The sequence below is a fragment of the Culex quinquefasciatus genome, chromosome 1 (genome assembly GCF_015732765.1).
Source record: "Culex quinquefasciatus strain JHB chromosome 1, VPISU_Cqui_1.0_pri_paternal, whole genome shotgun sequence".
NCBI classification, from domain to species: domain Eukaryota; kingdom Metazoa; phylum Arthropoda; class Insecta; order Diptera; family Culicidae; genus Culex; species Culex quinquefasciatus.
The window spans coordinates 99,489,928-99,634,106 of record NC_051861.1 but is presented as its reverse complement, the minus strand read 5'-3'; the positions used below and the strand labels follow the sequence as shown (position 1 = coordinate 99,634,106).

The 144,179-nt window shown below is 37.5% G+C and overlaps 4 protein-coding genes across 9 annotated transcripts in view; 2 read left to right on the top strand and 2 right to left on the bottom strand.

Moving 5' to 3' along the window:
• LOC6049036 (tetraspanin-13) overlaps positions 1–23,222 on the bottom strand; it is a 23,452-nt gene extending 230 nt beyond the window's left edge. Inside the window, exons 1-6 of one of the 3 annotated variants that reach the window (XR_005277824.1) lie at positions 22,983–23,222; positions 22,364–22,531; positions 22,078–22,287; positions 6,611–6,739; positions 5,988–6,255; positions 1–1,486 (exon numbers count right to left, since the gene is read on the bottom strand). The exon at positions 1–1,486 is cut by the window's left edge and continues 230 nt beyond it. Coding sequence is in view for 1 of the 3 variants with exons in the window: in XM_001865830.2 (XP_001865865.1) it covers positions 1,388–1,486; positions 6,611–6,739; positions 22,078–22,287; positions 22,364–22,531; positions 22,983–23,042 (666 nt within the window). In the remaining 2 variants the exon portion in view is untranslated. The remainder of the gene's footprint in view (positions 1,487–5,987; positions 6,256–6,610; positions 6,740–22,077; positions 22,288–22,363; positions 22,532–22,982) is intronic. The other 2 variants (XR_005277825.1, XM_001865830.2) reach the window with 2 other exon arrangements.
• A 3,071-nt stretch (positions 23,223–26,293) lies between these two features.
• LOC6049038 (transmembrane protein 41 homolog) lies at positions 26,294–51,944 on the top strand. 2 transcript variants are annotated; one of them, XM_038255253.1, is made up of 4 exons: positions 26,294–27,076; positions 37,525–37,813; positions 37,877–38,005; positions 48,679–51,944. In XM_038255253.1, the coding sequence occupies exons 1-4, from the start codon at positions 27,031–27,033 to the stop codon at positions 49,184–49,186; spliced, it is 972 nt and encodes a 323-aa protein (XP_038111181.1). In that variant the 5' UTR covers positions 26,294–27,030; the 3' UTR covers positions 49,187–51,944. The 2 variants fall into 2 exon arrangements, with proteins under 2 accessions (XP_038111181.1, XP_001865866.1); XM_001865831.2 differs by lacking the exon at positions 26,294–27,076 and adding an exon at positions 37,095–37,217.
• Positions 51,945–59,720: 7,776 nt separating this feature from the next.
• LOC6049041 lies at positions 59,721–63,635 on the bottom strand. The gene is made up of 3 exons (XM_001865833.2): positions 62,761–63,635; positions 61,214–61,652; positions 59,721–61,148 (listed from the first exon to the last, which is right to left on the bottom strand). Exons 1-3 carry the CDS (start codon positions 63,346–63,348, stop codon positions 61,057–61,059), a joined length of 1,119 nt encoding a protein of 372 aa, XP_001865868.2. The 5' UTR covers positions 63,349–63,635; the 3' UTR covers positions 59,721–61,056.
• Positions 63,636–64,365: 730 nt separating this feature from the next.
• On the top strand, positions 64,366–142,749 carry LOC6053089 (nuclear factor of activated T-cells 5). 3 transcript variants are annotated; one of them, XM_038248822.1, is made up of 9 exons: positions 64,366–64,546; positions 74,360–75,252; positions 97,889–98,306; positions 116,403–116,891; positions 123,236–123,897; positions 131,452–131,672; positions 131,742–132,039; positions 136,675–138,528; positions 140,557–142,749. In XM_038248822.1, the coding sequence occupies exons 2-9, from the start codon at positions 74,973–74,975 to the stop codon at positions 140,559–140,561; spliced, it is 4,227 nt and encodes a 1,408-aa protein (XP_038104750.1). In that variant the 5' UTR covers positions 64,366–64,546; positions 74,360–74,972; the 3' UTR covers positions 140,562–142,749. The 3 variants fall into 3 exon arrangements, with proteins under 3 accessions (XP_038104750.1, XP_038104749.1, XP_038104751.1); XM_038248821.1 differs by lacking the exons at positions 64,366–64,546; positions 74,360–75,252 and adding an exon at positions 81,317–82,318; XM_038248823.1 differs by lacking the exons at positions 64,366–64,546; positions 74,360–75,252; positions 116,403–116,891 and adding an exon at positions 81,318–82,318.
• The last annotated feature ends 1,430 nt before the right edge of the window (positions 142,750–144,179 follow it).

Sequence of the window (144,179 nt, the reverse complement as noted above, 5' to 3'; positions counted from 1 at the left end):
AGTGGCGATCGCATCTTTTATTTATTTCAATAGATTTTAGTTTAGTTACACATAGTCTTTAGCCTTACATCACGTTATTACAGGTTAAAATTTGTTTCAGTGTGATATTTTCCAAGTGTTAAATAAACCTCTTTTTCTATTGCAAAATTTTGAAATCAAACGTTCACTTTCGAATAGTTTTTCGAGTGGTATATAATTCAGCAAATTTACATGCGATTGTCGAGAATTATTACGGCTTAACTTTGTCAACTTTTTCCAGTGCATCAATAAATAGTGTGGTGAAGTTGTCATTTTTTCAACTCTTTTTACATATTGCATGTGTGGTGATTTTAAACAAAATTGAGCAAAATAAATTCGGGTTTTCAAGCTGCACACATAAATTGCATTGTTTTGCTTTAACTATTTTATGATGAGAATTTAGCTGATTTGTAGACACACTTGACGGTTATGTGGTGTGAATTTAGCTGCGTGTTTAGGCGAAATAAAAGTTTTATTTAGCTGTCTTTACGTATACACATCTCATGCAAAGGTTATACCGATATTTTAGATTCACGTTTCCGTTACGTTCTGCTACGAGTTGTTGGTCAGTTTGGTCACAGACAAACAAACGTAAGTCTCTTTCAAAATCCATCAACCAACAATTTAACTGCCAATTTGAAAGAACTCACCACGGCAATTTCGAATTCACCATACGCACAGAATGTCACCTTCCGTGGCGAGTTCACAACTAGGTGGCTCTAGTGAGAAGTGGTCAATGGATTATCAGACGAAATCGTTTAATGACTTACGTCTGTTTGTTTGTGACTTTGTTTTAAACGAGATGGAATAAGATCAAGGAAAAATCCAACGCTTTTTTGGGACGCTGGAAACTTCATTATTCACAAGATTTTAATGTAAAATTATTATAGCTATCACAATTTTCTAAAATATACTCTTCCACAAGTAATGATTTGAAAACATGCTACTTAAAATCTAGGCTTAGGTTGAAGCATGACATGTTGTTTTTTGTTCTTTTCACAAATCAGAAATTAAAACGCTCTATTTTGTTTACCTAAACCTGAATCCAACGAGTAAAAGCTGAACTTAAAAAAATAGCAAGGTAAATCAAACCAAAAATTAAGATTTAGCACAACCACATTTCTCTTTGAAGGTATAAATCTATTGGAGCGCGCACCAAAACAAAAAAAAAACTGAGTATTCACGATTTTGGTTTTGTTGTGTTTTCCCCCTACAGAAAAATTCGAGAACCCCTCCTTCTTCCCTCCCCACTTTCAGCAGTCCTAAACTTAGCATTAACCAATAGGCAGTCTGACTCTCCCTGGAAACTGTTGTTTTTTTTTTCGCTTGTTCTTTCTTAATTTCAGCAAAATTCGACCTCTCGACACACTCAGTACACGTAGTTGCTCTGGGGGAAGATGGCCCGCGCCGGAAGGTGGTCCGGGTCCTGCTGGTTGCGGTAGCGGCGCGTCAGCACGACCGCGATGATCTTTTATTTTGAGATTAGATTTTTTTTTCGGAGAGAGGAAAAAATAGATTGATTAGGTGTTTGAGGTTAGGTGCTTAAACTATAGCTAACAAACATGCGCAAACAAACGAACATTGCATACAAGTTAAAGTAAACTAAAATGCAATAGTATTTCCCAGACAAAAAAGATTCAATCAAAGTTGTTTAGTTGTCATTTAGTCAGATATTTAGATATAAACTTAAAAAAACGAAGCTGCAATCCTATTTTATTTCGGAACTTAGGTCGAATTCTGCATAAAACTGTTAAAAAATTTTGCTTGCGGATTTCGGAGAAAACAGAAGAATCTTCGGCGAGTGTGCGTGAACGAGGAAAAGAGAATGCTCATGTTTGCAATCACGCGTTAAAAGAAGAAAAATCACGAGCTGTCAAATCTGTAACATGGAGTTGATCATTCTGTGACTCCATTTTCGCTATACCTTCTGATATTTTGGTGCAGGAATCATCAGGTGATAGTTTTTTCTATCACTCATTTACACACTGCCAATAGCTAAGTGTCGCAATGTTCAGTTCACAGCTAAAAAAAATGTTCGATCAAATTTGTCATAAAAGCATACTACTTGTCCCACTTTTATAAATTAGATACAATGGGACACTTTTGCGACCATATTTTCCAAGGAGTTGATTAGGCTAAGTCAACCTTAAATTTTATAAAGTTTTGTTTCAATTGACAAAATTTTACGTCAGACAAATTTGCAGTTATCGACAGTCTACAAATATAAAAAATAAAAGAAAGCTTCGAAAATGTTGATTGGAAATGAAAAATACATCAAAATCTAAATCACTTCAAGATTACTTTTTCAAAAGGTTCCTATCTACATAGGAAGCCCATGACGCATTGATTGTTTTGAAAAGAAATCTACGCATTTTTGTCCGATATGCAATTCTAAGGTAATTTTTTACTAGGACGGTTTTAAGCAAGGTTACGTCCTTATGAAAAAATACCTCAGAATTCTGTTCAATGTAAAAATTCTGTTTTATGTATTTGTCCTATTTCTTTTGTCATAAAAGCCCACTTGTCTCGCTTGAATTAGTAGGGACATTTAATATTTTCCGTGGAGTCATAGTGCTAGGTCATCTTAAAATGTTATTCTGAGACAAATTTGGATTTATAGACGTTTAATTCCCACAATCGTATATTTGTCCCATGTGCCTTTACAAGAAAATTAGAAAAATACGTCTGAAATTTTTGTTCCAGCTTACATGCCATAAACTTGTTAAACAAAAAGACGATCTTGCTGTTTTTACGAAACTTTTTGTTAAAAAAAATCAAAACTACCAAAATACCAAGGATGTTAATCGATAAAATTATCGTCGGGACGATAACGATAATCTATCTTTATCGTTATTTCGATAATTCTATTGACGATAATCTTATTTTCAAAGCTTTCACAAAGAATATATTTTTTGAAAATCTAGTTAGTTTCAAAGTATTAATATGTACTCAAAACTGTTCACAAAAAAAGTTCTTTTCGGAAATAATAAATTTTGCATGTTTTTTGAACTTTACTACAGATTTTTTCTAAAATACTAAAGTTTCACAAAATACCGTATTTTTCGAAAGTAATCATTTTTTTTTTATTTGCAGTCTAACGAATTGAAACCTTCTATGCTTTTTCAATTTTATTTGGAAAATACTATTTTTTTACAAATTACCGTTTTTTTTTTTTTGGAAAATACTAAAATTTTCACAAATTACCGTATTTTTTCGAAAATAGTACAATTTTCACAAATTACCGTACATTTTTCGAAAATAATAAAATTTTCTAAATACAGTCCAGACTCGATTATCCGAAGGCCTCGGAAAAAATTCACTTCGGATAATCGAAACTTCGGATAATCGAGTCTGGACTGTATGCAATATGGGTACAAAACGTGTTGTAATTTGGATACTTTTACACTTATTAAATTTTTTTTGGTTAAAACCCAAAATTTTATCAAAATACCGTATTTTTTTCGAAATTACTCAATTTTTCAAAATATACAATATGGGTATCAATCGCATTGAAATTTCATTTGCTTTTTCAATTTATTAGAGTTTTTTGTGTCGTTTGATACCCATATTGCAAAATTAAAATATTGAGTATTTTCGAAAAAAAATACGGTTATTTGAGATTTTTTTATTTATTTTTTTTTTACCAAATTTTGCTTCGTTTGATACCCATATTTCATATTTTGAAAATTAGAGTATTTTCGAAAAAAATACGGTATTTTGAGAAAATTTTAGTTTTTAGCAAAAAAAACTCTAAATAAGTGAAAAAGCATACAAAATTACAATTTGTTTGATATCCACTTGTGAAAATATGAAAATTTGAGTACTTTTGAAAAAAATACGGTATTTTGTGAACAATTTTGAATACATATTAAACTTATTAGATTTTCAAAAAATATATTTTTAGAGAAAGCATTTAAAAATTAACATGAAATGGTTGAATTATTCGATTTTAGAAAGATTTGGTTTAGAATCATTTTTAGCATGTTTGGGTTGACTTAAAAATCTTTTGAATTTTTGAAAATTTTCGATGTCTACTATCGCTAAAGTTTTTTTTTTCGCTAAAATTTTTGTTTTCGTCAAATTTTACATTTTTTGAAAACTTTTATTGCAAAACAACTGAACTAGTGTAAAATACATTTTAAAACACTTTTTCCATACAAATGTTGTAACTATGGCATGTTATTTTAATATTTATATTTTTTTATTTTTTTGCCCTCCCCCCCCCCCCCCTCGACTCCGGCCAGAGCCGAGGGACAAAAACTTTTAAAAATATTTGCATCGGCCTTATCGAAATAACGATAGAATTATCGTTATTGCTATCGAGTCTGGATAATTTTATCTTTAACACCCTTGCAAAATACATATCACATGAAACAAGTGTACCTACATTTGTTAGAAATATATTCTGCCCATGAAAAGCATAACTGTCCTACCTGATTTTTCATGCATGTTTTTTTTTCGTTTGGTGTTGTAAATGAGTGATAGAAAAACATATGTTTGGGTAGAACCACACCACAGTGTAAGATTTGAGTAAAACCTCTTGAGCGTGCAAAACAACCACAACAAACTGTCAGTTTGCCACGATAAACAACGTTTAGAGTTCGCCACGCGTTTAATCCCGTTTCCGACCAAAATCCGAACAACATATCATTTGATGATTCCTGCACCAAAACATAGAGATCGTCACTATAGCTTGTGAGGAAGGTATTAGACTATGACAAACAAACAAAAAAATCCCTCACTTTTTCATGTCTGACAGTTTGCCAAACTGGCAAATTTGTTAGCGACAATCTCGCAAACAAAGCTAAATTCATGCAGACTGACGTTTTTGAAAAAAAAAAATCAGGAAAACTGCCAAACTGTCAAAAAAATTGTTTGTTTGTCTAATAACTCCTTGAGAATCTCGCGACGGAAAGAAGGGCAATGATATTTCGGCCGTGATAATTGTAGCCACACACAAACAATATTTTCGAATGTCCATTTATTATGTAACAATTTTGTACGTCATTAAACATTTAAATTTAAATGCAATTAGATGTAAATAATTTGCAAAAAAAATATACGTAAAAACATGATAAACATGTAAATTTACATTTTTTTTTTGTGCACTGAGAATAAAAAGTTTAATATTTTACAATATTAACGGAAAAAAAATTATGTTTCTTTAAGGATGATGCAAACTATTTTTCCAGGGTTAAAAAATATGGAACACCCTAATAAAAAAAAATCAGACTCATGTTTAGAAGCAAACCTAAATTTGCAATTGAAAATGACTTTACATTTTCGTATTTTTGTATTTGTTGACATTTTCAGGTTGAAATATTCGAAACAAAATATTTTTTTTTAACAATTTAAAAATATTTTATGAAGATGAAGGGAAATTACTCATGGAGAAACTATTTAAGAGTATTTAAGAAAATTTGGTTCAAAGAGATTATTTTTCCGTATTTTTTTTTTTTTTGGTATGTCCAATACAGGTACTAGGCCCAATAAAGGGACATATAACCTGTTGTTTCCTAGGAATTGGTTCCAATATGGGTACCGGGTCCAATATAGGGAACTGTTAATCTTTTATTGCGGGAAATACTATACCAACAATATAAAATAAAGAAAATAGAGAAGGATGATAGCGAAAATAAAAGGGTGAAAACTTATAAAACATAATAAAATTATAATTTAATCACATTTTCACTAAAAGCATCACTTTTAAAAAGAGTAGTAGTTTTGAAGTTTAAAAACGCCCACCGATAGAGAGTGCAACTAGGAGAAATCAAGCAAATTTATAAATGTTTGAATATTTTTAAGCCATTCCATACAGACAAACCCGTGGATAAACCTATTCAAGAGAAGCAGAAATTGCCACACATAAATTATGAACGAATAAAAAAAATTGGCAAAAATAAACACACACAAACACACAGACAGAGACAGCATGTCAGAACACATCAAACAAATATGGAGCATTTTACCAACGAAACGGAAATCTGCCCCTTTTTCTCGCTCTTTTTCTGTTTTGCGGAGTCCCTCTAAATTCGCTGTGCTAAACTTAATTCCCAAGATAGGTTGGGTAAACCAAAAAAAAGAAGGCTCAAAAATTCAAATAAAAAACAACTGAAATAAAACGATCACTTCTTAAAGCTCCGTTACGGGATCGTCCCAATCTTATAGGAAAGCACTCGGGTTGCCACGGGGGTCTTTCTGGTTGCGGTAGCGCACGGTCAGCCAAACACCGACAAACTGCGACATGTGTTAGGTTTTTGTTTTTGGGTTAGAATTGTTAGAAAACGGAACAGAAAAATAAACATGTAAGCCAATGTGAGAAATGAGTTTCGTGGTTTTCCCAAAAAAAATAATAAAATAAAAACAAAATAATAATAAAATATTCAACAACCAATCCATGCCAGCATGAAACGAGTTAATGTTAAGAGAAAGAAGGTAAGAAAAAAAAAACGTGGATTTAAAAACTCGAACCAAAACGATTCAACTGGTTAGTAACTGAACAAATTGAATGGAATAAAGTCTCAACTCGGTTTGCAAAACTTTCTGCCACCTTTTAAGGAATTAAACCAACAAACAACAGAAAACGACTCACCTCGGTGAAGCTGAAGAACAGCCCAATTCCGCCGGACAGGTGGAACGCGTAATCGATGGTGCTTTCCAGCTTCGGCATGCACGGCGAACACTGGCACGTTTCGGGCGCTCCGTCCGGGCAGCATTTTAGCTGAAATATAAAAAAAAAATATGTTCAAAATTTGTTTTTTTTTTTGGAAATTTGGTTATTGTTTAAGAAAAATTAATAAAAAGGAAAAAAAAAACATCCTGCTGTTATTGAGAGTAGTACCAATTCCACCTGAACCAGATTCTAAAAAACCAACCCGCACCTTGAATTGTTGGTGCTCCACTTTTTTAAGAAGGTAAAATTCCCACGGTAATCTAATTGAAAAAATGTTGTTAAATCAAATTTCGTCGTAAGCGTTGCAAAGAATAAACATTGTTTTCTAACTAGCCCTACTTGTAAAACTGACGAAAAATAGAAACCTCTATCACAGCCGGCCTAACTTTTCAAAAGGTTTTATACATTTTGGCACATTTTTAAATGTTTTCGTTCGAAAAATTGGAAAATTTCATTGTTATGGTCATCAGGGGTGACATTGGGTCTGGGAGGTGAAATTGGGCCATACAAATTTCTGCATTTTTGTATGACACTGATGATGTAAGTCATTTTTAAATGTTGAAAAATACTTTTCGATTGAAAATTTTGCTTTCAAACATATTTTTTGAAAAAATATTAGATTACATTTATTCCGTATATTGTAAACTAATGAATTTTTCTATGATTCACAAATCCAGGGTGGACACTTAAATCCAATTTAAGAATTTCCGACCTTAAATAATACTAACTTTCTTATAATATTGATTCATCCCCGATCCCATATGGCGGCAATGTATGTTTTAGAAAAACATTCAAAACTTGATTCAGAAAATTTCAATCAAAAATGGTTTTCTTTGTGTTGTTTGTAGAAGCATTTACATATCTGGAGTTTTTTTTTAAAAAAAAAAAAAGGTCCAATAAACCCAATTTCCAGTTTTTGCTTTTTAAGTGTTTTTGAAACCGCCTTGAGTCAGGGGTTTTAAAAAACACCCAAAAAGCAAAATCTGAAAATTTGGTTTATTGGACCTTTTTTTTAAAACAAAATCTAGATATAGTGATTATTTTTTCATTTCAATTTACTATTTCAGGACCCTGAATTCAGAACTAGATTCAGAACCATCATTAACAGTCATTGCCCCAAAAGTGAAAGACACCATCTTGGTTTTGCCAGGAAAAAAAAATGGCATAAGAAATTAAAATATTTAAAAGCTTTTAAAATTATTTCGGTTATTCTGGTGTTGGTTGGGTATAATCTCAAGACTCGTGATGATTACAAGCAAACCCCTCACAAAATTTGTAACAGTCTGCTCAACAACATTGTAGATAATTGTTACACTCCCTGCAATAACACTGCAAAATTACAAAAAAAAGCAATACCCTTCTGGGCTTTTACAGATTCGAGAATTACATAAATTTAGCCTAATGTCATGTCCTACGAATTTTTAAAGGTTTAAAAACATATATTTTTTAGGCAATTTTTAATGAAAAATACGTTCTCCAGGAATGATGAGAACGCTAATCAAAATCTACAACTTTGCCGAAGACACCGAATCGATCAGAAAATCTCCTCTAATTTTTTTTTTCTCAAACTTTGTGGGGGCCTTCCCCATCACCAAAGAAGCCATTTTGTGTCATTGGTTCACCCCTGGGTGATGAATAGATGAATAGATGAAATAATGCGTAACGTGATTTTCGAATGATCCCACTTTGTCTTTGTTTACATCAACAAAGTAGGATGCTGTTCAAGCACAAGCATGACTTATTTCTTACTGGTAAATGACCTGTTTTATTCTCAGTGGTATGTTTTTTATTTCGTCTAGTTTTTGCTTTTTTTTGCTGGACAATTGTGTGTGTTTTCAAGTTTTGACCTGTAAAAAGTTTTTCCTTTTCACAGGTGACGAAGAACTGCTGCGAGGCTGTCAGTCTGCGATGTCATAGATAAATTCGCTGGTTGGTTTTAGAGTCTTCCTGGTCCAGCGAAAAAAAATGCTAATTCTAGCGAAGCTTATTCAACAAACAGATAAGATTATCAATAAACAACCGCATCAAAGCAACAACCGATACAACCGCATCGACTCCCTAAACAACTTCCATTCACAATTCGCCTTCAACTTTCTTAAGATTTCTTGACTTCAACTCCAGGTCCTCAAAAGCCACACATTTTTCATTTTTGCAAAAAAAGAGATTTTTTTTTTTGAATAATTTTAATTCTTGAGTTTTTTTTTTTTTTTTTTTTTGAGGTTTATTATACCTGTGGGTCTCGTGGCGCAGGGGTAGTGGCTTCGGCTGCCGATCCCGATGATGCTATGAGACGCGGGTTCGATTCCCGCCTTATCCACTGAGCTTCTATCGGATGGTGAAGTAAAACGTCGGTCCCGGTTTCTCCTGTCTCGTCAGAGGCGCTGGAGCAGAAATCCCACGTTAGAGGAAGGCCATGCCCCGGGGGGCGTAGTGCCAATAGTTTCGTTTTTCATTTAATACCCCTGACTAAAGGCAGTTTCAAAACACCCAAAAAGCAAAAACTGGAAATTTGGTTTATTGGACCTTTTAAAAAAACTCCATATATGTTTTAGGAGATAAAATTTAAATATTGTACTTGCTGTACAATGTTTCTTAGACGAATGTGTAGGAAACTGTCTGAACTTTTGAGAAAAAAAATTCAGGCCACTATTTTAAATGTTCAAAAAAACCAGAATTTATCGGACAACATTAACCCGGGCATGGTCTTCGGGTCTATATGACCCAAGAGCATGATAAAAGTTATCGTAACTTTTGACCTTTGGCACTTACAGAGCTGAAATTTTATGACTTTGTGCATCTTACCAAGACACACATTTGAGCCAAAAATGGACTTCCGGTGGCCACCGGAAGTGCCCCCCAGAAAAAAAGTCACACTTATGGTACTCGGGTCTATATGACCCAGAAATGTTTGGCTGCCAAAATTCGGAACCTTGACCGATTTTGGATGTCTTGGCCGCAAATGAAAGGTTAGAATGTCTACTTTGCGATTCCGACTGGCAGAACCGGTTTTGGGCACTATGGCCACCGGGAACCTGCTACAACCGAAAAAAGTCCTTTTTGAGGCCCCGACTTTGAGGACCTGTATCTCCGGAACGATAACACATAGCGGGTTGCTTCCAGTTGCATTTGACGGGTAATAACCTCAACTTTAAGCTCCCGTAGAGATGATTTGTCAAAAGTGGACACCGGTTCCGTTAACCCGGAACATCCGAAAAACATGATTTTTGAGCTTTTGTTATAAAATCAACACATTAGTCAATTTTTCAACCGTATTTTTGTAAATCATTACATACGCACACTACATACTACCTCTGAATGTTTGGGATCGTTCCGGCCAACTGTGGCCAATCCGGAACCGGTTCCAGGGTACCACCAAAACGGTTCCAATAATGGTATCGCTAGAAACTCGTCATGTTGCATATCAAACTTCATGAAATTGAAAATTATGACCATCTGAGGTCATTCCGATATCCTCTGACTCACCCTGGTCACTCCGGAACCGGTTACCGGTGGCCACTGGGGGACACTTCCGGAGTATGCAGGGAAGCATATCATGCGACATATCAAACTTCATGAAATTGAAAATTGTGACCATCTGAGGTCATGCCGATATCCTCTGACCCAACCTGGTCACTCCGGAACCGGTTACCGGTGGCCACTGGGGAACACTGCCGGAGTATGCAAAGAACCCTACCATGCGACGTATCAAACTTCATGAAATATAAAATTATGACCATCTGAGGTCATGCCAATATCCTATGACCCAACCTGGTCACGCCGGAACCGGTTACCGGTGGCCACTGGGGGACACTTCCGGAGTATGCAGGGAAGCATATCATGCGACATATTAAACTTCATGAAATTGAAAATTATGACCATCTGAGGTCATGCCAATATCCTCTGACTCACCCTGGTCACTCCGGAACCGGTTACCGGTGGCCACTGGGGGACAATTCCGGAGTATGCAAGGAAGCATATCATGAGACATATCAAACCTCATGAAATTGCAAATTATGACCATCTGAGGTCATGCCAATATCCTATGACCCAACCTGGTCACTTCGGAACCGGTTACCGGTGGCCACTGGGGGACACTTCCGGAGTATGCAGAGAAGCATATCATGCGACGTATCAAACTTCATGAATTTGAAAATTATAACCATCTAAGGCGGAGGTCACCAAAATGCGGCCTGCGGGCCGTATGTGGCTAACCGAGGTCTTCTGTACGGCCTTCGGGATGGTTTTGAAATTATTTTGGAATCCGGCCCACTTTGCGTTCTCATATGAAGTTCGCTAGAGAAATCATGAACTAAGTTTCTTTAAAAAGAAAAAATATGTTTTTTTTTACGAAATAACCATAATTGATTTCTGATTTCTACAATATTTATAAGGTCATGGGAAGTATTAAACTAGTGGTGCCTTATTTTCCTGTAGAATTTATAAATTATAATGAATGTGAAACATTCATTCCTTTAAAAATATAAAATTATGAATGTGATAGTGTGACAAAAACTTTGTATTATCTGGGAATCACGTTGCTAAAAATACTAAGAATAAATAAATATCCAACAGTTCTAAACATCAGATCACTTTCTGACTAAAACTTGTTAGAAATATTGAATAAGGAAATTATAAAATATGAATTCCGAGCTAATATTTTTTGGTTCAATTTTGTTATCCTAAAAAATCGACAGAACATAAAAATTCTGTTTGATTTTTGATCTTTTTTTTTTGTGCCCGAATCTTTGATTCAAAATGAAACGAGAAGATTGTACTTCGTACGAAAAGATCTTAAAAAATTTCAAAATTATTGAAAAAACACTTTTTTATCTTGTTCAATACTACAAATTTTTCGATCCAAAATAAACATCTAAATTTCAATAAATATGATTTTTTCCTATAACATACGGATAATTCAAAACTTATTTCTGTTTCTTCAAAACTCACTCAAAAAATCATTGAAAAAATGTTCAAAACATTCAAAGCTTAAATGAAACAATCAAACCAAATGTGTTCGCAAAACCAAGAAAATAATTATAAACAAAAAAAAGTTAATATAAATATAACAAAAAAAATTTTTTTTTTCAAAGTGAAATATTGTCGAATTGTACAACATTAATATTTTAAAATATGATGAGAAAAATTTATGAAGAATGTTGATTTTTTTTCAATTGATTATGTATAATTGGTGACAATTTCTAAGTTGTCAAAAATTTAGTTGTTTGTCAAAATTTCAATTTCAAACTATTCTACTCTACAACTTATTTTTTATTTATATTTTACATGTTGCCCACGACTCTGGGGCAAATTTCCAAATAAGCCCTTGATGATCAGCTGGTTGAGGACCACTGATCTAAGGTCATGCCGATATCCTCTGACCCAACCTGGTCACTTCGTAACCGGTTACCGGTGCCAGTGGGGGACACTTCCGGAGAATTCAAGGAAACATATCACGCGACGTATCAAACATCATGAAATTAAAAATTATCATCATCTAAGGTCATGCCGATATCCTATGACCCAACTTGGTCACTCCGGAACCGGATACGGGTTGCCACTGGGGGGCACTTCCGGAGGGTCTGTAAGTTAGGTAATTTTGGATGGTTCAACTAAATTTATCTACTACAGAAAATTAAAACCACCATCAATTAAATGGTTCCGGAATGGTAATCGGGCTCGGTTGTGTAGCTGCTAGTGTGATTGCGTCCACATTTCTTGTGACGAGTAATGTGTCATCACGCCTTCTATCGGATGGGGAAGTAGAAGGTCGGTTCCAGCCTCAGTTGTTGTACGGTCATTTGATCATTCCAGTTTTCTCCCTGCTATAATTACAATCAACACTCCAAACCAAGCCTGCTCCGGTGGAGTCGCAGGCGGCGGTTGGACTCCCAATCCAAAGGTCGTCAGCAGGCCTGCAAAATGTTTCCAACCCAGCGTACACATGAAGCAAACCAAAATGTCAGTTCACTGCTAGCATCTGACTGTAAGCCTACTGTGTCCGTTCAACCACTGCCGCCTGACTCGTGCCAATCGGCTGCTGGAGAATGAGAGACGTGAAAAAATGAGCTACACTCACTCAATTCGTGTCGTATGACTGACTCGTAAAATCCTCTCTAAACACTATTTTGACTATTTTTAAACAATTGAATGGTTCTAGACTGTGCAAAACACTCAAAACAACCATAACTTATATTCAAAATTACATTTCCACGCATAAATACAAACTTTTTGTGTAAAAACTTGTTTCTTTACGTGTGTGCGTGCAACGTCGAATGAGCGTTGGTCGACTACTGCCTCGCATTGCAGCTGCTCAGTGAGCTAGGGCAATCACGACTGAGTCGGGTTTGTTTATGTCACGGTTTTGCGGTTCAGTGAATGGATCTGAAAAAATCGTGTATGCGTCGCCGATTTTCGCGTCAGGACCCCTGACATTTTCAGCTCTGGTCGTCAGTCCGAACTCAGGGATGGAAGGTTCCTTGGAAAATGAAAAGGATTTGGTGCTCTCCCCATTAAAACCTTTTAAATCTTAGGTTCGAGAAGAAACTTCAAACTTGGTTCTTTGCATGTTTCACAAATTTCCTCCATTCCCAACCCATTTTCGGTTCCAAATTAATCAGGATGGGCCGGAGGACATCGCCACCAGAAATTGTCTCTCAGTGGCCAGGTTGGATTAAAAACGTGGGCAAGACCTTTGGTGGTCATAATTTGCAATTTCATGAGGTTTGATATGTCTCATGATATGCTTCCTTGCATACTCCGGAATTGTCCCCCAGTGGCCACCGGTAACCGGTTCCGGCGTGACCAGGGTGAGTCAGAGGATATCGGCATGACCTCAGATGGTCATAATTTTCAATTTCATGAAGTTTGATATGTCGCATGATATGCTTCCCTGCATACTCCGGAAGTGTCCCCCAGTGGCCACCGGTAACCGGTTCCGGCGTGACCAGATTGGGTCATAGGATATTGGCATGACCTTAGATGGTCATAATTTTCAATTTCATGAAGTTTGATATGTCGCATGATATGCTTCCTTGCATACTCCGTACGTGTCCCCCCGTGTCCACCGGTAACCGATTCCGGCGTGACCAGGTTGGGTCATAGGATATTGGCATGACCTCAGATGGTCATAATTTTATATTTCATGAAGTTTGATACGTCGCATGGTAGGGTTCTTTGCATACTCCGGCAGTGTTCCCCAGTGGCCACCGGTACCCGGTTCCAGAGTGACCAGGTTGGGTCAGAGGATATCGGAATGACCTCAGATGATCATAATTTTCAATTTCAAGAAGTTTGATATGTCGCATGATATGCTTCCCTGCATACTCCGGAAGTGTCCCCCAGTGGCCACCGGTAACCGGTTCCGGCGTGACCAGGGTGAGTCAGAGGATATCGGAATGACCTCAGATGGTCATAATTTTCTATTTCATGAAGTTTGATACGTCGCATGGTATGCTTCCCTGCATACTCCGGCAGTGTCCCCCAGTGGCCTCCGGTAACCGGTTCCAGCGTGACCAGGTTGGGTCATAGGATATTGGCATGACCTTAGATGGTCATAATTTTCAATTTCATGAAGTTTGATATGTCGCATGGTAGGGTTCTTTGCATACTCCGGAAGTGTCCCCCAGTGGCCACCGGTAACTGGTTCCGGAGTGACCAGGTTGGGTCAGAGGATATCGGCATGACCTCAGATGGTCATAATTTTCAATTTCATGAAGTTTGATATGCAACATGACGGGTTTCTAGCGATACCATTATTGGAACCGTTTTGGTGGTACCCTGGAACCGGTTCCGGATTGGCCACAGTTGGCCGGAACGATCCCAAACATTCAGAGGTAGTATGTAGTGTGCGTATGTAATGATTTACAAAAAATCCGGTTGAAAAAATTGACTAATGTGTTGATTTTATAACAAAAGCTGAAAAAATCATGTTTTTCGGATGTTCCGGGTTAACGGAACCGGTGTCCACTTTTGACAAATCATCTCTACGGGAGCTTAAAGATGAGGTTATTACCCGTCAAATGCAACTGGAAGCAACCCGCTATGTGTTATCGTTCCGGAGGTACAGGTCCTCAAAGTCGGGGCCTCAAAAAGGACTTTTTTCGGTTGTAGCAGGTTCCCGGTGGCCACAGTGCCCAAAACCGGTTCTGCCAGTCGGAATCGCAAAGTAGACATTCTAACCTTTCATTTGCGGCCAAGACATCCAAAATCGGTCAAGATTCCGAATTTTGGCAGCCAAATACATTTCTGGGTCATACACTCAAACCCCGATGGTTTGACACCAACTGTTGTCAAACGAACGGGGTCACTTTTTAGTTTGACACCCCTTTTACACGGAGTTCACACACATTACCAAACGTTTGTTTTGATAGTGTGCGTGAGCGCCGTGTAAAAAGTGACAGTTCGTCACTTTTTAGTTTGACTTTGACCAACCAACGGGGTACAAACTAAAAAAGTGTCAAACGAAAAAGTGACCAACCACCGGTGGTTGAGTGTATAGACCCGAGTACCATAAGTGTATGTACGAAACGAAGACCATGGCCAGGTTAAACTTTGAAAGGCTATATTTTGAAACTGTGCACTTAATCAAATAATTTGTAGGGGAGTTTGGGGTAATATGGACAGTGGGGGTAATTTGGACACCCCTTTAAAAATCACGTTTTCTTCGGATATAAAGTGAAAACGGCAATTTAAGTGATAAGGCTAGTACTAGTAATGGCCTAGGAGTATGGACAAACCAAAAAAGTTGGAATAGGTTAAGTAGTTTTGGTATAATGTGTAAAAGTTTCCAAAGGCCGGTTGGTAGTGCCTTAAATTCTAATATTTGAAGGTTAGGAAATAAGGTTTTGCAGAGGTTATATGGCAAAAAAGTGGACATTTTTTGTTTAAGGGGGTTGCTTGGACGATGCCTGAGATATGTACGCATAAAAATTGTGCATTTTATCCATTTTTATCATCAAAAATCGCAATTAATGATAGAATATGCTATGGGGGTAATTTGGACATGGCTTGTGGGGTATTTTGGACATACCTGAAAGTCTACCTGTCAGGCAACAAAAAAGTAACTTTCATGATTGAAAAACAATCAAAAATGAATGTGAGCAATGAGAACTTTCACAAAACCCCTATTTTTTAATTTAGATAAATTTCGCAATTCGCAATTCGCAATTCGCAATTTTCAGTGTAAGAACGGGCCTTGACCGATCTTATGCACTAGGTTCCCGACGAACACGCACTGCCCTTACACCTACATCTCACCCTTGCTCTGAGTCAGTACGAGCAGCACGCTAGAACACGCTTTGAGTGTTCGTGCCAGGCATGCATACCTTCTTTTCCGGTTACGCATTTTAACTCGGCCGGGGGTGGTACATTACGTAGGGTTTGATGTAAGTATAAGCGCCTAACCATTTATAGTGTGCCTATCAACTTTCATTAAAGCAAAAACTGTTATACTTTTAGTTTGAATTCAAAAACTAATTGTTATTTACTGTGTATTGTTTTCTCCTAAAATCTTCCCTATTGTTGAGTCGTGTTTATCTGTTGCTATTTCTTTTGTCGCGGTGTTTTGTTACAATATTTTGGTCCTAAGCATTTTAGAAAAGTTTTTCAAAAGTACAATAGTAATATTTGTGTTAATCCTTTAATCATTCCATAAATTGAGTAAGGGCTCGAACCTCACTTGCTTAAGAAAAAGGTGAAGTTTCAAAACAATGGACAGTGAAGGAAATATACTATGTAAAGAATCAATAGTAAAAGAAATACAGTAATTTATGAAGTAGATAAAGAAATTAACAAACAAGCTTAGATTGTATTGAGGGCAATTTACAGGAAAGACGAGAAATTATTCAGAGGCACATGATAAACAAAACAAAATTGACATCGCTGCCAAATTAAGGGAAAGCAGACAGTTTGTTACAGCAGCATCAATTGGTAAAATAGAGTGGAAAAGCGTTAAGAAATAAGAGAATCAAATAAGTAAAATCGAAATCAAATGAAGGATAGTAAACAGAAGCCGTTTTAGAAAATCAGTGAAACAAAATAAACAGAGGATAGCTGTTAGCAGAAATGGAAAGTAGAGAAACCCCGTTCTGCGATGCTCAGGTACATCCACAGCAGTTGACTCAACATACTGCGAATCAAAACAATACCGTCTACAATCACAAATTACTTCCCTTTCCCACATTGACGCGCCCTTTCTTCTAGCCGTCTCTACTCTGACCCTCGCTGGTCAAAGGTTTACGAGTCGTTTCCACAGGCCACCAGCTAGGTTACACCTTGTCATCATGATGACTAAACCAAGCCAACGTGGAGGTAAGAAAATAGGACACTTGCAAGGAACCAGAGCCATGCTGTTTTGTCCAAACAGCACTACGGATGTAGTTGGGCTCCTTCCGGAATGTTCCTTGCCTAGGTGTATCAACCGACGAGTATCATCAGTATGATGCACCCTTGGCCTGCTATTTTTTAATTTAGATAAATTTATTCCAATATTCGAATTGATGAAAATCTGATTACTGTACATTTGGCGTTCAGCAAGACTCTAATGTTGATTGCTTTTAATTAATTTCTTTGACATTTCTAATTTCTATGCTGGTTTACAATAATATTTAAATTTGAAGGGCTACAGAATGTAAAATTAAAAAAAATATATATTTTCAGGCTGATAAATTCTATATAAAGATTGATTTATATAAACATAAACGATACCTTAATCACTAAAAACAAGTATAGTGTACCTGATCCAGAATCAATGTTTAAATCAAATCAGTTTCAATTTAATGATTGAATTATGTATACTACACTGAACTATTTGTTATCTTCCTATTGCATTATAGTTCTATCACAAAATCATTATTTAAACCTTTGATGAAATATTGTGAGCAATTACAAAACCAGGTTGAAGGATAAAAAACATGCTCAAAAAATCAAATGTTAAACTTATTCTTCAACATGTGTCCAAATTACCCCACAAAAGGTGTTCATATTACCCCACAAGGTATGTCCAAATTACCCCACAAGGCATGTCCAAATTACCCCATAAGGGTGTTCATATTACCCCCACACAAAAATGTGGGGGTAATTTGGAAACCTTTTAATTTTTGCGGTAAAAATGGGTTTTTCATCAAAATTTATCGAAATGAATGACATTTTTCCATCAAATATGGTCTCTATTATCCTCTGGTGTCATCCACATTCCTTTAAAATATCCATACAGCCCGTAACAGAGCAATTTCCTAAGGGTGTCCAAATTACCCCACACTCCCCTATAGTACTTTTCGATTGCAAATTCGATTTTACATAAAAAAAATTGGGTGCGGGTCAGATTTGATTTTTCTGAAGCAGTGTTGGGCCGGAAGTGATGTTTGTTAATAGTTGAAAAAGTTCTTTTCAGTAAACAAGTTAAGAAACGGTGTTGCAAATATGATTACCGTAAACCGGGGTGACTTTGATAGGATTTCAATTTGTTTTTAGAATATTTTCCAACAGGTAAGGTTTTTCTCAAGATTATTATTTTTAAAACATGTACTGGGGTAAGCCACACAAAGTCCATGCACTATTTTGGAAAAAAAGTTTTTTCAATAGTGTTTAGAAAAATAGTTACGTTAAAAATTCTTGGTTTTAATTCCGGGGTGACTTTGATAGTCATAGTTTTTCTTGTTAAAATAATATTTAAGATGTTCAAACTTTATTTGTACGTTAAATGTACCATCACTAAAGTAGCTGATATAGTTTGTAAGAAAAAAAATCAATGTTTATATTAAGTTAACTAAGTTTATAAGCTTTTTAACAAAATACATATGAATTTTAGGTAAAATTGTTAAAAAGTCGGAACTTTGCCTGAAATTTGTTAAAAATAGTTTTGTTTATAAAATTATCGATTTATATTGCATTTTATACTGAATTCGAAGCACGAATCACAAGTTTTCACACTTTACATGAAATTTGTTCAACTGAATTTGCCTATAAATTTGGAGATTTTTTTTAATTGTGTTTCAAAAACACATATTATTTATTATTTACAAACTTATTTAACCTTCTCATAGTGGAAAATTGTCCAAAGCATCCGAAAATTCATTCCGTTTTCCGATTAAAAATCATGTTCATTGAGAAAATAATGACTCTTTGAGAAGTTTAAAAAAATGACTTTCATCCACATTTTCTTAACTATAGTTAACTAACTTTATAAACTTTTCAAAAATTTATGAAAAGTTCTTCATGAGGTACTTTGAATACTTCTCTACCACGGTCAGTATGTTTCTGAACCATTCCTTACGTATTTTAATTGTGCTCTTCATTTTGCGGAAAAATCGCAAACCTATCAAAGTCACCCCGGCTATCAAAGTCACCCCGTTTTACGGTAACATATTTTGATTTTAAGAATTTTTGCGAAGCGAGGTGGGACAGCTAGGATCAAGTCAGTCCAAGTCCGGTTGTTTAAAGGAAAGGATTTTGAGAAATAAATACAAAATAACTCTCAAAAATTGATTTGCTTTGCTGATTTCCTCAAAACAAAAGCACCAAAAAATCAATGAGGCGTGATGAAATTGATTTAAACAAAATCTGGATTAATTTTTAAAAAAAAAAAAGCTTTTTTGCGTTTTTGTGTACCTTTACTCTAATATTTTACAAAATATTTTTAAAGTTATTTCAAACACAAACATTTAAACAGTGTAGAAAAATACGTATTTAATGGCTTTTAATCCGTTATTCTTTGAATTTCGAATTTTATGAAGAAATATGGTTTTGCTCCCTTATCTTATTTAGGGATTTTTTTTTTGTTTGTTATTTTTTTTAATATTTCCCTCCGTGTACGCACGAGAGCAAACAGCAGTCAAGTGCTCAGTGCTCCATCGTTTTTTTTCGATTTTTTTCGCCGTAATTGATTGTGATTAAGCGCGAGTTTGCTTCTCCAGCATGCCAAAGGCCGGCCGTGTTCGTGGCAGTTCGAGTGCGGCCTCGAAAAACCCGCGAAGTTCGTCTACCGGCCGTGTGCAAAAAGGTAAACAAATCAACGCCGTGTCGGCCGCCATCGCGCAGATGGCATCGACAAAAAGTATCTACATCCCGGATATGTTCCAAGATCACCAGTGCGAACCCGTTCGGGTACCTCCGGTGCCACAACCAGTGGAACATCAACATCCGCCAACATCCCCATCAGGAACGAGTTCCAGACGCTGAGCGACGACGAAGAAAACAACAACAACAACAACAACAACACCGACGGTAGCACTACCGACGACGACGACGATGGTCGTGCACGGAAGAAAGTGCCGACGTCAAAAAAGAACAATCCTCCAAAGGAACGTAGACCACCTCCAATTTTTGTTTTGGACACGTTGGCGGACGATGTTGACGAGTTGCTGGAAGGCCTCGGATATTGTCTGAAAATCGGTAAGTCGGCAGTGCAAGTGATCACACTGAATTTCGACCTGGTGTTTGAAGAATTGAAGCGTAGCAACTTCAACTTCTACACATTCAACCCCGAGAAGCCCCCTGTTAAGGTCGTCTTACAGGGTTACCAAGACCGTCCGATCTCTGGCCTAAAGAAGCACCTTTCGGATGCCGGAATAAAACCGCGGGAGATAAAAGTGCTCTCGCGCAAGACAACGGTAACAGGTTCTCACACACTGTACCTGTTGTACTTCGACCACGGCACCGTCAAGACCCATGACCTGCGGCGGACTAAGACGTTGGACGGTTTTTGGGTAAACTGGCGGTTTTACACCAAAAACCCGACGGACGTAGCGCAATGCTACCGTTGCCAGAAATTTGCGTGAAGTGCGGTGAGTCACACCTCTCGGAGGCGTGCGCACTGACACGGAAGACGAATTTGGGGGACAAGGCAGAACAAACCAAGCCGCGCGTAAAGTGCGCGAATTGTGACGGCAACCATACCGGCTATTACCGCGGAAGAAGAAAGCAGCAGCGTCCCACTCTCCTCAGCGAAGTACGAGCGCAGCCGTTCCAGCAGCTGGGCAGCTTACGGTTCCAGCGAAAAACTCAGCGTTCCCTCCTGGTTGGGGCGTTCGTTCGCCAGCGTGGTCGCTGCCGGTAGCGGCAGTACGGCCCAGCAAGAAGTCACCGGGGAAGATCTCTTCACCCTGCCGGGGTTCTTTGCTCTCGCGGGGGAGATGATTACACGGTTTCGGAGCTGCCGGAACAAGGCGGAATAATTCCTGGCCCTTGGGGAACTGTTGATCAAACACATCTACAAAGGATAAATAACCTGTGATCTAGATATAAGCTTTCTCTTCCTCTATCCCCTTTCCTTTGCAATTTCTGCAAGTTTTTTTTATTTTTTTCTTACTTTTGCTAGTGCATTATAATTGTTCCAAAATGGATTGTGATGCAACACACAGCTGAAAGGAACTCCAAAACTCTGTAATGCACTTCGAAATAACTCATTGTATCTTGATTATTCACCAATAAAACCGAATAGAATTGTTTTTTTTTTTTTTAATATTTGCAGCAAGCTTCATTTTAAGTACGATTATTTGCTTTTTTAAGTTTTTTTTTTATCAAACGAAACTATGTCACTGAAAAGTTGTTTTGAAAAATACATAATAGATTACCAACATTTATTTAAAAAAACAATTTTAATCAAGATCCTTTAAATGTTTCCCAATGTGAAGTAAAAACAGTTTTTATATAGATATTTAACATTTTTACATATGTTGTCTTGCGTAATTTTCCAGCAAACGTCGAGGATTTAATTCAAACATAAAGAATGTTTTTGAGAAATTGAAAATTAAAAAAAATACAAAAAAAAATTAATTGTTGAAATCGGCCGATTTTTGTGAAATCTTGGAGAAATTCGGCAAATTTCCGAGATTTACTCGTTTGCTTTTTATTTTATTTGTCATGTTTAGTCATTTAGTTGTTTCTTTTTTTATTCTCAGCGTACTTATGATTAGTTTGTTTTTATTTTGCTTTTCATGATGTTTTGATTGATAAAATTTTAATTAATTTATAAACCAAAAATAACTGTTTTGTGTTTTTCTATTTTTTTTCTTGAACATATTTTTAATTAAAGTAATTTGTTTTATGTTTAAAATAAAAACATAAAAGAAAACAGAGTTGCTGCAAAAGACGCGTTTTGATATGGAAATTAAAAAAAAAACACGCTGAATTCGAACTGGTTTGCATACTCATTTTAAAATCAAACTAATTGAAATTAATTTAAAAAAAAAGACATATTCTTATTTCTTAAAGGAAAATGTCGTAACTTAAACAGGGAGATTGTAGAATGGAAGACAGTTTCGTGTTAACCCAGAGTTAGCAAACTACGTCACAATACACAACAATTGCGCCGTGATAAGACAATTCAAACACCGCAGTTTTGATTCCCCCCGTCCTCTTTCCTTACTCTCTCCCAACAAACCACTTACATTAACCTGCGCGCACGACGGATGATCCTCGGTGGTGGTGGCGTTAAATCCACAGCACAGGAACTCCTCCTGCACCTGCTGCTTGAGGTCGGCCGGTGCCAGCGACCACCCTTGCTCGGCAAACTGGCGCTGCTGTTCCGGGTTAACGGCCAGGCAGGAGCAAGCGATCGAGAATTGGATCAGGAACAGCATAAACAGAATGATCATGTACTGTGGGGGTGGAAGTAGTACAGAGATTAGAGTTAGTTGGTTAGCGGAGGATTTTCTGTTAGATAAGATAACTCACGAAGAACAGCATCACTTGGTGGTGCTTGACGGCGCCGATCAGGCCAAGTACCGAGATCAGAATCAGGATCACTCCGCAGGCCAGAATGCCACCGATGATGGGCAGGTTGGTCACGATTGAGGCGGCGCGTCCGTAAACTCCGACCCCAATCAGCAGGAAGCCGACCATCTGGAAAAGGTAGAACAGCAATTTAGGGTGACCTTTTTCATTGAAAAGTTTTCAAAAAATAAGTTTTTTTTTATTTTAGACAATATTACTCAAGCAGCCCGCACTCCAAAAAACAAACCAGGGGTGGTCACCCTGCGCCCTGCGGTTCTCTGCGACGGGCACCCGAAAGGTGAAGGTGAAACAAAAATAGAAATTTCCTTCCGCCTTTCGTGGATCGATCGGCAGGAAGAAGCAGAAAAATAAGCATCTGCAAAGCCCGCGAGTGGGTCATTATTTAATTTAGTGCCAATTCCAGCAGTAACGATTGCCAGGAGTAATTAAACTCGTCCGTTTGTTTGGGCAATTCTATTTACCCCGGTCGAGCAACGAAATCGCACGAAATAAAAAATTCCAAAAAATTTCAACACAAATTTTATCGAAGGCACTAGAAAAAAATGCAGCCAAAACTTACGACATAAAGGATGTTGAGCGAAATGAGCGCATTTTTGGAGCAGCTAAAACCACCGCACATCTTGGGGACCTGATATTCCGGAAAACGATCTGCGGGATTTCACTTTTTTTTTCCTTCCTCGGCCAGCTGCAAAACACTTTTCCAAACGCTGGTGAAATTCTGGGATTTTTCGTCTCGCGACCAACTTTTTGCCTTCCTCTTTCGCTGCTGCGAGCTGTTCGACGACTGCCTGAAAAAGGGAATTTGACACAAAGGAAAGAAGTGTCGGCGATGTTTTTTTGACAGTTTTGAATGGGGCGGAAATTTGCAAAGGGTCTAATTTGTTTTGGTTGAAAAAGCACAGAATTTTGTAAAAAGGTGGGAATGCTAAAATTCCTAGCTCACAAAACATTCTAACAGATCTGGTTCTGCCAGAATCCTGCTAGAGCAGCGGAAATTTTCTGCTAGAATGCTGTGATAATATCCAACTCTGTTATAACTTGGCTAGATTCCAGCTAGAACGTCGTGTCTCTGCTTTGTGTGCTATAGCCAAGTCATGGCGTTCTAGCAGGGTTCTAGCATAGACTATTAAAAGACTTCTCAGTAGGCTTTGAGCCAAGGTTTTCACTATCTCGTAAAAGTTGTTCGTCTTTCAGAAGATCAAAGCAAGGATCAAAGTATAATGTGTACTTTCTTGAGGTTTTCCCTTCTTTGAAAATGAACACTCTTTCATCAATGTGATGGAATTTCCTTCTTGTGTTAATCAGTTGACTTTTGTGACTAAATTCTACCAAATTTTATTATAAAGCAGAATGTTTATTTTTAATGTAGGGAAAACATCAAGGAAGAACACGTTATACCTTGATTTTCTGAGAAGCTTTTTATTTTCTTGAGGTTTTCCCGTTTTTGAAAATGATCATTCTGCTTGATAGTAAAATTTGGTAGAATTAAGTCACAATAGTCAACTGAAAGGAGTCACAAGAAGGGAAATCTCTAACACGAAATTCTATCACATTGATGAAAGATCGTGTATTTTTAAAGAAAGGAAAACCTCAAGAAACTACACATTATAGTTTGATCTTATACACTTTAACCCCGATGGTTTGACACCAACTGTTGTCAAACGAACGGGGTCACTTTTTAGTGCTTTTTATTTTCTAGAGGTTTTCCCTTCTTAGAAAATAATCATTCTGCTTTATGGTAAAGTTTTGTAGAATTTAGTCACAAAAGTCAACTGATTAACAAAAGCAGGGAAAATTGTTATATTAACATCACATGTAAAGAATGTTAAAAACATCTAGGGTTTGTCTAATATCTGTCGATCTGTGGTCGATCTACATTGTTACATCCGAGTGTACAACGGTAAAAAACACGATTAAAAACCATTTCTGATCACTTTTTTTTTTCATTTTAATGCAAAAAAAAGTTTGACAAGACAACATTTTTTCGATGGATCAACTATGGTCCCCTTGGAACGAGCTGTCAAGTAGGAGCTTTTCTGTCAAGAAGGACCGCGAGGTTAATTTTTCAAAATTGATTTAAAAATCCATTTTAAACTCTTTGTGCTCGTACAAAGGGTCATTGTACTCAGAAAAATAAGCTTTATCGCTGTAAACAATAATATCAGCAATCTAAGCTTCATTTTAGGACCCAATTGAAAACTTTAAACCATAGTCTACACTCAAAGTAAAAAGTATCCTTTTTTCAAGTTCACCCGTCGTCACCCTTTAAAAGGGTATCGAAAATGTACTGAATTTGACATACCCTTTTAAAAGGGTGACGCCGGGTGAACTTTAAAAAAGGATAGAAAGTATCCTTTTTGAGGATTGAAAGTACCCTTTTGAGGGATACTTCTGACTTTGAGTGTATGGTCATAAAGTCTGAAAAATGCAGCCCGGGAGCATGTTGAGCTCCCATACAAACTGAGCGTACCCCGTTTTGTGGGCCCAGTGGGCCTAAGATGGCGGCCTTCGAAATTATCTAGCCAAACTTTTGAAAATGGCGAGTAGTTTGAATAAATATATTTTTTGCCTTGTTTCGGTTTGTTTAATAAGCATTATGGAATCATTTTCTTTAAAAACTTGTTTAGAGATACGCCACGTTCAAATGTTAGTCTAGAACAGTTGAAATGAGCGTGCCGCAAAAGCCGTCACGAAAAAAAGTTTCCTTTGCAAATTTTGAGTGGCGTATTTAGATGCCAACATTTCAAAAAGCATCATGTACAAACCATGCGTTTTGAGAAAAACGCAATTGAATGTTGAGCATCCATTTTCAATTACAATTCAATAAAACATTAATTCCGTAATTTTATTTGAGAAAAACAAACATAACTTCTTTTGAAATCACCAACGTCGATATCACCCTGCTGTCACTGAGGGGGGCGCTTTGTTATGATTCGTTTTTCTTCGCCGAATGTACATGGCGCTTTTTTCATGTTGCTTTTTACGTCACGAGGTTTATGTAACCTTTTGTTTGACCGTCGATTTGATGGGCGGACTCCAACGAGGCCCACTTGCCATCTGTCAGTGAATACGCGCAACACACGAAAACTGACATCTTAGGGTCCGGTTGGAAAAATGCGAGAAATCGACGGTAACATTTCAAAAGGCATCATGTACATTTTGACACTTTCTGGGTTATTGCATATTCTGAAAGTACTCCTAATAAGCTACCTCTCCACCAAAAATGAGCAAAAGTTACTTCAGTAAAGTCTGTTTAATCATGATTTTAAATAAAGCAATATAAACAAAATCTCTGCCATCAGCAGTCCCTGTTTATATAGCCCTGTCAACCTGTCAAACAAAAGGCTACATGAACCTGACGAAAAAAAAGCATCATGCAAAAAGCACCATGTACATTCGGCGAAGAAAAACGAATCATAACAAAGCGTCCCCCTCAATGACAGCAGGGTGATATAGACGTTGGTGAGTTATGTTTGTTTTTCTCAAATAAAATTACAGAAATAATGTTTTATTGAATTTGGATGATCAAGTATCAATAAACGCAACGTTCTTCATCGTTTGTTATCATTAGAAAATCTTAATTTGCTTTTATATTAAAATGGGAATTGAAAATGGATGCTCAACATTCAAATGCGTTTTTCTCAAAAAGGATGGTGTGTACATGATGCTTTTTGAAATGTTTGCATCGAAATATCATAAACCAATCTGACCCATTCCCACCATTTCATCGCCACCTTGTCCGATTTAAATCCACCCCTGCTTCGCCGCCCAACAAATTCTGACAGCGCGCTCGTCAGCTGTCAACCGCAGAAAACAACAACGAAAACATCGCAAAGTTTTTCCCCGTCGTCGTCGTCGTCGTCGCCTTTTCGCAGTCAGTCGATTTTTCTGCACGGTTCGGTCCGGTCGCGCACCGTTTCGACAGTCTTTTTTTTTGTTTCAGTTTTGACAAAACCCACAAAAGTGCACGCAGTGTTTCGAAACCATATTGGTTGGTCGCTGCTTCTTGAAAAACGATTCACTTATCGCGTAATCGCGTCTCCTGGCTCGTTTGAGGGTGGAGGAAAAAAGAAGGCGTGCGTGTGTGCCATCATTACAGCAGATTACAACATCCTGCTTCTACAGTGTTGTTTCGTTCTGTTTCGCGCAGCCTGCTTGGTTTAGTGGCCACCACATCACTAAGTTTGTGGTGATTCCCAGTAAGGGAAAAGGAATTTGGCGAACCGCGTAGATTCCGTGACCTTTAAGACCCAGAACCAGCGAAGAGTTGCAGCAGTTCGAACTCCCGAACAAAGAGCTGAAGGCGAAAAAAAAACCTCACGCGACATACCTCTTGCTGAATCAATAACACAGAGGAGGGACTTCCCCCCTCACGGTGAGGACGCGGGGCAAGAGGCCGCGGTCCGCGGGAAGCAAAACAACAAAATATCGTACGATATCGCGCGGCGCCGCCGTTGCTGCTGAGAGCGCGGGTTCTGCTCTTTTTTGCGTCGCACCCGCTGCTGCTGGGGGACAAAGAGGCAAGAGACTCTGGTTCCACCCTCGCGCGCAACGGAACTCGGGAGATCACGCCACAGGATTTTTGCGTGGAATCGAAACTCGGGGACATGGACACCGTCGAGACGGCCAACCACTTTGTGGCCTTTGGGGAAGGTAAGTCGGAGTTGAAGAGCTTTTTTTACGATGGGAAACGTTGCATTAACCTGGTTTCAGATTAGTTGGTAATTGTGTGTGTGTGTGTGTGTGTTGTATGCGATGGTAATTAGAAGTGGCAGACTAATTGGCCCTGTCCTCGTTGGAAGGCCTCGTGGGGTGAAACGTGGTCAGGTGTGTCTAGCGGAAGTTTCTTGCTTGCTACCTTAATCTAAGATAAGATTAGATTTCCATGAATCTGTTCTGCTTCCTTTCCCAAGAGGGAAATCAGCTGTTGTGAACCTCCAAGATGTCTGGTCAGTTGCTTAAAAAAAGACAAGACAATCATACGATTAGATTACATAAGAGATGAAAACACGCGATCCGATATCAACGAGTGGCCGGCGTTTCTAAATTTAAAACAACGCTGCCGGACCGTGTCATGCGTGCGTGTGTCGCAAAAATCGTTAAACACCAATGAATACTGCAAAATCTTTAAATTTTACTGTTTTTTCAGTAATTAATACGCGGAGGTTTCAAGGCCTTGATTCATTATGATTAATCGATTAAATCTCGCTTACTTTTTCAAAAGGTCTTATGTACATAACGCATTGATGGTTTTGAAAAAGTTAATAATCTAGAAATACATATAACAAAATGTGTTCTCTTGGAAAGTATTTTCTTATTGTCGTTAAGAATTTTGACGCTGCAACTTTGCTTAACTTTTATGCTAATTTGAAAGGCAATTATCCAACTATCGATGGGCCGCTTGCTGGAACTGGACCTCAACAAGTTGAATAAATTACAATCAAGTGATTTAGTGCTCACATTTTTTAATCGGATTATCAGAACTTCAATCAAAAGGTCGAAAAGACAAATGGTCGAAAGTTAGAAAATTAAATAAGAAATAAATTTCGAATTCAAACACATTTTTGACAGTTTTTTTAATGTCTTCTCTTAGATTTCAGGCTGTCTTATTTTTTTCAGAATTTTATGTTCTGAATAATTCTCTACATTTGCAAATTGACTTTGTATTTGTATTTTTTTATTTGAATGTAACATTGTCCCTTTGTCAAAAGAAGCCATTTTTTCCTAAAAGAGCAATTCTTGCAAAATTCCGGAAATGGATTCTATTTGTATTTTTTTTTATTTGGCCCACAGTTGTGGGGACCTTCTTTTAAAAAAACGGTACATAAATATTCGAAAATCTGTATCTTTTGAATGAATTTTTCGATCGATTTCCAGGAGAGTGCTGTTTCCTATCCCTCGAATAGACCAGACCAAAATCCATGATATAGCTGTCAGACCAAATCTGTCAGACCAGAGTAAAAATTAAACAATCTTGGTCTTCGACGTAGGTGCACACACATCAAGAAAAGAAAATTTGAAAAATAAAATAAAAGGCTGCAAAATTAAATATACGCCAGAAAATGATTAAATAGCACAACGTCCTGTACACTGACAAGAAGTTAAGAGCATTATTCGTCCACTTTAGTTTTTATCGCGTTTTCGGTTTACACCTGAACAATCTTGAAATTATGTATGCGGATTTGTGTTTCCTCTCGTTCCATCATTCCCTTGTTAACGGCCTAACAACCAAGGCCGGGACCGACATTTTACTTCCTCATCCGATGGAAGGTTGCAGCAGATGGGAATCGAACCCAGAATCATCCGCTTACAAAACGGACAGCGTAACCATTCGGCCACGCACTGCCAATTTTTTTGCTATACTAGTCGAATATTAAAAAACGCAGTTCAATAAATCAGAATACGCATGCCCTACATTTCCCTTTAAAATCTATGAGCCCATCCATAAACCACGTGGATTTTTTTTTTGTTTTTAGTGCCTTCGGTATGCCCAAAGAAGTCATTTTGCATCATTAGTTCGTTCAACTAATTTCCCTTACAAATTTGGCAGCTGTCCACACAAAAATGATATGTGAAAATTCAAAAATCTGTATCTTTTGAAGGAATTTTTTGATCGATTTGGTGTCTTGGGCAAAGTTGAAGGCTACACTGAAAAAAATGATACAAGGTAATTTTTTTTTTTGGTAATTTTTAATTTCACTTTTTGTCACTAAAACTTGATTTGAAAAAAAAAAACACTATTATTATTTTTTTTGTTTTTTTGATATGTCATCAAATCCCAACTTTTCAGAAATTTCCAGAATGGGCAAAAAATCTTTGACCGAGTTATAATTTTTAGAATCATCACAATTTTTTTCAAAAAATCGAAATATGGTCGCATTTTTTTCAATTTCATTTTTCGATGTAAAATTGAATTTGCAATCAAAAAGTACTTCAGTGAAATTTTGATAAATTGCACCGTTTTCAAGTTACAGCCATTTTTATGTAACTTTTTTCAAAATAGTCGCAGTTATTGATTTTTTAAAAATAGTGCACATATTTGCCCACTTCTGAAAAAAAAATTTTTTGAAAAGCTGAGAAAATTCACAATTCAATATTACGCCCTTTTGATGTGTTAGTCTTGATTTAAAATTTTTGAAGATATTTTTTTTGAAAAGATTGGAAAATTTCACGAATGTTTCATATTTTAACATTGTAAATCGAACCATTAGTTGCTGAGATATCGACATTAGAAAATGGTGGGTTGTTTGGGTGAGACTTAGAAAACATCAATTTTCTTGTTTTTAACCTTTAGCAAGGCAACTAAGGATCGTATCAACAAAGTTCAGAAAAGCAAAATATGGAAAAAAATCCACTTTTCAAAAATATTTTTTTTTCAAAAGTAGGCAAACATGTGCATTAAATTAAAAAATGAAAATCTGCGACTATTTTCAAAAAAGTTACCTAAAAATGGCCTTAACTTGAAAACGGTGCCTCTTATCAAAATTTCACTTAAGTACTTTTTGATTGCAAATTAAAATTTTACATCGAAAAATGAAGTTGAAACATTTTTGCGTCCAACATTTCGATTTTTTTTTTAAATCAGTATTGATTTAAAAATTCATAATTCGGTCAATTTTTTTTTTTGCACAACCTGGAAATTTCTGAAAAATTGGCATTTGATGTCCTCTAAAACATATCAAAAAATAAAAAAACGAAACTATTGGCACTACGCCCCCCGGGGCATGGCCTTCCTCTAACGTGGGATTTCTGCTCCAGCGCCTCTGACGAGACAGGAGAAACCGGGACCGACGTTTTACTTCACCATCCGATAGAAGCTCAGTGGATAAGGCGGGAATCGAACCCGCGTCTCATAGCATCATCGGGATCGGCAGCCGAAGCCGCTACCCCTGCGCCACGAGACCCATCAAAAAATAAAAAAAATATTAAAAATAGTGTTTTTTGCAATTCAAGTTTTAGTGACAAAAAGTTTAAAAAAAATCACCAAAAATGTTTTTACCGTGTATAATTTTTTTTATCGTGTATATTTTTTTTCAGTGTAGTCCATATCCATTAGGGTGGGTACGGATTTTGACAAGTTCTCAGATCAAGTTCTGGTGTGGTTCCCCTTGTAGGGTCAATTCAGTTTATTTCTTTAGTTTATCGACTAACAGTAGTTTTGTAAGTGCAGTACAGAGTTTTGGGGGATCCTTTCAGCTGTGTAGGGGAGTGTGGGGTAATTTGGACACCCTAAGGAAATTGCTCTGCCACGGGCTGTATGGATATTTTAAAGGAATGTGAATGAAACCAGAGGATAACAGATATCATATTCGATGGAAAAATTTCATTCATTTCGATAAATTTTGATGAAAAACTCATTTTTATCGCAAAAATTAAAAGGTGTCCAAATTACCCCCACATTTTTGTGTGGGGGTAATATGAACACCCCTATGGGGTAATTTGGACATGTCTTGTGGGGTAATTTGGACATGCCTTGTGGGGTAATTTGGACATGCCTTGTGGGGTAATATGGACACCTTTTGTGGGGTAATTTGGACACATGTGGATGAATAAGTTTAACATTTGATGTTTTGAGCATGATTTTTAACCTTCAACCTGGTTTTGTGATTGCTCTATGTTTTTAAGTTTTTTTTGCTCACAATATTTTATCAGAGTTTTGAATCATGATTTTGTGATAGAACTATAATTCAAAAGGAAGAAAACAAATAGTTCAGTGTAGTTACATAATTAAATCATTTATCAATTTTGATTAGAACATTGATTCTGGATTAGGCACAAGTTTAGCTTTTAGTGATTAAGGTATCGTTTAGATTTATCTAAATCAATCTTTATATAGAACTTATTAACCTGAAACCATTATTTTTTTTAGTTTTACATTCCGTAGCCCTTCAAATTTAGATATTATTGAAAACCAGCATAGAAATTAGAAATTTCAAAGAAATTAATTAAAAACATAAGAGTCTAGTTGAACGCCCAATGTGCATTAATCAGATTTTCATCCATTCAAATATTGAAATTTTTTTATCTAAATTAAAAAATAGGGGTTTTTTGAAAGATCTTATTGCTCACATTCCGATCTGACATTTTAAATCCCTCTAAATTTATCTAAATCCATTTAAAAACTCAACCAACCATGAAAGATACTTTTTGTTTGCCTGACAGGTAGACTTTCAGGTATGTCCAAATTACCCCACAAGCTATGTCCAAATTACCCCCATAGCATGTTTTATCAAAAATGGCAATTTTTGATGATAAAAATGGATAAAATGCACAATATTTATACGTACATACCTCAGGCATCGTTCAAACAACCCTCTTAAACAAAAATTGTCCACTTTTTTGCAATATAATTCCTGAAAAACCTTATTTCCCAACCCTCAAAAATTAGAACTTAAGGCAGTGCCAACCGGCCTTTGGAAACTTTTATATATTATACCAAAACTACATAACCTATTCCAACTTTTTTAGTTTGTCCATACTCCTAGGCCATTACTAGTACTAGCCTTATCACTTGAATTGCCGTTTTCGCTTTATATCCGAAGAAAAGGTGATTTTTAAAGGGGTGTCCAAATTACCCCCACTGTCCATATTACCCCAAACTCCCCTATAAGGCATTTATCACAATGGATACAAATAAAGTTGGTTGTAAAGGAAACAGAAATCAGGAAAACAACTCGCAAAAAACCTGTCACTATAAAAAACTAATCAAATGTCATTATTTTGCAAACATTGGAGTTCCTTGATAGTGGTTCTACGTATTAATGTTCTCACGAGGAATTGTTCTGAAATCGATAAAATCAAACTATTTCTGCCACTTGTGTTGAATACTATGTCCAATATAGGGACATTTATCGTACTTCGGGGTTTGTTTTGTTGAGCAATCGATAGCAATTTGCACCAAAACATTGCAGAACTCTACAATGCCACAAATTCCATAGAATGAATTACCAATAGCGCCCGCCCCAAAGGCCATCACGGATAGATTTGCAGCTGAGCTAAGCCAGTTTGGTCTGGTCGGCAAATGCCTTCAGTTTCACTTTCAGCTAATAATTATAATTGAACCGTTTTTCGCCCGTCCACATCTCGTCGTGTTTCGTCTCGTGTTTGTTTTTATTGCGATCTTCGCCGGCGGCTAACTAGAAGAAAAAACCTGGTGTTGAAACTTCCCCCCGGGGCACGGTTCGTTTCATTAGCGCGGTCATCGTTAGCGTTCGAGGTGAATGGGAACCACCAGTTTGACAAACTATACATGTTTTGTAAAAATAGAATTAATGGAAGAAAGCTTACTTTCGATTGCTGGCAAAAATAAACGACACTCTCAGAGTATGGCTATTAAAGCGCCGATTGCGTCGACACCTCGGCGGTTTAACGACACCTGGCAAGACTGGCTGACGAGACCAATATTCCAACGGTCAATGACCGCAACGTCGCAACAGTCACACAGTCTCTCAACGCACTTCTGCTTCTGCATGGCATTGAGCGCGCTTAAAACTTGCCTTGCAAAACAAGCTGCTGGCGACGGACCTACCCCAAAGTGAAAGTGAAAAGGCTTCCCCCGGGTTCTTCGAGGTTTGCCGATTCTTGTCTGGAAGCACAAACCGGAAACTGATACGGCTTTCAAGGTCATGTTTGGGCCCGCGTTTTGCGCTTCCTTCTCTCTGGTTCCGTGGAGCTTTGCTTTGCTAAATAAACCGGTTTTTGAATGATGCTATCGAATTGACTAAGAAACCTCCGATAGTAAGAGATATTCAGGAGTAGGGTTTCAATCGTCGGAGGTACGAATTTTACCCATAAAGCAATCTTACTCATGTCCAATCAATAAATGGGGACAGTAATGCACGTGTCACGACGATAACCTTAATTATGGATGCCACAGGTTGATAAAAATAAAGTTGCGGCAAAGATTACAAAGTGATGACCAAGGTCAGTAGTACATTTGAATATTGAATGGAAATCAATATGCGTCATATAGCCATAGCTCAAGTGTCTCTTTAAAAAGTTAAGCTTCATACTACGCAGTCCAAAGTTCTAAATCAGTGAACGGCACTATCAACAACAAACACACCACCAAAGCCAAATCATTCAGCACGGGGTGTAAAACACAACACGTCATGTGGTGCTGCTAAACAAAGCTCTTCTGCCTCTCTCTCGCACACGTTCATACCTGACTGGTTCGTGTGAGCGTGTATCATGCTGGAAGTGTTGTGGTTTTATGTCACAATCGACATGGTTTGAGTGGACTTTTGCCGTTTTAAGCCCCTATCACAGAGGAATAGGACATTTTAACCATTAGTGGACCCCCTAGTAGAGCCGACGAGCATTTTTCACAATTTTTCAATATTTTAAGCACTATTTCATAACCCTTTGTACAAAACAATGAAATCTGAAGTCTTCTTATCAATTCTGACTATTTGTTTCATCAATAATTTGCTTTTATGCAGAAAAATAGCCATTTGAAACAAACGTGTTTTGTACCAGTTATGGACCCCCTTTTCCGGGTCCACAATAGGAAAACTGTTATTTTTATGCCAAATTTAACCGATATTTGACGTTTTGATGCATGGTGTGGGTCTAATGATAGACATAAAGAATAAAAGAGAGCATTTGCTAACTTTTCATTGTAAACAAAAAAAGTTGTTAACAGATTTGGCTTAAAACAGCATAAACACCTAACAGACTTTTAAACACATGTATATCTGAAAAAGACCAAAGAAAACGTGTCAAAAACCACTGTAAACATAAAAATTATAAAAAAAGTAATTTTGATGCATATTTTTCCTTAAATAGTTGACTAAAACTAAACTCCTTGGGCCTTGCCAGGGGAGTATTATATAGATCGTTATAGTACTCATTTTGTCAAGGGGCATGGATAGTTCCGTCATGGTAATGAAATTGAGGGTTTAATTGTATTGTTCCAAATACTGTTAAAACTTCCATTTTATTAACACAATGGATATCGTTCCATGCTGAAGAGAAGCCGCTTTGCCGTAGCACCAAGGCTTATCGATGTCTTTTGGCTTAACCATCTAGAAGTCGCGTATTTTGGGCACTCTTAAAATGTCCTTACAACGTGTGTACAATGAATACTAACGCGACTGCTGGTGAGTTAAGCTGGCGTCGAGACCAAGAGGTTCTCCGATAGTGGAAATATCACAAATGTACAACAAACCGCTACATATGTGACTTTTCCCCTATCGAATGTGGGAGTTAGGTTAGGACTTAGTTTTCAAAAAAAAAAGTTTCTCATTCGAATTCCAAATTAAAATTAAAATAGGGTCTTTGAAGATTTTACATTTAGTAATTTTAGGAATTAGATTAAAGATAACAATTATCAGAATTACATTAGGCAGTCAGCGGGGCAAGTAATACAGCCAGAATCGTTAATTTTCATTAATGTTGAGTACTGTTCTGATTTGTCAAAGTTGCCATAGCGTCTCGATCAATCAATAATGAAATGATATCGGACAAAATTCGTTAATCTGTTGAACTAACGGTTCTCGGATTATGGTTGTATCGACCATTGTTGCAAATCGAGGATCTACTGGAGTTTTGACGATCAAATGGAGCCTAACATTTCAAAAGGGCGCATGGGTTTTGTGAGCAGGATAGTGTGTCCCTTTCACTTAAATGATAGTTTTCATATAGTGTGAGAGGGTTACACTCTTGTTTACAAGAGTTATATGCCCTAATGAAATGGAAGGCACGAAATGGTCGTCTATTTTCTCATTCACGACGCCACACTGTTAAACACTGTTCACGTCGACGCCTGGAACTGTTCATTTATGTTTATTGGTTTTGGAAGCGGCAAGACAGGTTTAAAGGTAACATAAAGGAATGTTTGGCTTTGTAACTAAAAATTTTGGGGATTTAAGATTAAAGTTATTTCAGATAGTTTAGTTAAGGTTTTGGCAGAAATGCTTCTAGGTGTAATGTACGACAAGACTACTGACGGACGTGACAGGACGAGGACCCCGTTTAGAGGTTTTAACATCGAGATTTGTATTCCATAAACAAGTTATTTTATCTTTCGTTTTCCAGTGCGATTTTTTGATTCCATTTAGAGTTGGAATGCATAATAGTGTTTTGCTTTTCTTTTTTTTTTGAATAACTGCTTTAGAGTTCCTTTATTAGGTTTTAAATTTAGATAAACGTAGCCGTTCAATCAATCCAAGTTCTTACCACTCACACCTACACTAATTTTCTTTCACCTTCCCCCTCCCGATCCCCTATATCTTTCGGTGGTGTTCATTTTGTATGCAATACTAGTTCGGCCACTACCCTTTTTTCCACAAGAAACCGGACTTGGATTGACTTGAGGCCGCGTCCCCCACCTTGCTCCGTAAAACGAAAACAAAAACGAAATTCTTAAATTCTTAAATTCTTAAATTCTTAAATTCTTAAATTCTTAAATTCTTAAATTCTTAAATTCTTAAATTCTTAAATTCTTAAATTCTTAAATTCTTAAATTCTTAAATTCTTGAATTCTTAAATTCTTAAATTCTTAAATTCTTAAATTCTTAAATTCTTGAATTCTTAAATTCTTAAATTCTTAAATTCTTAAATTCTTAAATTCTTAAATTCTTAAATTCTTAAATTCTTAAATTCTTAAATTCTTAAATTCTTCAATTCTTAAATTCTTCAATTCTTAAATTCTTCAATTCTTCAATTCTTCAAATCTTCCATTCTTCAATTCTTAAATTCTTAAATTCTTGAATTCTTAAATTCTTAAATTCTTAAATTCTTAAATTCTTAAATTCTTAAATTCTTAAATTCTTAAATTCTTAAATTCTTCAATTCTTCAATTCTTCAATTCTTCAATTCTTCAATTCTTCAATCCTTCAATTCTTCAATTCTTCAATTCTTCAATTCTTCAATTCTTCAAATCTTCCATTCTTCAATTCTTAAATTCTTAAATTCTTAAATTCTTCAATTCTTCAATTCTTCAATTCTTAAATTCTTAAATTCTTCATTCTTCGGAATGGAATTTTAGTGAGGAATTCGGAATTCAATCTGTATTAAAATTCATAGATTTTGAATTTTTAGAATTTCGAAATTTTAAATTTAATCATATTAAAATTATAGATTTGGGTTTTTTTGAGCTTATATTTTTGAAGTTAAATTTCATTTATTAGATTTTTCAATTTTGTTTATATTGGTTTATAATTTTCTATTTTGTTTATATTGGTCAAAGTAATTGAAGTGTCCCTCTGATTTGAAAAAGATTTTTTTTTTGTGACACTTGTCTTGATATCTTTTGAGGTATTTTTTGCTTTCATTCTTTCAAACATAAAACAAGTTTCATTTTTTATTCTATCAAATACTTTCTGTATTAGTTTTTTTCTTTGCAAATAACATTTCTTGAATGTAGGTCGCGATTTTTTTTATATGACGCGGATTTTGTGCGGATTTGGCGCGGATTTTTTTTTCGACTTTCCCGTAACAACCCTGGGGTTCGAATCCCGGCCAATTGTTTTAATCCCAGAAAATCAACTTGAAAAAAAATCAACAGAAAACCAACTTGCGACAACAGCCCACTCCGCCAGCAATATCGCATTATTATTGATCGTCATACGTGAACCCCGCCGTGGAGGCGCTCGAACGACCACGTAAGTTCTACCTCTACAGCGCGCGTGAGTTTTGCAAATGTGTTCGGTTGGTACGTGGTATTTCGTTCCAATGCCACCTGAACCAACAACCACAGCACAATAAAGTGTGTTAGCAAAGTTGTTAGTTAAATTAAAAGTTTATCGTGGTTTCGATATAAAGTCGCAGAATAGACTGAATCTGAATTGAGGTAAACAATTTTTAGGAACTTCACTAGGACAGGTTTCTTTATGTGATTTGATTTAACGATCTTTAAAATGTAGACTGATTCAGATTGACGATCACACCATCAGCTGATTCTGCGCTGACTTCCTCGTGCTAATTGTATTCCGTTGCTGGGATTCCTACGTCAAGCCTTATCTGCGTTTCTCCGTTGTGCACTGCTCGCTCACACTTTATACCCTCTTTGTTGACGGAAACCCCTCTTGTTTGCGTGCCAGGAAGATTAATAGACTGCTGATTGATTGCCTCCTCTCTCTCCCTCCTACTCCTCACAGCGTCCAGCGAGCGTGACCTCAAGGCGCATTTGCTCGGCAACGGCAAGCAGGCTCCTTCAACAATGTCCACTCCGACGTCCAACGGTCAGCTGCGGTACACGGCCAACAATAATCTCAACAATGGTACCAACAACCACAGCAAACCCGCCAACGGAAAGGTTGCCCAAGCCGCCGACAAGGAAGAAGAGGAACGGTCCGCCCGGCAGTCGCTCATCATCCTGGCCGCGATCTTCTTCACCAGCCTGTTTGCGATGATCTACGTGTACGCCATGTTCCCGAGGCTGGAGGAGTGAGTTGTCGCGCAACCGGTCACGTGCAGCTGCTGAATGATGTGTGTATTTTTTCATTGTAGGTCGGAAAAGCAGTACATCAAGGTTCCGTTCGATATCGAGGATGCGAAGCAGCTGGGCAGGGTGCTGGACCGGTACAAAGATCTGTACTATCTGGAGGTGATGTTTGGAGTCATCCTGGTGTACATTTTGTAAGTACTTGTTTTATGCTTGATTTTACATTAGGGCGACATTCATTGGCTCGATTCTTTAGTCAATAATAAGAAACTGTGCCAGCTTAGAGCCAAATCGGTTAAGGTTTAGGGGTCGCTTTTTATCGTTGATGTTTATATGGGAATAATGCTCGCCCAAATTTGCCCAAGTGCAAGATTGATGTAGGGGTAATATAATATGGGAAGTAATCTGCCGTTCTACGCATAATTGTCCTATGTTCAAAAAAGTGCAACTGCGAAAAACGCGATTGAAAATTCCGTGTAAGAAAATACTTGGTGGGACAGTTATGCGTAGAAATTTAACGATACGACAAACAGACCTGATGTTGTTTTTAATGAGTTTCCGAACAAAGTACCAGATTTTATGTGTTTTTCTTAAAGTACACATCAAACTAAACTTAAAAATGTCATAAAGTCAAAATCGTCCAAAACTGACATGGGACAATTATGCGTAGAACGGCAGTAATATGAGATTTTTTTTTTAGATCACCAAAAATCAGAACAACTCGGATTTGCTTGCACCCTTCGACAAAGTTGTTGGAAATTGAATTTTCTAGAAGAATCTTACACGTGGGCAATTTTGGGGTGAGACCAGGGTTACCAGGTCTGAAGAGTAAAAAATCTGGCAAGCCACTTTTCTCAAAGTAATAAGTAATTTTTTGTTCAAAAACTGTGTATTTTAACTTTTTATACATTATAGCTTCACAAAATTAAAAAAATACGTCAATAAAACAATGTGAGGAAGAAATAGAAAATTATTTTTTTTCTAATTGGCGCTCAAAAAATCTGGCAATGCCAGATTTATCTGGCAACCTGGCACCCCTGGGTGAGACCCGCGCCACCTGGCACAAAAATACTGAAGCGATGTTTTCCCCATACATTTTCGCAATTTTCTCCATATAAACATCTGTAGCAGGCCTTGACCTGCACAGCTGATGCAAGTCAGTTCAATCCCGACTAGCAAACCAGTCGGATTCAAATAAACAGTTTTTCCGCTACAACTAAACTGTCTTTTAGTAGCCTAGCAACGGCTCTAACAATTGGCGACGAGGAGAAAAAATTTTCTCGGAAAATTCTTGAAGCTCTCAAACCCTCAAGAAGTCATCAAGATGACCGATCCGGACTTGAAGAACGCGATTTTGCGGCTGACGGACATATTGGCCAAGCAGCAGGAGACCCTCGAACGGTTGCAGAACCCAGGTCATCCGACTGGCGGCGCAGAACGGATCGTCGAGTCGCTGGCAAGCGGAATTCAAGAGTTCCAGTACGATCCGGATGCCGGAGTCTTCTTCGATGGCTGGTACGGGAGGTACGAGGACGTTTTCACCAAGGACGGCAAGGACCTCGACGACCCCGCTCGAGTGAGGTTGCTTCTACGGAAGCTCAGCACGCCCGTCCACGAAAAGTACTCCAACACGGTTCTTCCCAACCATCCCCGGGATTTCACGCTGGCGCAGACCGTCGCGAAGCTCAAGAAGCTCTTCGGCCGGCAGAAATCCGTTTTCCACGCCCGTTACCAGTGCTTGCAGTACGCCAAGAACGACGCGGATGACTTCACGACCTATGCTGCCACGGTGAATAAACACTGTGAAGCGTTCCAGCTCTCCAAGCTTTCCTCGGACCAGTTCAAAGCGCTCCGGTTCGTCTGTGGACTCCAATCGCCACGGGACGCGGACATACGAGCCCGACTGATCTCCAAGCTTGAAGCCGACGAAACCGCAGCTGTCGAAGCAGCCGCAGCAGGCGCTGCCGCCGGCGACGCTGGCGACGCTGGCGCAGCAGGCGTTGCTGTCCGAAGCAGGGTGACTCTGGAGAACCTCGTGGAAGAGTGCCACCGTGTGGCCAACTTGAAGCAGGACACGCTGATGGTGGAGAACAAGGATGCACGCAACGTCAACATTGTGTCTCGCAACCAGAAGAAGCCTGCCTCGCAGGGGAAACCAAAAACCCCGAAAACGCCCTGTTGGAAGTGCGGGGACAACCACTACGTTCGAGAGTGTCCGTTCGCTTCGCACACCTGTTCCAGATGCAAGCAACAAGGACACAAAGAGGGCTATTGCTCCAGCAACAAGCCCACCACCTCGAAGCAGACGAAGCCCAAGGAGAACGTGAGGTCAAAGGGTATCTTCACGGTCTGCAACATCGGAAGCAAGCGTAAGTTCGTTCCGGTCGAGCTCAACGGCACAGCAGTCAAGCTCCAGCACGACTCGGCGTCCGACATCACCATCATTTCGCAAGAAACATGGACCAGCATCGGACAGCCAGCCGCTCGACCCACCGACGAATCTGCTGTCACGGCTTCCGGAAGCAGCCTCAACCTTCTCGCCGAGTTCCACACCGAGATCACCATCGGAGGCGTCACCAAGCGTGGACGCATCTTCATCTCGGACAGCGCCGAACTCAACGTCCTTGGCATCGAGACGATGGATCTTTTCGATCTGTGGTCTATTCCGATCAACAACTTGGTCAACGCCGTGCACCAACGCCCCGACCAAGTCATCGAGCAACTCAAGCAGCAGTTTCCGGAGGTGTTCCGAAGCACGCTGGGTAGATGCACCAAAGCGCAGGTGAAGCTGTACCTCAAGCCCGACGCACGTCCAACCTACTGCCCGAAGCGACCAGTGGCGTACGCCGCTCTTCCGAAGGTGGACGCAGAACTGCAGCGGCTCCAGGACAACGGTATCATCTCGCCAGTTCAATTTTCGGACTGGGCAGCTCCGATAGTCGTCGTGCGCAAGGCGGACAACGTCTCCGTCAGGATTTGCGGTGACTATTCGACGGGGCTGAACAACGCGCTGGAATCTGACCGTCACCCGCTGCCTCACCCCGACGACCTCTTCGCGGAACTGGCTGGCGCACACTTCTTCACACATCTCGATTTGTCTGACGCCTACCTGCAGGTCGAGGTCGAAGAGGAATCGCGCAAGCTGCTCACCGTGAACACGCATCGTGGTCTGTTCCAGTACAACCGACTGCCGCCTGGAGTCAAGCCGGCGCCTGGAGCCTTCCAGCGCATCACCAACAGCATGGTTGCCGGCATTCCTGGAGTCAAGACGTACCTGGACGACATCCTCATCGCTGGCCGCACCAGAGAGGATCACGATCGCAGTCTTCGCGCTGTTCTCGAGCGCGTGCGTGAGTATGGCTTTCACTTACGCATCGAAAAGTGCCGTTTCGCCCTGCCACAGATCAAGTTCCTCGGACACATCGTGGACAAAGACGGCATTCGGCCCGACCCATCCAAGACGGAGGCCATCGCCCAGATGCAGCCGCCGAAGGATGTCCAGCAGCTGAGGTCCTACCTCGGCGCAATCAACTACTACGGACGGTTCGTGAAGCAGATGAAGCAGCTCCGGGCTCCCCTGGACAATCTGCTCAAGAAGGACGCACCCTGGCGCTGGTCCGCAGAATGCCAGAAATCGTTCGAGCAGTTCAAGGCCATCCTGCTTTCCGATCTGCTGCTCACCCACTATGACCCGTCCAAGGAGATCGTTGTCGCAGCAGATGCATCGAAGTACGGCCTCGGCGCCGTCATCATGCACCGATTCCCGTCCGGTGAGGTGAAGGCCATCGCGCACGCCTCTCGCTCACTGACGCCAGCGGAGATGAATTACGGACAAGTGGAGAAGGAAGCCCTGGCCCTGGTTTTCGCTGTCACGCGATTCCACAAGATGCTGTACGGACGCCACTTCCTCCTGCAAACCGACCATCAACCGCTGCTCAAGGTATTCGGCTCGAAGAAAGGCATTCCTGTCTACACGGCGAATCGTCTTCAACGCTGGGCCTTGACGTTCCTGCTGTACGACTTCGACATCCAGCACGTTTCGACGACGGCTTTCGGCTACGCTGATTTTCTCTCCCGGCTGATGTCATCCCAAAGCCGGCCAGACGAGGATTACGTGATTGCCGCCGTCTACGTCGAATCCGAAGCCAGAGCCATCCTCGACGATTCAATCAGCAACCTTCCAGTCAATCACAAGATGATCGTGGCTGAAACGCGAAAGGATCCAGTTCTCCAGCAAGTGGTGAGTTTCCTCAACGAAGGTTGGCCAGCGAGCGCCAAGCTGATTGCTGACCCTGACGTCAGAAAGTTCTTTGCTCGACGCGATGGACTCCAAGTCGTCGACGACTGTGTGATGTTCGGCGATCGGATCGTCGTGCCCCTCAAGTTCCGCAAACGGATCATTCGCCAACTGCATCGCGGACACCCAGGGATGGACCGCATGAAGTCTCTGGCCCACAGCTACGTTTACTGGCCGAACGTAGACGACGATGTGGTGCAGTTTGTTCGCCAGTGCAAACCGTGCGCTGCTGCAGCGAAATCCCCGACGAAGGCGACCCTCGAGTCGTGGCCTCTCCCGGACAGGCCGTGGCAACGTGTCCACATCGACTACGCTGGACCAGTCGATGGTTACTACTACTTCGTCATCGTGGATGCCTACTCCAAGTGGCCCGAGATCTTCCGCACTCGTGCCATAACCGCAACTGCAACCCTGGACATGCTTCGTGAGACCTGTTCCCGTTACGGCAACCCGGACGTCCTGGTCTCAGACAACGGAACGCAGTTCACCAGCGGGCAGTTCGAGGAGTTTTGCCGTGCAAATGGTGTCACCCACCTTCGCACTGCGCCCTACCACCCGCAGTCAAACGGCCAAGCGGAGCGATTCGTTGACTCACTCAAACGTGGCCTCAAGAAGTTGAGTGAGGGGGAAGGCTCGCCCACACTGGAGCACTTGCAAACTTTCTTGTCGGTGTACCGTTCCACGCCCAACCGGAACACACCGAACATGACGTCTCCAGCTGAAGCATTCCTTGGACGACCCGTGCGCACCACACTGGACCTGCTGAAGAAGCCTGTTCCTGCCACGCCGGTCGCCATCAACCACAAGCAGAACGAGCAGTTCAACCGTCGGCATGGAGCCGTCAAGCGCGAGTTCAAGGACGATGACCTGGTCTACGCCGAGTACCACCAGCGCAACACCAAGTCCTGGATTCCCGGCCGTGTCGTCGAACGGAAAGGTTCCGTCAACTACATCGTGCAGCTGGACCTGGAAGGAAGACAGAGGATCGTGAGTTCGCACGTCAACCAGTTACGCCCTCGCTACGATGCTGATGTTCCTGACCAAGTCCAACAACGTCTACCGTGGGAGATCCTGATCGAAGAAGCTCGACCGTTGCTGCTAGCCGACCAGGAAGAACCTGAAGCTTCCATCGAGATCGACATCCCTGTTCCAGACAGTCCCGCACCTCCAGCCCTGCCTGGAACCGAAGATCCATTGGAAGGTGGATCCGGCACAAACCCCTTTGTGCTGCCTGAAGAAGATGCCGTACCCGCCGACAAGCCCGTAACGCCGCCGAAGCCGCCGACACCGATACTTCCTGTTGGTCCACGACGTCCCGTTCGACCGTCCAGGATTCCACGGTGGCTGAATTTGTACGACATCTCTTAAGGGGAAGATGTAGCAGGCCTTGACCTGCACAGCTGATGCAAGTCAGTTCAATCCCGACTAGCAAACCAGTCGGATTCAAATAAACAGTTTTTCCGCTACAACTAAACTGTCTTTTAGTAGCCTAGCAACGGCTCTAACAACATCAATGATAAAAAAGCGACCCTTAAACTTTAACCGATTTGGCTCAAAACTGGCACAGATACTTATTATTGCCTAAAGAATCAAACCAGGGGGTTTAAACTTTTCTTATCACCCTAGTGGCCACTTAATTCTGGGAAATTGGAAAAGTCGGGATTTCTAAAAAAATCTGCTGGATTATTTTGGGATTTTTTTAGGCCAAAAGTTGGGAAAAAGTGGGAATCCCATGAAAACTCATTTAAGAGCGAGCGATTTGGATGACAAACATTTCCAAAGGGCTAAACATTCAATATTACACCCTTTTGAAAGTTAGAATTGATTTAAAAATATTGAAAATATTGTTTTCGAACAGATCGGAAAATTTCACGAACGTTTCATATGGTAACATTCAGTGTTGCAAATGAGTGATAGAATAGCTGTCAATTAATTATCTCTGCACCAAAAATATCCGAGAGTATACTGCCCATGTTCGCATAAATGTCCCATATGCAAAAACAGCAAGCTGAGAAAAACGCATTTGAAGTTTGTCCCATACATAAGGCTTCGTGTAAAATTTTTGCGAAAAACTGGATTTCCTCCTGATTTCTTGAACAAAGTACTGGATGTTATAGGCTCTTTTGAAAGAGCACACGATTTTGAGCCAAACTAAAACAATAACTCGAAATCGATGAAAATGCATATGGGACATTTATGCGATCAGGGGCAGTATAGCGGCTGTCATTATAGCTTGTGAGATCTCTTCTTGTGTCTCGTGATTCCCAGCGATATCATTCTCTCTCTATCACTCCTCCCCTTTTCCTCGACTATGTGCTCTCACCGTTGAGTCTCTCAATCTCTCCGAAAACTGCAATGAGAGAACGCGAGATGGCTATTAGAAGCCGACCACGCATGACGTCCCATAAAACTGCGCTTGCAGAAATTGGTTTTTTGCCGGCTTTTATGGTTAAACGCTGTGAGGGTTGGATAATCGTGCAAGCGGGAATGAGAGAGAAAAGGAAAATGTCAATCGCGAGTGTGTAAACCCGAAAATGTGTTCGGTTATGTTCGGCACTGAGAGTTTCAATAGGCAGAGAAAAGCAGTTGTATTTGAGGCATGGATATTCAGGCGGGATAATTGTAGTTGCTGAGAGCTGTTATTTTGATATTTTAACAACCCTGGTTACATTGTAAATCGGACCATAGGGACGTGGCGTTACATCGTGCTGCCACCTGGTTTTTTCAAGCGCAAGAGTGGAAAAGTGCTGAGTCATCGTCTAAAAATAAACGGCGTCCTATCTCGCCCAGCAAAATAAAGTCGATAAAGTAGTCGGTTTCGATGAGAAAAAGTGGAAAACGTGGTCTAAAAATAGCGACGCCATCCCCCTATTAGTTGCTGAGATGTCGACAATAGAAAACATAAATTTTCTTGTGTTTAAACCTTTGCATGGCAATATCTCAGCAACTAAAGGTTGTTGCAACAAAGTTCAAAAAATCAAAATATAGAGAATTTTCTCAGCCATTCAAAAAAAAATAATAATTTAAAAGTGGGCAAACATGGGCACTAATTAAAAAAAAAATAGCTGCGACTATTTAAAAAAAAAGTCATCTAAAAATGGCTTTAAATTGAAAACGGTGCACTCTATCAAAATTTCACAAGAGTACTTTATGATTGCAAATTCGATTTTACATCGAAAAATGAAGTTGAAAAATTTTTGCAACCGGTATTTCGTTTTTTTTTTATCAGTATTGATTTAAAAAATCACAATTAACTCGGTCGGTCAAAGATTTTTTGCCCTTTCTGGAAATTTATGTAAATTTGGCATTTGATGTACCCTAAAATATATTAGAAAAAAAATAATATAGTGTTTTTTTTTTGCAAATCAAGTTTTAGTGACAAAAAGTGAAATAAAAAATCACTAAAAAAATTTATACCTTGTATCATTTTTTTCAGTGTAGTCCTTAACCATACCTGCAACTTTGCGCAAGACACCAATTCGATCAAAAACAATTCTTTAAAAGATAGAGATTTTTGAATTGCCATATATCATTTTTGTATGGACAGCTGCCAAATTTGTATAGAACATTATATGGACAAACTAATGATGCAAAATGGCTTCTTTGGGCATACCGAAGGCACCAAAAAAGTTTCAGCCAGATTTGAAAAATACAAAAAAAACGAATGACCGAAATCTCAGAGAATTGCTCAATATCTTTTTGCAACAACCTTCAACACCCCTAATCCCAAGCAAGTTTCTATCAAAAGTTTTGCAAAATTAGTTGTTTAAATAGTGAAAATCAGCCAATTGGATGGAGTTAGGAGCGAGTGCTTAACCTGCCAAACATACGAGAATTTCCCCTAATTTCAATTCAACTGCAAATGAAACGTCACACTTCGAGAATGACCTGTCAGGTTTTGTAGATAAAATCTAGAGTTTTTTTTATTAGGTCCTATAAACATATGGAAGACGCAGGCCAAGGATTGATACCTAAGAGCATGCAATGGCACTGACCTTGTTGCGCGCTCTTCGGTTGACGTCCACGTAAGGAACATCCTGGAAGGAGCGTAACTAACTACATCCGTAGTTCTGTTAGATCATCCGAATTATCTTGATCAGAACAGTATAGCTCTGGTTCCTTGCGAGTGTCCTATTTTCTTACCTCCACGTTGGCTTGGTTTTCATGATGACCTAGCTGGTGGCCTGTGGAAACGGATCGTAAATCTTTGACCACCGCGGGTCAGAGTCGAGACGGCTAAAAGAAAGGGGCGCAACAATGTGGAAAAGGGAAGTAATTTGTGATTGTAGACGGTATTGTTTTGATTCGCAGTATGTTGAGTCAACTGCTGTGGATGTACCTGAAACATCGCACAACGGGGTTTCTATTCTTTCCGTTTTTATCTACCATTAGAGAGCCTGGAGCTTATTGGAGAACGGACATCTCAAGCCTGAAGTGCCGATCGAGGCACGGGAGCTGTCAGACGGAGGTGCCTATCGAGCAAAATCCTTTGTCTTTTGCTCGATTGGTACCTCCGTTTGACAGTTCTTGTGCTTCGATTGGTGCTTTTGGTTTGGGATGTCCGTTCTCTAATAGGATCCAGCCTCTCTATCTACCATCTATATTCTGTTATTTTCTTGATTCTCTTATTTCTCAACGTTTTTCCACTCTATTTACTTATTGATGCTGCTGTAACAAACTGTCTGTTTTCCCTTAATTTGGCAGCGATTTATTTTGTTGTTAATTTCTTTATCTACTTCATCAATTACTATCTTTCTTTTACTATTGATTCTTCAAATAGTTTATTTCTTTCACGGTCCATTGGTTTCAATCTTCACCCTTTTCTTCAAACAAATGAGGTTCGAGCCCTTACTCAATTTTTGGAATGGTCAAAGAATAAACACAAATATTACTATTGTACTTTTGAAAAACTTTTATAAAATGCTTAGGACCAAAATATTGTAACAAAACACCGCGACAGAAGAAATAGCAACAGATAAACACGACTCAACAATAGGGAAGATTTCAGGAGAAAACAATACACAGTAAATCACAATAAGTTTTTGAATTCAAACTAAAAATAAAACAGTTTTTGCTTTAATGAAAGTTGATAGGCACACTATAAATGGTTAGGCGCTTATACTTACATCAAACCCTACGTAATGTACCACCCCCCGGCCGAGTTAAAATGCGTAACCGGAAAAGAAGGTGTGCATGCCTGGCACGAACACTCAAAGCGTGTTCTAGCGTGCTGCTCGTACTGACTCAGAGCAAGGGTGAGATGTAGGTGTAAGGGCAGTGCGTGTTCGTCGGGAACCTAGTGCATAAGATCGGTCAAGGCCCGTTCTTACACTGAAAATTGCGAATTGCGAATCCTATAAACATATGGAAGACAATAGTTTATTGGTCTTTTTTCAAAAAAAAAAACTCTGGAAATATGTTTGGGAGGGTCAATTTCATCTTCATTCGCATTGACTTTCTCGCATTTATAATTTTCTTTCTATCCGCATTGACTATTTCTTGTTCCTGGTACTATGTTCTTTTATTGATTTCTGTGCCATTTATCTCTTCTATCTCTTTTTGTGGTGTTAATAGATCCATCCGCATTGACATGCTATTTTTCATTTTTTTCCTTATCTTTTTGCATACACAGCTAAAAAAGTAGTAATCCAGCTGCGTGTAAAAGGCCTGGGTGTAAAATAAATATTGCATTATTTTATACAATTTTATGTGATTTTACACCCTGAGCTTTTTATCTGATGGCCGAGTGGGCTAAGGCGCCAGTCCTTACTATGTGTGCTGAGGTTGAATCCCGTCGGTTGCAACTTTTTTTTTGTGTATGCAAAAATTGTACATGCAGTGTGTAATATTAAGTGTTTATTTTGACGAAGGTGATGTGCATGCTTTTGCATGCGATTTTACCATCGGATTTTTTGCTGTGTATTTTTCAAGGCTTTTTTTCACACTTACTTTTAGTCTTTGTGAGGGGATACTGAGCTCGATTTGCTCTCCATCCGCATTGACCTTTTCTCATCTATGATTTTCCTTTTAATCAGTAGTTAGAATCAAAGCTAGAGATCGGGGAGGGAGCACCAGTGGCAGTGGGGAGAGAACAGTGAACAGTATGCTGTCATGGCGGAGACTGAATGTGGATAGTAGAAGACCAGAACTACGTCACAAGGGAGAAATAGTTTATTAATTGTACAATTCTTAAGGATTGTCTATTTACTAAATCTACTGACTTCTGGCCCCCAACAGGGTGCGAGCCCTATTTTTCAGCTTTGTCAGACTTTTTTTTCGGAGTAATTGGAGATTTTTGTCAGTAGGAGATTCTCTTCCCCTGAGGTCACCGTGAGTGATTTTGCTTGTTCGCGTTCACCAATCCCCTTTTGGCCCTTTATACTGCAGTAATTTGAAGATGCACCCTTTAAGTCTGAGTCACTGTAATTCTAGGCAACCGCTACATAGGTCATCCTGGTGGCCTGTTGGTTAAAACATCAAATCAAATCATAAACAAATTATCCAAGGGTTATTATTTTTATTTATTTCATTCACCCTAACGGACCATTCTTCTTTCTTCTCCCTTTCCAGCCTGCAAACCTTCGCCATTCCCGGCTCGCTGTTCCTGTCGATCCTCAGCGGCTTCCTGTACAACTTCCCGGTCGCCCTCGCGCTGGTCTGCTTCTGCTCGGCGCTGGGCGCCACCCTCTGCTACCTGCTGTCCCAGCTGGTCGGCCGACGCCTCGTCAAGCACTACTTCCCGGCGAAGGCCCGCGACTGGGCCGCCCAGGTCGACAAGCACCGGGAAGATCTGCTCAGCTACATGCTGTTCCTGCGGATGACGCCGTTCCTGCCGAACTGGTTCATCAACCTGGTCGCGCCCGTCATCGGCGTGCCGCTGTACCCGTTCGCACTGGGGACGTTCCTGGGCGTGGCCCCGCCCTCCTTCATTGCCATCCAGGCCGGCAAGACGCTGTACAAAATGACCAGCTCGAGCGACGCGTTCAGCTGGGGCTCGGTCACGCTGCTCGCGGCCTTTTCCGTGCTGTCGCTGGTGCCGGTCATATTCAAGCGGTACTTCAAGTCCAAGATCGACTAAGGTCGACGGCGCGGCTAGTCAGAATCGTTTGGTGGGACACGCGGAAAAAGTGTGAAAACATATGAATAGTATAATTCTAGCCAAAGATATGTATATGTGAAGCTAAAAGTGTTTAGACTTACGGACTAGGTGAAGTGTAGGCTAGGGACGGAGTCGAAGTTTCAGGACAAGATTCGACTTTTAAAACATTAATAGAAAGTGTTGTTTGCGTTGCTGAAAGCCATAGCGAAAAAGACACACACCAGAAATGACATTTTTTCTGAACTAATTTAAAGTTAAATTTGTTGAAACCTGTCGAAGTGTTGTGAGAAAATGCTGAGAAATTGCTGGTCAACAGAAGGAGCAGCATATGGAAGACAAGAATCCCACTTGAGGTAAGCTGCTGCTGGCGCTGGCGAGTTGCCGTCAGGTTAGTGCAGTTCAACGGTTGTTTTTATTATTTTTTATGTTTTTAAATGCTACATATTAATAGGATATGATCTTGCGTTTGTTTGTTTGCCTCGTAAAATCTTGAAAGAAGTGAAAAAAAAACCAAAAAAAAACCTTTTTCAAACATATTTTAGTGGTATTCAAAACAATCTTCAAGTATTCATATTCGTTTCAAAACCTGATTAGTGGCTGATGCACTAAGAGATGTGTTTTAATTTTTCGACTCTCCCCGCAAACGTCAAACCACACAAAATTGCTGCCGGATCTTTTTCGGAACGGATCTTTTCCGGAAAAAGATCCGGCAGCAATTTGTACTGATTTGACGTTTGATGAAGTTTGGCTTTGTTTTTTTTTCTTAACTTATTTTTATTAGGTCCTTTTAGGTGATGTGACCTGGTTGGGACCAAGGATCTGTAAAAACAATATATAATAAAAAAACAAAAACAACTCCTTAAATTCCATACTTGGAGATCATTTAACTGACGAGGGTTACTTGGTCCAAGCGGGTCTTGCAGGTCTTGAACCTGCCGATGTACTCGGAGAAAGTCCCCCACCGAACTCAGCCGGACTGTAGAGTACCTCCCCGGCTTCCTTCTCCGTGGCTCCACCGAAGCTTGGTTTGGTTTGGTTTGACAAGATGTTGTTAAAAGCGTGTTTTGACAAGTTGGCAAACAATTTTTCCCGCAGTGAAATAGCAGCTATAGAGGTGAAAATCGTGACGTCAGAAATGCACTTAAATCACTCCAAGTTCATTTCTGGATATTTTTTTTAATTCACCTTACTCAATGCGGTTTCAAAAACACCCAAAAAGAAAAAAAAACTGGAAATTTGGTTTACTGGACCTCTTCAATAAAAAAAAAAACTCCAGCTTTTATGAGTGACTTTAACAGTTTCGCCCAGTTTGACAGCTACGCTGTCCCCAGTTTTCTGTGGGAGAGAAAAGGAGGCAAACGCTTTATGAAAATCATACCTGTCAAAATTCCTAGCCTCAATTTTTTGTCGCGAATTGATTTCCTCTGATACACGAAGTGATTTGTTTACCTTTTTTTGATATCCTCCGCAAACGTCATACCATACCAAATTGCTGCCGGATCTTTTACCGGGAGAGATCCGGAAAAAGATCCGGCAGCAATTTATACTGATTTGACGTTTGCTGAGGATGCCGAATAGTTTGGTTATGTTCTGCTTGTAAATGACAATTGACTGACGCACGAAGTGATTTGTTTTCATTTTTTCGACTCCCCCAGCTAACGTCAACCCATACAAAATGGCTGCCGGATCTCTTCCGGAAGCGATCGGGGAAAAATTCCGACTGCAAGTTTGTACTGATTTGACGTTTTTTGGGGGTGTGGAAAAGTTGGGTAATGTTACTGCTCGCGAAAAAAAAATAAAACAATAAGGAGAAAAAAATGTCAACGAATCCTAACAATTATTTTTCAATATACGTAATTTTTTCTCCAACAATTACGTTCTAAAAATAATGAAAAGGAATTGTGACATTTTGACAACAGATATGGTTTCGACAAAATGCTTTTAATTTGTGCAGATATATTGTCATTTCATGAGCAATATCATTTAAGCAGCGCAACAGTTAGTTATTTTTTTAACAAACTAAGCTACAAATATAAGCTAAACTAAACCTTAACTATTGAACGAAGAAAAGAAACTATGCAGCTCTGTCTATTTCGTGAAAGGGATAATATATTGTACAACAACGATAACAACATAAGTTTTTCCCCTATTTCACAAAAGCACTTCTTCGTTCACTATAATATCAATATATGAATTTTAAGGGAGAAACATCAGTCAACAAAAATAGTATTACGCACCTATGCTTCGTCTCAAGTAAGATCTGGAAGAATCCACAAACAAAAAAAAGCTTAGACGAATAGATTTTATTATTTGAAGAAAAAAAATCGTGTATCCTAACTGTTCGTGTAATACCCGAAGTGAAAAGAAATAGCTAATTGATTGAAATGTGAAAAAACATGTGATCGGGTAGAAAAAGGTGGAAAAGGGACACATTTTACAACAACAGCAACAAACAACAAAACATAGTCAAGTAAGCACATGTAAACACTACTGGTAGGGATGGAAAGAAGTCGAAAACAAAAAAAAACATCAGTGAAGTGTGACACTGAGCATAGTCAGAGGGAAAAGCAAACTAGTAACCAATAAAACAAAAGGTTCAATGATAAAACAACCGTTTTATGCAAGCGTTTCACAATTAAGGGCAAATCCACGGTGAAACGATTCTCAAAATAAGGCAAACAGCACTGTGAAAGTGGTTTACGCTAGTGAAAAATAAACGAATATGTGAAAAACAAAACCAAAAATCCTGCTCTTTTACGTGTTGGTTTATCACATAAACCCAAAGAAGAAAATCAAGCGTCAAAATGTGTCCATGTCCAACCCCTAGCGTTCTAAGGCCATCTCCAGCGCTGGGGTGCAAATCAAATTTCCCGTCTTATGAACGCCGAGATCACGATGAATAACTTCTTTTTTTTAAATTAAATATATCTTTATTGAACTTTCTTATAATAATTAAATTTCTTTTAAATGCTTAGTTTTATGGCTTAATGCTCTTCATCTTTGTTGCATTTTTTCGTTTTATTATTAACTTGTCACATTTGTTTATTTGCTTCAAATTGTATACATATTTGCATTGAGTTGAATACATTTGGGTAAAAAGAATAAAACACTCTAACAACTAATCTTAACTTAAAACTGAAATTAAAATTCTTTGAATTCTTCAAAATCATTAAAACGAGTAAACTACGAACTGTATTTCAAGATAAATCCTCCAAGCGTTCTTACTTGTTCCTGGTGAGTTTTTCAAACACGCAGTGTTGTTGTCATCTCGATGAAAATGTTCAGAAGTTCTTGTGGTGAAAACAGGTCACTACTGCCTTCATCCGTTGATGCTGGTTGGTTTTCCCTCGGTTGCTGACTGAAGCCAGGAGGTGTGCCGCTGATTCAACGGCAATGGCTGCAGATTTGGAACCACTCGAACAGATCCCGCTCCAGGTGACGCCAAAGCAGGAAAATCCACGTCCGTGAAAGTTGGTGGTGTTTTGCGACGATTTGGTTGGTGCCCCGCCGTCGCTTGCTACCGAATTTTTACAAACTCAGCACGTTTTGGGCAGCTCCGATTCTTGGTCGAATGGTCACCACCGCAATTGAAGCATTTGGCTTCGATGTTCTCGTTGATTGTGTTGCAAGCTTGAGTTTTGTGCTCACCTCCGCAGGTTGCACAACGACTCTTGATGAAACAGTTCCTTCCACCATGTCCAAACTGCAAACAGTTCGAACACTGTGTCACGTCACGGTGCACTGAACGATAACGTTCCCAAGTCACGATGATGTTGAAAATTGCCCGAACTGCTTTCAGCTCAGACGGCGTTGTCGATCCTCTCTCGAGATGAACCAGGTACAGTTGATCACGATACTTGATGTCCTTGTTGTGTCTCGTCATCTTGAAGACTTCGATCACGTTCAACTTAAGAGTTTTGAGCTCTTCTTTCAACACATTTACACCCATGTCGTACAGGCCTCGGAGGACCTGTTTCATGGGGCGTTTACCTGGATCGTCATGGCTGTAGTAGGGGAAGGTGGGGCAAGACGACCATATGGGGCAAGAGGAACAATCGCTCCTACGGCCGTAATTTGTACAATTTTGATTATTTCCAGTATGAGGAATTGTTGCTAGCAATGCAATTAGCTGATTCTACTACCACATAACCGCCAAAATGACGTAAACGCCACGGGGCATAAGATTTAATGAAGTTTTTTTTCGAAACCTTTGTTTTCTTATAATATTTGGAAAGTACAAAATAAGGCTTAGGGTTCGTTTTAAGGCTCATTTTATCAAAATGCTATTTTTCCTAGATCAGTAGTGTCCCTACAAATGACATGCACCTATTACAAAGTATGATTTAACTTTTGGTTATTTTTGTTGAGAGCTTTTAAAAATCTTGTTCAGGTGGGGCAAGTGTACCATATGGATTTTTAGTATGGAAAAATTACGAATTGCTGCAACAACATATTTTATTGGGAAATAAATACATGAAAGTACTTAAAAACTGATAAACAATCGTTAAAAAAAATTGTACATACAAAGTATAGTGATATTATGAAAATTTACTATTTATCATCGAAGTAGTATTTTTTCGTAAAAACGATAAAATTTTTAGTAAAATATTATTATTTAATCTAAAAATGGAAGAAACCATTCAAATACATTCTAATCTGATGTATCTAAGTGATAACAGTTCAATTGTTAGCAAATTACCATATTTTTCATGCATTGTTCCTCTTGCCCCAACGGGTTGCTCGTCTTGCCCCACTAGTTGAGTAGAACGTACGGAAAATCAAAAATTTTAAAATCAATTTTTCACATTAAAAACAGGATTTTTTAAAATCTTGTTTAAACAAAGTCTTAGTCAAGACCTAGAATAAGATGATTATAATAAAATCCGACAGATTTTTTAACTTTTTAATGCGTTATAACGAGCATTTCCTTAGCTTGTTACACTTGCCCCACTTTCCCCTATTCAATCTTTGTGTTGTTCAGGAAATCCCAGGGCCCCGGCGATGGCCTGATGATTCTATGACAAATTCCGGAATTCCATTTCCCGGAATGGACGTTTTCCGGAATGGACATTATCCGGAATGGACGTTTTCCGGAATGGACGTTATCCGGAATGGACATTATCCGGAATGGACGTTATCCGGAATGGATATTTCCCGGAAAATGATTTTTTTTATATTACCTGATATGAGAATGAATGGAATTTTGCCTCTTCTCTTCTTTCTCTTTCTCTTCTTTAAAAATACGCGATCTTTCATCAAAGTAATGGGATTTTATATAAGAATTTTCCCTTCTCTTGTTAATTCAACTAAATTTTACCTAGTTTTTCATTAAAGGCTTCTGCACTAAAAAGCAGAGTGCGGGAACCGTGGTGTAGGGGCAATTGAAGTTACCTCTCACCCAGTCGGCCTGGGTTCGTTTCTAGACGGTCCCGGTGGTGGCATTTTTCGTCTGATCATGCCTTCTGTCGGACGGAGAAGTAAATGTTTGCCCCGATCTAACCTAGAGGTTAGATCGATAGCTCAGTCCAGGTGTAAGAGTCGTCTCTCTAAGTCCTGTCTCGGTTTAGTCGCTGGTAGGCAGTTGAACTCACAATCCAAAAGTCGTCAGTTCGAATCCCGGGGTGGATGGAAGCTCAGGTGTAAAAAGAGGTATGCAATTGCCTCAACAATCTAGTTTCCAGTAGAAATCTCGCAATCGAGATCGCCAATTTATTTTATTTTTATTTACTATAAAGCAGAATGTTTATTTTCAAAGAAGGGAAAACCTCTAGAAAATGAAAAGCTTTTCAGAAATTCAATGATTTTCCCTTCTTTAAAAATACACGATCTTTTATCAATGTGATGGGATTTCGCGTAAGAGATTTCCGTTCTTGTGTTAATCAGTTAACTATTGTGACTAAATTCTAGCAAATTTTACTATAAAGCAGGATGATTATTTTCAAAGAAGGTAAAACCTCAAGAAAATAAATAGCTTGAGTGTATTTTTTAAGAATGAAAAACCTCAAGGAAGTACACATTATACATCGATTTTCTGAAAAGCTTTTTATTTTCTAGAGGTTTTCCCTTCTTTGAAAATAATCATTCTGCATTATAATAAAATTTCATATAATTTAGTCACAAAAGTCAACTGATTAACACAAGAAGGGAAATCTCTTACACGAAATTCCATCACATCGATTAAAGATCGTGTATTTTTACAGAAGGGAAAACCTCAAGAAAATATACATTATACATTGATTTTCTGAAAGCTTTTTTTTTCTAGAGGATTTCCCTTCTTTATAGTGTAGAGTTCTTTAACGAAAAACTAGTTGAAATTTAGTAGAATTAACAAAAGAAGGAAAAATTCTTACATAAAATCCCATTACTTTGATGAAAGATCGTGTATTTTTAAAGAAGGGAAAGTCTCAAGAAAACAAAATGCTATCAGAAGATCAAAGTATAATGTGTATTTTCTTGAGGTTTTCCCTTCTTTAAAAATACACGATCTTTAATCGATGTGATGGAATTTCGTGTTTTACTTCCCCATCCGATAGAAGGCGTGATCAGGCAAATCTCGTCTCGAAAAATGCCCCCGTGTTCGTCCGGGATTGAACCCAGGCCATACTGGGGTTTAGAGTCTACCACGCTAACCACTAAACCACCGGACCCGGCATCTAGTGTTTGTCTCGAGGTTTGTCTAATATCTATCGATCTACATTGTTACATCTCGTGGTGGTTGATAAAGTATTGTTTCAATAGTCAACGCCTGCATCTATTGTTCATGTCCGAACATTTCACTTTCTTTTTATCATTCATGTATTTATCGTTCATATTGTTGTCAAAATATCGAGTTCTTTCAATGTGACTAGGTGAAACCAACGGGGTAGGGGAGATGGGGGTAAAACGGCCACCCTAAGGGAGAAGTCTAATAAAATTTACACAACAGATTATTTTGATCTCAAATTACGTACATATTGTTCTACTACTAGTCCATTATAGAAATGACATAAATTAGTTGGTCTAAAAACCAATTATCAATACTTTTCAGCAATTTAAAAAAATAAATTGAAATCGTATATATATGAAATACGCGGGGCAAGACGGCCACCCATGTGGGGTAAGACGGCCAGTGCTATAAATTAACTTAATAACTTTGCTAAATCCACCCAAATACCTACATGGTTGGTTGAACAGACTTCTCTGAACATCATAACTATTTTGGTTGAAAAAAAAACAGCTTTCAAATGTACAAAAAAATGCTGTTTAAAAAATTTCATATTTTGGCTCAGTGAATTTCATATTATTGCGACCACATTTTATGAAAAACTGTGAATTTTTACTACAAAACAAACACAATTTGATGCAAAATAATTAGTTTGTGTATTTCGATTAGAATAAGTAAATCAAAATTATGTAAACAATATTAAATTAGCGACTTTCATGAAAAGTTTGATAGCATTTCATACTATTCAATGAGTTTTGCTATATCACAGTAAAGAATGTTGTCGAAACGGTAGTTAACAGCATTTTGATTAAAAATGGATAGTTTTATTGAAAATGCTTTTCCTTACCTACAAATATGTCTTAATAGTCAAAAATATAACCTATATCAAATAAAATCTACAAATTGCGGGTGGCCGTCTTACCCCCGGAGGAGGTGGTCGTCTTGCCCCCAAATAAATTATTTTTTTGAAACATTTTTTGTAAATAGCTCATCGCTTTTTTTAACTTTTTCGAGGGACATAATCTAGGGAAAACTTCAATTTAACATGAAAAAATATTTGAAAACAGGAAAACATATTGTTATCTAACAAAAATGCCTAAGTTGTAATTCATGAAAATTACATCCAGTTTCAAGTTCAAAAATTATTTGTTTATTTTGAGCTATTTTTATACTATTTCAAACAATATGTTTTGCAAAGGTGACTCCATATGCATTATTTAGCATGAAGAACAGTATAACTAAACATTTTAGTAATATTCATTAGTATACTCAGTAAAACAGTGGGGTGGCCGTCTTACCCCCAGATCCCCTACAAACTAAATAATTCTTAACCACAAGTGAGCGAGTAGGCAAGATTCCATTCATTCTCATATCGTGTAATATAAAAAAAATCATTTTCCGGGAAATGTCCATTCCGGATAACGTCCATTCCGGAAAACGTCCATTCCGGATAATGTCCATTCCGGAAAACGTCCATTCCGGGAAATGGAATTCCGGAATTTGTCATAGAATCGGCCTGATATGAGCTACCGAACAACATTGGCAATATGGCGTCGTTTGTTTACAAACATGAGATTGTTTGTGGACGAACCGAAAAATTTACTTTTTTGTAAAAAATTCTATATCCATTGTGCAATAACATTAAGTCTTACAAAACAGACAAAGTTTCGTTAAATTCTAGACCAAAATTTATTTTATTATTATTTTTAAATTTAAACCTATTTTTTCGCGATTCTGATCAAGATTGCACATCAAATCATCGTGGCTTTAGTGTATCTTTAGTTTTCACATCGATTCACTGTAGATTCGTGTTTAAATTTTGAAATTTAGCATAAATTAAAATAAGTTGCAAAATTCCCAACTTTAGCCATGTGCAACAATTTCCACATCACCCATGCGGAAAACCGATAATGGGGTAATTCATGCGTTCCAAACTGTCAAAATTCCAAAACGTCATTGCCAATCTTCGGTTCGCTGCTTTTGTTCGTGTTTGATGTTTCGGGCCGAGACTCTGGGAAATCCCGAACGTAGTTGTAATCCTTTCTGGTAGGTAGCAGAATTTTGAGTCCATCAGCACACAAGTGAATGGAAGCTCGTAAAGCACCAGATTTGATAAATCCGGTCAGCCACTTTCGCACCGAGTCCGATGACGATGTTTTCACAAAAATGGGTGGCAACTTTTCCCGTCGTTCAAATTCTTCCTTCTCGCTCACGTCCACAGGGAGGGTAGCGAACTGGTTTCCGTCCTTGCTCAAACTGCCTGGCTTTGCAGGTAGCGCATCGGCTTTAGCTTCTTCAAATCTACCGATCCTGCTGGTGAGGACCGCCTCTTTTTCTTTCCGTGAGGCATTTTTGCACTTTTTAGCACTTTTCAGGAGCTAATATCGAGGAGTACCTCACTGGTTGGTGGTTCCCAAAGGAATGACCTTTGACACCATATTTATATCTCTTCACAGTTTCCTGCTACAAAAAAAAACAAACTGAAAAACGTGTATTAGTAAAAATTCAGAAAAATGAATGGAAAAGTACCGCCCGACCGTCACGAGATATCGAAAAATGGACCTCGGATTCCTGATAATTTTTTAGTGGCAGTGCGTGGCCGAATGGTTACGCTGTCCGCTTTGTAAGCAGATGATTCTGTGTTCGATTCCCATCTGCTGCAACCTTCCATCGGATGAGGAAGTAAAATGTCGGTCCCGGCCTTGGTTGTTAGGCCGTTAAGTCATTCCAGGTGTAGGAGTCGTCTCCATGCCATAAGTACAAACAACACACCAAACCAAACCTACTCCGGTGGAATCGCTGGCGGGGGTTGGACTCTCGCAATCCGAAGATCGTCAGTTCAAACACTGGGGTGGAAGGTTCCTTGGAGTAGAAAGAGGTTTGGGTGCTCTCCCCATTCAAGCCTTCGGACTCCTAGGTTCGAGCAGAAACTTGCAATAGAGACCACAAAAGACCCGGGAGTCGTCAATGTGGATGGTTTGATTTTTTTTGATCAATTTTTTTTTTATTTTATTACAGGTGAACCGAAATTAATCCATAAACCATGTCGAAACTTGTTTTCCTCAAAACAACGACTAACATTTTATGCGGGCTTTTCACGATTAATTTTAGGTTTTTTTTTCAAAATTATTGAGAAATCAATATTATTTCAAAAAATAGCAAGTAGTCCTTCAAATCGACGTCGTCGTGCTATCTTGTCGCACCCGCCATTTTGACGTTCCGAGAAAAACGCGTTTTAATGTTTGACCTTGAATATTCAAAAACGAGAGCACGCAATGTAAACAATAACAAACACGTTTTGTTTGGCTCACCATTCTGTGCATTGTCCCAAAGTTTGGTTGAAGTTGGTTGCTGGAGTCCTGAGTTATAATTACAAATGTTTACAGTAGTCTAGCTTGTACGTGCGTTCTTAACTCAATTTGGCCCAAAATGCACGTACGACAAGTTAGCACGATGGCGACGAAATATTGAAACTTTTCTTTTTGTATTTTCAAAATTTTAAAATCAATGCTGACATTTCAAAAGCTCCACAAAAATTTCATTGTTGTTCGAAAATCAGGGCAATGATCCTTTATTGAAATGCTGCATTATATATTATATATTAGAAGATTTGGAATTAAGGATTCAGCCGATGCTGGGAATTGTAAAAAAAGATTCAAAATGACACACATTCTACAGTAGTTGACGTGCCTTCCAAGCTGCAGTGCTAAGAAACAATTATTTCAAATATTTACTGTTAGGCACCAGTGACAAACCGTCGCCTCACGTATCGAATGAAGGTATGTTTCGAAATGTTTACAAACTGTAACGTTTTGTTAGTTTTTTCTCTCTTTATTTCATTGTTACCGGTTTCCTGTTTACATGATACTGCGCAGTATTTTTGTATGTGTGTGTGTGTATGTGTGTATTTTAGTTTTTTTTTCTCTTCTACAAAAAAATATATATTTTTTACACAATTACGTAAGGTCATCTTTTCAGTAGCATGTTTTTTTCTTCTTTAAATTTTATTTCACGTCCTTCGGCGAGACTCGTCCTATCGCGCGGGGGGTTTTGGTGATCTATCGAGTGATGAAGAAAATTTAAACACACGCAAAATAACCTAAACAAACTTTCTCTTTTCTACAAAAAATTATAACACAAAAATACGCGTTCCCCCTTTTATGTTTAGCATGAGTTCTTACGGTGTAGTTGTTATGGCCTGTGTGTGTGTTTGTTTGTTAAATTTAGCTGCGTTCCTAATGCCTACTGGGAAGCAATCAACGCTCTTTGTTTTGTTTTCGTGTTGGCGCACTTCGCTCGCGCAATCCATGAACATTTTTAATAATTTAATTGGTATCATTTTTGGTTAGTTTTGGCTTCAATCCAGGACTGAAAAGTAAACAACTAAAAACACGTCTTAAACTCTAGGCGCTTTTTTCACTAAACGTAATGATTTTTTTTTTGCTCAATAATATCAGAAATAGGAGGTTCTTCTCTAGTTTATAACACACACGAAAATAATCAGTCAAAAATGTTAAAATAACGGCGAATTGTTACATGAATATCACCAGTGAGGAGGTTGTTTTCTTTTTTGACACCCAAACAAAGAAGGTTGAATTTTCATCGAATGTCAGACTTTTTTAGCTCGTAAAAATAACAGAAATGCAAAAAAAAAAACAATTAAAAATTAACTGCTTTAGGCAAGATTTGAGACCGAACTCTTTGATTGCTACGCTGCCTCTCTACCATGGCGTTACGAGAACATTGCGCAGTGGAGAGGCAATATGCAAGGATGTTGTTTGCATCTGTGGTTTCTCTCTCTCTCTCTCTTATTGTTTGCAGCTGTATTGGTGCAACACACATTGGATGACAGATCGGCTGCCAATCAGTGTTAGAGCATTGGATGTCAGCGGTTTTTGGTTTGGGTGCAGGAAGAATTACGTCAATCATCTTAAGCAGTCGGAAAGTTAACATACAACATGCAACAAAAGTGGTTAATCTCAGTGTTTTAAAAAGAAATAAATATAACAAACGGAAGGACTTTCGCTACGGCATAGGCTCGCTCGCTCACTCGTTCGTTCAAATATATAGTTTGGCTTCGGTGAGTACGGGGGTTGTTGTTGCTGGTAGTGGTTGTGCGGAAATTGCCGGCCCTGGCCCGATCTCATCAACAGTACGAACCGATGTAGCTGACGGAAGGCGTTTTGGCGTACTGTTCCGGCAGCGAGATCGGCTTCCAGTACCACCAGTTGTAGATTACTATGTGTAAAAGAAAGGGAGAGCGATTAGTAAAACGTCGAGTTGAGCCACTTACGATCACTTACGGCTGTAGCTGGCCGGCAGCCGCACCGACAGCGTCCGGCACCGGTGCCGGCACTCCTGCGTTGGCCGCAGCAGAAACGTCCGGCTGCCGTACGCCTGGATGACGAACATGTTGGCGCACTCGGCGTCCGGGATGCGGTAGGGGGGCGCCTGGGCGCTGTCCACCAGCAGGTACCGCTCCAGGCTGACGCCGGTCGCGGGCAGCCGGGCGGGCCGGGGGAAGATGCTGCGCAGGAGCCGGGCCGGGGCCATCCGGTTGCAGCGCCACACGCTGTGCGACTCGACCGGCTGGGACGCGTTCACAAAGTGCCGGAACAGGTCGTCCAGGTTGCGGATGTCGGCGTGGGTGGACTGGATCTTGTACGCGTCCTTGGTGAAGATGGACCGGTGCTGCTCGTACAGCGCCTGGAGCCGACCGATGTCGACGAGCTCCTTTTGGGTCTGTGGGGAGTAGAAAGTAGGCGTTTTAAATCAACTCAGTTTAGCCAAATCAGTTTGTATCATTTTTCATAGCATTACAACTCGGAAGGCACGTCGACGAAACAGTGGGAGAAACGTGATTGAACATGCTTTCCCCGAAGAATTCTGCAATTCTTCACAGATTTGGCAGCAAAGCTGTCCCGTTTTTTCCGGTTCAGGTTTTGTTTACAAACATTGTTGTGACATTATGACTGTCAGGTCCCTGTAAATGTTGTAGTGGAATTGGTCAGGTGTTTTTGAACTCAGATCATATCTGGATAGCTTTAGGGAGGTTTAGGGAATATTCTGTCGATATGTGGTGATGTTTTCTGGGCCATCTGTAGACTTCCGGGAGGAACGGACGATGGGTCTGTGTTTCTTTACCTCAGATCATATCCGGATAGCTTCAGGGACTAGTCTATTAATAGTTGCGGATGATGGGTCCATCATCGTAACAAGGCACGGGTCAGTTATTTTTTAACACAGATCATATCCGGGTAGGTTCAGGGAGTTTCAGAGACTAGTCTACCGATATGTGGGGAAAGTGGGAATGTTCTGGACCATGAATGTACCGCCGTAACAAGCAAAGGTCGGTTATTTTTTAACACATATCATATTCGGATAGCTTCAGGGACGCTATCTTTAGACTCATGGGAGTTACTGCCGAAGGGTCTACTGCTGTAACAAGGCAAAGGTCATTATTTTTTGAATTCAGATCGTATTCGAATAGCTTCAAGGAAGTTCAGACTAGTCTATCAACATTTGGTTATGTTATGGGCCACCTGTACACTTCCGGGAATTGCGAACGATGGGTCTACCGCCAGATCAAGGCAATGACCATTGGTTTTTGAACTCAGATCATTGCTGAATAGCTTTAAGGAATTTCAGGGAATAGCTAAACGAAAGTGATAATTTTCTGGGCCAACTGCAGACTCCCAAGAGTTACGGACGATGGGTCTACCGCCGTAAAAAGGCATAGTTTGGTGGATTTTGACCTCAGATCATATCCGGATAGCTTCAGTGAGGTTCAGGGACTAGAAACTGGATTGTAAATCCAGTACGATGGGTGGTCCGCCTGACTTTGACTCACCTTAAAAATGTACGGATAATTGACGGTGGCGTGCTCGACGGTGGTAAAGTCCAGCACGTTGGCCACATCGGCGCACGGATCACAGTTCAGGTTCTCCACCTGGAAGTACGGATTGGTGAGCAGGCAGCTCTCGTCGTAGTACTCCGTGAGCGACGGATAGTTGGCGATGATGGGCACGGTGACCTTGCGCCACACCCGCATCCCCGGATAGATGAAGCTCTGGATGTTCCGCAGCACCACCGTCGAGACTTCGTGCTTGTACGAAAACACGATAAACAGCGTCAGCAGGACGAAGATAAAGTTGATGATCTTCTTCTTCCGCTCGATGACCGTCTTCAGCAGGATCCGGCTGGTGTTCTTGTCGAAGATGTAGTTGATGATGTTGTTGTTGTGGAAGTAGTGCCGCACAAGGTAATTGTTGAATTCCGCCTCGCTGATCTGACCCCGATTCGCCGCCAGTCGGCGCAACCGGTTCAGATGCTCCACGTACCGCCCGATGATCTCATTCTTGTCGCGCAGCTCGCCGAAGCTGGCCGTGTCCAGGATTTGCTCGTCCATCTCGGTGCGCTCCGTTCCTCCTGCTGTCATCTCCGACGACGGTCAGGATGTGTCCCAATTCTTGCGCCACACCTTTGCACCAAGCTTTTGCGGAACTAGCGAAGCGCAATTCACGACAAACGGACCGCGGACGATGATTGCACAATTATTTTTAGCATTTGCAGTGAGTTGGAGGCTCTTTTTCTGCGGTACGTGTGTGAATTCTGATTATTTTTTCACCTTTTCGTGTATTTTTTCACTCTTCCCCTTCGGGTTGTTTTATCAATGCAAAGCTCGAACACTCATCATCTTGATGGCTGGCGCTGGAGATAAATAAACAAAAAATGTGACAGCTCCGTTGACGTTTGCTTTTGTTTTCGAAAGGGGCTAGTCGCAAGACAGTTCAGATGGGAATTCTAAAGAAGTTGTTGTTAATCCCGCCTTTTTTGCTGAGGGAACCAAAGCAAAACTACGAACAATCAAGATCCGGAACAATCGGCATAAACATAGGCTCGGAAAGGACATCGATTGGAAACTCGGAACTTGGAACTGCTTGGGTAGATTTCAATTCGATGGCCATCTACGCGATGCTGGTGAAGAAGTTCGATAGATGTTGGCAGAAGGATGTGAAGATCGTCATCGGGGACATGAACGCTCGTATCGGAAGGAAGGAGATGTACAAACTGACATGCAAACTGCCACAGGACACGACACGACGGAAACGGACATGACGTCAGTTAGCCGAATTGAAGTGATGTTTTTCCTGAAGCAGTCGAAAACGATTCTTAGTGTATCAGCCAGAGAACCGAGTCTGTCAGAAATTTGGAACATGTTTGCCAATTTTTTTTGCAATCAGTAACATAACCAAACTTTCCAGCACCCTCAGCAAACGTCAAACCATTACAAACTTGTTGCCAAATCTTTTCCCGGAAGAAACCCATCTCCAAATCAAACAACCGAAGTCTTACGGTAAAGTGCTGGCACCACTGCCGTCCTGTCAACCCCAGTGCAGGCAGGAACTCACCGCCGACTCAGTCGTCCGTCATTTCTTCTCGCTTCTCGCGCTGTGAGTGCCTGTTTTGTTCGAGATTCGCCATCAGTTTCGGTCACTCGTCGGATGTGTTGAATTTACGGTCGTGCTTTCCGAGCGAAAATCCGCAATTTCCCGGGCCCATTTCCGCGTCCCGAGCGTCTCGCGCGTGTTCCGGAAGTGTTGCGCGTGTTTAACGACCAGTTCCGACCCGCCGAGGTAGGTTCCAGCCGGTGAAAAGCGTGAAAATATTTCACGCACCGCTGTGCAGCCAGGAAGATTGCTTTGCTGCTGCTTCTTCTTCTTCGTTGGCCTGCTGTTGGGCCTGCTCTTTCTCCTGTTGCTGGTTGTTGTTGTTGTTGTTGTTATTGGTGTTGCTCCTTGTGTGTGGATCTTGATGGGTTTGTTGGGTGATGTTATTTGAATTTAGTTAATGGTGTGTGCGTGTAGTTTAACCCCCCGCATACCAAAATAACAACCAACACCACTCTGTAATCAGCGGGTTTGTTTACACTGTGAGAAATTAGTGTTATTAGTTGTGGGTGTTTGATGTTTGTACTTCCTTTTAATGATAACCTTACGGTCTTAACATCACAGTTAGTTAACTTATTTATTTATGAATCAATTAATTTTTCCGTACAATAATTGTATGCGTATTTTCTGGATTATCCGCTCTATTTTATATCAAAAAGGTCAAAGTTGTTATGCTTTTTTAGTTTAGACATTAGTTCTAAATTTGAACAGTCACAGTTTAAAATGTTCTGTTTTGAAATTTTGTATATTATCTCTTTTTTTTGTAATTTTACCTCATTTTATAAGGAATAGGTAAAATAATACGTAAAAGCTAAGTACGGAAATTGGAAGTAACGCGGGCAAGAAAATTTGCCTATTCATTTCGTGCATGAAAAAATCATAATTTTTAAATTTAAAAATCCTTCTACACTCAAATTCTTGAATTCCTTAACTACTTAAGTTTTAAATTTATTAGGTAAAAAAATTAAAATAAATAAATTTGGAAAACCTAAAAATTCTTAAATTGTCAAATTCATTAATTCTTAAATTCATTAATTCTTAAATTCCTGAATTCTTAAATTCTTAAATTATTAAATTCTTAAATTCTTAAATTCCAAAATTCCAAAATTCTTAAATTCTTAAATTCTTAAATCCTTAAATTCTTAAATTCTTAAATTCTTAAACTCATAAATTTTTAAATTCTTAAATTCTTAAACTCATAAATTTTTAAATTCTTAAATTCTTAAATTCTTAAATTCTTAAATTCTTAAATTCTTAAATTCTTAAATTCTTAAATTCATAAATTCCTAAATTCTTAAATTCTTAAATTCTTAAATTCTTAAATTCTTAAATTCTTAAATTCTTAAATTCTTAAATTCTTAAATTTTTAAATTCTTGAATTCTTAAATTCTTAAATTCTTAAATTCTTAAATTCTTGAATTCTTAAATTCTTAAATGCTTAAATTCTTTAATTCTTAAATTCTTGAATTCTTAAATTATTAAATTCTTAAATTCTTAAATACTTAAATTTTTTAATTCTTGAATTCTTAAATTCTTAAATTTTTCTTAATCATTTAATTCTTTAAATTTAAAAAAATACAATTGTTAAATTCTTAATTTGTCAAAGTCTTAAATTCTTAGGTTTTATTTTTCATAATTTCTATCATTTTTTCAAATTCTTGAATGCCGTAATTTTTGTCGAGATCTCAAATTTAAAACAAATCTGACATTTTTAGAGTTATATTTTGGGATTGAGAAAAAAAATCTTTACTGGATTGGAAAAAAAAGAACAGTTCTCAAGTGATTTCTTTTCATAATCTTTATTTTTTTATATTTGAAGTTATAAATTGATATTTATATTTGTAGCATTATTAACCTTTTTACGTCCTGAACTATTTTAATTTTTGAAAGTTTTTAATTTTGAATTTTAAGATTTTGAAATTTTTGAATTTGAATGTTTTGAATATCTGAATATTTGATTTGTGAATTTATGATTTTATTTAATGTTTTATTTTAAAATTGAATGTTTTTTTTAATTTTTCCTTTTGCCAAATCCATTGTTACACCCAACCGGCGGTCGCATGATTTTGATGCATGGCAGCATGAAAGTATATCAGAATCTGCATGAAAACTGTCCTCATGCATTTTTTGCGATATAGGGGTATGACATTTTTGCCCGTTACCGACAATTATCGACATTACCGACGGCAGATTGATTGTATTGCAGAAAAAAACTTAACAGAACGAGGATTGAACCATCAACTTCTAGGTTGCTGATCCGACACGCTACCACCGCGCCATGGACGCTTGATGAATGGTGAGGGACAGAGCGCGAACATAATGTTCTCTCTAGATTGTTGCTCGGGGACGCGCCAGCATTCTATGTGTTGGTGAGAACTGCAGATCGCTGACGTGTTTACACGCGGGCAAAAATGATCTATGGGCTTGCTGCAAAAAATGTAATAAAATATAACATTTTCTGCAGCAAATTCACTGTTGCAGATTTTGAGATATATTTTTCGTTTGGGTGTAGAATATTCAATTGCATCAAAATGAATTGTGTGTGTGTGTGTGTGCAACCAACCAAACGGGACCACGCGGTCGCTTCTTACAAATTGAGTTGTTTCCATGTATTTTTAGATCTATATTCTATACATGCAAATAACTCGCATAGGCATTTGGAAGGTGTTAGCTCTGCCGAGCTTCGGTGACCCATTTCTACGCTGGCTAGCCGAGCGCGAGGTCCCTCAGCTTGAGTCGACAAGCCCCGCCCTGAAGAACGTTTGCATCAATCGGATTCAAACGTTATTTAGAACTTCCGAACCCTTGTCAAATGGACAAGGACCCAGCGCGTATATAGTAACAGTAACAGTATTCCTAATTCCAGCCATAGCCTTCCAAGTCGCGATGGCCTAGTGGTTAGCATTTTTGCTTACCAATCCAAAGGACGGGGGATCGAACCCCGACTCGAGCGACTTTGATTTTTCGTTCATGTTCAGAGTTTCAAGATTCATATATCCTATGATTTCTCGTTGGGAGCAGATGGGAATCGAACCCAGGACCATTCGCTTACAAAGCGAACACCGTAACCAGTCAGCCACGGCCGCTCCCCTTCAATTGCATCAAAATGAATTATAGTACAAATCATAGTTGAAAGGAACTCCAAAACTCTATTAGGTTATAAGAAATACGGAACTGTCGATTGATTATTTACTAATAAAATAAGTTGAATTGAATTGAATTATTTTAAAAATTTTGGAATTCCTAATTTTAAAATACTTTCTTTGTTTATTTTTTATTGCTCAATTTCTGTGTAATTTGTTATTTTTGTTTTTTTTAAATATTTTTTTAATTTTAGAAATTTTTGCCTGAAAATTTATTGATAACAGTTAGGCATTTCCCTTTGGTTTACTTGATTTCGAGAAAAAAACAACAAATTCGTTTTTTTTGTATTCAGATTTTGCGTTTTGGGGTTCGGTCAAAGGTTCGGTAATATAAGGAAATTCGAAATGTTCAATATTATTACATCGAATACAATATTATTGATACATTTCAACTTTCAAGCACTGCAAACATGTACTGCGCGAAACGCCACTTTCCGTTTCTGTTCCTTTTCGGCTGCGTACCGCTTAAGGTGAAACGGGACGTCAATTCTTGGACAACTTCTGCTCAACTCAAATAGATTTCTGAACTCGACATATTGCTTGCTATTGACCTATTTAGCCTAAACAGATGAAAATGTAGGCATTATTAAGGAGCTTTCAAGTATTTAGCATTTTTTTGATAAAGTCATTTAAAGTCACTGTCAAAAGAAAGCTTGCATTAACGCATCAACCTTTTTCATATCCTGCCCAAATGTCGTTCAAAGTGTTCAACTCTCCAATGTGACGATGATTTGCGTACCAACTTGATAGAAACAGCAGGCTGGTATATTTTTGTTTTCATTTTCAACCCACCAACCAATAAACGGGTTTCGCGAGGCAGAATCACCACCAGCACCAGCCGGGTCCCGCACTTGTTATTCGATGCTATCAATCAAGTTAGTGTACACACAGCGGCAAAACTAAACAGTTTCGATTGGCTCTCGAACATACAACCCTTTCTGAATCGAAAAGCTTTTTCTGCCGCGCGGCGCGTTGTATATCAATTATGATGATGTTTCCAGTTTGTGCCCGAGGGTAGAGAGGTGGTGCCCAGATTGATTTTATTGGCGATGATCAGCTTTAATGAAGAACGGTGGTTCATGGCAGGACGAATTGAGCGCGTTTTCGGTTTTCGTCACTCGGTCGGTTCTACAATCGTCGTAGCACAATAATTGTTTAACGGCCAAACGGCCGGGCTGGCAATGTAAACAGAACATAGCAAAACAACAACTGAACTTTTCGTTGGATTGATAACGCACCGTGAATCGTCGGGTAATGACGTCAAAACTGATTATGTTGGGCGTAAACGGACGGTGATTTATGGACAATTTTGTCTGGTTTAGGTTTTCGAATTATTACACCGTGGGCACAAGTTTGGGCTTTATTTTTATTTTAAAACAGAGTATGAACTGTTTTCATATCGATCAGCCTGTCGCATACTATAAATTCCAAATTCTTCCTAAGGTATTGTTTTACTAGGCCGCAACATCAGACAGTCTGTCAATAGCGTGGAGTGTGCATACTTGAGCGTTTCAAGCGAGTCGTCCTACTCCTAGAAAGAACTCAATGATTATGGGGCCATCCATAAACCACGTGGAAACTTTCTCGGAATTCTAGACCCCTGAAAAAATATGCTTTACAAAAAACATGCAATGCTTCAAGCTGCTTGCTTTCTGTTTTGTCATGTTTCGAAACAAAAAAAATAAATAAAAAAGTGGGAAAATCATCAATGAGTTTATTTCAAAACATTTACTTGAGAAATTCCAATCGGCTGATAAGAAAATGAATTTAAAATTTGAAGCCCATAAAATATCACAGAAAACTTCAGGGAAGTCTACAGCTATGCTACTGTCCAAAATGTGCAACATTTCTATGAATTTACGATCATGTATGTTTACAAGAATATTTTTGAATATTTTTTAATATTTTTTTATGGAAAAAATAAATAGTCAGCCCACTTTTAAAAGTATCTGTATAAAATTCAAAATAAAATCCTTTTTATTTTTTTTCCTGCGTTCTTTTTGTTATGCCATGAAAAAAAAACATAAATGAATCTCTTTCATAAACAATATTTAAAAAAAAAATAGCATATGACAATTAATTTTAAAAAAATGTTTTGATTCTTTATATATTGATGGACTCAAAACTTAAGTTACTTTTAATTGGATCCCTCGAGATGAATTTATTACTCATCAACAAAATATCCAACACATTGAATATTTGTGCATGCGGATTATAAAGTACTTTTTTATCATCTCTAAAATTTTAACGTCATTGTTTTAAGGGCTAAAGCAGGTATTAGACTATGGCAAACAAACAAACAAATTCGCACTTGTTTGTGTTTGACAGCTTGCCAAACTCGCAAACTAGTTTGGGCAAGGGAGTGTTCTTTTATAACGTACCGCAAAAAATAATGATTTTTTGGGCACCCTCTTCTCCCATCCCCCCCCCCCCTCGCGAAGCAAAATTTCCAAACAATTTTTAAATTTTAACAAACAAAGCAGGCAAACTGCAAAACTTTCAAAAAGTGCGAGTTTGTTTGTTTGTTTGTCATAAATTTCCAGAATGGGCAAAAAATCTTTGACCGATTTATGATTTTCAGTATCAAAACTGATTTTTTCAACAAAAAATTCATCTTCTTTATTTTTTGATGTAAAATCGAATTTGCAATCAAAAAGTACTTTAGTGAAATTTTGAAACGCATGTCCAACTTACACGGCACAGTGGTTCAAAAGGCTGTTTTGACGAACTTAATTGATTAGAGCAAAAAGTAAGCATTTTCGTGCTTTGACATGTTCTACAACTTTGTTCAGCGTTGTCATGGCCTACTTTTGATGAAATTTGTTTTCAAAATACTCATCACAGTAGGCTATGGAATTTCTAACTCTTGACTGTTAAGAGATAGAGCTTTGGTGTCTTCGGCAAAGTTGTAGGGCTGAAAATTTCCACAAACTTTGTCGAAGACGCCAAAGCTCTATCTTCGCGTTGAATACCAGTTTTGGAACCTTTTTCATAAATCCCTGCCAAAAACCAGTTTTTTGACTAAAACTATGTTGAACTTTGATTTTTGACGATTACAATGCTCAGAAGAGTTGTCAGTAATATCAAAACAAACAACTTTGTCGAAGACGCCAAATTGATAGGAGCTATGTGTGATGAGTTATAGCAAGATTTGGTGATAATTTAGCTAGTTTTCGAGCTCGGTATACAAAGCCTCGGGCAATTTTGGGTAAAAACCCATACAATGGGCTTCAAGTATGACTATTACTACAAAATGTCGGGTGAATCATTCCTCCGAAGGTTTACCGTCATAGATTTCCGAGCATTTTAATTTATTTTATTTTTGATGACTATTTAAGTGCATTTAGGACACTTTAAAGGCACATAAGCCATTTTTGCGATTTATTTGGACACACGAGGCGTGTAGGCCAGACTCTTGTGAAAATTTTGATGTATTGGAAGTCTATTTTTGAGGCTATCCAGTGTATTTTTGTGAATATCTTTGAAAAAAAAAAATCCTTCCAAAAGAGTTAATCGGCGAATCTAGACATCTAGACAACGTCATAACGTTGGCGTTGCAAACATTCATATTATTTATTAGCCAATAGGTTCCAAAGATAGACTTCCAATACATCATAATTTTCACAAGAGTCTGGCCTACACGCCTCGTGTGTCCAAATAAATCGCAAAAATGGCTTATGTGCCTTAAAAGTGTCCTAAATGCATTTAAATAGTCATCAAAAATAAAATAAATTAAAATGCTCGGAAATCTATGACCGTAAACCTTCGGACGAATGATTCACCTGACATTTTGTAGTGTAATAGTCATACTTGAAGCCTATTGTATGGGTTTTTGCCCAAATTTGCCCGAGGCTTTGTATACCGATCTCGAAAACTAGCTAAATTATCACCAAATCTTGCTATAACTCATCACATATAGCTCCTATCAATTTGGCGTCTTCGACAAACTTGTTTGTTTTGATATTACTGACAACTCTTTTGAACATTGTAATCGTCTAAAATCAAAGTTCAACATAGTTTTAGTCAAAAAACTGGTTTTTGGCAGGGATTTATGAAAAAGGTTCCAAAACTGGTATTCAACGCGAAGATAGAGCTTTGGCGTCTTCGACAAAGTTTGTGGAAATTTTCAGCCCTACAACTTTGCCGAAGACACCAAAGCTCTATCTCTTAACAGTCAAAAGTTAGAAATTCCATAGCCTACTGTGATGAGTATTTTGAAAAACAAATTTCATCAAAAGTAGGCCATGACAACGCTGAACAAAGTTGTAGAACATGTCGAAGCACGAAAATGCTTACTTTTTGCTCTAATCAATTAAGTTCGTCGAAACAGCATTTTGAACCACTGTGCACGGGCGCCCAAGCCTCCCAAAAAAGGTGGAACGGTAACTTCAACTCACTGGTTCTCGGGCATAACTCAACCAATCGGGACGATTCTTGTTTCCAGTGATTTGTAAGAATGTCTAGATGACCCTTAAATTTTGCAGAACTTGATTTGATGAAATCTGTAATTTTTACGATCAAAAACATCGTCAAAAAAAATTTTTTTTTTTTGCAAATTTGATTTTACATCGAATTTGCTGATTGAAAAAAAAACCAGTGTTTATTTAAAATATCATAACTTGGTTAATGATTTTTCGCACATTCTGGATATGTCTGAAAAGTTGGCATTTGATGTCCCCTAAAATAGTGTTTTTTTTTTGCAAATCAAGGTTCAGTGACAAAATGTAAAGTTAAAAATCACCAAAAAAAATTACCGCGTATCATTTTTTTTCAGTGTAGTCCTTATCAATACCTTTAACTTTGCCAAAGACACCAAATCGATAAAAAAAATCTTTCAAAAGATACTGATTTTTGAATTTTCAGGTATCATTTTCGTATGGACAGCTGCCAAACTTGTATGGAAAATTATAGAGCAATTCCAGCTCAAATTTGGATTTTTTCTGGTACTTTTGTACTCGACCCTCTCAGATTTTAATGAAACTTTGTAGACATGTTATCCTAGGCCTATAAAATCCATTTTAGTGTATATGGAGCCAATAGTACTCGAAAATAACATTTGAGAAGGGCGTAAGTTATTTAAATATTTTTGTATTTTGTAATTTAAAAGTTACTGTATCTCGAAGCCGTTGCGTCGTATCAAAAAGTGGTCAAAGACAAACTTGTAGGAAATTGGACGGGCTTTCTGAAAAAAAATACACGCCACATCTATGAGATTTTTTGATTTTTAAGTCTAAAACTTAAATTTAAAGGTGATGTCACGATTTTTTTTCGTTCGAAATTTTTGAGGAAATAGCTTTAAATATAACCAAAATACTGACGAAAAATGCAGGATGGTATGTCTCTCCTAAAAAAAATACAAAAATCATTTACTACAACTGTTTTTTTGAAAACTGGTTTAAACGTCAAATTTTTTTAAAGTTTCCATATTGACCATTGTCCCATGTCCAATCCTTGGAAAGATACAGCAGTTTTAAAAATGAAAATGTTGAAAAAACGGGTGTTTTGGTGGTTTTTGGCAATTTCTTTATGACAGACTTGGTTTTTCAGTCTCGTAAATATTTTTACCGGAAAGCTCGTCCAATTTCCCATTAGTTTGCCTTTGACAGCTTTTCAGCATCCAATTGAAATGCTGTCAAAGGCAAACTTATGGGAAATTGGACGAGCTTTCCGGTAAAAAATATTTACGAGACTGAAAAACCAAGTCTGTCATATAGAAATTGCCAAAAACTACAAAAAAACCCATTTTTTCAACATTTTCATTTTTTAAATCACTGTATCTTCCCAAGGATCGGACTTAGGACAATGGTCAATATCGAGACTTTTATGTTAAAATTGTCTGGAAAATCGATTCCCACTACCGGTTTTCAAAAATTTTGACAATTAGTATTAGACCACTTTTCAAAAAAAACAGTATTAGTAAATGATTTTTGTATTTTTTAGGAGAGACATACCATTTTGTATTTTTCGTCAGTCTTTTGGTTATATTTAAGACTATTTCCTCAAAAATTTTGAACGAAAAAAATCGTCACATCACCTTCAAATTTAAGTTTTAGACTTTAAAATCAAAAAATCTCATAGATGTGGCGTGTATTTTTATTTCAGTGTATTTTTTCAGAAAGCCCGTTCAATTTCCTACAAGTTTGTCTTTGACCACTTTTTGATACGACGCAACGGCTTCGAGATACAGTAATTTTTAAATTCCCAAATACAAAAATATTTAAATACCTTACGCCCTTCTCAAATGTTATTTTCGAGTACTGTTGGCTCCATATACACAAAAATGGCTTATATAAGCCTAGGATAACATGTCTACAAAGTTTCATTGAAATCGGAGAGGGTCGGGTACAAAAGTACCAGAAAAATTCCTGATTTTAGCTGGAATTGCTCTATATGGACGAACTAACGATGCAAAATGGCTTATTTGGCCATACCGGGCACCAAAAAAGTTTCAGCCTGATTAAAAAATACAAAAATTAAAATTAAAAAAGACCTATTTCGTAGAGAATTGCTCAGATATAAGGAATAGATGGAAAAATGCTATTTTTTACAGAATTACTAGGATTACATATTAAGTTTTTATAAAAATTTAAATGTAACAAGTATTAACTAGAAGCGCCCGAAGTCGGAATATGTTTTGAGAGTCCCACCCCCGTTGTGGGGCAAATTTACACAGACTGATGCGTAGGTACTTTCGAAAATAGCCTTTATTTCTCACAGTTTGTCTCTACTAAAATTCTCGGAATGGGTGTATTCTTACTCAATAAATGTTTGCCTAAAAACGAATGCTTTCTCTGAATCCGCGCCATCGTACTAACTTGTCGTACTTTTTTTTTCTCTTCCCCCGCTCCCTTTCCAGAATCAATACGCTGTGTAACTTGTGTCTTCTACACCCAAGTGAAAACGCTCAAAAAGCAAATCTGCAACCAAACCGAGCGAGGAGAGTGCTAAATCGAGCCGAAAAACAGGCCGTGTTTCCACGTGCAGCACCACCATCCGAGCGCACCAATACAGCGCCACAACCAAGTTCAATCGCACGTGCCGTCGTCGTCGTCGTCGTCGTCCTTTCGGTCATCCCGGGCTGGGGCCGTTATCGGTGATTTTCGGGTGTGCCCCCGACATTCGGACTCGGTGTAACTGTGGTAGTGTTGTTGCAAGTCCTTGCTGCTCCTTGGATGAGATTCTGAGCTCAACAGCTAGCAGATAAGCGTCAGAAGATTGAAGCAACTGGTGGCGTTCTGGTTCTGGTTCCGCGATAGAGATCGATTTTAGAAGGCCCAGCATAGTGATAAAAGCTTAGGCAAAGAGTGTGCTACTACTGAGTGAGTGTATGTGTGTGTGCTAGTGAGTCCAAGGTGTGTGTAGTGAAGAGGGCTAGAAATAGTTTGTTTATTGTTGTGCAATCCCAATAAAAGAAGAGAAAGAAGAATAAGAAAACCAAACCCCACCTCCCAACCGCGCGGAAAGAAGTCATGCTGTTGAAATGCACCACTTCTTCGCCACTTAGACGTGTCCCTGCCGCGAGCCAGTCGTCCGGATCAACGACGACCGCCACCACGCCCGTGACCCTCGGTGCTCCCATTCTCAGCGGGGCGACACTACTGAGCCCCCTTCCTCCGGTTGGCAAGGGCAAGGGCGGCAAGCTAGGCACCAGAAACGGTGCTGCTGGTGCTGGCGGTGCCCGGAATGGACTTGCCGCCTCCGGCACTATCGTCCCAAGTGGCGCAGCGATTGGATCTGCTGCAGGAACAGGTGAGTCCGCCGCTCTGTCAACAGGTTGTTGTAACGACGATTGCCCCGCGAGGCCCATTTAGAGGTGGGGGGAGAACGCTTGGTGGATGCGAAAGCGCAAAACCCGAAACCACGCCCTAGCAGAAGGACGGTGGTGGTGGTGCTGGTGGAGAGAACTTTTGGGGATGCTGCGTTCTTGGGCTCGATTAGGGAGTAGCAAAAGCACTTCAGAGTGGTTTGTTAGAATGGGGTGGGGGGTTTGCTACAACTTTTGGAGATCCAAGCTGTTTCTGATAACTCTGTCGAGGAAATAAAAATCCAGTCCAGACTCAATTACCCGAAGGCCTCGGAAAAAAAATCGTTGTCTTATTTTTGATGGTCGAGTATGGCCCATAAACTTCTTTAAAATTATTTAGAATTTTTAAATCCAAGATGACGGCCAAAATGGCGGTGATAACTTATTAAAAATTGCCTTTTTTCAATTTAAAATGCGTACAAATCTTAAAATAAAATAAAAATGTGTCGCAGAACTCGAACTTCATGTCAAAAGTAAGAAAATAAAAAATACGAAAGAAAACAAAAATAATGGTCGTGATTCGAAGTCCCGTACAAACCTTCGGATAATTGAACTTCGGATAATCGAAACTTCGGATAATCGAGTCTGGACTGTATATGTTTTTGATCTAGCAAAACCCTGTGTAAAAGTAGGGGAAATATACCCTTTCCAATCAAACACATATCTTCGTTATAGTCGTGGAGTGTTTGATGCTCGATTAAAGCTCCAAAAATACTAATTAGACTATAAACTTAACAGCAACAGCACCGCCTCGAGTAAACTTGCAAATGTATACCACTTACTGGCCAAAAAGATCACTTTTGATAATAATTTCTATTTTGCGAGACCATTTCTCATCATTTTGTTGGCACACACAGTGACACACGCGAGAAACCCTCAAACGCTTAATGAATATCGCCAAAATCAACTTTTCACTTACGCTTACTTTTTCACGGCGCTTTCGATACAAAACTGCCCCCAACTTTCGGCAACATGTTCTTTGGAACATTAGTTAGTCACTCACTTGCAAAATATTTCCGAAACACGTAAATAATTAGCAAGCGCCATAAAAAACAAACGCGCCAAGTCTTTTGACGTTTGACTTTTGACGACCCATTCCAATCGAAGGCTGAAGAAAACCGAGCGAGAAGCGAAGGCAAATAAAGAACAAAGGGTGGGCCACCAACACCACCAGGCAGCGCCTGTTGGAGTGTTCGCTTAAAATTTCATTACAATTGGCAGCACTAAGCAGACTCAAAAGAGCGCTGGAAGTAAAAAAAACAATTAAGCTTAAAATAGAAAAATGGGCGTGGCCCAATGCATTCTCGTCTGACTAGAATACATTTAGGGTTTTTTTAATGCTTGTAAAAGCAGGGTTGTTACGGACGGCGCGTTTCGCGCGGATTTGGTGCAGATTTGCTGGCTAATTTAGCTTAGGCGCGGATTTCGCGCGGATGTGAAATTTGGTTAATATTTAAAATAATTGAGAGCGATAAAATTACTTTCAAGCAATAAAGAAAAGTATTATCAGGGAATTAGGGATTTTTTTTAAATTTGCTTCGATTTCTGTTGCTGAACAAAATTGAGTTTTCTTCCAAAAATGTTTGTTTGTATTTTCTTAATAAAAACCGTCAAAAAAATCTTCATGAAGAGATTGTTTTTGAAATGTATTGATGAGGATTTCTTAACAAAAATTTTTACTACACTCAACTAATTTTTACCGGCTTTGAATATTTTTAATATCTTTTGAGTTTTGAGTATCCTTCTTTTTAACTTTATTTATTGTTTATTTTAAAAAGGATTTCAATCATGTGAGTCATTTTTCAAACTTTTCTCGAAGTTATATACCAGGATGTAAAAAAATGACTATTGGGGCTTGTTTCCGTGGCCGTACTGTGCTCAACTGCGGATGCTGGCTCTTCGCCGTTGAATTGTAGTAAAACCCACCCCATAGAATGATTTTCTTTTTTAGATTTCTTGGGGAAAAAATAAAAGAACAAAACATTAAAAAATGAAAGCTACAATATTCAAAATTCGAAGATTCAGAAATCAAAAATATTTTTATATTTTAGAGTCTTTTTTACTGAAAATTGAAAAATTAGAATACAAATATTCAAATATACGAAATTTTATAAATTTATAATTAAAAAAATTAAATTCAAAACTAGAACAATTTTGGAATTCAAAATTCAAACAAATTAATTCAAATATAATTTAAGAATTTAAAAATGATGAATTCTAAAAATTAAAAATTAAAAACGACCAAGAGAACAAAAAATAATCAAATTCTTAAATTCTTAAATTCTTAAATTCTTAAATTCTTAAATTCTTAAATTCTTAAATTCTTAAATTCTTAAATTCTTAAATTCTTAAATTCTTAAATTCTTAAATTCTTAAATTCTTAAATTCTTAAATTCTTAAATTCTTAAATTCTTAAATTCTTAAATTCTTAAATTCTTAAATTCTTAAATTCTTAAATTCTTAAATTCTTAAATTCTTAAATTCTTAAATTCTTAAATTCTTAAATTCTTAAATTAAATTCTTAAATTCTTAAATTCTTAAATTCTTAAATTCTTAAATTCTTAAATTCTTAAATTCTTAAATTCTTAAATTCTTAAATTTTAATTCTTTAATTCTTTAATTCTTTAATTCTTAAATTCTTAAATTTTAATTCTTTAATTCTTTAATTCTTTAATTCTTTAATTCTTTAATTCTTTAATTCTTTAATTCTTTAATTCTTTAATTCTTTAATTCTTTAATTCTTTAATTCTTTAATTCTTTAATTCTTTAATTCTTTAATTCTTTAATTCTTTAATTCTTTAATTCTTTAATTCTTTAATTCTTTAATTCTTTAATTCTTTAATTCTTTAATTCTTTAATTCTTTAATTCTTTAATTCTTTAATTCTTTAATTCTTTAATTCTTTAATTCTTTAATTCTTTAATTCTTTAATTCTTTAATTCTTTAATTCTTTAATTCTTTAATTCTTTAATTCTTTAATTCTTTAATTCTTTAATTCTTTAATTCTTTAATTCTTTAATTCTTTAATTCTTTAATTCTTTAATTCTTTAATTCTTTAATTCTTTAATTCTGTAATTCTTTAATTCTTTAATTCTTTAATTCTTTAATTCTTTAATTCTTTAATTCTTTAATTCTTTAATACTTTAATTCTTTAATTCTTTAATTCTTTAATTCTTTAATTCTTTAATTCTTTAATTCTTTAATTCTTTAATTCTTTAATTCTTTAATTCTTTAATTCTTTAATTCTTTAATTCTTTAATTCTTTAATTCTTTAATTCTTTAATTCTTTAATTTTTTAATTCTTTAATTCTTTAATTCTTTAATTCTTTAATTCTTTAATTCTTTAATTCTCAAATTCAGAAATTCTTAAATTCTTAAATTCTTAAATTCTTAAATTTCTCAATTCTTATATTCTTAAATTCTTATATTCTTAAATTCTTAAATTCTTAAATTCATAAATTCTTAAACTCTTAAAAAAAATAATACAAATTTTGTGGTTCGATTTTTTTGAGTAACTCTTTGGCGAGAATCATCAAGTACGAACTGTGTTTAAAATTTCAAATCCTTAGATTTATGAATTTTTAAGATTTTCAAAATTATAAATTTTATAATCATTTTCATTCCATAAATTTTTGTATTTTTCGTTTTATTTTTCATATATATATTTCAAAATGTTTTAATTCATATTTAGAATTTATCTTTTTGCCAAAATTGTTGTTGTGGCTTTTCCCTCTGGTTTACTTCATCCTAGCAAAAATAAATTTGTCCATAATATTTTCGGCGTTTCAAGATTCTGCGTTCTGAGATTCGGCCTCATACGGCTATTCTTGATATAAATATGCATTTATTGCATACAATTTTATTTAATCGTTTGTGATTGTTGTGTTCCTTTTGATGGATCTCTTGATTTTTGTTCCAAAATATTTTTTTTTAATTCATAAAAAATAAACTCTCTTGTATGTTTGTCGCAAAATTATATTTTTAATATGGCGCGGACGGCGCGGATTTGGCGCGGATTTTTTTTTCGATTTCACCGTAATAACCCTGTAAAAGGAATAGAATAACTTTTAGTAAAAGTGAAAATAAACAGAAAGGTTCACAAAAAGCTGCTCTACGTGTTGGTGTACTTGGTTTTAGTAAATTTCAAGGAACACCCCAGATTACCCAGCATCGTTCAAACACGACAGCTTATTAGGTTTAAAATGGGTTATTCCCCCTATATATGGCTCACAGTTTTTTGTCAAACAAAAATAATATTTTTTTATCCTTTGATTATATGCAATAATGTTTTAGATCTTACTGTTTAAGATATTTCAGCAACACTGTCTAATGTTATGAGCTGGAATCAGCCCAGGGATTTTGCTTTAAATTGTGTCAACACCATGTATTAACACATTTTCCGCAATTTTTCCATTCTCAAAATAGATTCGCGACACATCAGTGATTAGCAACTCCTTTCCAAAATTTAAAAATAGCTCTTAAATCAAACAGCAGACAGTTAATATTTGAGTAAAAAAATAATAATTATACTTTTGGCGCAAATAAATACCAAATCCCACGGCGGCTACATTTTTGCCCTCCCCAAAAATCAAAATCAATTAGCGTGTCCACACGCACAAGAAATTTATATACCGCGTCCACACACAGTTCACAAACAAACCATTTCGACGCTCCATGACCAGTTTGAGCCTGTTTTGTTTGCGTTTGGCCCGCCGAAGATGTTTTGCTGTCACTTCCTTGTTCGCTCCAGATAAGAAACCGAAAAGTACGGGCGCTTTGTCGTCGAACCGCGAACCACAAGCGGACCTTGTTGGGGATGATCTTTGGGGGCAGCATTATACCAGTTTTATTTTCTGGACACGAGCACGATCTTGGACAATAACAGGCATTTCTGGTTGTACAAGACATGCAAGTGCCCAATGTTTACCGTAAGCATTAATAAAGGGACATTGAGGTTCACTATCAGCTGTTGATCTAGGCGTTGTAATCATATACTACCAGTATATTATCGAAACATATTTAAAAAAATATTTACATTGAAACTTTGGTGATTCAGCTTGATAACAATAATGTTCTTATACATTTGATATTCAAGTATTTCATAAAATTACGTCATTTCCTTATCTGCTTCAGTGTCTTACCTTATCTAATTAATTTAAAGGTTTTTATTTAAACCTGATCCAAGGAACTGAAGAACATTTGTGTTACCTATTACTGTTATATTTTGAACTATACGTTTTAGTCTACGTTTTATGATGTTTATGGTGATTAGCAGTGTTTCTACACTAAAAAAGGTTTACCAGATCTTTTTCAGCGCGAAATATCTGTTTGAAACTGATACTAACCGAACGAACAAACAAACATCATCAGATAGTGATACTATACAAATCATAAAGGTAAACAAAAGCAACCTTATCTGCGAAGATTTCGACCCTGTGTATTATGTTACAAAGCATCCCAACGTTATGTTGTATCATCCCGTATCCCACATATCTCACACACTTCTCTCCTGTTAATTAGCATAGTCGATGACTCAGCAGTTAAGGTAGTCAACTCCTTTGTTGTCCACAGGGAACACTTGCTACTTGGATCTACCTACCCGTTACGGGTGTTCCATATCTTCTAGGTGTGTGCAGTCCAAATTTCTAATCCTCATTCGCTATCTCGCTCTGTCGCTTTAAAACCCGCTCGGATATCTCTCTTTCTCTGTTGCACCGTAGTCTCGCTCTCTTATCGCCGAGTTGTTTTTCAGCTTTCTGCTTCGAAATTTTCGTCAACTGCTATAAATGTGCGTATATTACGGATGATGATGATTTGTACCCCCGCCCTTGCGTCGTAGTCGACTACCTCCTAATGTTTACCCGTCACACCACTACACGACACTGGCGCCTTAGTATGCGTTTCCCCGTTGTATACTGAACCACGTTGTCATCCACGCGGTGTGTTGTGTTCCTACTATTCCTCCTCTTCCTCCACCTCGCAGACCAGCCCAGTCGATCGGATCTTCGGGTCAGTATCAGTGAGCATCGCACGTTCGTCGGACGTCTCCAGTACGCGCGCGCGCCAGTTCGCCGCAAGTCTCGGAATCGTCGCAATCTCCGGGACTCCCGTGTGTATAGTGTGGTGGTTGATTGGGGGGGCAATCAGTGGGGTACTCAGAGACCAAAGGTCGCTACGTAGATCGTCGTCGTCGGGGTTTCGAGTTCGCGAGAATCCGTCGCGTTGACAAGTTCAGAACTGTGATATCCCCGGTTGCAAGACTCTGGTTCAAGAGATCGTCGCCATGATCACCAGTTAGAGGGTGCTCTAGGCGCCTTTTCCCTGCGCAGAAAGGCCCGTTCAATAGGCGTGTAGAGAGTTGTTGATCTTCTACTCAGCACATAAACACACACCGTTACATCACCACATCGACGACCAAGCTGTGTCGTGCATCGTGAAGAGCCAACGGCAGGTCTGTGTGTACGTAGCGTGAACCGTACAATGCGACCAAGCAAATCGCTGATAATTAGAAAATTCAAGCGTAATCGTATCAGAACAGTTAGTCCGGAAGCGCCGTCCGTGAGCGGATCAGCAATCGGTGTAGCAGTGTCCACCCAGGGAAGACCCAACAGCTTCGACGTTCAAAAAGTGCCATAAACAATCAGCAAAATGAATCGGGTCCGCGTCGGTGGTCGTCAACCGACCACCACCACTTCTTCGGTGGAAGCATCCGACGGCGAACCGAGCAACGGCAGCCGGAAGTTACGGTCCGCCGGCAAGAACTGGCTGCTGCAGAGCGCCCAGTGGAGCAAGAGTTACGACTCGGTGATCAACTACTGGAACACCAGCCGGACCACGGCCGCGGGTTCGTACGAGACGCGATCGGCTGCGGCCTCACCCGGATCAATGGGATACTCGCCGCCGGGGGGCACTGTAGGCCCGGCTGGCGGTCAGTCCGCTGACCGGTTCAGTGGGAGGTTGTCGGCGTCGACGACGACGTTGGCGGCCGGACAGCCGGCGGGAGGATTAAACGGTAATGACGGTGGGATGGGTTTTGTAGTAGTGGGCTGTTTTGGGATGATTGCGTGTAATCCATGTAGCGATCTAGCTTCATTGATGAACATTTAAAGCTGATAAATAATCCGGAAATATTATTTTGAAAAGGAAAACTGCTCTTTTTAATCCATAGGTAATCCATAGGTCTTTAATTTGAATTCTCGCTATCGAATTACATTTTCACGATTTGGCATCCGTTTTATGAGACATTTGTTCTAATGAAAAGCCGTTTTTCCTTTAGACTGTTTATTAGGCCAACACAAGTTTTATCAAAGTTTAAAAATTGAGGAGCTTAAATATCAGTAGAAATCGAGAAAATGAATCAATAATGAAATAAAAACAAACCGATAGAAAACTATTCAGAACCCGTTTTAAAACATTTAGTTTTTCCATGGAAACACCTTCAAGTTTTTTTTTTAGTTTTAATCCTTTGACAACGAGAAAAAAACTGGATTTCAGCGAGATTTCTAAAACAAAGTAGGGTAGGGTAGTCATCAATGAGACACTTTTGGTTTTCAACTTTCAACGATTTTTCTATTTTTTTCATTAAAATGTTTTAATGAGTTTTTAGTTGCATTATCTTTCTTTTAATGTGTTCTAACATTGACCAAAATATGAGATCGATCCGATATCTACAGCCAGAGTTATTCAACTGTCTCATTGTAGACGCACTTGGCAGGAACAATGAGACAGCTGGGGAACAATGAGACACTACGAAAATCAACATTTTTCTAGCAAAACATCATGTTTTTGTATTGTTCCATTGCAGGTGACTTGCCTTGAACATTTTAGAGCAATTTTGCCAACATGAAACTTTTAATAACAAAAGTTACACTAAAAAGTAATGAAATTTTGTAAAATCCATATATTAATACCAAATAACTTAGTATTTTTGGTTAAATGAAGTATAAACTCTATAAATATGCCAAAAATCACTTTTAATTCATGTTTTGAAAGATTTCCATCGATTTTGAAAAGTTTATTGAAGAAAAATCAAAGTGTCTCATTGTTACCCATGGGCTGAAATGAGTGGGAAACAATGAGACAGCCCTGGATTCTGGGTATATTCTAAATTTTGGCCAAATCTAATGAAAGGACATTGTAGCCCAACTTAATCCCTATGGAACGTCGAAAGAAATTTGAAGAAATATTAGTTTTGGTGTAAATGGCAGTCTACGAGCGAAAAAGTATTTTTTGTACATAATTTACTTTTACACCCCATAATCAAACATTTATGAATTACTTTTCAAGGGAGCGTCCATAACCAAAGCCACTAATATGGCAGACGTGTATCCAGTAGACACACCTTTCCCCCAAATATGAGCCTGATTGGTTGAAAGTACGACTTGTGAGAGCCATTTTATCATTGTTCCCCGTGTCTCATTGATGACTACACAGAAAAAAAAATCTGGTAAATTTACATCATTTATGATGTACCAAAAGTGCACGTCATTAATGATGCTAATTTACATTTGTTTTATCGGAAATTTACATGCTATCCGATGTAAACTTGCCTGAGCAAAATATTTCAAAATCGTGTAAATTTCCGATGAAAATAACGTAAATTTACCAAACCCAAAAATTTTTTTTAGCCCCGCTGAATCTAGAATCCGATGTAAAATTCAAACGTTTATGTAAACTTTTGTTTAAGGAAATATACTTTTGTATTCTTTTCATCAGATTTGAGGATTCTACATGATTCCTGAATACTCAATAGTGATAATTAAAATCTCAAAAGTACACCCATTCGATAAAGGTAAAAAAGCGTTTGAAAAGTGATTCGGACTCTAGTTTCAGCGGAGCAATACAAAATTAAAACTAATTTTGAATATAAATGTATCCCAATTTGCCTCAAACTGCCGAACAAAGTGATGAAAAAGAAAACTGATGCAGTAAAAATTGTGACTTTGACAAAACGGAATGTATACTTACAGAGTAGCACTTGCTCGTCGACTACTTGCCAATATTTTGCTCCAGGACCGGACAGTAATTTGCCTCCAGTTGAAGTGTTGTACTTGACCTGGCCAAACCGCATTCGTTGATACCACTGGAAGGTGCGTTCTCTGCTGGAAAACGATTCCGCAACCAAAAGATACTAGAAATCGACGTTGTGCCGATTCACTGCCATCTCGACGCTTTCCGAATGAACTCCGTGGTCTTGTCCTCAAACGAAAATTGCTTCAGCGCACCAAGTTCGGTTTGTACATCTTCTCGAGGCCAACTCGATGTTTGTGTTTTGGTTGTAAACAAAAGTTGGCCGAGGCGATTCTTCCGGTACCTACGACAACAATCGTTTCCAGCTGCAGCTGCTTGTTTAGATTATGGCTGCTCGTGTGAACGTTGTTGGCCAAAGTCGGTAGAATCCTTGCAGCAGAAAGGACGTTGTGTGATATCGACGCTGAAATCATTAGGAAGTTTAATATTATATTAGGCATTGCTTAAAAGATATCATTTTGCTTACCAAAAAAAAAGGGATTTTGATATCACCCAAAACTGGTAGCCTAGGATCTAAAATCGTCTCCAACATTGCTGCAACACGATGCTCCATGCAACTTGTTGGAAGTTGGGTACTTCGAGATAAAATCATGGGAGAAGCAAAAAAAAACCGTCAACAAAGAAATACCGTTATTTTGATGTTTACTTAAATGACGTTTCCGAGAAAAAATTACGCAATGTGACCCTGTGACTGAGCTTGCATCAGCTCGCATCAGAGACTGCGTCGCCACTTTGTCCAAGGGAGGTCTGTATTTCCTATGAGAAAAAGACTGTAGACTGACACAATTGTTTTGAGAGCAAGTCCACGAACAGGGCACACCCCTAAATGCTATAGCTTTGTATAGGACGTCGTTTGTACCTCACCAATCTGCCTGAAATTTTCTGGGGTTGTTTGGACATATAAAACTAGTATCTTCGCCAAATATGAGCATTATAGGTCAACGGAATGTGGGGCAAATCGGGACACAACGTTAAATGGTTCAAAAACATCAAAAAGTTTAACCCTCTACTGCCCAAATATTTTTTTCGAATTTCTTTATTTTTCCCGTGTTATTTTGAGCAACTTCTGTTCTACGTAAAACATTACTTCTCTTGTTTTATGATTTTCTTGTTTCATTTATCTTGTTAAGTTTATGTTTGTTTTTGTTAGTATTTGGCCTATTCTACCACCTTATCATTACATTTGGCCTATCTATTTTTTTTATTTTTTTACATTCACTTTTTAAATTTTTTACCTGTTTTTCACATTTTCTGCTATAAAATGGCACCATTATCATTTAAGTTGTAAAAAATGCGTAGAGGCATAGTTTGGGACACTAGAAAAATTACTGCATACCCAGAGGCGACGCGTGGCCAAAATGGTTACCTGTTCAAACAATCTTTTTAGTAATTTTCAAGTTTTTTAGCTCAATTACATTTAAAAATATCTTTTATACATAATAAGAAAATATTAGATGATGTTAGCAATATTGTTGTGAGAACTGTTGATCACATGATTTTTATTGAAATAGTAACTCTTTCAAATTACAGCAATTATTATTCTTCAAGAAGTGTAAAATTGAAATGCTTTTTACATTGTAGTTTTCTATAATTAGCTTGTTTTGTAAATAAAAAAAAACTAAATCAAAACTTGAGGCGTAACCCAACCACAAATTTTTCCCTGGAGTTTTCTTTAGAATGACTTCTCTTGTGTTCCATTGGATTAGATTGGAGCAAAAAAATCTCACTAAGCAAACATTCCGGATCTTGACCATTCCAAAACAATTAGGCCATAAACATTGTATTTTACATTTCTCTTCAAAATTTTCCTAAAAAAACTAGAGGGAAAAAAATAATATCGATGAAAATTATGAAAATCTAAAAAAAATAAAATAAAAAAACATCACTTTTTAAAATTTTCCCAAAAAAATTTAAACGATCAAAACTCATGAATTCAAACCAAGTACACATTATTACGACAGCTTTATTTTGATTTTTGTTTTTGGACAAACAACATGTAAAGGAAATTATTGTATGCTTGGTAGGTTAAAGATTTTGTTCTATTTTCTTCCAAATTATTTTGCAAATCTGTCGATGAACTTGCTTGCTTACTTTTAACTGAGCTATTTATTACTTTATTTCAGTTAAAAACGCTTTTTGGAAGCAACATGCCGTTCTACTATTTATAACAATTAAAAAAGTTTTACAAAAATATTTGAGCGAACACGCCAAATCGTCTTAGAATCATGGAACAGCCAAGCGCATTCGTATCCATAAAGCTCTCAATGAAAATGTAACGCGCACTGAAAATTCTTCAAGCAGCCGCCGCGTATTTTCCATGCACGAGTTCCCATACAACGAATCCAAAAATACACAGAAAGACCCCCCTATTTGTACACGCTGAACGGTATGAATGTGGTAGTTCAGGGTGTGCATGAAAGCTTTTGCACAGTCGACATAAAAGCGCGCGAGCCGAGACGCGAGCAAAGTTCAAAAAAGAGAGAAAGCTCCATATTTTGCTCTCTCCCTGCTCGTGTCTCGGCTCGCGCGCTTTTATGTCGACTGTGCAAAAGCTTTCATGCACACCCTGAACTACCACATTCATACCGTCCAGCGTGTACAAATAGGGGGGTTTTCTGTGTATTTTTGGATGCGTTATATGGGAACTCGTACATGGAGAAATTCGGACAGGTTGGCGGCTGCTCGAGAGAATTTTCATTGACGCTCTATGATACGAATGCGCTTGGCTATTTCATGGTTCCAAGAAGGGTTGGCGTGTTCGTTCAATTATTTTGATGAACATAATTTAATCAAAATGATCACCTGTCCTATGAACAGGTTGAACAGGTGGACGCGACGCCTCTGTGCATACCTCTTTTTACTTAAAATATAGGAAATGTTAGTAAAAACACTGCCAAAGTTGACCGCTAAAAAAGTTACATTTTTAAAAAACATTGGCAAAGTCACATAAAACAAGTAAAACTTCCAAACCAAAAATTTTCTTAAATTTTAAGAGTTCTTCTTTCGAATGCTATTTAAAGATCGAAAATTTGTAGAAAAATTGAATTTTGCCGATTTTTTAAATCGAAGCACGTTTAAAGGTGGGGTTGGGTTGTAAAGGGTTTAAAAGGCTGTAACTAAGGCAAAATTCGATGTAATTTATAAAATGCATATAAAAGGGCTTAAATACTTCGCTGCCTTTCTTGACAAAAAAGGTACATTTCGAGCAATCTTAGAAAATATTTCCAAAGGTTGACTTTTTCAGAGTTTTGTTTGGCAAAAACTTACAAAATCAGTAAAAAAATCAATTTGACCTATCTTTGAACCAATCTCAACCCCCAGACCCTATGACACCCCTGAAGACGGTACCTTAAACATTTGTAAAATTTCTATGAATTAAAAAAAATAGTAATTTGAACTATTATGCAGACTTTCTTTCGAAAATCATAAAAAAATGTAACGGGGAAACAATTTTTTTGAGTTAAAAAAAATATGTATGTGATGTTCAATATTTCAAAGCAAAAGGTTTTTCTCATCTTTGGCAACTAGTTTTATTTAGATTGATGCAGGGAATCTTGAGAAATTATCCTATCAGTTCTTCAACCCAGCAAAAAGGCATACGATTTTAGGCAAGTAACCTCAAAAGAGGCGCCGCCTACATTTGAAGTACAGTCGTGCTGCAAAACCTCAACTAAAATCCAGCAAAACAATGCAAAAGAGCCGTTGTGGGTTTGTAAATAAAGAGTGTTCCCTTTAAACATCTTCAATCGTGAGCAGGACACACTCTTTGTTTACAAACCCACAGCAGTCCTTTTGCATTGTTTTGCTAGAAATCCCTTTTTTGTTACACCTCACCTTACTATACACTGCGTTGATTAGCGTTTGGTCCGGCACAATACTTTCAGTCACAGGGGCGTCTTTAACCAACCCCTCACCTGGTCTAAACTGTCAAAACCTGTCATATCTAGTTCAAGAAGAAAGTGCTCAAAGTTTGAGCCTCAAACTGAAAGGAATGTTCCCAGGAGAAACGGCAGTAAAAACACCTCGGTTTAGAAATATCCGTAGGAAGCCGACGTGAACGGTGAAAAACGGTCCAGAATAGTGCAGGAGCCGGAGCGACGGAATACGCTATCGAGCGGCAGAATCTGCAAGAGGGAAGGTTGACGAAACGCGGAGGGGACGAAAGTAACGTCACTTGAAACATTTACCGGCCAGAAAGCGAACCTTGCATCGACCGGAACCTGCGGCAGCAACAAAAGTCTTCTGCAACATCTCGCCTGTCAAGGGCAAATACGGCAGCAATCGATTGCCGAAGTTTTTGAGTTATTGAAAATTTACCCCCAGACCCTTGCTTGCCTAGAACCCAACCGAAGAAGCAACACCTTCGCTGGAAGAGGGTCTTTGGTTCGGTGGCGTTCTTGGAAGAAAAGTGTCCTAAAGTGCTAAAGTCCACCGGAACCGGAACCGGTGCATAATCCACCAGCGCGGGAAACTCGAAGCCATCGGATGTATCAACCGTCAACGCTTTCGACGAGTTCCGGTCGAGTTGTATGCAATCCCACCCTAGAAATCCAGGACATGCTAGATGGCGTTAATCTGTGACAGGCGGAAAAAATAATCAATTCTAAGGTATACCTACTATTTTGGTACAGAAGTACCCATTCAAAAGCTACTCTTATTAATTTCAATCGATATTTAATTATAACACTTACCAAAACATCGATTGCCACCTAAACCTGGATGGAACACTATTACCTTCCGGCATCTTCCCGCGTTTAACCGGAGCGCTCTGCTGTTACCCAACAGTCTCGGGAAATCAGAAGCTGGCTGGACATTAGCTAAGCTTGTTGTTTTCACAGGAAAATTCAACATTTAATGCAAAACCACTTTCACTTCACCCGCACCAAACAACAACATTGAGCTGAATTGTTTTTCAGCCTTTGAGCTGTCATTCGCAAAGCAAGTTCGAAATTTAAAAGCTATTCGAGTTTACATTTAAAAAACATTCCATCAGATATTCATTTACGTGCTTTTCATATTTTCAAATGAGTGATTTTCCAAAACAAAAAAATGGTTTAAATGAGAATCATCAATTACGTTGAATCTCATTTTACATGAAGGGCCTTTAAATGCAATTCATCATTTTAAATTGAATTTCAAATTTACATTGAGCATGTTTACGTTTAAAACATGGTTTCAGTGTCGCGTAATTTTACATTTTTTTTTCTGTGTACTCTACCCTACATGATATTTTTGAGTTTTCTGAAAGAGCACACGATTTTGAACCGAATTGTGCATCAACGAACAGGGGCAGAGCACAGTTCCCTACGATCTCGAAAATCGACTTTTGAAACCTTTTGATATGGCCGAAACTTTACTGTTCTCATAGAGAATCTCATATTTTGCTTTAAAACATTGAAAAATTCGTTCAAATTGTCCCATATTTCAATTCAAATCATAAGTATTGGTTCATATTGATCATTTTTTTATTTCGTCATTTTTTTATTAACAACATGATATAGTTGAAAAAAAAAGAAATTTTGCAAAAAAAAACGATTATCTCTCTAAAAACCAACAGTTTATCAAAAATTCGGAAAAATACTTTTTGCAATTCCGTCTTGAAACTTCCTACTTTTCCTGTCATGCTCGCGTGACGAAACAGCCTACTTTTATCTACTAAAAATAACAGAATCGAATAGAAACACATTTCAAAACAAATGCTGAAAAGTTTTACTTTTCAGCACTCAAATGGATGCTGAAAAGTTGAACTTTTCAGCACTTGTTTCGAAAAGTAACACTTTTCAACATTTTTTTGATTTCAGTGTGTGTTTTTTGGAATTGCAAAAAATGTTGTATGGAACTCGTTGCAAAATTTGATTTTTTCAGCACTCTTCGTATTTATCCAACTCGGTGAACCTCGTTGGATAAATGTACAACTCGTGCTGAAAAAATCCTCTTTTTGCAACTTGTTGCATAAACTACTATTTTGCAATTCCGTCGTGAAACTACTTACTTTTCCCGGCATTCTTCAACGACGAAATAGCCTACTTTTCTGTACCAAAAATAACAGAATCGAATAGCAACACTTTTCAAAATAAATGCTGAAAAGTTCTACTTTTCAGCACTCAAATGGGTGCTGAAAAGTTCAACTTTCTATCAAGTTCAACTTTTCAGCACTTGTTTTGAAAAGTAACAATTTTCAACATTTTTTTAATTTAAACGATTTATTGGCAAAATACATGAAAATTTGACATAAAATTTCACTCACTGTGTGTTTTTTGGAATTGCAAAAAATGTTGTACAGTCATCCCACATATTCGGAACACCTACAAATTCGGAACACTTTTATGATAATTTGTCAATAGCATGCCAATAGTAGTTTATGCAACAAGTTGCAAAAAGAGTACATTTATCCAACGAGGTTCACCGAGTTGGATAAATACGAAGAGTGCTGAAAAAATCAAGTTTTGCAACGAGTTCCATACAACATTTTTTGCAATTCCAAAAAACACCCATTGAGTGAAATTTTAAGTCAAATTTTCATGTATTTTGTCAAAAAATCGTTTAAATTAAAAAAATGTTGAAAAGTGTTACTTTTCGAAACAAGTGCTGAAAAGTTCAACTTTTCAGCACCCATTTCAGTGCTGAAAAGTAGAACTTTTCAGCATTTATTTTGAAAAGTGTTGCTATTCGAGTCTGTTATTTTTGGTACAGAAAAGTAAGCTATTTCGTTGTTCAAGAATGACAGGAAAAGTAAGTAGTTTCACGATGGAATTGCAAAAAAGTAGCTTTTCTGTCGACCTTACTATTTTTAGAACCTTCATTTGGACATTATCTTGCTCATGGTGTCGATTTCTGGAAAAGTCAGGGAAAACCTGGAAATGTCAGGGAATTTTATTTGACCTGGAAAAGTCAGGGAAAGTCAGGGAATTTTAAGCTGGGTCATGGAATTTCGATGATCTTAAAAACATTTCTACAAAATTTCATTTCTTTTTGAAAATTCGCCCTTGATGATGTATTTGAATGTCTTCCAGGCCAAACTTTGCAACATTGATACTATTTGAATTTTTATATTGGCAACGGATAGTTGCATTTGGCATTTCTTCGCGCGTTGCTTGTTTGCAATATGTTTAGGTTTAAAAATCAAATAATTTGGATTTGCTTGGGATTTGCGTTTAACTGAAAATTACAAATTTTTAGCGCACACAGGGTGGGACAATATGAGGCAGTTGCCCCAGAGATTTGTTCTAAAATTAGTTGTTTGCTCAGCATATAGGGACCATACATAAAATCATACATTTTTTAGAAATATTGAATAATTAAAAAAATCAAGAGTTAAAAATTCGAATTTTTCACCGATGTGAAACAGGTCGTATCGAGGTGCTCCGATTTGGATGAAACTTTCAGCGTTTGTTTGTCTATGCATGAGATGAACTCATGCCAAATATGAGCCCTCTACGACAAAGGGAAGTGGGTAAAACGGGCATTGAAGTTTGAGGTCCAAAACACATAAAAATTCTTAAAATTGCTCGCATTTCCGTAAAACTTCATCAATTCCAACTCTCTTAGATGCATTCGAAAGGTTTTGAAGCCCTTCAAAATGTGCTATAGACATCCAGGATTGGTTTGACTTTTTCTCATAGCTTTTGCAAATTACTGTTAAAAATTGATTTTTTCAAAACCTTAATAACTTTTGGCAACAGCCTCCAACACCCATACTCCCATAGGTCAAAAGTTAGGGAATTTCATGGACTATAAGCCTACGGTATTAACTTTTTGGCCAATCGCAGTTTTTCTCATAGTTTTTCGATTTTTCTAGAACAAACATTTTACAACGTTAGTTTTTGCTCTGTAGGCCTCCATAGCGGCACTTTTTGGTCTCAATTTTGACATATTCGGAATCCTCAGAAAATTTTACATTAGATTGAGGTGTTGGAATTTTGAATTTGATTGGAAAAATGCCATTTAGAATTAATTAAAATATTATTTAGAATTTTGTCGGATTAGGGGTAAACAAGTTTTCGCCTACTTGATACAGCATTTGACGTATTGATCATAGGGTAAATAAGATCTATTTCTTTTTCAAAAACATTTTGAAGTGCTTCAAAAGACCTTGCGAATGCATCTAAGAGAGTTGGAATTGAAGAAGTTTTACGGAAATGCGAGCAATTTTAAGATTTTTAATGTTTTTCGACCTCAAACTTCAAAGCTCGTTTTACCCCACTTCCCTTTGTCGTAGAGGGCTCATATTTGGCATGAGCTCATCTCATGCATAGACAAACAAACGCTGAAAGTTTCATCCAAATCGGAGCAACTCGATACGACCTCTAGAACAAACCGAGCAGAATCTACAAATACTGCCTCTTAAAGATTCTAAATTTTGAAAATTCTAAAATTCTGATATTTTGGAATTGTTGATTTCTTAATTTTTAAATTCTTATTCTAAAATTCAAAAACGTAAGGTTAGAAAATTTTCCAAAATTTCACTTTAGTATTCGTTATCAAAATTTTTATTTTTCTCAAAATTAAACTGAACTATGATTTAAAAATGATCCAAAGTAATCTAATTTTGTGTAATCTAAAATGTAAACAAAATAGTCATGGTGAAATTAAATTAAAAATTAAAGAATTATTTTCAAGAATTATAGAAATAAAACAAAAATTATGAAATAAACAGGGTTGTTACGGACGGCGTGAATTTGGCTCGGATTTCGCACGGTAGCAATTTTGTTTAGAACATTATTGAGAGAGATAAAATTACTTTCAAATTATTAAGAAAAATATCATCAAGAATCAGGATAATTTGTTATTTTTTCGTTGAGTGCAAAACTTCGATTTCTTGTCAATAGAATTTTCTTCCGAAATTTTTTGTTTGTTTTTTCTCAATAAGAAACGTCGAAAGATGAAGATGAAGCAATATTTGTTTTTAAATGTTGTTGAAGATTTCCTAAATAAATGTATTACTACACTCAAATCATTTTGAAACATACTGACTCTGAATATTTAATTTCTTTTAAGTTTTAAGTAATGTTTTTTACCCTTATTTGGTGTTCTTTTATACTGGAAACATTCCATTTTAATCTTGTGAATCTTAATCATATTTTAAACTTTTCCTGAAGATACAGACATTAGGATGTAACAATCCATTTCACCAAATTATTGTTGGGGCATGTTCCAGTGGGTGTACTGTGCTTATATCCCAATTCCCAAATGATTGGACGCAACAGAAGCTGGCCTCCGCCTTTGAATTTTAGATGGGAATCAACCAGTAGAAATATTTTTTTTATATTTAAACATTCTTGAAGAAAAATTAAAAAAGTCAAAACATTAAAAATTACAGCTCCACCATTCAAAATTGAATTATTCAGAAATTAGGAAATAAAATTAGAAAAAAGTATCAAAACCCCAAAAAACCATATTAAAAATTAAAAGATCTGAAATTTTTAAATTTAAAATTAAAAAAACTAAAAGAAATTTAAAAATATCAATATTCAAAAAAAAAAAAATAATCAAGAGAAAAAATTTTTTTCTTAAATTCCTCAATTCTTAAATTCTTAAATACTTAAATTCCTCAATTCTTAAATTCTTATTTTTTAAATTCTTAAATTCTTAAACTCTTAAATACTTAAATTCCTCAATTCTTAAATTCTTAATTTTTTAAATTCTTAAATTCTTAAATTTTTAAATTCTTAAATTCTTCAATTCTTCAATTCTTAAATTCTTAAATTCTTAAATTCTTAAATTCTTAAATTCCTAGGTTCTTGATGGCCATTTTTGTTACCATTTTAGATTACAGAAAACCTGATAAAATTTAAAGTATTTTTGAAGTTATTTTTTTCGGTTAGAGAAATTTTGAAAAGAAGATGTAGGAAACTTTGCTTCGATTTTTTTAAAGTGACGCTTTGGTAGGATCATCGAGAATGAACTGTATCTTAAATTTAAAATCTCTAGATCGAGAATTTATTACAATTTTTAAATTTTATTATTTTTCTTTATTTAGATTTGATTCAGTTTCTAGATCTAAATTTCTAAATGTTGAAATTTTTTATTTTTTTGCCGAAATGTAGGTTTTGGCTTTTCCCTCTAGTTTACCTAAATCCGAGCAAAAATACATTATTATAAGAATGTAACAGAAAAATCAGGCATTGGGTCCAGACTGTCAAGATCCAGCATCCCAGATTTCTTAGGGACTGTACAACTGCATTTTATATATTTCTTGAACAACATTCAAGGGCTTACAAGGAGGAGTTCCCGTGGTCAGATCGAGCTTAAATTTGGAATCTATTCCAAAACACCCAAATATCTAAGTTTGATAAATAATGACTTTTTGAAAAGCTACAACCTGCTCTGTATTTTGTTTTTATTTTTATAATATGTATTGATCGTTTGAATGACCGTCTGTAGGCTCTGGTCAAGGTACATTTTTTTTAAATTTTATAGCAAGAATATTTTTTGTAAAATTATTTAATAAGATGTTTTCTTCAAATATCCAGAAAACCGTTAACATTAAATACAAACATTGTTGAAAAAGATTTCGAAATTTTTAAAGCAGTAAACATGTACTTGAAAAATTCTCATTTAATTGTATATTTTTCTGAGTTTTTCAGTTTTTTTAACTTTCTTAAGGTTCTTATTTTTCAAGTTTTTGTCTTCAAAACCTTTAGTTTTTTCTATAAAAACACAATCAAAATTGCATCTGCCTAATTCGTTTGAAAATTCGGCAAAAGAAAACAATTTTAAAATGAAACATGACTTTTTACTTTAATTCAAATTTTCAATTGCTTTTGTTTTGGAAAACTTTTAATTTTAAATTTTCTTTAGGAAATGAAGTGAAATTAACTAATCGCAATTTGAAATTTGCAACAATTTAATTATTAATTATTATTGGATGTTCGATAAGAAAAAAAGATTGACAAAATAAGAAAAAGTTTTTAAGTTTTTGCAGAATCCATCGTTACAAAATCAAATAAAAAAGTCATTGAAGTTTTTTAATAACCATAAAAACGCTCCCTACAATATGTTAGTAAAAATAGAAAATACAATAAAATTGGTGGTCTGGAGAGGTCAGGGAAAAGTCAGGGAATTTTATTTTGGGATTTGGATCGACACCATGTTGCTATTTCACTAGTAAAAGTAGTACTTTTTGAACAAAAAACTTCATTTCAAGACTATTTTGTCCAGAGCAGCAAAACACTGCCTCCAAATGGCCTGTTTCATAATTGTGGGATGTTATTGTGCCTCCCACTATTGTAGAACACCTAAATTTAACTGATATTTTCACAAAAAAAAAAGTTATCAAACCATGTATAAAACATCACTAAGCTTGAGTTTCATTGGTTTCAGTGTAAGAAGTCATTATTTGGTAATAAATATGTACTCTTGGAGAGATCAAAAGTTTGTTTACATTCGTAAGAAAAAAGTGTTCCAAATTTGTGGATTTCAAGGGTCAAAGTAATTATTAAAAAACTTCATATAAAAGTTAAAATTTGCAGATGTTCGATACAGCATTCGAAAGATCGCAAAAAGGCTTTCAAATGAAGGTAAAAGCGAACCATTAAGTTCAATTATCGATTTACTATAATTTTTTGAACATTGGCCAATCTGGAAACCGTTCCGAATATGTGGGATGACTGTATGGAACTCGTTGCAAAACTTGTTTTTTTCCGCACTCTTCGTATTTATCCAACTCGGTGATCCTCGTTGGATAAATAACTTATTCCAGAACAAATATATTCAACTTCAACAAATAGATAATTATTGAATTTGCCTTAAAAATCTAATATTTCCTTAAAACATTATCTCATGAAATCACAACTTAATGTTATCAAATATTTGAAGTGAGTTTTGAAATATTGTTGCATTCTTAGAGTAAATGTCAAATGAAACGAAGTTGTTTTTTTAATGATTAGGCTCATATTTGGGGGAAAGGTGTATCTACTGGATACACGTATGCCTTAATAGTGGCTTTTGTTATGGACGCTCCCTTGAAAAGTTATTCATAAATGTTTGATTCTGGGGTGTAAAAGTAAATAAGGGACAAAAAATACTTTTTAGCTCGTAGGCTACCATTTACACCAAAACTAATATTTCTTCAAATTTCTTTCGACGTTCCATAGGGATTGAGTTGGGCTACAATGTCCTTTCATTAAGTTTGACCAAAATTTTGAATATACCCAGAATCCAGGGCCCACTCATTTGAGCCCATGGATAACAATGAGACACTTTGATTTTTCTTCATTAAACTTTTCAAAATCCATGTAAATCTTTCAAAACATGAATCGAAAGTGATTTTTGGTATATTTATAGAGTTTAAACTTCATTTACATACATACAAAGTTATTTGGTATAAATATATGGATTTTACAAAATATAAATACTTTTTAGTATAACTTTGGTTAATTAAAGTTTCATGTTGGCAAAATTGCTCTAAAATGTTCAAGGCAAGTCACCTGTAATGGAACAATACAAAAATATGATGTTTTACTAGAAAAGTATTGATTTTCGTTGAGTGTCTCATTGTTCCCCAGCTGTCTCATTGTTCCTGCTAAGTGCGTCTACAATGAGACAGTTGAATAACTCTGGATGTAGAGGTCGGATCAATCCCATATTTTGGTCAATGTTAGAAAACACTAACAGAAATAAAATGCAACAAAAAGCTCATTAAAACATGCTGATGAAAAATTAGAAAAATCGTTGAAAGTTGAAAACCAAAAGTGTCTAATTGATGACTACACTACCCTACTTCTCAACAAATTCTTCTCGCACAACCCTCTTTGAAAAATTTAATTACATCAGTTCAATGTTCATCCGATTTGGTTAAATTTTATTTTCAATTGATATAAAAAAATAACGTTAAAATAGGTTGTTAAAAATTAATAAACGAGAAATTGGACGCTCTAATTTACGAACTCATTTTGTATGACCAGCCTTCAAAATGTTTTGGAGACTTGTATGGTAAACCAATGCTGCAAAAGGATAAATTGTTGAAAGATTTCGTAATAACTAGAGATTTTATATCCAAAACATGGAGTATTGTTAATTATTTAAAAAAAAGGTTTGAAAATGCATGCATATTCGATTGAAATATTTTAAAATAAGATTTGGATATCATTTCTTAATATACACTTTCTTGGCACATTTATAATATCGACTTCTCAGAACTTTGTTCATAAATTACAACATTCAAAAAGTGTTTTTGACTATTTCAAAGTAAAAAATAGCTCAAATAAAAGTGAGCAAGCAACTCTCTGTTGTTGATGGAGAAGTTGCTACACGCTACACAAAAATGGTATGGGAAAAGCTTTACATATTTCAGAAGACATTAAAAAATCATTACTCGCTGCGTGTTCAAAACCAGTTCAGTAAACAAAACTGTTTTGATTTAAAACTTGCAGTGCACAAAACGACACTCTATTAGCGACTCTGCTAACTTTTCATCACGCTATATAGAAGTAACACGGTGATTATACAGTTTAACTGGACTTAGTTGTAGTTTATTAAAATGTCTAAAACGTAAAGTAAGGATTACAAGAAACATTCTAACTTTTATCTCCTTATTTCTGTTCACTTTCAGTGAAACACGGCGTCAGTCCCAGCTCGTCGCTCGCGTCCAAGCTCCATCGCAAAGTATTACGCGTCCCGGCGAAGCGCATCCCGGGCAAGGTTCTGCACCACCATCACCACCCGGGCAAACTCGCGTCGGTCGCAAGCAAGCTGACCGCCGCCAAACAGCGGCTCCAGCAACAGCAGCAAGCTCAACAGCTTCAACAGTTCAACCTGCAACAGCAGCAGCAGCAGCAACGACCCGTTGGGTCGTCGACGTCCTCGTCCTCGTCGTCATCCGCCAACGTCAACAACTGTGATAACTCCAACGACTCCGGTCTCGGCTTTGACCGCAGTCTCGACAGTGCCGCCGCCCTCGGTGCTGCCCAGTTCCAGAACGGCACTAACCCACACCACACCTCGACCGGCCGGCCAATCCAGCACTCGAGGTGAGTAAGCTCCCACGGTTCCCGCGATCCCGTCGGCCAAACTGGACGCGTGGCGTAAAAACCCCGCTCCCGATTACGTGTCGTGTCCAAGTGTGCAGATCCAACCGAAAAGAGCTGCTTAGTTCTGTTCTGATTGGTGAGAAATCGTGTGACGCACTCGCTGTATAGATCACCGTTTTTCCGCATTAATGATGATGAATATGAGAGTGAATTGAATTACAAAGCCGGTTTATAATCTATCGGTGCAGTTAGGGGTGATTACCGTACCACAAACTGTGACTCCAATTAACTCGTTACGACAGGTGGTGCGAAAGCGGAGGATTTATCCTGAACTTAGGGCAAATATACCCATAGTTGCATCGCAAACATTCATTTCTGCTTAGGCCGATGCAAATATTTTTAAAAGTTTTTGTCCTCGGCTCTGGCCGGAGTCGAGGGGGCAAATGCCATAATTTCAACATTTGCATAGAAAAAGTGTCTTAAAATGTATTTTACACTAGTTCAGTTGTTTTGCAATAAAAGTTTTCAAAAAATGTAAAATTTGACAAAAACAAAAATTTTAGCGAAAAAAAACTATAACGATAGTAGACATCGAAAATTTTTAAAAATTCAAGAGATTTTTAAATCAACCCAAACATGCTAAAAATTATTCTAAACGCAGGGGAATTCATTTTAAATTCATTTTTACTAATTGCACTTAAATTTTCATAAAAATATTGAAGTTTTTTGAAAAACATATTTTTTTGCCCCTTGATTTTTCGGGCCAACTTTGAAGGGGGGGGGGGGGACAAAAACTTTAAATAAAATTTGTACCAGCCTTATAATTGTTAACTAAGTTAACAATTATAAGAGCAATTCCAGCTCAAATCAGGAATTTTTCTGATACTTTTGTACCCGACCCTCTCCGATTTCAATGAGACTTTGTAGACCATGTTTGTGCATATGGAGCAAATAGTACTCGAGAATAACATTTTATAAGGGCGTAAGGTATTTAAATATTTTTGTATTCTGTAATTTTAAAATTACTGTATCTCGAAGCCGTTGCGTCGTATCAAAAAGTGGTCAAAGACAAACTTGTAGGAAATTGGACGGGAAACAAAAATACACGCCACATCCATGAGATTTTTTGATTTTTAAGTCTAAAACTTAAATTTGAAGGTGATGTCACGATTTTTTTTCGTTCAAAATTTTTGAGTAAGTAGCCTAAAATGTTACTAAAAGACTGACGAAAAATGCAGGATGGTATGTCTCTCCTAAAAAAATACAAAAATCATTTACTAAAACTGTTTTTTTGAAAAGTGGTCTAAACGTCAAAATTTTTAAAAACCGGTAGTGGGAATCGATTCCCCAGATAATTTTACATAAAAGTCTCCATATTGACCATTGTCCTATGTCCAATCCTTGGGAAGATACAGCGGTTTTAAAAATAAAAATGTTGAAAAAACGGGATTTTTGGTGGTTTTTGGCATTTTCTATATGACAGACTTGGGTTTTCAGTCTCGTAAATATTTTTACCGGAAAGCTCGTCCAATTTCCCATAAGTTTGCAAAAAATCGTGACATCACCTTCAAATTTAACTTTTAAACTTAAAAATTGAAAAATGACATAAAAGTGGCGTGTATTTTTGTTTCAGTGTATTTTTATCAGAAAGCCCGTCCAATTTCCTACAAGTTTGTCTTTGACCACTTTTTGATACGAGGCAACGGCTTTGAGATACAGTAATTTTTAAATTGCAAAATACTAAAATATTTAAATACCTTACGCCCTTCTCAAATGTTATTCTTGAGTACTATTGGCTCCATATACACAAAAATGACATAGGCCTAGGATAACATGTCTACAAAGTTTCATTGAAATCGGAGAGGGTCGGGTACAAAAGAACCAGAAAAAAACCTGATTTGAGCTGGAATTGCTCTATAAGCAGAAATGAGTCTTGTACCTTAATTACAAAATGCTGAGAGACTGAACTTAAAAATATAATTTAAAATAAGCTCCGTGGCCATCAAAAAATTTTTTGCACTCTATTAATCTAAATTTTTATTATTCATATTTCCCAACTGATAATTATCGTAATGGATTATAGATACTTTTATAGACCTTTTATCGTAGAATTGATAGTTGACTAATATTTTCCCGAAATATGGTGCAATTTGATGAACACTACCTTAAATGCCAATCGTTTGAAAATTTACTCAATCACCCCCCTGAGAGAGGGTGACATTGTGTCAAATGAAACTAAAATAATGCTCAATTATAAAGACAAACATTTGGGTACTTTTCGAGCAATTCCAACAAAAGAATTTAAAAGTTGATTTTTCGAGAGGTAATTTTTAGCCAAAAACGTATCTCAACTTTAGACGCCTGCCAAAATATCAGGATTTGTTCTAGGAACGAGATTTTTTTCAAGACAAGTCATCTTAAGATGTCCCCTGCACAGCCCTTTTAACAGGATTTAGTTTTATTGAAAAGAACCTGATAAATGGTAAAATCCGTAAAAAATCATATTTAACCAAACTACAACCCCCCAGACCCAATGTCACTCCCACTGACGGTATCCTTCCACTACGTACTTGCGCAGTCCAGGGATGCGCGGAAATCAAAAAGTTCAGGTTGAAAGCAACTTTTCTCATCGAAAAAATACTTATGAGCTGCGAGGAAATAATCATCATCAAAAGAAAATCTTTGGATGTTCATCAAGAAAAAAAATCCGAAGGGGGCTCTCCTCTCTCGCGCACGAAAGATCGGTAAAAAGAATCTAAAACAAACATAATCTTGATTATTCGGCGGAACATCTTTTTCACTACTACACTTGCAAGTGTAACGTCACACACTGACACGTCGAAAAATGACCTGTCACATTTTTTAGATGGGCAATGTGTGTAAACAAAGTAAAATAAATGATTTTAAGTAGTGCTGACAAGGAAATTCACAAAAAAATCATCAGCAGATTGATTTCTTGGAGAATTTCGGGAGCGATTTTCTTTTGCGTGATTCGCTTCCTCTCTCTTTCGCGGGTGGAAGAAGTTTGCAAGCGATATTGGTTGTTTTGCGTTTATTCCATCCCTGCTTATTAGAGAAAAAAATCAAAGAGAGTGTTGTAAAGCCTGTGGTAATCCGTGATTTTAGAATTTAGAATTTTCTAAATTTTCCAAAAAATCAATACATTTAAAAAAATAAAAATTTCAAAAATTTTCAAAATTCTTATATTTTGATTATTTTTAATTTTAAAATTGGATCGAGTCAAGTCTAAAAAAACGAAGAATTTAAACAAGCATCAAAAAATGAAAACTTTCAAAATTTCCAAAAATATTCAAGATCAAAAATTCAAAAAGTTCTAAAAAAATGAAAATAATATATGCAAAAAAAGCATGAGAATTGTTTAAGATTTTTGCCTTTCTTACGAAAAGAAGGTTTAAGGTTTGCTTTTAGAAAAACACTTTTTTCAGAAATCTATAAAAAATCGTGCGCGCAAGGATTTGTCCCTAAAAAAATCCTGTTACTAAATTGAAGCGCTCTTTCGATTGAATTTTGGCCCGAAACCCGGAACTCAAAGTCTGATTGTCTGATGTCTGTATCCGCTCATAAAAATTTGTGTCTTTGGAAAACTGCTCGTAAAACCCACAATTTTTATATTTCAGATTTGTAGCCATGGGGTCGGAGACAAACATTTTATTTTTCGATGCACAATTTTCGACTAATAAATGTGGTCAAAGTCATTTTTAGAGGTATTTTTGGACTATTTTACAGATAACACTATCAAATTACAATAATTCAGTTTCGAACAAAAAGCCATTCGAAAACCTGCGCCATAAACTGCTTGGGCCCAAACTTTGAAGCTTTTCCAAAATGTATTTCCAGAGATATAGCCATGAACATCAAATTCAAAGTCGTCAAGTCGAAGCATAAACGCCAGCACATTTACGCTTGCACGTTTTACGCTGCGCGTGAAAGTGTTCTTTTTGGCTTCTCATAAGCATGAGCATGAGCATGAGCATGAGCATGAGAGATCACCCATGGTTGCCCCTCCGTTGCTGAACAGAACCGTAATATCCTTTCAGCACTACTGATTATAGGCTTCGACAATCTAGTGGTGTTTCCCTTATCAACAGCATGTATGAATGCGCTGAAAAGATAAAACACCATGATTGCTAAAGCTAGATCAGTTGCGAATAGGTAACAGTCATTGGCCACCAACGGCGCCCGCCATGTCAGTTTGTAGACCTCGATTTTAAGGGACGGGAATGTTAGTTAGCGCAGGTTGCTACTAGGGCAGCTGATTTACTCTGTGCTTACACCCCACGAGCGCCAGGAACCTGAAAACTTGTTAGTAGGATAGGGTGTTTGGTCAGGATTCATCATAGAAGATGATGATGCGACCCAAAATCATAGTGTTTGTTGAAAGATGTTATATATTATTCTCAAGGCAAACAATCGGATGCTGCGGATGAGACATTTCCGTTTATCGGTTGTTAAATTTTAAATGAAATGGTCTAGTCTTAGACAGCCGGCTGTGGAAAGATAGAACCAAAATCATTTGTAATTAAAGAATGAAGGATTAAACAATGTAACTTTTAACTTGAGATGATTTTACGAGTTTTAAATGATTGATGTTTAGTGAGGTACTGATTAACGGTGCGAACGACGAGTTTCGATGTGTATCGAGCTGAAATGGTATGATAGGGTGTTGATAGGGTCAAATCAAACTGGCTAGCTGTCATCGAGACAGTCAAAGCCAGCCGCACCTTCACACGCACACACGCACGCCAAAAAAAAACGAAAAACACACCGACGGCGGACGCGAAAATTCTACGACCCTACGGAAAGGAATCGCAAATCTGACTGGCTCAACTGTCATCGGGACAGCCAAAGCCAACCGCACCTTCACACGCACACACGCACGCCAAAAAAACGAAAAACACACAGACGGCGGACGCGAAAATTCTACGACCCTACGGAAAGGAATCGCAAATCTGACTCGTTCTTTTTGGCTTCTCATAATAGATCGACAAAGTGCAATAGCGATACATATTTTTTTTTAAGTTAATCATAGATTTACATTAAAGACTGAGTACCCTTTATATTTTGCTAATAATGTCAATCCAATATGTTTTTCTTAATAAAATTTTAATACCTTGCGACCCATAATGTACCTCTGAAATTAAAAAAAAGGTATTCGAGGGTTAGTCGAAACTTTAGGTCAAATTCTCACTGGGTGGTATCATTTTGTTTCTGAAAAATTAATTGCACCAATATATTTGTCGGAGTTTCATCATTTTGTAAGAAAGGCTCTATTTCACCTCTGGTTATACTAAATCGGGTTTTTTTTTATTTTTTTTTATTTTTTGATTTGGAAAAAAAAATTGAAAGAACATAATTCCAAAAGTGAAAAATATATCTAAGCGATAAAAAACATCCCAAAATAAAAAAAAAACATGAAAAATTAAATCTGCAAATACCGGGCCTACTTGATTTACTTGGCAGGGGGAAAGAAGAAAGTTGAGAATCGCTGTTTTAAGGGAATTAAATCTAATAAATGTATAAATAAAATGAGATTCGAAAAGTTCTAAATAGTAATTTTAAAAATTCCATAAAATTTAAATGCAAAGAAATCCAAAATTCAACAAATTCAAAAAAATGTAGGAGTTCTCAAAATGTAATATTTCTGTAAGGTCTGAAAATTGTATAAATTCTAAAAAACTTTATAGGGTACGTTATCCATTAGTGGACCCCTTTCCTATAGTGGACCCTCTGAAGGGTTTTTGATGAAAAATTCAATAAAATCACAATTTCAAGCGTGTTGTTACCTGCAAATCTTTTATTTGGCATGTTCAGCATCATTTAAATCAATGTTGACTGATATTGAATTGTCCTTTTTACCAAAATAAGTGTTTTGAGTTCGACATCTGAAATCAGCCATGGCCACTAGCGTTTGCACAACAAAACTGCATTTATATTTTATGATTGAATTAACTATTCAATCATTTTTTGACTGATTATTTAACTTCAGCTAGTCGAAATAATGTAATTCTAAGGAACTTTACTAAAATAAAGCGAAGAACTGCTCATTTTCGAGCAAAAATTAGGGGGATCCAATATAGGACAACGAAAATCCAAACTGTTCCAAAAGTGGACCCCTGTTAATTAAACCTTCAAAAATGAAGAAAACTGTGTATTTAAGCAAAAGTTTCTCTTAAACATGCAATAAATGCTTGTTGTTATCAACCTAAACGCATATTTTTTTCAATTATGAGTATAAATATAGCTGTTTTCATGTTGAAAGTACCAAAAATGCTGAAGCCGTAAGAATTTATAATTGATCAAAACTATGGTCAATTGTACTTAACTGAAGCATCATAATTGCAGTTTGAAATGATATTTTATAATAATAAATCAAGAACAAAACATTTTTTAAATAAACATGCGTGGTTTTTCAGCAAATGTAAACAAAACTTTTGTTTAGTTTTCGGTCAACCATTTATGTGATTAATATGAAAAAATGTGCATCAAAATTACTTTTTTTATTATTTTTATGTTTACAGTGATTTTTGGAACGTTTTCTCTGATCTTTTTCGGAAATAAATGTGTTTAAATGTCTGTTAGGTTTTTTGTTGTTTAAAGCCAAATTTGTTAACAAAACATATTTGTTTATGATGAAAAGTGAGCAAAATCCATCTTTTATTCATTATATCTATCATTAGACCTACACCATGCATCAAAACATCAAATATCGGTTAAATTTGGTATAAAAATAACAGTTTGCCTATAGTGGACCCGGGTCCACTATAGGAAAAGGGGATCCATAACAGGCAAAAAAACTTTTTTTCAAATGGCTATTTTTCTGCTCAAAAACAAATAAACTAATGAAACAAGTAGTTTAAATGGTTCAAAAGACTTCAGTTTTCATTGTTTTGTACAAAGAGTTATGAAAAAGTGCTTAAAATATTGAAAATTTGTGAAAAATGTGCCTTGGCTCTACTAAGGGGTCCACTAATTGTTAAAATACCCTATTGCTGAGATTCAAAAAATTAGCAATAGTTATTTAAAATTTTAAAAACTCGTAAAAATTAAAAAAAAACCCAAAAAATTCAAAATTATTGAAAATCATCTATTTAAAAAAAAATAACATTGTTGAATGAACTTTCCAAACTCTGAAAACTTTTTTAAAATCTTTTTTTTATCAATACATTTTTCAAATAAGTACAGTTTTGAAAACTAAATTAAAAATCAAATAATTTGTTTTACGGATTTCATACATTCTAAAAAGTCGAAAAAAATCGTCGTTGTCGTACTATGTTGTCGTGCGTTCATTTTGGGCTAAATTGAGTTAGTATGCCATATTGTTCAGCTCTCAATTCCTCATCTTTGGCCTTCTCAGATCTCCAAAAATGGACTTCAACCCTGAAATTAGTGCGTCCATCCCGGGAATTCCCGGGACAAAAATCCCGGGATTTTCCCTAAACCGGGAATTCCCGAATCCCGGGATTTTTTATATTTTGTCCCGGGAATTCCCGAAATTGAAAAAAAAACATTTTTTGGTCTGGAAACTCAGATTTGGTTGTGGAAGTAGATTAATGAATACTTAGTAATCGAAAATCATTTTAAAACATTAGAAAATTTGTAATCGGATCATATCAACATTTATTTGGCTTATAAGGAAAAAATATTAAAATTTTAATTTACTGATCCACAGAATGCTTAGCGCTTTAAATATTTTCATTAAATTTTATTTATTTCGTAATATTTACGTTTAGTGATGATTTTAAACCTGAAAAAAAAAATTAATTATTTTTCATCTAACATCGGCATCTGGAGCAAATTAGGACAATAGTAACGAATTAAGATAGCTGTTTAAGCCAATATTTTTTGCATAATGTTCTGATATTTTTTTTAATAAAAAAAAAAAAAATTAGTACACCGATTTTCTAATTTATTGCTCTAAAATATCCTAAACCTATTCAGACTGCAGTCCAGATTTCCTTCAGTTGGCGGTAGTGGCTTGAATATAATTTTTTAAATATTTTTTTTGTAAAACATGACATTATAAACTTTTCTAGAATTTAACATTGGATGGTATCATTTTATTTGTTTTCGTTTCTTGTGTTTTTTTACAGTTTCAATTAATTTCTTCAAGCATTAGAAGTCATGTCATATGAAAAATAAAAGAAATTTTTAAAAATATTTAGATGATAAATATTAAAAAAATTAAATCACATTGGATAAAAAATTATGATTCAATAAAAATCCAAAGCACAGCAAAAAACAATAATTTTTAATATTTTTTAAACTAACTAAAAATCGCTGTTCTTGTTCAGATTGAAGTATAGATTATCACCAATTAACAGTATTGAGCTTATTCTGTATTTGTAAGCTTGAAAAACATAACAAATTTAACAAAAACGTAGATTTTATGACTGTTTAAAAAAAATCCCGGGATCCCGGGAATTCCCGGGATTTCAAAAATATTTTTCCCGTTTCCCGGGAAATTCAATACCCGGGAAAATTGGAAGCCCTACCTGAAATATTCAATAAAAACCGAAAAAACTGCGTAGTGGCCACTCTTGAATATGAATATGAAAGAAGTTTCAATTTTGTCACACTCTGAAACTTGTTGTAAGTGGGACAACTGGCCAAAGTGGTCGGAACGCGTTTGACACACGTACATACCCGACCACCGTAAACATTTGCAATTATAACTCAGGACTCTGGCAACCAAAGTTTACCAAACTTCGAGACAATGCACAGCTAATCTTTTTTATTGGGCGAAGTGGAGAGGAACAAAATAAAAAAAAGATGAATTGAAATTTCAGGCCACGGTTTAAACTATTCAATACAATGAGCAAACAGAATTAAAGAATTCCGTAGTAACAGTTCAATAGGGCGAACCTGCGATTGTAAACAAGCAGTCTATCCACCTCTTACATGACGTGAACTGTCACTTGAGCAAAAGGGATAGACTGCTTGTTTACTATCGCAGATTCGCCCTATTGGACTGTTACTATGGAATTGTCTCATTTCAGAACACAGCTAGCAAATTAAAATACCATCATAAATTTAATGTTTAGCTTTGCTAAACATTTACAAAGTTGAATCATTATGTTGAAAGAGAGTTTGAGCCTCTCTGTTATACAAATTGTAACGAATTTCAGATAACTCGCTTGACAAACTGCAGAATACAAACAGCAAAAATCACGTGGAAGCGCATGTGCCAGCGTTTCCAAAGTGTGCCAATTATCAAACACGGATCGCAGGAGAAAAAAAATAAATTTACATTTACAATGCAATCACGCCAAATGTTGTGTAGATTAATTTCGAAGATTTACATAAACCACCCGCCAATTAAATACATGTGCATTTTTTTTATTTGCATTCTACCTACCTCAAACATTCCCATGCTTCATCATAAACGCACAATCAAACAGTGGCAGCAACAACAAATCAATTAAAAATCTACTATATAGACTCAGTGCTGCGCCACTCGAAGCGTAAAAATATCGCAAGTCATCGCCATCGAGAGAAGGTGCAGGCAGCCCAGGCAGCTCGGAGAATGCGTTATCTGCAATCGCTTGATCTTGTTTTGCCTTGTTCAGCGCACACAAACACACACACACATAGTCGTTGCACTCAGGTTCTGTTTAGTATATCTCTTTTTATCGAACTTACAATTAAGTGTGTATAGTAACACCGCGATGGTTTGACAATGATCGCGACTTTAGGTCAGTTAGGTCAAAGCTGTATAAATGTCGTGAGAGCGGTGAAAAAATGACAGTTGGGTGCTCACTAGGGTGTTCAGAAAGATGTCAAACCATCGAGGTTCTAGGGTAGTAGACACCGCTCGGTGGAATCCAAAGTTCATCCGCAAGTTACTCGCAATCGAGCCATTCAATTCCTGGTCGAGTCACTTCACTTTGCATTACCAGTTTCTCCAAAGCTCTCGTCGTCGGTATCGTTTATCTGTGTCAAAATCGCAGCTCTGAACGCGGCGCAACAGGTGAAGGTCAGGGTGGTCCCCGGCGCGCGAGAACGCTCATGATGCGTACCTCGTAGCGATCAGAACCACCCTGACTGCCACCGGAGTGCTGGTAGATTCAATTACAACAGAGACCATACAACCACCGTCGTCGCATCTATTGCTACAGCAGCTAAAACCTGTCTGGTGCTGTCTGTATGGCTATTAGAACAACCTCGGCGGTTCATGCGATGTGACGTACCGACCGGGAAAACCGGGCCTCGAATATCTGGGCTGGCAACCTGTTTGAGTCACCGTCCCCTCTGCCGGGCTTTATGTAAGTGTGCTGAGGCAATTCCAGACTGCCCGCGCGTGGAATGCGATCCTTGGGCGATAAGTTGCTTGTTTTGCTGTCCACAGATAAATGGGACCTGTGTGGTACCGGATGTGTGAAGGTTGTGCGGTTTATTTGACGTTCAATGAAAACTTTATCCAATAGCTGTTTGAAAATGTATAGGGGAAATATGCTTTTTATGTCACTTTTTTTTATTTACAATCCCTACAATAAAACCCCGTTGTTTTGGTATCTGTCACTTTTTACAAAGCGCTCACGAACACTATCAAAACAATCGTTTAGTAGTGTGTGAGACCGTTTCCTAAAAGTTATGTCAAACGTAAAATCTAGTGTTTTTTCGAGATCAAACCGTCTAGAACAAAGTTTTAAATACCAATGTTCGTCCTAAAAAAAAGGCAAAAATAAACTGAAGAACTCATAAAAATAAATCGCTTTGCCCTTGTATGCTGAAAATAGGTACATTTTCTCTAATACCAAATGAAAAAGAAAATCTGTAAAATCATCCAGTGGCAGCTGCTCAAACGAGCCTCAGTGCACTTTTCTAAACAGTCATGCTTCCTCGACAGATTTTATGAAAAAAAGCTGTGCAAAGCTTGTTGGCATACGATTTAAAGGACCATATTCAAATGATCTTGTTTTCTTCCGATGTGCAAGCAACGGTGACTCGAGTGGGTTTGAGCATCTAATTTAACACTATCTTGGCAAATTTTCATTGCGAAAAAAGTAGCATAAATTTGGTACTATTTCAAGGGCATTGTATTGCTCTTTGCAAACAATGAGGTTCAAATGCTAAAAGATATTAATCATTATCTTTTGATTAAACAGACAGTATCTGTAAAAGTGAATCTTGTCGGAAAAATACGCATATTTAAGGAAAAAATAGCAGGCGCGTCTCATGCACACTAACAATGAGTTGCCTCATCGTTAAGGGGGGAGAAGTCTTATCTCTTTATTCAATTTTGATTAACTTCTTGACCGTTGAAATGATGCGTAATAGACTAGCACAGTGCTTTTAAATAAATTTTAATAATCTCAAATTCATGAGATGTGTTCAGCAAAACTGCAGGTGATGATCAAAAACACTAAGGAAAAAAACATTCTTAAAACCCTCAGTAAATGTTTTAGAAGATAACATTCCATTTTAGATTTATAACAATTCATTGTTATTTTTTCACGAAATAAACCCTTTTTATTTATTTTATTCAGGGTTTGTTCAACCTGTTCAATCTTAGAAAATATATTTTTGAAGAGGTCGGCTAGAAGATAACAAAAGACCTTAGAATGGAGTACATCTTTTAATACATAAAAATGTGTAACTTCTCCTTTAAAAGTGTGTAATATTACATCTTTTTTTACCAAAATTGAGTAAATATTACATCATAAAAAGTAGCACACCATTTAAATATACCGGCAGTGGGAGTGACATTGGGTCTTGGGGTGAGATTGGGTCAGAATGACCAATGAACAAATGATCAAAATGAACCTTTCAATATTTTTTCAGCAATTACAGTTTAGACTCGATTATCCGAAGGGGCCTTGGTATAATTTCTCTTCGGATAATCGAACCACGAAATTTTTTTTTTGTGCTTTATTTTTGATGATCGAGTATGACCCATAAACTACTCTAAAATTATTTAGAATTTTTAAATCCAAGATGGCAGCTAAAATGACGGTGATTAAATATTGAAAAATGCATTTTACAATCTTAAATCAATCAAATTTGACTAAGTTGGGGTTACAGAACTCGAATTTGATGTTTAAAATAAGACAATTAAAAAAAATGTTTGGTCGTAATTCGGATATTCGAGTTTGGACTGTAACTCGAATAGAACCTGTTTCAATCACAGACAAAAAATGATGATAATAATACATCTGGGAATAGTGGCAGACTCTTTGACAAAAAATGTCTGATGGTAATCAGTTTCTAACGAATTATCACATTTTACACAATTTAAAGGTAAAACAACTCAAACAAGGGGTAATGTGCAATTCCAGCTCAAATCAGGAATTTTTCTGGTACTTTTGTACCCGACCCTCTCCGAATTCAATGAAACTTTGTAGACAAGTTATCCTAGGCTTATATAAGCCATTTTTGTGTATCGAGAAATTAAAAGTGCAGCATGGAGTTAAACTTTTTGTCAAGCTGCTGTGAAGTTTACCATGAAAGCTGCGAAAGTTTCACTCCATGTTACCGGCTCACATCTCTCTTTTTAATTTCTCGATATGGAGCCAATAGTACTCGAAAATAACATTTGAGAAGGGCGTAAGGTTTTTAAATATTTTTGTATTTTGTAATTTAAAAATTACTGTATCTCGAAGCCGTTGCGTCGTATCAAAAAGTGGTCAAAGACAAACTTGTAGGAAATTAAACGGGCTTTCTAAAAAAAATACACTGATACAAAAATACACGGCACTTGTATGAGATTTTTTGATTCTTAAGTCTAAAACTTAAATTTAAAAGTGATGTCACGTTTTTTTTTCGTTCAAAATTTTTGAGGAAATAGCCTAAAATATAACCAAAAGACTGACGAAAAATGCAGGACGGTATGTCTCTCCTAAAAAAATACAAAAATCATTTACTAAAACTGTTTTTTTTAAAGTGGTCTAAACGTCATTTTTTTTTTTTAAATCGGTAGTAGGAATCGATTCTTTGGAAAATTTTACATAAAAGTCTCCATATTGACCATTGTCCTATGTCCAATCCTTGGGAAGATACAGCGGTTTTAAAAATGAAAATGTCGAAAAAACGTTTTTTTTTTGTGGTTTTTAGCAATTTCTATATGACAGATGTGGTTTTTCAGTCTCGTAAGTTTTTTTTACCGGAAAGCTCGTCCAATTTCCCATAAGTTTGCCTTTGATAGCATTTCAATTGGATGTAAGGGCTTACAAATATAAGCTTAATTACATTGCTTATAACGGAAAATAGAATATGTTTTAAGTGTGGTAGAAATCAGGATAGTAAATTTGATTGCGTTAATATAAAAACGACATAAATCAAAAAGCTGTCAAAGGCAAATTTATGGGAAATTGGACGAGCTTTCCGGTAAAAATATTTACGAGACTGAAGAACCAAGTCTGTCATATAGAAATTGCCAAAAACCACCAAAAAAACCCGTTATTTCAACATTTTCATTTTTTAAACCGCTGTATCTTCCCAAGGATTGGACTTAGGACAATGGTCAATATGGAGACTTTTATGTAAAATTGTCTGGGGAATCGATTCCTACTACCGGATTTCAAAAATTTTGACGTTTAGACCACTTTTAAAAAAAATAGTTGTAGTAAATGATTTTTGTATTTTTTTAGGAGAGACATACCATCCTGCATTTTTCGTCAGTCTTTTGGTTATATTTAAGGCTATTTCCTCAAAAATTTTGAACGAAAAAAAATCGTTACATCACCTTTAAATTTAAGTTTTAGACTTAAAAATCAAAAAATCTCATAGAAGTGGCGTGTATTTTTGTTTCAGTGTATTTTTTTTTTTTTTTTTCAGAAAGCCCGTTTAATTTCCTACAAGTTTGTTTTTGACCACTTTCACCCCCATTGACGGTACATTCTTTTTATTGTGTGATTGTTAAGGTGGTAGAAGGTGTCACTCTTGGGGCAATGACTGCCAATGATGGTTCTGAATTCAAGGTCCAGAAATAGTAAATTGAAATGAAAAAAATAATCACGATATGTAGAATGCTTTTTAAAACAACACAAAGAAAACCATTTTTTGATTGATAAACTCTGAATCAAGATTTGAATGTTTTTTCTAAAACAAACATGGCCACCAAATGGCCGATCTGGAATTATGCCTTCCAGAGCCTTAACCCTTGGACGCTCAATTTTCAATCGTCGATATCTTGGAAACCATATCGATCCGATTTTCAATGTAAAAAAAACGAGTGTGTAATTTTCTTATCTTTTAAAAACAAAATATTGACAGTATTTCAAAATCATGCCTAACTTTTTCAAAGGTCATAAAACGTATTATTTGCAGTGTTGGTATATTCGCGCTCTCGCGAGAAAAATCCTTTCTCGAGTTCTTGACGCATGCTTGCCACACGTACAGATATTTTGGGCACAGACCAAACACTCAATCAAGTATAACTTTAAAGAAAAACATTTTAATCAAAAACTAAACAAGCAAAAAGATGCAAACATTTTTATCTTTTTAGTTTAGTTTACAAAAACTACTCAAATGTATTTTAACTGTAAAAATAATTAGTTTGAGTGTTTGGTCTGTGCCCAAAATATCTGTACGTGTGACAAGCCTGTCTCGACGCGAGTCCCGAGCTGCCGAGAGAAATTCGCCGATTGCCCGTGCTCTCCTCCGCTCGCAAACGGGCAACACAGCGATCAACTGATTCGCATTCATAAACCTGATAAACAAATTGCTAGCTTGGGACGAAGCACGGGGCGCTCGCGACTGCTCACGGCGAGGGCGCGATCGAAAATGCGAGCGCAAGCTATTCTCTCCCTCGTTCGCGAGTTTCATATTTTTGTATAGAACGTGCTTTTTGCTAGACCTAAAAAAATATCTATAAGCAAATACTTTTAAACAAAAAAGTGCCATTTTATTTTACAAAATTGCCAAATCAGCAAATACTTGCAGAAATTTTCACCAGGGCTGTGAAGACGCTAAATTTGATTGATTTTTTTTTAATTTAAAATCGATTTTCATACTTGGTTAAAAAAATTAAATCTCTTGCCCGATGGGTTCCCCTGTATGGATTTGGCTCAAATTTCGACCACCGACCTTTTTTTTGCAAACGAGTCCCTCTTCTAATACATATAAGGTATTTTAACCATTAGTGGACCCCCTAGTAGAGCCGAAGCACATTTTTCACAAATTTTCAATATTTTTAAGCACTTTTTCATAACCCTTTGTACAAAACAATGAAAACTGAAGTCTTTTGAACAATTTTGACTATTTGTTTCATTAGTTTATTTGTTTTTGAGCAGAAAAATAGCCATTTGAAAAAAAAAAGTTTTCCTATGGTGGATCCGGGTCCATAATCCGATTGTGGACCCGGGTCCACTATAGGCAAACTGTTATTTTTATACCAAATTTAACCGATATTTGATGTTTTGATGCATGGTGTAGGTCTAATGATAGATATAATGAATAAAAGATGGATTTTGCTCACTTTTCATCATAAACAAATATGTTTTGTTAACTAATCTGGCTTTTAACAACAAAAAAACCTAAAAGACATTTAAACACATTTTATTCCGAAAAAGATCACAGAAAATGTTTCAAAAACCACTGTAAACATAAAAATAATTAAAAAAAAGTATTTTTGATGCACATTTTTCCATATTAATTACATAAATGGTTGACCGAAACTAATCAATGGATTTGTTTACAGTTGCTGATAAAACCACACATGTTTATTTAAAAAAGGTTTTGTTCTTGATTTATTATTATAAAATATCATTTCAAACTGCAATTATGTTGCTTCAGTTAAGTTTAAGTGACTTGTGGTTGATAACAACAAGCATTCATTGTATATTTAAGAGAAACTTTTGCTTAAATACACAGTTTTCTTCATTTTTGAAGGTTTAATTAACAGGGGTCTACTTTTGGAAAAGTTTGGATTTTCGTTGTCCTATATTGGACCCCCCCCCCTCCCCTATTTTTTGCTCGAAAATGAGCAGTTTTCTCTTTATTTTAGTAAAGTTCCTTAAACTTACATGTTTTCGACTTGCTGAAGTTAAATAATCAGTCAAAAAATGATTGGATAGTTAATTCAATCATAAAATATAAAAGCAGTTTTGTTGTGAAAATGCTAGTGGCCATGGCTGATTTCAGATGTCGAACTCAAAACACTTATTTTGGTGAAAAGGACAATTCAATATTAGTCAACATTGATTTAAATGATGCTGAACATGCCAAATAAAAGATTTGTAGACAACAACACGCTTGAAATTGTGATTTTATTGATTTTTCATCAAGAACCCTTCAGAGGGTCCACTATAGGAAAGGGGTCCACTAAAGGATAACGTACCCTATATATACAAAACATCAGGTTTTCATGTGTAATTCTTAATGGCAAAAAAAATTAAATTTGAAATATTAAGTCACAGTTGAAACATTTAAATGCAAAAAGTGTTTAAAAATTCATTTTACATTAGTTCAGTTGTTTTTCATTCATTAGTTTTCAAAAAATATAAGATTTGACGCAAACAAAAAATTTTGCGAAAAAAAAAACTCTTGCGGTAATAAACATCGACAATTAAAAAAAATATATATATTTTTTAAACTAACCCATACATGCTAGAAAATGATTCTAAATGCAGGGGAAATCGCTTAAATTTCCATTGAAAATTAGAAGTTTTTTTTGACAAATTAATATTTTTGCCCCTGATTTTTCGGGCTGAATTTGAACAAAAACTATGCTTTTTTAGAGTGCACTGCAAATAGCGATTACAAACGAACTTTGGGATTTTTTTTAATTGTATGATAACATTGTTCCTAACATTAAAATTCTATCTAAATCCGGCTGAGTTACGAGGACTCCGCGGCATCGTGTTGCTTTGAAACACCCTATTGGTGATGTATTTTTCACGTTTATTTTTTTTCCAAAATGCTGTCAATTTTGAGAAACTTACTCAGGTCACTACTAACTTGCAACCTCATTAAGGATAGCAATCCTCCATTGGATGCAACTGTGGATGGTAATATTCCTTCCCGGTACTGTTCCAAGAACAGCCACCCTCTCACTCCACGGTGTAATATTCCGAACGAATATAAGTTATGCGCGGGAAAACTCCTGATGCAGTTAGTAATCCATCCGTTTGTCTGGTCAAAATCCGATCTGCGCCCAAACCATTGACGCACGTTGAAATCCCCGTTTTTTCTAAAACCTGCCTGCGGCGCCACCTCATGCATGCACCTGTAGTTGCAACAACAGAAACGGGAATCTATTATTATCCTATAAAATAATTCATACATGATGGTTTGGTATAGGAGGAGGAGGGAGGGTATTAATAATATATGCCCTCTCAACCCGGTTTCATGCCGCGTACAAACTCAACGATCTCGTGCCAATCACGTTTCAATCATAAAAAAAAAATCTTCCGCTAATCCCGCGATAGCAAACTCTCTACGCTGCGCTGACCGACTGACTAGTTCCGAGCGAAATTCCCAACCTGAGTGGTCAGTGAGTGGGTAGGTACTAGGAACAACAGAACGACACAATTCAACGACGACCTAGTGAGTAACTCAGCCCAGTCTCTCTGTTCTTTTCACGAACGTTCATTTCATTCATATATGCACGACGACGACGACGACGACGAAACTACTAATAGGTGTATAGTATACAGCGAGAGTGGGATTAGTGTAGCTTCATCGCGAGTCCAGCCGGGGTCCCGCGGCCAGTTTGTGCCGGTGAACGCTCCCGACAGGAGCGCGAAAACAGCTGTCCGTTACAGCAATCGCTCGTATAGTGCATTTGCGCTGCACGTGACGGTGTTTACTACAAAGTGCCACTTATTGCATTATTTAGACGCGAGAGGTACGCGTCGATCGATCGGCGACTTGGACACGACCCACGAGAGGAGGCAGAAAAAGTGATTTGATTTTTTGTTGTTTTATGTTTTTTTTTTAAATTTTGATCCTTAGGTTTAGTTTTATCCCACACATCATCAAATTCGCCCAACCATTGTGTTACTAACATGTGTTTCTCTTATCATTTCTTTCCATTTTTCATGTGTTCGTCCCCCATCATCTCATCACAAACGAATCTTTCATCCAATTTCGTGTGATCCGCCTTTGTGTGTGTGTGTGCTTGTTGTGTCCGCGAAGCAATCCGGACGATGACGGCGTCGACAGTGAGTCCGGCTGGAGCACCACCAGCAGCGGCAATGGCCACTCCTCCGCGCCACGAAGAATCCGCGGCGGTGGCAAGCCGGCCTCCATGTTCGGAGGCACGCGCCGAACCACGAGCCGATCGTCGGTCGCGAGTAGCCGCAGCTCTAGCACCACCAGCAACAAATCGCTCAAGCGAACCCACCTAGAGCTGGAGGACTCTGCGGCCTGTTCCGGGGCCCTGTTTGCCCTGTCGACCGGCAAGCTGACCACCACCAAGCTCCAAGCCTCCAAACCGATCAAACCCATGGCCAGGACGGTGGTCGCGCCCAAGAAGATCATCATCCCCGTCCACCGGACGACGCCGGCCGGAAAGTCCACCATCACGATCGCCACGGCTAATAGCACGTCATTATCATTGCAAGCACCGTCATCATCCTCACCTCAGTCATCACCACAGAAGACGACGGCGGCGGCGCCGGCGAAGTAAGGATCGCATTACTCACACTCACTCGCAAGAATGCTGCCGTAGGCAGATGTAATTAGTGATAACTGCGCTTACTCTCCCTCTCTCACTGTTTAGATATACATAGCTCTCCTTATCTACAATTCTCCCTCACTCTCTCCCACTCTGTGTAGAATGTTGTGCATTGCAATGTGCAACTAATCTGTTTGGGTGAAAGGTGCCCTGTAGTGTTTCTCGTAGAAGCTTCTTTAGTCGTTGCTTGAGCCCGTAGTCGTAGTTTGTGTTGAGGTAGTAGAACCGTTCTCTCTATATCTAGACAGATCTAGCATCGGCGATCGATACAACTACTCGCGCTGTGCGTCGAAATAAGTTAATTCAAAGCTACGTTACACAACATTCTGAGGCAACCCCCGTTCAGAACGAATCTTAAATCGTCAGTAAGGTCATCAAGCCCGCTGGAACTGGATCATTCTCAAAATTTGACGCGATGCACGTGTTCGAGGCGTGATCCAAAATGTCTACCGAATGCTACCCCCAAATCTGGCGGACTCCCCACTCAGCAAAACAGCAATAGTGGATGCTGTGTATCCAAACAGTACAGATAGTTTGGCATCTCAATTTTGAGTGTAGTCCTGCAGTGCAGGGTGCTCACATCTAGGGCGCGGGTATTTGTGATTCTAATCGAGATCATCAAACGGGGGACGGACGCTGCGTGTCGTCGGGCCTGCACTCTTCGTGGTAAATGTTTGAAGTATCTATAAAGGTTGTGTGCGGAGTGGGGTTGAGATTGATTCTGATAATTCTAAGTCGTCAACAACATTATTTAACAATAGCGACATTTAATACCCTCAATCTCTTGAAACAAATTTTTATTCTGGAATTAGGGCACATACATATGTTCAAATTAGCCAGAACGTCATTGTGACTAAAATTTACAAAATCTTGGTTTGAAAAGTTTCATAAATCCCGCTTAAATCCAAACATTTCATAACAGCGTTGCCAAGAGTTCACAAAGTATGACAATATGACTTATCTTAGAGGTTTATCCAAAGCCTACCTGAGTATTTCGATTTCAGTTTCGCAAATTTCGTGAACTCTAAAAAAAATATTTTTTGATTTGGATGAACCTTTGCCCATGCGTTGTCAAAAGAAGTCATTTAATATTGAATTGCTTGGTCCTTTTGAAATGCTAGTCTTGATTAAAAAAAATTGTTTTCGAACAGACCAGAAAATTTCAACTCGTTTCGTATTTAACATTGAAAATCGAACCATTCGTTGCTGAGATATCGACATTTGAACGTAGGGTTGTTTGGGTGAGACCTAGAAAACATCAGTTTTCCTGTTTTTAAACCATTGCATGACAATATCTCAGCAACTAAGGGTCGTATCAACAAATTTCTAAAAAGCAAACTATAGATAATTTTCTCAATTTAAAAAAAAAATTAAGATGGGTAAACATGTGCACTAATTTAAAAAAAAAAATAAAAACTGCGACTATTTTCAAAAACGTTACCCTCAAATGGCTTTAACTTGAAAACGGTGCACTTTATCAAAATTTTACTAGAGTACTTTTTGATTACAAATTCGATTTTACATCGAAAAATGAAGTTGACCAATTTTTACGACCAATACCTCGATTTAAAGAAAAAACAATCAGGATTGATTCAAAAAAAATCATAACTCGGTCAAAGATTTTTTCACAACCTGAAAATTTCTGAAAAGTTGGCATTTGGTGTCCCCTAAAACATATCAAAAAATATTTTTTTTTTGCAAATCATGTTTTAGTGACAAAAAGTGAAATAAAAAATCACCAAAAAAATTACCATATATCATTTTTTCAAAGTGTAGTCCTTATCAATATCTACAACTTTGCCGAAGAAACCAAATCGATCAAAAAATTCCTTCAAAAGATACACATTTTTGATTTTAATTTTTTGAAGCAACATTGAATTTTTAATCGAAAATTACTTTACATAATCATCATCAAGTTATAGCTAATTTTAACTATACATTTGCAACTCACCATTGTATTTGCCCACATTTGGTACGATGCAACGGTTTCGAAATACAATAAATAAAATCCAAAAACTAAATTATTGGAATAACTAGCGCCCTTCTCAAATGCCATTCTCGAAAAATGGCTTATATAAGCCTAGGATAACATGTCTGCAAAGTTTCATCGAATTCGGAGAAGTTCAAGTAAAAATGTACCTTAATAATTCTTGTTTTGAGTTAGTATTGCTCCATACAATTTTGGCAGCTTTATTCGAAAATCTTTTTCTTTTTGAGGAATTTTCTGATCGTGTTGGTTTCTTGGGCAAAGTTGTAGGTATTGATGATGAGGAATATTCAGGAAAAAAAGGTACACGTTTTTTTTTGTCTATTTATAAATCAACTCTTTTTTCATGGAAAAATAATTTCCCAAAATCAGCATTTTCATTTATTTATAAATTTTTAATATTTTTTGACCATAGAAAGAAAACCATTTTGCCGACGAGTTTTTTAATGTATTTTCGGAAAAAATTGAATTCTTACCCAAAACAATAAGTCGACGTCGTCGTGCTATCTTGTCGCACCCGCCATTTTGACGTTCCGAGAAAAACGCGTTTTAATGTTTGACCTTGAATATTCAAAAACGAGAGCACGCAATGTAAACAATAACAAACACGTTTTGTTTGGCTCACCATTCTTTGCATTGTCCCAAAGTTTGGTTGAAGTTGGTTGCTGGAGTCCCGAGTTATAATTACAAAAGTTTACGGTAGTCTAGCTTGTACGTGCGACAAACGCATCCTGACTTTCCTGGCCTGAAATCCCCTTGGCCTTTTGTCGCACTTACATCAATTTTCATGGAGTGACAAGATAGCACGACAAGATTGAAACTACTTTCATATGTAAAGTGACAAAAATGTACGGAGTTTTTTCGGTTTTTGTTGAATATCTCAGGATTGAAATCGAATTTTGGGGATCTGTGAAGGTCAAAAGGTGAGGCATTGTGAGCTGCACAAAATGGCGTTCTTAACTCAATTTGGCCCAAAATGCACGTACGACAAGTTAGCACGATGGCGACGAAGTGTTGACTTAAATTTGTGATGTTCAATTCATTTTATTTTTATTTGTGAATAATCACAAATTAGTTAATTTACGGTCCTAATAGAGTATTTTTTAGTCCTTTCAGTTATGTTTTACATCAAATTCATGTTAAAACTGTTGCTAAAAGATTTGTTTTAGGAAAACAGTTTTTAATGTAAAATATAATTTGCCAAAGAAAAGTATTTTACAAAAAAAAAAATGATTTGATTGATAAAGTTAGAAATTTGCAGTTTGTCAAATTTTTAAAAGTGTGTCATCTTTAATTTTTCTTTCCAAAAGTTCTGAAAATTACCTACATCCACAGTAGGACAGCACCATCTGAAAAATAAAGAAAATGATCTGGTAGAGGTAGAATAAAGGTGCCGAGGCCGAGAGCGTTATTCTCATGGGTTTATTTTTAAAATTTCACTAATCAAAAAAGAAGTGCTGATATCAAAAATCGCATTCAAAACCTTTTCCCTATTGAGTCAACGCCAGTCTTCTTGAAATGCTCTCTATGTTTACACGACGTACAAGTTTTCAGTGTAGATGAACCTCAAACACACCAGGCTACCATGTTCAAGTTCTACCCGAACGGCGCACTCAAGGTTTACACGCGGTGTAAACCAACGATGCCAGATTGATTTATTGGAGATCTGTGTTTTCCTAAAAAACAAAACTGTATTTTATCTGTATCATGTCCTCGATCATGTCTAATTCGAAGCCATGGAAAACTTTTTTAAATTTTTAACGGCAGATTTAAGCTTTTATATAATTTTGTAGCATAATTCAATTACTCAATTGTTGAAATTTTTAAAGAAACCCATTTTAAAAAATAATCTTTAATCTGTATATACAGATATTTGTGATTTTTGGGATCGAAAAATCTGTAAAATACAGATTTATCTGTACATCTGGCTTGGCTGGTGTAAACACGGAGTACAAGGCCGTGCGAGCGAAGAGCGTATAAAGAGACGAAAAAATGACTGACTCTCACTCTCTCTGCGACAAACACTGTAGTGTGACTGCAGCGGAGAATGAAACACCACTTTACAGCAGAGGGAGCGTGAGGGAACTATTTTTGTCTCTTTTCTGCGTCGTCAGCCTGAACGGTGTTTGTACCCTCGCTTGTACCCGAGGTGCAAAGTTCGGTTTAAACTTGAGGTTCGCGTATGGGTACAACCTGTACACGGCAGAGTTTAGGTTTGCTTGTACGCGTTCACACACGATGCTGGCGTTTGATCGAGTACAGAAAACAGAGAACGCGTTTAAAACGCGGTGCACGGGACCACTGGTCAACGCCCTTGTCGTATCGGGAATCAAGATTCGATGTATATGTTATCTTAATTTGCCGATATAAGCCACTCAACGGGATGAACTGATTCAACATGATCACAATTCCACGAGAGGCTATTCTCTCGGCTATCTATTGTTGGTGTAAACATTGAAGATTGAAGTTTTCTAAGTTTGACTCCAACAGTCCCCCATTTTTTAATGCCAATTTCTCAGCAACTAGGAGAAATTCTCGTATGTTTGGCAGGTTAAGTCAGTGAACGTACGCGAAGTTTTAACAAACGAACTCGAGCAGCCACCCGGCGGATGCTATCTCTTTCTTTCCCTCTCAACCGCTCTCTTTCTTACGCGAGCAATGCTGCGTGGTGATATTTGAGTGCAATCATGGGTAAAGTAGTCTAAATTTCAATAGTATGTCAAACGAACAAGCTCTACACCAATGTTTTAGTGACAAATGACATTTGCGCCCAAGATAACGCGAAGTTATGATTGTTTTTAAACTGGTTTTCGCTAAAATCGACGAAGAATGTATTTTTTCCAACCACCCTATCACGGTGTAGGTCACCTTTATGGCCGAACATAAAAACGTGTCTTATCATTTGAACCAAGAACACCTCAATCTAAGCACCTTTTTTTGTTCGGCTTTCATGTGGACATTTAACATGTTTTGAAACACCTCATATTTTACAAAAATATTTTTAAAAAACTCCAAAAATAAATCATATGAGAAACGGCACTTTAATAGCAGCCTTTCGCGTTAATTTTACTTTGCAATCAATAATTCAGTCGCAAGGACATTTCTTTCAGCACAGTAATTGTTGAGTATACAGTCATCCCACATATTCGGAACACCCACAAATTCGGAACACTTTTATGATAATTTGTCAATAGCATGCCAAAAGTAGCTTTTCTGTCGAACTTACTATTTTTAGAACCTTCATTTGGACATTACCTTGCTATTTCACTAGTAAAAGTAGTACTTTTTGAACAAAAAACTTCATTCCAAGACTATTTTGTCCAGAGCAGCAAAACACTGCCTCCAAATGGCCTGTTTCATAATTGTGGGATGTTATTGTGCCTTCCACAATTGTGGAACACCTGAATTTAACTGATATTTTAACAAAAAAAGTTATCAAACCATGTATAAAACATCACTAAGCTTGAGTTTCATTGGTTTCAGTGTGTGAAGTCATTATTTGATAATAAATATGTACTCCTGGAGAGATCCAAAGTTTGTTTACATTCGTAAGAAAAAAAGTGTTCCGAATTTGTGGATTTCAAGGGTCAAAGTAATTCTTCAAAAACTTCATATAAAAGTTAAAATTTGCAGATGTCCGATACAGCATTCGAAAGGTCGCAAGAAAAGCTTTCAAATGAAGGTAAAAACGAATCATTAAGCTCAATTATCGATTTGCTATGATTTTTTGAACATTGGCCGATTTGGAAACCGTTCCGAATATGAGGGATGACTGTAGTTGAGATTATTGTTGCTGGCTAACCGAGAAGCCGAACGGTGCTGTGCAAAAGTTGACTGATCGATGCACATGCTAGAGTGTAGTATTATTGATTTTGCAATTATTGTCACATTAGTCGTATTCAGAAGATTCTTGTGGTGAGTTTGTTTGCATTTAAAAATGACGGCTTATTAGTATGCAAATTGGATTGCATAATCGATTAAAGATACTAGCTTTTTTTAAATATTCTACAGAAAATGTTATGGTTTAGTAATTTTGTTAACTTATTTTTTTTTTGTAGAATTGTGGTATTCATAGTTAGCGCTCTTCCTTTTTTCCACATACATATTCACTGATCCTCTCGCTCTTTATTATGCTAATTATTAGGTCATCGCTTTCGACAACCACCCTATCCCAAACACTTTCTAGCAGTTGAACTAGCGTAGCTCTCCAAACTAGAAACTATTAGCATTAGCTTGCATCTTTTACCGAAAGTTTCGAAACCCCTGTTTCATCCACTGTTTCTCCACCTTTCTCCGTTCTTCCAGAGTAATGACCTCGTCGGCATCCCGCTCGCTGAACCGGTTACCGGGCAAACGACCCCCGATGCTGTCCGGATCGCTAGGCGGTGGAGGAGGACCCGTTAGCGGGGGTGGTCCGTTCAGCAATTCCGGCGTGGTCACGCTGCAGTCCCAGCTGGGATGTTCCTCGCGGGACGGCAAAATTCAGCTGCAGATTCTTACCCAGCCCGAGCAGCAGCACCGGGCGCGCTACCAAACCGAGGGTTCCCGCGGGGCCGTCAAGGATCGCAGCGGCAATGGGTTCCCGGTGGTGCGGCTCGTCGGCCACAACAAGCCCGCCGTGCTGCAGGTGTTTATCGGGACGGACGTGGGTCGGGTGGCGCCGCACATGTTCTACCAGGCCTGCAAGGTGTCGGGGAAGAACTCGACGCCCTGCGTCGAGCGGAAGCTCGAGGGCACCATGGTCATCGAGGTGGACATGAAACCGGACGGCGACATGACGGTGACGTGCGACTGCGTCGGCATTCTGAAGGAGCGCAACGTGGACGTCGAGCACCGGTTTCCGGACCAGAGCGGACCGCGGGCCAAGAAAAAGTCCACCCGCTGCCGGATGGTGTTCCGGGCGGCGATCACGCACGACGACGGAAGCGTCGAAACGCTGCAAGTGTGCTCCCAGCAGATTGTGTGCAGTGAGTAGTTGGAACGTTTATTTTTTTTTTAATTTTATTTCAGCAAATCGTTGTGATCGTGCTACCTTGTCGCATGTCGATTTTGGGTCAAATTGAATCAAATTCGATACAATATTGGTTTGAAATTTACTGAGGATTTGTTGTTTGTTATAGAAAAGGAATAATTTTGTCAACCAACAGGGGAAATATACCCATTCTCATCACTCTGAACGGTGGAGTCTGAATGATGCTCGATAATCCGGGGTGTTCCTTGAAATTTACTAAAATCAAGTGCACCAACCAGTAGAGCGGCTTTTTGTGAACATTTCTGTTCAATTCGACTTTTACCACAAGTTATTCGTCTCCCTTTTACAAACATTTTACAAAAATATTTCCAAAGTCTATTCTGGTCAGACGAGAATGCATTGGAGCGCACGAAATTTCTATTATCATTTGAGTTCATTTTTTTCTTTTAGCGAACTTTTGTGGCTAATTTATGATTTCCATAGAAAGTTTCCTGGCATCACTGGCTCAGTATTACACGCGCTGCTGGTAGTGTTGGTGACCGGCCCTAGTTTTTTTACTTGCCTTCGCTTCTCGCTCGTTTTTTGCCAGCTTTCGACGAGAATAGGTAAAATGTCAAGTGACTCAGGGCGTTTGCTTATTTTTTGATATCGTTGTCTAATTAATTCCATGTTTCGGGATTATTTTTCGCATAAAAAGTTGAAGCATGTTCAAGCAAATATATTGACGGTGGTTGGAAGCAATTTCATATCATAAGCGCTGTGAAAACGTTAGCGCAAATGAAAAGATGGGTATTGCGACTTTTATTATGCGGTTTAGCTCACATGTTGTGTGTGCATGTGCGTGCAATCAAAGTGAAGATAAATCGAAATTTTGATTAAAAAAAATGATCTTGTTGGCCAATAAATGGCCTAAACAGTTATGTGGGAGTTTTTATCAAGCAAAAAACTCTCCATATGCCGAAGATATGTGACTTATGAAAATAGGTAAATTTCCCTTACTCAATATTTCCTGAATAATTGAAATTATCCAAAAATTTTGATTATATTTGTAAAAAAAGATAAAATCAGAAATAAGAAATTTGTTTTTCGAGTGTATTACCACAGCTGACTTGCTCATGTTTTTTTTTCTCAGAAAGGTTGAGCGCGTGTGATTGGTTAGAGCCGAAAGAAGGGTGGCCGCACCACCCACCGCCAACTCAAAAGCACTCAAGTCACGCGAGACACGCGGGTCAACAATAACAAGTGTGTGTGTGTGCGTGCTTGCGAGAAGAGAGGAAGACAGAGAGAGAGTAAAATACGGTGCGCAACAGGTTATTTTTTGGAGCCGATGTTTTCGGTCATCCACGTGCAAGTTTCGATTGTTACAGGGGGATGCTAAAGGCCGCCATCTTGAGTGATTGAGATTAATAACGCGCGAAAACTGCGCACAGTGAAAACAAAACTATTTTTGTTTATCAATAATTCAATTTTTATTATAATAATTACTATAGTAAAAGTCAAATTACACAGTAGTTAAGTTAAATGTTTCATGTGATAAAAGTACAACTTTAAATGAAGTCATCGGCCCGATGTGTGCTTAATAATCCAAACTTTAGTAGTTTATTTTGCAAATAAATTGATAAAAATCACCTCAAAAACATACACTAACTTTTAAACTTACATTGCGGTAAAATTTTTCATAAAAACAATAATTACTTTATTTCCATTTTATGCCAGCAGTTTTTGTACTTTTTTTACAGTGCGCAGTTGTTTTGTTTTGGTTCCGTAACGAACAGCTGTTTTTTTGTGCTGGCGCCGAAATTGACAGCTTCCTATTGTTCTGGTGCCAAACTTGACAGCTTGTGTTGGCTGCGGGCGAGATGCCTGTAGTGAGATATAGATGTCGCCCCCCTGGATTGTTATGAATTAGATAAAAAAAAGGTGTGATCACAGACAAACAGACCTAAAAGTTTTGAACAAAATTTGAAATGTTAAATCGAAGTTACTGGAGTACCGTGGAGAATATGCCTTATCCGCTAAAACACATCCCGGATTGTCGGCAGCCGAAGCATTATTTTGACCGATCTGTTTGTCTGTGATGTTATTTCCTTTTTTTTTCTTATTGTGTGGTTTGTGCTGGCTTTTGGGAAAGTCGTGCCTAGAGAATTATCTGTATTGAATTGTGCGGTACAGGTGTTGACGCGGTTTTCTGGATGTTTTCGGATTTTGATCTCGTGTTTTCACTGGAACATTTGGCATCGATGTGCCAACAGTAAGTTCTCAAAATATTCCATGATGCCAATAAAGCGCCGAGGGTTGAAAATTTGAAAGGAAGCAGGTGTTAAAGAGTTAATATTTGCGCTCTCCAAATTGTTTCACGTGATAAGATCTTCGCCTTGCTGCTTGACTAATTGTTAGCTCAGTTTTCTGTGGGCTTGCCTCTAATTCTCACCTTTGCCTTTGACGTACACTCCACCTGCAACCACAAAGACACATATCTTTTCGTCCAGCAATCGCTCCTCGGATTCTGTCCGACAAAGATTGCTTGAATTAAAGCCCCGCCCCCTTTGTGGCACACATTTCGGGGCCCCAGTAATGTTAAACAAACATTACCACGTGCTAGAAACGTGGAGTTATTTTCGTTCAAAATTTTCCACTGAGCTTTTCGCGCGCGCTGGATGGGTATCATCGTGATATGGACCATTGAAAGTGGGGAAGAATGGCCTCAACAAATCGTGCGTCCCCAAATCTTGTTTGCATCAGAAAGTCGGCGTTGACGTACACACTGCCGGTTGTCGTCACCCTGCTATAGGATAGGTGGCCGGAGCTTTTGAGTCATGACGTTTAAACAATATATCCCGATAAGTGTGGACGCCATCAATCAAATGTGTAACTAGATCGGTTTGGTATTTGCGTTCGTTGGGGTGATCTTCACGTGAGTTGATGGGAGATATTGCACAGCAGGAGGAAGACGCCATGTCGGAGTAATCCTCTGTCGATTGAAATCTCTTTGATTATGATGGATGCAAGACAGGCAGCTTAAGGCTCTGGAAGGCATCATTCCCGATCGGCCATTTGGCGGCCATGTTTGGTTTAGAAAAAACATTCAAATCTTGATTCAGTTGTTTGTAGAAGTGTTTTACAAATAGTGATTATTTTTTCATTTCAATTCACTATATCTGGACCCTGAATTCAGAACCATCATTGCCAGTCATTGCCCCAAAAGTGAAATACACCGTCTACCACCTTAATAAGATTTTTGTAATTCGACTTCTTTGAGTACCTTGTGTTAGACCTTTTTTAAACAGTTCGAGTTATCCAACTTATTTCAGAGTGTAATCTTTCTAAGATTGTATTCTCCAACCGCGAATTTAAACGTTTTATTTCCAGTTTTTTTAAGTTGACATTTTATTTTACCAAATATTGACATCAAGCAGCCTATTGAAGAATAATATATTCGAAATTTTGGCATTAAGAGGCAGTATTTGTAGATTCTGCTCGGTTTGTTCTAGAGGTCGTATCGAGGTGCTCCGATTTGGATGAAACTTTCAGCGTTTGTTTGTCTATACATGAGATGAACTCATGTCAAATATGAGCCCTCTACGATAAAGGGAAGTGAGGTAAAACGGGCATTGAAGTTTGAGGTCCAAAAAACATGAAAAATCTTAAAATTGCTCGCATTTCCGTAAAACTTTGTCAATTCTAACTCTCTTAGATGCATTCGAATGGTCTTTCGAAGCCCTTCAAAATGTGCTATAGACATCCAGGATCGGTTTAACTTTTTCTCATAGCTTTTGCAAATTACTGTTTAAAATTGATTTTTTTAAAACCTTAATATCTTTTTGCAACAGCCTCCAACACGCATACTCCCATAGGTCAAAAGATAGGTAATTTCATGGACTATAAGCTTACGGTATTAACTTTTTGGCCAATCGCAGTTTTTCTCATAGTTTTACGATTTTTCTACAACAAACATTTTACAACGTTAGTTTTTGCCCTGTAGGCCTCCATAGCGGCACTTTTTGGTCTCAATTTTGTCATATTCGGAATCCTCGGTCAATTTCACGTAAGTTAGAAGTATTGGAGTTGTAATTTTGATTTAAAAAATAATTAAATAAAACATTTTTGAAAAAAGAAATAGATCTTATTTAATTCCGATTCCGAATATGTCAAAATTGAGACCAAAAAGTGCCGTCTTCTTGGCCTACAGGGCAAAAACTAACGTTGTAAAATGTTTGCTCTAGAAAAATCGTAAAACTATGAGAAAAACTGCGATTGGCCAAAAAGTTAATACCGTAAGCTTATAGTCCATGAAATTACCTATCTTTTGACCTATGGAAGTATGGGTGTTGGAGGCTGTTGCAAAAAGATATTAAGGTTTTAAAAAAATCAATTTTAAACAGTAATTTGCAAAAGCTATGAGAAAAAGTTAAACCGATCCTGGATGTCTATAGCACATTTTGAAGGGCTTCGAAAGACCATTCGAATGCATCTAAAAGAGTTGGAATTGACAAAGTTTTACGGAAATGCGGAAATGTTTTACCCCACTTCCCTTTGTCGTAGAGGGCTCATATTTGGCATGAGTTCATCTCATGTATAGACAAACAAATGCTGAAAGTTTCATCCAAATCGGAGCACCTCGATACGACCTGTTTCACATCGGTGAAAAACTCGCTCTTAATAGTAAACTTTTGAAAAAGCTTAAAAACACATATTTTGAACAAATTCTCACATTAGGCTAGATTTTAAAATTTAAGAATGATTTCTAACGTCATGATTCGAATTCCCGGACGCTTCGAAACCCGGACACTTTAGGGCTTTTGTTAATTTGATTTGGTGAACCGCGGTGGATTTTCTTGAAATAATTCGAACTGTCAAAAATCCACCAAAGCATCTACCGGTGGATACTTTTCTACCACAGATTTTTGTGCGATCAATGTGGTAGATGCTTTGGTGGATTTTTGACAGTTCGAATTATTTCAAGAAAATCCACCGCGGTTCACCAAATCAAATTAACAAAAGCCCTTTTATCTTGTTTTATCAATTATTTGGATATAAGTTCGCATTATGAATGTCAAAACTGTGTTATTTGATGAATTCCAACATCAACTTTCATTTAAAGTTTGTTTTAACGCTGTAGTTAATGCCAAAACAATTAAATACAATTAAGTTATAAGTTTACCAAAAATGCGAAACCTTTCACTTGAAATATTTCATAGGCGTTCGGTTAGGCGTTTCGGTTTCCTTAAATTCTAGCAAATTTTTAAATAAACTATCGATTGTTTTAATGTTAACAGCTTATTTGAGACCTAAAGTATGCCATTCAGTAACATTTCAGTCCAAATTTGTGCGATTCACAAGTAAAATCGAGTGTCCGGAATTCGAACAAAAGTGTCCGGATTTCGAAGCAGCTTTTACCAGTGTCCGGGATTCGAAGCACAACAAGACATTTTAATTTTAAAATTCTGATGAAAAATTGTTAGAAAAGACCTTTTTTGCATGCATTTTTTTGAAACTGACTGCTAATACTACATCCTGATGATATTTCTTCATTTCCAACTTATTACATGATTTTTTGTCAGCTATAACAAAAATTATATGCTACTAAGTGTCCGGATTTCGAATCATGACGTTATAAACTGGAAAAACATCATTATTTTTAATCTTGGGCAATTCTCCACTAAAACCGGAAATGGATCTTTTTTTTATTTGTTTTAAACTTTATGGAGTCTTTATTTATGACAAAAGAAGCATTTTGTGTCATTGGATCACCCATACAAGGCTCCATACAATTTTGGTAGCTGTCCATTAGGGTGGGTACGGATTTTGAAAAGTTCTCAGATTAAGTTCTGGTGTTGTTCCCCGTGTAGGGCATACCCATTGGGACTCTCACGCCAAATTTCAGCTCATTTGGCTGAAAACTGGCTTGTCTCAAGCTGGTTCAAGTTTACATGGAAATTACTATGGGAAATTTTGAATTTTCCTTCATTTGCTCCTACAGGCCTGGGCAAAACATGTAGAAACTTCTAGGATGGCTAGAAATGAGCGGAATCGTCTGGAGAACAACTTTTCCTAAGAGACCAGGTCGATTCGTTCAACCCCCATCGAGCTCAACGGCAATACATCCGGGGTTTTCGGAACTAACGATTTTCCACAGAAAAGCATCAAATTTTCCTTAGCATGCTAAGGATGCTTGATGAACACCGCGACGCAAAACATATAAAAAAAATAAAAATACTGATTATGGGAAATTGAATTTTTATTTAAAAAAATCAATTTAAAATCGACAAAAAAATCCGTGTACCTATTTTTTTCTGAATAGTCCTCATCAATACCTATAATTTTGCCGAAGTTACCAAATCGATCGGAAAAATTCTTCAAAAGTTACAGATTTTCGAATATTTTCGTACCATTTTTGAATGGACAGCTACCAAAATTGTATGGAGCCTTGTATGGGTGATCCAATGACACAAAATGGCTTCTTTTGTCATAAATAAGGAGTCCAAAGAATTTGAAACAAATCAAAATATAAAAAAAATCCATTTCCGATTTAGGTGTAGAATTGCCCAAGAGTCAAAATAACGATGTTTGGCAAAAATCCATTGCATTTTACATCTGCCCAGATGTTTTGCAATCATAAGCTTCAAACATTTCTAAGTGTTGACGAAAATTTTATTTATGCGAGAAAAAAAAAAGTTTTTGCGGTGATTTACATTGGAATTAAATTTAAAAAAAAGCTCAATATATTTTTGAACGAGCCCAAATATGCTAAATATGATTACCAATGCAGAATAGGGCATTCTAGATTGCTTTCAGTTGACACTATTTTTTTGAAATTTTCAAGTTTTTTGATACATTTTTTTTTTGCTTTTATTTTTTTGATTTTTCGGACCAACACGAACACTCAAAGAGTGTTCTAGCGTGTTGCTCGTACTGACTCAGAGCAAGGGTGAGATGTAGGTGTAAGGGCAGTGCGTGTTCGTCGGGAACCTGGTGCATAAGATCGGCCAAGGCCTTACACTGAAAATTGCAAATTGCGAATTTTCAAGTTTTTTGATATTTTTTTTGCTTTTATTTTTTTGATTTTTCGGACCAATTTTGAATTAGGACATAAACTTTGGAAAATATTTGCAACGGCCTTAATAATATATCAAAAAGAAAGTTACCCAAGTTGTGTCCAGACTGATTTTTTCAAGTTTCCTTTAATAGTGACTTGAAAATTCGCAAAAACCTTAAAAATAAAATGTTTTATTTATTCCGCTTGATTTTTGCATCCATTGACCCACTTTGTTTTAGTTTCTTGACGTTTGTCTGCTTTTTAAGTGGACTACAGGCTACAGCCCAGTTGTCGAGCGCCCAGTCAAAAATCAGCCCAGTTAAACAACGCCCAGTTACCGAACAAGTACTGTAAATCTTAGATAGATTGATGAAAGTGATTTCTGGATCTATCATGCGTTTCATTGCTGGATGAGTATTTGAAAGACATTTCAAGAAGGTCAAAAAAAGAAATCTCATCAAAATGAATGAAAAATGAAGCTTAATTTACAGCTTATTTTTTACTTCTTTCCAGCCCAACCGCCCGGCGTGCCGGAAATCTGCAAAAAGTCTCTAGTCTCGTGCCCGGCCGAGGGCGGCCTCGAACTGTTCATCGTCGGCAAAAACTTTCTCAAGGACACCAAGGTGGTGTTCCAGCGGCGCAAGGCCCCGCTCGGGGGCGCCGCGACCGCCGGCGGCATCAGCGTGATGCCCTGGGAGCAGACCGTCATCCCGGACAAGGAGTACCTGCAGCAGGTGGGTTCGCGCTTTGTCTCGCGCTCTCTGGAAGTTTTTTTTTTATTATTGTTTGTTCTCAATTTGCAGACTCATCTCATCTGTACCGTCCCGCCGTACATCAGCCAGGACATCTGCGAACCGGTGGTAGTACAAATCTTCATCGTGTCCGCCGGCAAGCGGAGCGAAACGCACAACTTTACCTTCACGCCCAAGGGGCACCACACGGCGCTGAGCGCGTCCACCACGACGACGGGGTCGTTCTTCGGGTTGGGCGGTGGGGACGAGATTGGCCCGTCGGGGCCGGCAGCAAGTGTTGGTGGTGGTAATACTGGTCCGGCAAGCTTCAATTCTCTAAACTCTAGCTTTAGTAGCAACCAGAGCGAAGGTAAGCATCTCAACTGTGGGCTGACAGAGCGAATCTTCGCGGATTCCCTCCCCGTCTGAAGAGGGGGGGCAAGATATAGAGCCTCTCGATGGTTCACGCGCTCGAAACGGATGTATGCGAGGCTTCTAGAAGGGCCGGCATACGTCTGGAGCGAGCGAGATTATCGTAATATTAGGCAGCTACCGACGAGGCGATCCTCAAGTTGCTAACCACATGACTCCTATTGCGACCGCTCCGTTGATCGATCCAAGCAGTTTAAGCTGGCGTGAGTGTGTGGCCATGAGTGCGTCTCGAGGATGAGTTCGTATGAGCGACCGAACGGTTGGGATCTCACACCTTCACCAGCAAGCTGTTGGCTTTTCACCACACAAACACACAACTCACTTCAGGGTCCGTAAATGTGTTTTTATTCTTTGTCGAAATTGGCACCGTTTAAAGTCACCCCTCATCACTTTGCGCGGATGCATCAACCGATGCTAAGTGCGACCGGGCTTAAACTGTATGAGCGAGTGAGTGTTAGAACTCACGGTTTGAACGATCTTCTGTTTGTCTGTGCGAGTGTGCGAACAACATTTTTCCAAATTTATCAAACTGTTGTGTATTCCGCGCGTGTTGTCCAGCAAATCTCTCCCCCTCTCTGGAATGTGTCCCAAGAATGCTGACGAATGGTTGTGGAACTGTATGAAAGAGACCGAATGCTATAAAATGCAACAAGATAAAGCTTAAACTGTTTCGATCGCAAGTTAGGATAGTTTTCCATATCATAAAAAATAGCAAATAACAGAAAATAACCAACAAAAAATCAACAAGCACCGCCACCACCACCACCATCAAAGAAGCAACAATTGGAGATTCAACGAGTTTGCAAAAAAATCCCTGCTTCGGAGTCGAACGCAAAAACCGCCCTTTTGTAATTTTCTCCCAACCTCCCCCAACAATCACAAAAAAACACACAAACAATTTAACCCCTTTTTCTTTCACCAAACAACAATCTATTGGTTCTGTATGAATATTTAATTTTAACAATCAGAAATAGATGTAGAGTAGAGAGAAGAGAAGGGGAACTCATACCATCGCAAGAGAGAAAGAGAGAAACCAGAGAGCGCCCCGCAGAAGATGATGATGATGTGCGGAACCGGAAGCGGACAATCACGCAGACACACTTTGAGAGAACCGCGAAGCGATGCCCGAGACCAGGTAATGGACCAGTTCCAAGGTTGAAACTTTCTCCCATCCTTCCGCAAAACAAAACAAACAAAAAGTTTTTTTGATTCGCTCTCTCGCTCTCAATTTTCGCGATTTTCTTCCTCTCAGCCGATAGCACAAGAGACTGTCAGATGAAAGCGGTTGCGTTCTGGTCACCAAATGAGATGTCTCTGGGGAAGACATGATTTCGATTTGTTTTCTTCTTACGAATAGTCCGGATCCGGAATATCCAGAAGGGATCGTGGAATGTTCATATGGGCTATTGAGATTGCCTAAACTTCCAGATTCATGAAGGTCGGACACCGGAAACCGGTTTTGGAGTGGTCGTATAAGTCCGTGGAATGTCCGGATAATCTTGTGTAGCTATATCTGCAAATTTCATGACGTTCGATATGCAACATGACGCATTTCTAAGAATCTTTGGGAAATGTCCCCATCGGAACACCGGAAACCGGTTCCAGAATGGTCATACAACAAGTCCCTAGAATTACAATATTTGCTTTGAAGATCAAAAATTGCAATTTCATGAAGATTGATCATACATCATGTTGTATATGTACTTTCGTGATTTTTTTTTTTTTTTTTGGAAATGTCCTCCATCAGAACACCGGATCCGGAGTGGTCTTGCTAGTTCGTGCAGATAATCTTGAAAAGCAGTAAATTCAAATTTCAAAAAATACAACATGGCATGTTTACATGTAACTCTTCTGAATTGTCTCCCCTCGGAACACCGGAATTCGCTTCTGGCGTGGTCACTCATGATTTATTTTCGGAAATGTCCTCTGTCGAAACTTGAAACCCGGTCCCGGAATGGTCTTCACAGTCCGTTTAATGTCCGGATGGTCTCAGTTGGTTTTAACTTCAAATGCCACAAAGTTTGATCCGTAACATGACGTGTTTCCATCAAATCTTTGGAACTCCGTAAATCTGTTCCGCCTTGTCCTATACATGATGCTTGGATCAAAAAGCGTGATTTTTGTAGTATTCACCCTTTTCTAGACAACGTAAAAGACAAAAAAAATCATTCAAGATAAAGGTTATAGAATCCATGATTCGCTAAACAAACGTCTGACGTTTTCTCTGCAAATGTATTGGTGAGATCGAAATTCCCCCACACAAAAGAGAAGAGAATTTCAGGGTCCTTTCCACATTCTCTCTCAGAGCGTGCTCAGTGAAACTCTTTTGATATAGATTCTTCCATCAAAAGAAGAGCTTAACGTTTCAAATCTTCAAGTGCATTTAAATTATTTGCATGAAAATCCCGGAATCAAAGTATCCGATTTACGTGTGCTTCAGAATACGACCGGTTTCAAATGCTTCTCCGAAATCTATGGTTCAACTTCCAAATTTTCCTCATTGAATCTATTGACACGAAATCTTTAGTTATGTTCTTCATATTCGATTTACAATCAAACTAACTGCTCCTATTTAAAAAAAAAAAAAAAAAAAAAAAAAAACAAACAAACAAACAAACAAAAAACATGTAGCATTCATCTAAGTTTCCACCATCTTTTTTTCTCCCCTCTCCTTAGTTCTTTAGGTGTGCTCTCACTCTGTAAAAAAACAATAACTCGCGTACGTGAATATCGCGTAACTCACACAGACTGCCCATGCCGCACGACGTGCGCTAACCTACATTGAGACCAAACAGTAAAATCGTTTCTGAGAGCATCTTTGTTTGCTCGGTCACGCACGGCACTAGTCATAATCATCAACTGTCATTCACTCGTACTCACTCACCCGCTCGCACTCACTTGCACTCACTCGCGTGATCATTGCTAACTGTGAAACCGAGCTCACCTGCGCGAGTCACTACTACAGAGCTGAGCCAACACAACCTGTGAAGAATCCTGTTCTAAGAGCCGTCTCTACTCTCACACCTTCATCAGCCTTCATCGTTACCCGTGTTTCGTCGTAACGGGCACGTTCTACTGTATCGCGCGCGCGCGCACTCACACAACCACGTGCGCCACGGTTCCATCAAGGGTACTGATAACATATGCCAAACCAATATTTTTGAACCCTATATTTTTGACCTATTGTTTTCGAATGTGTTCTTCATATTCCTTTGTTTTTCTATTTTTTTCTTTGTTCGACTAAATATTTATTAATCTCTCTTTTCGTATAGCCTCTAGAGTGAGCTCGCGTTCATTCTTGTTGCGATTGTTTTCATCCGAAAGTTATTTTTTATTCTCTTCTTCCGCAATCATCCTTTTCTTATCTTTGGTTCTGCCAAACGCAATACACTCCACCCCACAACCATTGTACCAGTTTGTACCAACGGTCCCATTTATTATTTACGCCCAAACCTCATTCGAACCCAGCGAAGCAACAACCGTCAACACGCTCTCTCTCTCTATCAGCGCCACCGTGCTTCTCATACACACACGCGCGCGTTATTGTTCTCTCTCTCCGCAACAATCACACACTCTCTCTCGCTCAAATATCTGAAAGCCCAACGGCGCGCAATCGTAACAAGCTATTGAGAGAGAGCGGATGCAGCGTAGCAGCAGCAGCAGCAGCAGCGAAGCAGTCTTCCCACACACACACACACAGCTCATCATTTCAGCGCGCATCGTCGATTGTTCTCTTTCTCTCTCATTTCAGTGCCAGCACAATTGTAGTCAACGTTCAGTGCAGCAAAATAATTTTGATTTTTTTTACGAGTGAAAATTTCTTTGATCTGGAATCTGTCGGTTCGAGGTTGGGACTACGATTGGCCTTAATAAGTTTGCTTGAAAATTGCTACCGTCCTAACCTCAAACCGGTAGATTGCTTGAGTCAGTGGATTATCGAGTTTGGATGCAAGTGCGCTGTCTACTTTGAATGTGTCTGAAATGTCGTCGTTTTTGCAAGCCTAATGTGGTGGCAAAGATGTTGGTAGAAGCTAGGAGGACTACGTCTACTTTTTAAACTTGAACTTGCTCGCGTTGACTGCGATGTTGAGATTTTTTTAAAAAACAAACAAAAAAACGCGAATGTTTCCACCAATTGCGATCGATTCCTTGAATTCGTTAAACTTTTCAAGCTCCGTACAAACTTACGCACATAAACCCGTACCGGGATCAGGTGGGAGTTAGCTGGCCAGGGTCGTTGGTTTGATTGAGGATCGAGCATGTGAAGCGGAGTGAGTGTGCCACAGGTTCAGAGTTACGTTTGAACCGTTTTCAGTTTTTTTACGTGTATGAGTGTGCTAAACAGATCAGAGAAGTTTTCTCAAGTTCTCTTTCTCAGCTTTCCCGCAGATCAACACCGTCTCGACGAATACCGTTTACCCGTTAGCTTCTAAGACTAGCCATAAGTTTCCGTTTATGATCTATTGTGTAGATTTAAGGCCCAACACGCATCAAGCGATAAACGATCCTCGATTAACGTACGCTTGTGTTGTTCTCTTTCTCTCTCTCTCTTTCTCTCGTTTCTTCGACGCAGATGTCTCAGCGAGCAGTGAAGCGGCGTCGGCCAAGAAGTCTTTGTTCCTGTGGGGCTCACAGCTGGCCAACGCCGCGGCCGTCCAGGAAACGCTGGACACGGGAATGATGCCTCCGCCGGTGAATGTGCTACCGTTGAGCGGTGGAACGACGAGCCGACGGCCGTCACTGCTGGTCGAGCAGCTGTCCAACATGTCGTCGCCGCCCAACTTTAAGGCGGAACTGCTCGACGAGAGCAGTCGCAGCCCGAACAACGAAGACTCGCTGGATCGGTTCCCGGATTCGACGGACAATTCGATCGACAACAGCCACATTCTGTACCGGCGGAGAAGCGTTCGCCAGCCGAGCATGGACATGATGGACGAAAGCTCCAGCATGTCGATGCTGATCAACGAAAACAGTGCTATGGACTGTGGATCGGGTGCGGGCGGTCCAATGATGGGCTTCCGGTCGGGACTGAGCACGCTGATGGAGACAAACGAGGTCAGCAACTCGGCGACATCGCCATCGGCATGCGAACTCAAGGTCATGAACCTGTGCATCAAGCAGGAACAGCAAATGTCCGCCACGACGCGGAACCAGATCGAGCAGATGATCGCGACCACCAGCAATTTGGGCAACTTGAACGAAATCAACCAGATCAAGGCACAGCTCAACGTCGAGGGAATGCTGAACGCGGCCGTTTCGCCGGGAGGTTCCCTGGAGAAGCCGCCCGGAATGCTTGAGATCAACTCGGTTGTATCGTTGGCCAGCAACGCATCGCACTCTCCGACGTCAACCGTCATGATGCACAACGAAATGCCGGGTGGCGCAACCAACACCAACCACTCGCCGCTCTCCCAAGACGTGATGCTCAACTCCCAGAGCACGATAACGGTTCCATCCCCAGGAAATCTGGTCCTGTCATCCCCCGGATCGTCCAACGAAGTGAGCCCCCACCCCCATGCGTCCATCTCCCCGGACATCATCCTCAACCCGACCATTTCGCCCACCTCGATGATGTGCACACCCTCGAACGCTACGGTCGCTGCCACGGCCGCGGCTGCCGTGGCCGCAGCTGCAGCCGTTTCCGACGGTGCCGCTGGTCTGCTGTCGAACCAAGTGTTCAACAACATGGCCGCCGTCGCCGCCAACATGATCGAAAACCAGCCCCAGGAAACCACCCAAGCCGTCCAGGAAATCATCCTGAACGCCGCGGCCGAAATCCTCACCTCCCAGGAACCCTCCGTAACGACCCAGTCCACGATCAACGCGCTAATCTCGATGAACGCCCAGGAAATGATGACCACCTCGTGCCAACCGCAAACCCAGGCCATCATGTCCCAGCAAACGCTGATGTCGCAATGTCAACCGACCGCCATGATGACCGCCGAATCCATGGCTAACGCCCTGCAACAGCAACAACAGCAGCAGCAAATCGTCCACAACATGCTGACCGAAAGCCTCCACCAGCAGCAACAGCAAGCAACCGAATCTCTCATGCTAAACCTGGCTGCCGCAGCGGCCGCCGCCAGTCAGCAGCAGCAGCAGCAGCAGTCCGTCCCGGAACAGATGGAGATTGGCAATCCGATCATGTCCTCGACGGTGACCTCTACCGTGCCGCAGCAACAACAACCCCCGCAGCAGCCAATGGACACTAGTCCGACTCAGCAGCAGCAGCAGCAGCAGCAGCAGCAGATTCCCACCCAGATGGTCGTGGAAACGGCCGGCGGGATTCAGGAGCAGCAGCAGCAACAGGCCGTAGCTGCGGCTGCTGCAGCCGCGGTTGGGGCCAACGCAAGCATACCGCAGGAGTTGACCATCATGTCCGACAACGATCTCATCAGCTACATCAACCCGAACGCGTTTGATGCAGGTAGGTGCTTCGGGTTTTAGAATTTTCTGAATTTTCAAAATTTTCTGATTTTTTTAATGTTTTGGTTTTTTTGAGTTTTCTAAATTTTCTAATTTTTCTGAATCGTCTAAATTTTCTAATTATTCTAAATCTTCTAAATTTTCTAATTATTCTAAATCTTCTAAATTTTCAAAATTTTTAGAATTTTCAATTTTTTTTTGAATTTTTTGAAATTTCAGCTTTTTAAATGGATTTTTAGGAATTTATGTTTTTTTTTATTTTCTAAATGTTTTAAATTTCCAAAATTTTCGAAATTTTCTAAAATTTCCGTTTTTGTTAATTTTATAAAATTTCTGATTTTTATAATTTTCGGATTTTTTTTATTTCTTTAGAAGTTACTAAGCTTTTTGAATTTTTTTAATTTTATGAATTTTTATAAGTTTTCTATATTTTCTGAATTCTTTTTTCTATTTTTTCAATTTTGTGAAATTTTAGAATTTTTAAACATTCTGTTTTTTATTTGTAATTTTATTTTCTGAGGTTTTTGAATTTTCAAAATGTTATTAAACGTTTTAAATTTTAAAAAAATTCGGAGTTTGCAGAATTTTTTGATTTATTTTTAATTATCTTTTTTTGTATTTTAGAAAAATTGAGGATCTTATTTTTTTTATATTTTTTTAATTTTCTAAACTTTTTAAATTTTCTGAATTTTCTGAATATTTTTTGGAATTTTTAGAATTTTCTGATTTTTGATTTTTTTTAATTTTATTTTTTTTAATTTTCTACATTTTCCGTTTTTGTCATGTTTTTGTTTTTTTTTCTTTTTTTCTTAATTTCAAAATTTTGTAATTTTTAGAACTTTTTGTTTTTTTTTGTAATTTTTATTTTCTGATGTTTTTGAATTTTCAAAATGTTATTGAGTGTTTTGAATTCGCAAAATTTTCGGAGTTTGCTAAATTATCTGATTTTATTGAATTTTCTATTTTTTTTATATTTTCTTATTTTTTTGAATTTTATAAATCAAGAGTAAATTTTCAAAACATTCTATGCGTCATTGGTCAATCATGGATTTCCCATGCAGATAGAATATAATATATAATTTTAAATTTTTCTGAATTTTATAAATTTTCGTATTAAAAAAAATGTTTTTTTTTTAATTTTTAATATTTTTTGATTGTTTTGTATTGTTTTTATTTTCTGTTTTTTTTTTAATTTTCTGATTATTTGGAATTTTTGAAATTTTCTAAATTTGGGATTTTTTTTAAATTTTCTGTTTTTTTTTTTTTAATTTTCTAAATTCTAAATTCTAAACGTTTAAAACTTTTAAAATCTTCAGAATTTTCCGAATTTTTGAATTTTCTGAAATTTATTTTTTTTTTAATTTTATAAATGTTGTAGATTTTTTCAATTTTCTCATTTTTTTTTTAATTTTAATTTAGCAGATACAAAAATTTTTTGGATTTTTTGTATCTGCTAATTTTTTTTTAAATTTGTTAAAGTTTTGGATTTTTCTGATTTTTTTAAATTTTCTGAACTTGTTTTGTATTTTACTCTATTTTTTCCCAATTTTCTAAATTTTAAGAATATTTTGAATGTTCTGAATTTTCTAAATTTTTGGAATTGCTGGAATTTTCTGATTTTTTTAATTTTTGGAATTTTTCGAATTCCCTTAATTTTTTGTTTTTCTTTTTATTTTCCAAATTTTCTCAATTTTGTAATTATTTTTTTAATTTTTCTAATTTTAATTTTTTTGATTTCTGTTTTTCTTTTTGATTTTTTTTATTTACTAATTTTCTGGAGGCATCGATTAATAACAACGATTTTCTCTGAGAAAATTATGCTCCATATATATCTAGTGAGCGGATGTTTAGAGAGAATGGGGACGAGAATGAAATTAGCGAGAGTCTGGGAAAATCAGTGGAATGAGAGAGGAAGTCATGACAAACTCATTTAAAATAAACAATCATGCTTGTAGTTGATTTTTTTTTCTAAAACAGTTTTGCTTATAAAAATCGTATTTTTCTCTCTTCCCCCTCGTCCGAAAACCAGTATAATCCGACTTTTACAGCCACATCATTGGCTGGGCTACCATCACGCGCTTAGGTTGGTGAGGTTGAGATCGACGCCTTGGCGCATCCGCGAGCATCCTTCCCCCCTCTGCCACACCCAAACCCCTTTTTGCCTTCCTAGAAGAAAGAAAGATAGAGAGCGAGAGAGCGAATCCGCTAGGTGCAATAGCGACGAGAGTGTCAATGCGAGAAGCCATATTACTAAACTATTGTTACGAACACACACACACACATACATAAACACGATTGCTCCTTGGAGTTAGATTTTATAAGGTAATTTTGTCGATTGTAGAAATTGGCGCCAACGAGCAAAAGTGATCTCGAAAGATTCATAATGAATATCTACACGACTGTTGATAGCTGAGAGAGAGAGAGAGAGAGTTCATAGCGAAGAGAGTTCTAGTAGGTACTAAAACACACACACAAACACACTCAAACAACTTTTTAAGCTTAACTTTTCTTTGTTGTGAACACGCCGTTATTACAAACTTTTTAAAATATTTCTACCGTTAGCAAAGCTGGTTAGGTCGGCATTATTTATTGAGACGAAATAAAAAACAAACAAACAAATAAATGACGACATATTGTCGACACTCTTTTTTGCTCTACGCACGACTACATTGCACCATTTAAACTATTTAAACAATTCACTCACTCTCACATACATACACACAAACAAGCAAACCTTTTCTTACCGACAAGCAAATTCGTCAACGTGTTTCGCGCTTTTCTCAGTGTAATTCTCAAAAGTTTAATCAAAAAGACAAAAAAATCACTCACTCCTGCACGATTTCGGCAACAACAAAAAACAAACAAAACTGAAGGAGGTATTGGACTATGACAAAACAAACAAACAAACTCACACTTTTTGTTTTTTTTTGCAGAAACGTCAGTTTGGCAAACTGTCAAACACGAAAAAGGTGCGAGTCTGTTCGTTTGTTTGTCATAGTCTAATACCACCTTAAGACAGACAGACAACGCGCAACGGTTTCAGCGAGCTTTTCAGACAAGAGGGAAAAGGGGTAGGAATCGGGAATTAGGGCTACAGCAGCAGTACTGAGTCCACCTCAACCTGGTGCTCACGTGTCACGTTTTGGACATTTTGGCAAAAGAGTCATAGGAAGAGGAGGGAACACACAAAAAAATCAATTCGATATTACAAATTTTTATAGCCTTAACACAGTGTCTAAACCGAAAGAAGGTACGTTTATTAGGAGGAGAGGAAAATTTTAAACTTATGAATGTTTACAAATTTTTTATTAGAGATTTTTTCTAACGTAAGCCATTTGGAAATTCAACATGTGAGAAAGGTAGCGAGAAAGAGATAAAGAAGAAGTTTAGGTCAAAAGATAAGTACACTACAGTAACCCTCACCACAGACTGCCATACAGATTTTTTAGGGAAGTTATATATACAAATTAGAACTGAGAATATGCATGTTTTTTGAAATACTTCAAAAAAAAGAAAACATTATCAATTACAGAAACGATACTAAAAACTTGTGTGTGTGAAACTCTCACAGGCCAACCTTGTGTGTGCGGAGACGACAAGCAAAGGGATCCTTTGTTCTAAACTGATATTATGAGCCCCTACATTTTGAATTAGCATGAACATTTGCGACACCATCCCGTCTCTTCTCGTTCGAATTTCATATTAGTGAAGAGAGAGAAACTATCATCGGATTCTTAGCGCCACAATTATTGTTATTATACTTTCTTAGCAGTAGAACTCGTTATCAAATTAAGGTAATTCCCTGATTTCTTTAAGCTCAACCAGATGTCGATTGGTCACCAGTTTTTAATTATTATTATTAACATAAGTTACAAGTGTAAGCCTACAAAATAATAATGTTTCATATTAGTTAGTGACTGTTTTGTTTAGTTTGAAGGTCCACTCAATTCCCTAAATATTGAAGAAAAGGAAAAACGAAGAACGCACACACCCACTCACACTCGTATACATTAGAAACGAATGAAAAAAAAACAGGACAGACAACGATTGGAACAAACTGATAACCTGAAAACAGAGTCGCTTTCGGGTAAAAACTGGAAATTTTAAACAAACAAAAAAAATCTTTATACAAGTCGTTTTTCTATTGGATATTTCTACGTATTGATGTACTTCAAAAGATCGAGAGAGCTATTAAATTCTATCTGTATTGTGTTAAAAAAAAGTGTGTTCGTTTTCAGTTGCATATTGTATTGTGAAAATCCCTACACCCTTATTGTGTAATCCTAAATTAACTAAATTAAATCCCACTCGGGGAAGTTTTACTGAGAACTTTGGCCAAGGGGCTCAATTTTTTATGAGTGTCAATCTAGAAAAAATAAAACGGTAGCGCTTTGCAAACATGTTGTTCTTTGTCATGTTGGTCATGTCTGGAACATAACCACTTACACTTTTTTGTGGAGTTGATAAAAACTGTGAAAAGTTATTTTTTTTTTTCAAATAGGACCATTTCAAATTAAATTCTATATTTAAAAACATAAGCAAACAGTATCACAAAATATTCTATGCAGTATAATAATAATTTTCAAAATCTCAATAAAACTATCAATGTTTTTTCCGCTTTTGTCCTAAAATTGTACAGTCTATTTTCAATACTTATAGCAAAACAATGTAATTGGGCCAATGCCGAAGTGTTAACAAAGAGCCTATCGTGCTCGTACCTAATGTAAATATTACCTGACGTGAGCAGGATAGACTCTTTGTGTAGACTTCGACATTGGTCTATTTACATTGTTTTGCTTGATTTGGTCCAAACATAAGCATAGGATTTGGTCCAAACATTCAATATTTGGCTAAAACTCAAAAATGTCCGTGTTATATTTTTGTTTCAATCGATTGAACATATTTTTCCATTTTATACATTTTTTTGTTTGTTTTTATTTTTGAAGAAAACAATAATTTTGAAGGAAAAAAATTTCGAATTGTTCTGGATTAGTTCGAATTGCGAATTAAGAATTTATGTTGTGGCTGACGTAAAATCGGCAATTAATTCTTCATTTTTACATAAAATGTACCTTTTCCAAAAGTAAACTTTAGGTAAAAGACTCGATTACTTAATCCAAAAATTCAAAATTTTTCCAAAGCTAAAAAACGATAAACAATGTATTCTAAATATTTTACAAACGATTAAACACATTTTTTTACGAAAATTTCTATGTTTTGAATTTTTTTATTTGTTTAAGAAAAAAATAAGGAGACAAAAATAAAAAATATAAAAATTTAAATTACAAGCCTAGGTTTCAACACTTGGATGAAAAAAGTGTTTTAAAATGCATTTTACAGGCGTACAGTTGCTTTCCAATCATTAGTTTTGGAAACATCAAGGTATTGGCGGATTTTTTTTCGTGGAAATGTATTTCATGAAAATGTAAAATGTTTTCAAAGGAGTTGAAACATGCTAAATATGATTATAAACGCGGGAAAATGCATTTTAACTGGTTTTCAGTTGATTAAACTTTAATTTTCATTAAAATTTTGAAGTTTTTCGCAAAAATATTTTTGTCCCCTGATTATTTAGGCCAATTTGGGAGGGCGACATAAATTTTGAAAAATATTGGCAACGGCCTAAATGCAAAAAAAAAAAAATAATCGACA

Bases quoted from the DNA above. Each gene is read 5' to 3' on its own strand.
- LOC6053089 (XM_038248821.1), top strand. From the start codon at position 81,955: ATGAATCGGGTCCGCGTCGGTGGTCGTCAACCGACCACCACCACTTCT. The intron at 116,892-123,235 runs GTAAGGATCGCA...CCGTTCTTCCAG, and splicing joins ACGGCGGCGGCGCCGGCGAA to AGTAATGACCTCGTCGGCAT. The intron at 131,673-131,741 runs GTGGGTTCGCGC...CTCAATTTGCAG, and splicing joins ACAAGGAGTACCTGCAGCAG to ACTCATCTCATCTGTACCGT.
- LOC6049038 (XM_038255253.1), top strand. From the start codon at position 27,031: ATGGACACCGTCGAGACGGCCAACCACTTTGTGGCCTTTGGGGAAG. The intron at 27,077-37,524 runs GTAAGTCGGAGT...TACTCCTCACAG, and splicing joins CTTTGTGGCCTTTGGGGAAG to CGTCCAGCGAGCGTGACCTC. The intron at 37,814-37,876 runs GTGAGTTGTCGC...TTTTCATTGTAG, and splicing joins ATGTTCCCGAGGCTGGAGGA to GTCGGAAAAGCAGTACATCA.
- LOC6049041 (XM_001865833.2), bottom strand. From the start codon at position 63,348: ATGACAGCAGGAGGAACGGAGCGCACCGAGATGGACGAGCAAATCCTG. The intron at 61,653-62,760 runs GTGAGTCAAAGT...TACTCCCCACAG, and splicing joins ATTATCCGTACATTTTTAAG to ACCCAAAAGGAGCTCGTCGA. The intron at 61,149-61,213 runs GTAAGTGATCGT...TTTTACACATAG, and splicing joins GCTGCCGGCCAGCTACAGCC to TAATCTACAACTGGTGGTAC.